The following is a 124,040-nucleotide window of genomic DNA, read 5'->3' as shown; positions in this document are numbered from 1 at the left end:
TTTTTTTAACATGTGGGTCCTTTTCCCATTTTTAAGATCTTTTTGGGAGACAGCCCTAGAAGTGCTATTGCTGGGTCAAAGGGTATGCACATTTTTATAGCCCTTTGGGCATACTTCCAAATTGCTCTTCAGAATGGCTGGATCATTTTACAACTCCACCAACAGTACATTCATGTTCCAATTTTCCCACATCTTCTCCGACATATATCATTGTCCTGTTTTGTCATGTTGGCCAATCTGATAGGTGTGACGTGGTACCTCAGAGTTGCTTTGATTTGCATTTCTCTAATCAATAGTGATTTAGGGCATTTTTTTCATATGACTATAGATAGCTTTAAAATCTTTATCTGAAAACTGCTCGTTCATATCTTTTGACCATTTAAGAGAATTCATTTTAACACCAAGTGAATATTTTCTATGGTATAATGTGGCCTAAGATACTTTGAATTCAATTAAACAAGCATTTATTAAATACCTTCTATGTGACATTCACTGTGTTGAGCATTGAAGATACAAAGTTAACAATAAGCATATATAGGTATGTATGCATACATATATATACATGTTATAAGTATAGCAACAAATAAAGTAGATGTTTACCTCCTCTGTCTTCTAAAACAGAGGTATGGGGCAGCTAAGTGGCACAGTGGATAGAACACAGGCCCTGGATTCAGGAGGACCTGAGTTCAAATCTGGCCTCAGACACATACCACTTACTAGCTGTGTGACCCTGGGCAAGTCACTTAACCCCGTTGCCTAGCCACAAAAAAAAAAAAAGAAAAAAAGTTTGATAATAGTGTCCTGTAAATTCATCGACACTAGGAGTTATTTTTTTTTTATTTGGAAATTCCTTATAGCTATTTTTTCTTTTTCTGAAAATGGATTATTTGATTTCTATTTGATGCTCTTGTTAGTTTGGACATTTTACATTTTTGAAGATACTTTTCTACTTGTTTTGTGTTCTCAATTTTGCTGGCATATTACTGCACATAACAGGTTCTGGTGACTATTTTTACTTCTTCTGGTTTTGTTGTGATTTCATCTTGTTAATTTTAATTTTGTTGATTTGATTTGATTTTCCCTCATTTTAATCAGTTTGGCTAAAAGTTTATCATTTTTATTAATCTTTTAAATTTTTCAGTCTTGTTTACTACTTCTATAGTCTTTTTTTGCTTACAATTTATCTTTCTGTAATGTTCAAAATTTCCTTTTTGGGCTTGTATATTTATTAGGTTTCTAATTTTCTAAATGCATATTCAGCTTATTAATTCTTTATCTACTTTCTTAAAAGTATGCTTCTAGGAATATAATTTTTATCAGAGAATTGTTTTAACTGTATTTCAGAAGTGTTGGCAAGTTGTCTCATCATGCTTATTGTCTCTCACATAATTATTAATTATTCCTTTAGTTTATTCATTGATCCATTCATTATTTAGGACTTAATTATTAAGTCTCCATTTAGGTCTATACATTTTATTTATGCTCCCTGCATTGATTTCTGCCTTTTTATATTTATTTTCAACTTCTCTTTGCTTTAACACAAGATCAATTTTTATAAATGTGCCATATAGCATTGAGAAATATATATTTTCTTGGTACTCTTATTTAGAAAGTGCCATAATTTTTTAGCTCTTATTTTTCCAATAGTTTGTTCAATTAAGAGTATGGATTTAGGGACAGCTAGGTGGTGCAGTGGATAGAGCACTGGCTCTGAAGTCAGGAGGACCTGAGTTCAAATCTGGTCTCAGACCAAACACTTGACACTTACTAACTGTGTGACCTTGGGCAAGTCAGTTAACCCCAATTGCCTAAAAAAAAAAAAAAAGAATATGTATTTGCAAAAGCATAATGTCTGGGTAAGGTATATTCCCCCAGTGCAAATGGTGAGACTGAACTTCATGCTAAATCCATTCAGCAGCAAACATTTATGAAGTGCTTTCTCTGTGCTACATTCTAAGAGGCAGTCAAGTAGATTACCATCTGGCTCTATCTCCTATGCCACACTGCTTCTCTGCCTTTTATTATTCTAAATATTCTTTAATATTTATAAAGACATCTACTTGAACCCAACTCCTCCTGACTCTAAGGCTGGACTTCTCACTACTATGACATGCTGCTTCTGTTGAGGTTTAGAGGTTTACAGGTGCTGGCACCCCAAAATCACAACACACAGGTCCTGTCTGAAAGAATTCCACCCAAACCTTCTTTCAGCCAAAGACAAGGTTTATTAGAACATCCGTCATATTGGGCAGACTCTTAAGGAGTCTGAACATTAATGAGCTACTATTGACTAGATTTTAAGAATCTAAGTATCTTAATGAAGACAAGATTGACCTTATATACAGAAATACTGTGGGAGGGATCTAGGAGTGGCCAAGTAGTCTATGAGGTAACAGAATGCCAGGGACCTGGACCAAGTAGCCCAGGGAGAATGGAGCCTAGATGGGATTAAGGCTGGGAAGTGGTGTGGGATCATAGGGAGGTAAAACAATGGAGAACTAGGCTAGGTTAAGGGTAACAGAGAACTGGGAGATTGGGTGTAGCCACAATGAAAGGCCAGTTGATGGAATTATAGCCTCAGGCGAAATGCCCGAGATTTGGTCATGTGGGAAAGTCCAGGGTTTTTCCTTTTTGGGGTCTAGATCCCATCCTCATCACGTCTATGGGCTCAATTTCTGCCCATAATGGTTGCTAAGCCGTGTGATCGTGGGAAGGCATTTAATCTCTCAGTGCAACCATGTCAACTTTCTGAGATTACTGAATCTAGAGGGAGAGTTTGCTTCTCTATCCTCTGATGAGGATGGGATCTAGATCCCAAAAAGGAAAAACCCTGGACTTTCCCAAGTGGCCAAATCTCTGGCATTTGCCTGAGACTGTAATCCCATCAACTGGCCTTTCATTGTGGCTACACCCAATCTCCCCTCCATTGTCTTACCTCCCTATGGCCCCTGGCCATTTCCCACACTTAATTTTAGCTAGGCTCCATTGCCTAGGTCCCAGAAGTTACCCAAACTACTTGGCCACTCTTAGATCCCTCCCACAGGTTTTCTGTATATAAGGTCCATCTTGTCTCCATTAAGATGCTGGGATTCTTAAAATCTAGCCAATAGCTTACTAATGTTCAGACTCCTTAAGAGTCTGCCCAATATGATTGCTGTTCTAATAAACCTTGTTTTCGGCTAAAAGAAAGCTTGGGTCGAATTCTTTTGGACAGGACCGGTGTGTTGTGATTTTGGGGTCCAAGCACCCCTGAACCTCTAAACCGCATCACTCTCACTGATCAAATGGCACTTCCAAAAAAAAAATCCATTCCTACAGATTAGAAATGAAATCTCTAAGAACCTATCCCCTCCCCCTCCCCTGCCCTGGCAATACTCACTATATAACTATAGATAAGAGCTTTGTGGGTCTTAAACTATTGGTAATATTAACATAAGGAACCTATTTCATAGTTTGACCAAAATAAATAGGAGCTCTGGGCATGCAATAAAGTACTAGTGACCTCTTAATTCACTTTACCTTGCTTATAATGGAGATATGCATGCAAATTATTTGACTAATGTTTGCATCAGTACAGAACATAGTGAGACAATTACATAAACATTTCTCTCTCTTATTTTTGGCATAATAGGAACTTTCTAACAATATCTCTATAAACATATTCTAACATTCTTGGAAGTTTTCCATTTCATCTGTTTTATTTAACTCGCAATATGTTGATTTTGTTTTGTTTTGTTTTAAATAAGGGTTTTGTTGTTTTTCCTTGTTTTTTAAGATGGCAAAGCACCAGTTGTTTCTTAGCAAGATCAAGACTAATGTTTGTCGGGAAAAAATCTTGGGGTTTTAAGCTCAGTAGGACCTAACAATAATATAAGCGTTCAAAAAAGCTAATTCAGTCTTGGGTTCATGAGAACAGGCCTGGCTTCCAGGAATTAGAAGGTAGTGGAACTGTGTCCTACTTAGACTACATCTGGAATATTGAATTCAGTTCTGGGAATCGCATTTTAGAATAGATGTTGGTAAAATGGAGAGCAACCAGAGAAGGACAATTGGTAGAGGGAAAGGCCTTGAGTCCATGCTGCACAAGAATCAGTTAAAACAAGTGGGGATTCTGTACCTTGAAGAAGAGAAGAGTTGGGATGTGGGAACATAATAGCTCTCTTTAAGTATCTGAAGGGCTGTGATCAGGAAGAGGGATTAGAGTTGTGTTTATCCTGGAAGGGTAAAACTAGGAGCTGTGAGATGGAAATTGCAAAGAGGTGAATGTAGGCTTGATGTAAGGAAAAACTTCCAAAAAATTATCACTCTCCAAAAGCGGAAAGTGCTGCCTTAGGGGGTAGTGGCTTTTCCCTCATCGGAGGTCTTTCAGCAGAGACTGGGTGACCATGTGTCAGCTGTGCTGTTGAGCGGGTTCTTTTGTAAAGTATTGGTTGTATGGTTGCTGAGATCTGTTGTGACTCAGAAATTTAGTGATTCTGTAATATTTTGCTAAATTGGTGATTCTCAGCTATGTACTTGTTACAAAATGATACAGGGTAGAGATTTACAGTTAGAAGCATCAGAAATAATCTCTTGAGGCAGCTAGATGGTGCAGTGGATAGAGCCCTGGAGTCAGGAAGACCTCAGTTCAAATCTGGCCTCAGACATTTACAAGCTGTGTGACCCTGGGCAAGTCACTTACCCCCAGTTGCCTAAAAAAGAGGAAAGAAAAGAAATAATCTCTTTTTCACTTCTTCCCAGTGTCAGTATTGTAGAGTAGGCGTCCTCCATTCCAGGGGCCTCACCCTTGATTCTCCTCTCCTTTCCACTTTCTTACTTATCAAAACTTTGTAGTTTCCAGAGACATTTATTATCTCCTCTCATCTTTTATTTTATCTTTGTAACTATGTTAAGTAAAAATCTTTCTCTCCCTGATGGTGGTAGTGCCCTGGGGAATATATAGTGTCTTCTTTCCCCTCCATGTTTCTGGAAGTGGCCCTGGATAATTTGAATAATGCTGCTCCCTGTCCCAAGGGAATCATGGTGGGCTGAAAGACAACTGGAAAGTGGAGGGTCCTTTCTTGATCCTCTACACCTGTGGAGAGTGGGAGACATGTACAGGGCCCAGATGTCAGCTGAAAGAGGATTCAAATTGTGTTGTCACCATGAGATAACATGGAACTGGGGAAAGAGACCCACTTCCGAAAGGCAGGGAAAGATAGTAGACCTTGTATATGTCAGGTCAAAGGCCAAAGGAACTGAAATACAAGAGAAGGATTTTAAAAAGCAGAGTTGTGTTTTGCACTGGAATTCAGGCTCCAGAGATTCTGGTGAAAGAGAAGTGGTCTCTAGGGAATAGCCACCATCTGCTGGAGGCTAAGGAGAATAGCAGGGAAGGCAGAGGCAGAGCTGGATAGCCAAAGTAGCCAGCCCTGGGGATGAACTTGGGAGTATATGGGAGCTAGAGCTGCAAGAAAATAGTATTGTGTATGTATCGTGCCCAAGAACCTCTGGAGGAGGTGGGGATGAGGGAGAATGCTGGTGGAGTTCTATCTGGAGCCATACTACAACGCCCGACACTCTTCAGATCTATGGGGAGAGACAGTTGCTCATTGGTGGGTATGATTTTTCTGATTGGCTCTAGTGTGAATCCCATTTCCTTCCCTTAACTTCAAAATAAACCTTTTTTGGGTTTTGTGGCTCTGTGTACTCATAACAGGAGTTGATAGTTATTCCAGATTGCCTAAGAGGGAGCAGTGAGCCAGAAATATTCTACAAAATGAACCCAGGCCTTTTGTGTAAGGAAGGAAACTTTGATACAGTGGTTATATACAGAAGTATAAGTGTTCCAAGATATACTTACTGTACACACGGATTATCCAAAAGACTATGACATACAAGTGGCACACTCAACATGTGAAAAATGAAGTCATATATTGCTTATTTGACCTAAAGTTAATATGCTAGCTATAAGAAACATTAATCCAATATTGAATCTAGACTAGTTCTGCTTCTCTCCTTAGAATTTAGAAGGGCTTGGAGGGAAGGGGAGGAATATAGCTCTTCTCTCTTGAAAAATATGCCCAGAAAAACTCCCCAATAAAATGAAACTGGATACTGAATACGGAATCCTATATAATTATAATGAACAAATTTGTCCCTGAAAGAGAGATGTAAGGAGATAAAGGAGAGATGAAGTAGAGAAAAGATATACCTCCTTCCTTTTGTTGTTGAGGTGGGGTTCTATGAGTGTGGAATGTTGTATGGCTGTCATATCCTATCAACTCAGGAAGACCTGAGTTCAAATCTAACCTCAGACACTTTCTAGCAGTGTGACCTTGGGCAAATCGCTTAATCTCAGTTTGCCTCAATATCTTCATTTGTAAAGTAGGGAAGATAATAGCACCTACCTCCCAAGGTTGTTGTGAGGGTCAAATGGGATAATACTTGTAAAATGCTTAGCACAGTTCCTGGCACCCAGCAAGTGCTATATAAATGTTAGCTGTTGTTGTCACTATCAGATGCTTTCAAAATATTAGTTGCTTTTGCTGAACTATTCTTTTTCTTTTGTTGTTAATCTTTATTCTAAAAGGAAGTCTCATTGAGCTGGAAATAGTTGGAAATTAATATGCTGTGTAACCCTGGGCAAGTCACTTAACCTTGTTTGCCTCAGTTCCTCATTGGTAAAATGAGCTGGAAAAGGCAATGGCAAACCACCCCAGTAACTTTGCCAAGAAAACCCCAGATAGGGTCACAACTGAAACAACTAAATAACAATCACAACAAATTATGTTTTTCAAGAGGCATCATTTGGTCAGGGACTACATGGTGCTTTGGAAAAACTGCCAAACTTTGAGATGGAAGGTCTGGATTCAAATTCTGGCTCTGTTGTTCAGTGATCCTGGGAAAGGCTTAACCTTCCATGGCATGAGTTTCCTTGTCTGTAAAGTAAATAAGTTGGATGAGGAGATCTCTGAAGTCCCATCCAGCTGTAAGTCGATGACCCTTTTTTATTTTATTTTATTCACCTAGTAGATTCACCTAGATAGAAAGAAAAAAAAATGTGCCCAACAGCAGTTGGTTTACCTGCCTTCTGTTGGATTGGGGATGGTCATAATGCCTTCTCTCAATCAGGAAGCATTAGAATTTTTTATGCATCACAGTTTCTAGAGAGTTAATATCAACAATGAAGTTCTTCCTCTACTGTAAAATTCTTCAGAGGGAACGAATATGCTTTGGAATCCCAAGGCCCAGAGACATCTCAGTGTCTTCAGCTTGTTTCATTTTGCTGATAACCTAACAATGTTGTCAAGCAGCTGAAAAGTTATGGTGATAAAGGAACCGAAAATGTTCTAGGCTATAGAATTTTTGCACCAAAGACAAAAGGAAAAAGGGTGTTTATTTCATGTAGAGTTAAGCCATTGGTTAATTAGAGTTCTACTGGCCAACACACTTCTAACTGGACATTTAAAAAACTTCACCTTTAAGAGAAAGGCAAATCACAAGAAGAATACACTCATAGCAGAGTGGGAAGACACATAGCTTCTGATTTGTGTAGTTGGGGGAGCAGTACAGATTCAGCCCTCTTTCAGCCCATGGTGTGATATGCCTTTACCGTACTATACAAAGAAAACTGGTACTCAGAATCATGATGCTGAGGCTTTGTGAGATGCCATTATGTTCAGTATACTCCATTTGGTAAAACATGAGAATGGACTACTACATTTTAGAAAGATTTTCAACAAGAGGCCAGACAAAAAAGGAGTTTTGGTTGACTGGCAGTTCACCAGGAAATTATAATAATCAAAAAGCATCCATTTCTCCCTGAGATTGCTAAGTGATCATAATCCTACCTCTGACCCTTCCTACCTGTATGACCTTAAACAAGACATTTAATTTCCCTGGGCCCCAGTTTTCTTCTTTATAAAATCAAAAGATGGGTCTAGAAGGCCTTGGAGAGTCCTTTGATCCCACTAGACTCTAAAATCAGTCAAAGATATCATTCTATGTAAAAACCAAAGTGTTAACCAAAATTATGTTACCGGGGCAGCTAGGTGGCACAGTGGATAGAGCACTGGCCCTGGAATCAGGAGGACTTGAGTTCAAATCCGCTGTCAGACACATAACACTTACTAGCTGTGTGACCCTGGGCAAGTCATTTAACCCCATTGCCTAGCCAAAAAAAAAATTATGGTACCAAGTCAATAACGTAGGCCTTGTTGCCATATTCTTCCCTCAGGTGTGATTGCTATTAATGCTCACTACTCTCAAGAGAGTGTCCTTACTCTTAAAATGAAATTATAAACAGCAAATCTAGCCATAATTCTTGCATACCACTCTGGTGGCATCCTCCCTCAGTTACTGGTTGGTTTCTTTTGAGGTCTAGGTGTTTTCAAGTGCCAGCTCTATTTCTTAATATAACATGAGGACAAGCCATGCAATGATCAATAATATTTGCAAATCCTGGGAGTCAGGGCCCATATTTATTAATTAACACGGTCCCATGTATGTTTGCACAATTCTAGGCACATGTTCTATTAGTAGAAAATGAGTGGTACAATATAGCTCAGATGGGGTTTTTATTTTCTGCTTTGTATATGCCACAATAGAGAACACAGCCAAGCTGTTGCAAAGAAAATGAGAGTCCATTCCAGCCAGAGAGACAGAGAGTAGACACACATATATTTCACACAAGTGGCGTGGACCATGGCAACCCCGCCCTCTCTTCTTTCTTCTTTTCTGTGGAGTTGGAGGGCAGGGTTGGGGAAAGCACTTAGGGAAAGATCTAACAAAGGAAGTAGGTGCTTGGACTTAGTATTAGCAACCCCTTTGTGTCATCCTCACAACAACCTCTGTGAGAAAGGTGATGCAGACATTCTTATTCCCTTTCAATACTTCTGTGGATCGTGTGATTTCATTGATGTGGATGCCACATTTGGTAAGTAAAGATCAAAATCCACTCATGTTTCCTCATCTTGTGTGTTACTGGTCCATGGCTTTCTAAAAATCTCTCAGAGAAGACCTGCCCAATATGCCAGAGACTTTTCACTAGTTCTGTGAACGTGTCATAGATGCCAGCACTCACACCATCTACCCTTCATCCATTCTTCTTTCTGTATGGCTCACCTCCTTTTCTGGCTAAATATATTTCCATTTCCCAAATGAGAAAATTGAGGCTCACAGATAAAGTGATCTGTCCTAGTCCACACAGCTAGTGGGTATCTAAACTGGTGTTTGAACCCAGATCTCCTGATTCTAGCTCTAGTCTTCTCTGAGGCAGCTAGGTAACACAATATATAGATCTCTGGACCTGGAGTCATGAAGATCTGAGTTCTAATCTGGCCTGAGACTAGCTGTGTAACCCTGGGCAAACCACTTAACTGATATTTGCCTCAGTTTCCTCAATTGTAAGATGGGATGATAATAACATCTACTTTAAAGAGTTGTTTTAAGGATCAAATGACATAACATTTGTAAAATGTGTAACACAGTGCCTGGCGCAACAGTATGTACTTAATAAATCCCTTCCTTCTTTTGTTTCTTCTTCCCTCTCTCTCTCCCTCCCTCCCTCCCTTTCTTCCTTCCGTCTGTCCTTGCTTCCCTTTTAATTTCCTTCCTAACTCCCTCTTCCCATCACATAATGTTGCATAATGTTGCCTATGAAATCGAATGTTTCCAATCTTTCTCTACTCTTGTTCCTTTCTTGCTTCTTTCCATGAAGTGGGAGTAGATGAAGGATGAGGGAGGATGGGAGGAAAAATCCCTGAAAGAGATTTGTGTGGCAGGGCAGAAAACCTGCAACCTTTAACTAGACAAAAAAAACACTGTTGCCTTGAAGGTATATATGAATACCACTGGGTTAACAGAGTCACGGCTTCTGAGCTGTCAAGACACTTTTAAACCAAGGAGGAGTAGCAAGCTATTTTAGGTTTTGTGGGAGTGAGAAATCAGTCAGAAATTAGGCAGACATACCATGAATAAATAACAATCATTCATTGTTTACCAATAGAGATTGGCTGTCCTTGCAGAATTTGGTTTCCCACAGAGTCGTCATCCTGCAGCAGCAGCTTTAGAGAATGGGGTACTTTCTAGCAACAGAACACCTTGCTTCTCTGATAAGCATACAATGTACCTTTCACCACTTCCTCAGACCTTGACATTTGTCCTGTTGTGGTAGGGAGGTGACTGAGTCTCCACACTATCTTAGGGTTAACTTTGGGTTAACTTTAGGCTTCTGCTTGCTTCTGCTAACGCACGTCACCTCCACATGCCTTTGTCTTACATGAATAGGTGACCTCATTTCAAAAGAGCTTCCTCATCTCTTTTATTAAATCAATGGATGATAATGACATTTTTGCTTTTCCATTATTTCCATGGTGCTTATCATGATCCATTATTTGCACCAAGTTGCCTTTGCAGATCCCCTCCCCCTTCTCTTCCATTGTGCGCAGGCATATTAGGTTGTGAATCCTATCTTAGAGCTAGATTCAGAGCTAAAGAGGACATCTGGTATCCTCCAGTTCAATCCCCTCATTTTATAGAGGACGTTGAGGTCCAGAGAAGTTTGGAGAGTTGTCTAAGGACCCTAGCAGGTAGGAACCTTAGGCTCTGCAGGGAAGAAAAAAAAGACAATGAAAAATAGACCCTATGTAACAGCTTAATTAAAACTTCTAATGGTCCTGCAGTGGTTCAAGGTTGTAGCACTAATCATGATAACTTGTTGCAAATAGTATTGTCCTTGACACAGTTGGAACTTATACCCAACTCTCCTGACTCCCAAGTCCAGATTTCTCTTCATACTTCCTCTTATTTATATTAAGAAAAAAACAAAACAAAACACAACACTAAGCCATATAACAACAGGTGATGAGGTTATGGCCCAAGTCCAGACTTTTGCCCCTTGACCCAAAAAGAACTTAGCTCCCATTTGTCTATGAGCCCCAGAAAACCCTTGAACGTTTTTGACCTTATTCTGGGGCTATATTCCACTCTAGGGCTTTTTCTTATCAACTCCCCTTATCTCTCTTTGAAAACCCTTTGATCCTCTACCTTCCAGTTCCTTTCAGTATCTATTCAATCTATCTATCCCCATTGCCTATTCAATCTCTCAGAATTCTCCCTAAGTCATTCAGACCCTCTTCCCAGCCCCTCCTCTGGTCACCCAAAATTACTTGAGTGTATATAAGATCCACCCTGGCCCCCATTTAAACGCTGAGATTTTCTCACGTCCACTTGTCCTCACGGGTGTCACGAATGTTCAGATTCCTTAAAAGTCTAGCCTGTAGGTTTATCTCTAATAAATTTTTTCTCTGTGTGAAAGAAGATTTGGGTTGAATTCTTTCAGATAGAGCCTACGTGTCATGATTTTGGGGTTCCAGCACCCCTAAACCTGTAGACCTCATGACAGACACTTTTAAATGTTATTTTGCAAAAAGGTGATCACTTGCATGTACTTAGAATTTAAATGTAACAGTCAAATTAAAGCTTGACCAAAGCCCCCATTCCAGTGGGATATTTATTTCCATGATAAGTATCTCAAGTGTAATATGTACAGTAGCAGCTTGGATTACTATATAGTGAATGGGGGTGGTGGTGCACCAAATCACATGACTTAGAAGTGATGGCAGCTCTTACCACAGTGGTGATAAGAGGGAAAAAATAAGAGCAAGGGGAAGAAAAGATGATGGGAGAAGAACTAAGAAGTAGTGAAAGTGAAAAGGGTCTAAGAGCCCAGAGGGATTATCAGTGCCAAAATATGGATTGTCTACATTCAGATATTTCTGCTGGGTTCTTTTATAGGCAAGAATTAAAATTCAGAGAATCTTTTGGGGCCTATTTGTTGTCCTTCCATTTTCATCCTTAAATATCCAAAGGATGCTATGGCTTAATTAGTTCTCATGCCAACCTTTCCATAAAGTAATTTCTTTCTCTAGTATTTCTTGCTATTTTTCAATATGATGCTTGCCGCTTAAGGTCTTTGACCACTTTTTTCCCCAAAAGATCTTATAAACAAGTTTATGTTTAAATTGTTGTTTCCCTCAGCTGCCACATCTCCTCAACTGGAAAAATGTTGGCTCCTGAGGCAGTTTCTGGTTTCTTTTTGCCTCCTCTTTTTTAAACATTTTGCAGAAAATGATGATAATCTTTATGATTCTTTGTAAAAAAAAGTTCTTTTATCTGTTTTCCATTTTTAGTGTCAGTGGCTTGTTTAAATAGTTCAAGTTGTAGTTGATTTAGTTGCATGCTATATGTCCCTTGAAGTTTTATTATTTCTTTTGATTTAGTGTTAAGTTTGATCTTTGCTCTTGCAAGTTGACATCCTAACTGTCTTTTAAGGCAAAATCAGTTTTATTTTTTGTGATGCTACTTGGTGCTTGCCATGTCTAACACCTTTTTAATTTTCTCCTTGAAAAAAACATTTTTGACATATAGGCAATAGCCTTTGATATAGTCTGTAAGTCTTCTTTGGTCTCTTGTTTCTGGATTCCTAACCATATTCTGCCCATAATGATTACTAAGCCATGTGATCATGGGAAGGTATTTAATCTCTCAGGGCAACCATGTCAACTTTCTGAGATTACTGGATCTGGATGGGTAGAGAGAGTTTGCTTCCCTATCCTCTTGAAGAAGATGGGATCTAGACCCCAAAAAGGAAAAACCCTGGACTTTCTCACAGGGCCAAATCTCTGGCATTTGCCTGAGGCTATAATCCCATCAACTGGCCTTTCATTGTGGCTATGCCCAATCTATTACCTTTAACCTAGCCTAGACCTCCCTCTGTCCCTATCTAGGCTTCATTCTCCCTGGGCCACGCCTGGAGTTCTATTACCTCATAGACTACTTGGCCACTCCTAGATCCCTCCCATAGTCTTTCTGTATATAAGTTCCATCTCATCTCCATTAAGATGTTGGGATTCCTAAAATCTAGCCACTGCTCGGATTCTTATAAACTAGCCACTACTCAGATTTCCACAATCTAGCCACAGCCCACAGATGCTCAGATTCCTTAAGAGTCTAGCTAATATGGTAAATCTTCAATAAACCTTGTTTTTGGCTAAAAGAAAGCTTGGGTTGAATTCTTTCATGCAGCACCCACATGGTGTGATTTTGGGATTTCACACCTCTAGACCTCATCATTCAGACTCCTTAAGAGTCTGCCCAATATGATGGATGTTCTAATAAAACTTGTCTTTGGCCGAAAGAAGGCTCGGGTCAAATTCTTTCAGGCGGGACCCATGTGTTGTGATATTGGGGTCTCAACACTGCTGAACCTCTAAACCTCATCAATAGTACTAGGCTGAGTTCTGGGTCTTTGAAAACTCCTTGATAAAAGAGTGAGAGGGAAGAGTAGGAAAAAAGTTTCTTCTCAGGAAAATGGCCCAAGAAGAGTCAATGATTCATATGGATGTGACTAGATCCCTAACTGAGTATGAGGGAAAAGTGTTTAGTCTCTTTTGATCTTAGAGTGTGTCTGTCACCTTAGCTCAGCCAATAACATAGAAACTAGGAGTGAGCCAATCTGGGAGCCCAGACATGGACTGAGTAGTCTTAGACTTGGAGGGGGAAGGAGAGGAGAAATGAAATGCTGGCCTGGAAAGGAGACTGTGATTTAGATGGCATGGATTGAGGACAACTAGTTTACCAAGGGCCAAACTGGCCAAAATATCCAACTTATAGACTTAACATTAGGAAGCCAGCCATAACAGAGGCAGACAAAGCAAAATAACTGAATGAATGAATGAATGAATGAACCGCTTCTTCCCATGGGCCAGAGTATGTAGACCTCTAAGTTTAAGTGAGAGCAGTACCAAGGCCTGAGGTAAGGATATATATACATATATCAGAGTAATACAGTTCACACAGCCCTGGGATTATTTATCTTTGGCATCCTCCCATATACCTTTCTGCATCCTACTTCCACATCCCAGTGCTCCTCTCCAGAGGCTGCTAGCATCCTCATGATGCCCTAGCTAGCCATTGTGGTACTACCCTTTCTCCCACTCTTAATCCTCAAAGTGCTTCTTTTCCTAAAACTATCTACTTCTCATCCCCTAATTAAAACTCCCCTTCTTTCAATGTAGCTGTTGTAACTGTAAGTCAAAGGAGGAAAACACTCAGAATTAATTCATACCAATACCTAGATGACTTACAGAGGCATTTGCATTTTTAAAGGATGCCTATTAACCTGAATGACTGTTTAATTGCTGTATTTAATTGGAGGGTAGGGTGGGCCTGGGTGGGGTACCACAGTGAGAGGCTTAGGATATTAGGAGGGCACTGTTCATGTGGTTACAAAGTAGAATGAAAATTTATACTATAACAAGAACCTTGTAAACATGAACAATTTTGAAAGAATGAAGAACTCTGATCAGCATAAGGATCAACCATGACTCCAGACAAAGAATGCTCCTTACTGCCTAAGCGAGGGGTGATGGACCAAATATGAACAAGGAGACACACATTTTTGGACCTAGTCAAAGTCGGAATTTGTTTTGCGTGACTATGTATAAATGTTATAAGGCTTGTTTTTTTTTTCTTTTTTCCAGCACGGTTGAGGGAAGAAAAAAAGTTTGATAATTGAAAAAAAAGAAAATTTATTTATAAATAAAAAAGTGAAGTTAAGGAGTTCATGAAGTACAATGGAAGACATTTGGGTGCAGGGCACTTAGAGATAAACCAGATAGCTCAGCCTGAGATTTTACCACTAGGGTTAGCTCTGTTAAGCTCTTTCTATTTTTTAAAATGGCTTCTTCCTTTCCTGAACTTCTGAGGCCTTGAATTCTCTAAAAGGTTGAGGGTTTTTTTTCCTACTTTAAAAAATAACAACACCAAAAACAGAGCAGCAATGGAGGGAGGGAGGGGTGGCAGTTGGGGGGCTAGGGCAGGAGGAAAAGCAGCAGCAATATCTTTAAATGGGTCATTTATGAATTGGAGGATAGTTTGTGGTTATCTTGGTTTTTAATCATCATTCAGGCTCTTCCTTTCCAAGACCAGAGCCTATTACTTCCACAAGGAGCTTTCATCACCAAAGAAGTGAGCTTATATTCTCTTTAGCTTTCCTCTCTACCTCTCCCCTCCCCCTGCCTGCCCCTCTCCTTTCTGCCTCCTCCACTCACCCAGAATGCCTCACATTACTATAATAAGATGCACGATTGCCGTGCAGTTATTAATATCTGGTGAAAGAGCCTTGTTCCCTGCACAGGGGAAAGACTTTAAAATGCATTGCATTTATGGAGACAGGGTAGAAAAAGCAGCAGGAAGAAGCAAAGCCTTAGAAAACATACAAACCGTTGTCTAAAAAAAAATGGTTATTTCTTTATGTCCATCCCCTGCTAGCTGAAATAACTGAAGTGACACTATATTCACAGAAACCTCCAGAAAGGTCTTGTAGTATTTAGATTCAATTGGGAAAGTATACCCTGTGAGATCTAATTTCATATACCTCACTTGAACCTGATTAGACTAATGCTGGGTAAAGAGAAAATAGCTAATTCAGAGGAAATACAGTTGCAAAATGGATGCATTTTTATTCAAATATCTTGTTAATTCCCTCAGCGTGTACAATTTGCATAAAATAAAGAACCTTGTTTTGCTTTGCTTTTTAAAGCCAGTGTATAGCTGAGAGAGAAAAGGTTTTTACAAGGAAGCCATTTAGATGTTCCTGTTAAATTGAAGCTGACAATATTTTAAAAATAAAATCATCTGGCAAACAATTTTTTTTAAAGTTAGTTATATCCACATCTCTAGAAGAGAACACAGAAAACTCTTTCAATTACTGAAGTCAAGAAAGTCCAATTTTCATATCATTTTAAAAAGAAATCTAGAAACAGTGACACTTATTTCATAGTAAAATATTGTTATTCTTTACTTTCATAGAATTTTGAGACCTTAGAGATATAGAGTTCAACCCCATCATTTTATAGATAAGTAAAATGATGCTCTAAGTTATTAAATGATTTGCCTAGGCTCCTATGGGCAGTGATTAACAGAGCCTGGATTTGAACCCAGTTCTTCTGATTAGAAACAGCATGGTGTGGTATACATAGAGAGCTGGCCTCAGAGAAAGGAAAACTTGGGTTCAAATTTTATTGCAGATACTTATTGGCTTTGTGACCCAGGACAAGTCACTTAACCCTTTAGTGTGCTAAGCTCCTCTCTAAGACTACCTGGTACAGATGTGTATTAGTAGAGGGAGTCCCCTTTTCTGGGAGTTCCCTACACTAATGAAATTATAGGCCCAATCCCTATCCCTTCCCCTTCTAATTACAGAACCAAGGCTCTTTGCACTCCCCTGCTTTCAAGGAAACTGAGGAAAACATTGCGCTTTGGCTTGATTCTATTCTATGGGACAACTCTATTCACACTAGCCTTCTATCTCTTCAACTATCAATCAATCAATAAACCTTTATTAAGAACCTGCTATATACCAAGCACTTGCGCTAAGTGCCAGGGATACAAAAAGAGGGAAAAAGATAGTTCCTGTCCTCAAGGAGTTTACAATCTAATGGGAGAGACAACATGCAAAAAATATAGACAAAGCAAGCTATATACAAGATAAATAGGACATAATTAAAATAGGGAAGGTACTAGAATTAAGAGGGGTTAAGGAAGGCTTCCTGCAAAAGGTGGGATTTTAGTTGTGACTTCCAGGAAGCCAGAGAAGTCAGTGGTCAAAGCAGAAGAGGGAGAGCATTTCAGGAGCCAACCAGAGAAAATGCCTGAAGCTAAGAGAGATGGAGCATCTTGTTCATGGTACAGCCAGGAGGCCAGTGTCACTAGACTGAAGAGTACCTATAGAGGAGTAAGGTATAAGAAGAATGGAAAGGTAGGAGGGGACTAGGTTATGAAGGGCTTTGAAGGCCAAACAGAGCATTTTGTATTTTCTCCTGGAAGCAATAGGAAGCCAAAGGAATTTATTGAGTAGGAGAGTGACACGATTGGATCTACATTTTAGGAAAATCACTTCAGTGACTGAATGGAAGATAGACTGGATTAGCCACACTAGCCAATGGAAGACATCTAGAAATCATTATAGTACTGAACCCCTTTTTCTTTTTTTTCCTCCATGCTGGCTTGATGATCTCATTCATTCTTGTCACTTAACATACCACTGATAGGCAGCTGATTCCCAGACCTACATCTATTACTTTAATATCTCCCTATCTCTATATTACCTCATCTTTCACTGTCACATCACATTATCAAAACTGAGCTCATTTTTCTTTCCAGCTATTTCTCTTACCTGTCTCCTTCATCACTGCAGGTAGAATTGTCATTGACTTCTCAGCCGTGTGGCCGTGTGGAAGGCACTTAATTTCTCGAGGCCACTGTCTTCCTATATAATCTATAAAATGGAGATGTAATCTTTTGCAGCTCTTACTTTGTAGATATTGCAGATTTTGATTTATCATTGCAAGGGACCTTAAAGGTTATCTAGTCCAACCCTATCACTTTACACTTACACATAAAGAAAATGAGGTCAGGGGAGGTAAAGTGATTTCCAGGCTGGATTTCTAGCCTAGATCCTTTAACTTTAAATCCATGCCTGTCACAGGAACTAAAATTTTGGGCTAGCTGAGGTGAGTCTTTGTTTTTGCTAGTTCTCTAGGCTTTGAACTTCTAGAATTCGGCTTCTTTGACTTTCATCATAGGCTTTAGAGCTAGAGGAGACAAAATATTCAGTCAGAAGCAAAGAAATGCAGTAAGGATGACAAATAGAGACAGAGAGAGTCACCTGAGGGAGCAGGCAGCTTCAGAGATTGTGGCCTTTCGTGATGGAGAGAAGTACCAGGTACTGAAGAAAGCAGTTCTGGAACATCAGCTGAGCATTCCGCTCAGCTCAAAGCTGAGGACTTTTCAAAGAGAGAAAGGACTACTAAAGCCAGTAATTGTGAGTTACCTCTACTTGGCCATGTCTGTATCCCCCTATTGTTTGACCTCATTCCTCCTGTGGATACTACGTATATTTGTGGAATAGTGTACCCCAGGCTTTGCGGGGGTGGTGTTTTTAATACCAACTGATCTTATACCATTTGCCAAATGTCTATGCTAAAAACTAATTAAGTGTACTGGCTGATTGGTAATGGGAAATATATCAGTGAGAGCTCATGAGCTACAGTAGTAAAAGTAACCATACACAAGGTTGTCCCTGGGTCCTGAGAGTGGTCACTAGTAGGGTGGACTCAACTTGTTTGTGTAAGTGCAAGTTGGTGGAGCAACCTAAAGGGGATGTCACACAAGGAGTAAGTCAAAGAGCGAGGATTCACTATTGGTTAGAGAAATGCAAATTAGAACAACTGTGAGGTATCACTTCACACCTATCAGATTGACTAATATGACAGAAAGGGAAAAAGATAAATGCTGGAGGGAATGTAGAAAAGCAAGGACACTAATGCATTGTTGGTGGACTTGAGAATTAGTCCAACCATTCTGGAGAACAATTTGTAACTATGCCCAAAAGGCTATAAAGTTCTGTTTACTCTTTGATCCGGCAATACCACTACTAGGTCTGTGTCCTCAAAGACATCAAAGGAAAAGGACCTATATATACCAAAATATTTATACAGCTCTTTTTGGAATGACAAAGAATGAAGGAATGCCCATCAACTGGGGAATGGTTAAACAAATTATGGTATATAATTGTGATGGAATACTACTGTGCTGTAAGAAATGACAAGCAGGATGATTTTGATAAAATCTAGGAAGACTTATATGAACTGATGTATGAGTTTAGAACTTCGTGAGAATCCATAGGGTTGGTGTCTATTTCCAAACCCAGAGTTCACTTCAGGTTGACATAATTTCAAATGTAGAGTAGGGAAAAGGAAGAGAGGAATCTAGTATGGTCATTCAGGTTTGCTTCTGGAGACAGCATGGTTTGGTAGGGCAGAGGATATTACTCGCTGGTGGCCAAAATAATTAGAGCATCTCCTAGAGATTTTGTTTCTGTTTCTCTTCTCTCCCATTAATTAGCATAGTTAATTCAGAGATGAAGGAAATCAAGATTTTCTTTATGCCCCTCCCAGCCCCTGGTGAGCTCTTTGCAAAATGGTTCCATGTGTCAAATATTCCACCTATTAGAATATTGACATTCTTAAATAATAAAAAGCTGGAGAAATGAAAACTACACCACATAATGAAAGCTCTCTTTAGTTAAAAGGCTAATTTCTTTAACAGATGAAGAAGTTGCCCTCTTAGTTATATATCAGACCACAGAATGTATCATATCAGGCACACATTCATTGGGCATTCAGTATAAATGGTATCATTAAGAATTTTCTATGTTCTGTGTTCTACTGTTCAAGTGGGGTCAAAGGAGTATTAAAGGTAAGCAAAAAAAATGATTGAACTTGAAGTAATACTCCTGACTCATTTGATTATGTATTTCATAATTTATACCCCTAAAAACAGCCTAAGTGGGCTAAGAGCTCAACACCAGTCAGGAACTAAAAAACAGACTTGATTAGAAGAGCTAATAATACCTTGCCTTTGTAGAGCATTTTTAGCTTTTTCAAAGTACACTTACATCTCTTGTCTCACTATATTCTTAGAGCAAACATGCAAAGCAGGTAGAGTCTATCCTTAGAACTAATCTCTAAGGCAGGTGGAGTTTTCTTCAGAGAGGAGAAGACATCAGGGTCTGGCCATTCATTATCTTCAAGTATTTGAAAGGTTGTCGTTAAGAAGAGGGACATGCCTCAGTGTTTGTGTTGGAATCCATGGGGGGAAGAGCTTATTAGCAGAGCTAATGGGCTGCCTTGGGACCTAGTGAGTTCCTCATCACTTGAAATCTTCAAGCTAGGTATCACCTGTTAGGGTTGTTCTGGTAGTGAGGACATATGCTATATATGAAAATTGAAATTTATGATCTGTGAAGTCTTTTTTTTTTAAGATTTTATGATTCTAGGGCCAATCTAATTATTCTTGTTTGACAGATGAAAACTAAAACACAGCACTCTTAAATGGCTTTTTAGAATGTGCTTAGCTAGTTAACGTCAAATTCATTAGCTTGGCATTCAAGGTTATATATAATCTGGTTTCAATGTACTTGACATTCCTTATTTTAAAACAACATGGTGTAGTTGAAAGAATTTTTGACTTGGAGTTAGAAGATAGAACTGGCAGTCTGAAAAGCATAGATAAACTCAGCTTTCAGAAAGGCTGGAATTTTACTAATTGTTTCCCTTCTAATTCTAACTGCATTTATTTTGCTTGTGAAAAACTTTTTTATTTGATGTCATCAAAATTATCCATTTCATCTTCTGTGCTCAGCCTTGTTTAGTTAAGAATTCTCCTGCTAGCCATAACTGTGAAAGATATCTCTTGCTCTATTCTACTTTATATCATATCATCTTTTTTCATTTAGGTCACATATCCTTTGTAGGATGTGGTACAGCATATTGGTGTAAGTCTAATTTCTGCCAGATTGCTTGTTAGTTTTAACCAGCAGTTTTTGTCAAATAGGGATTTTTTTACATCCTTGGATTTATTTGAACTATCCTACCATGTTCAATTGTTTTTGGTGATCAACAATTTTCAAGAATAGAGAGATAGTAGCAAGGCATAAGATGTGACCACCCCTATGGGTCAGTAAAGGTCATAGGAGTTGAGGATGTGAAGGATTTACAATTGAGGTAGTTAAGACTGGTAATCAACCTGAATATTAAAATCACTGAAAATAATAGTAAGGAAAGTGAGGAGGGGACTTTGAGCCAGGTACTTACATAATTAAGAAAGGTGGGAAAATGTCAAAAGGATGTGATAGGGTTTGTAGAGAGGGCAGAGCCAAGATGGTGGGGTAGTGGCAGGAACTTACCTGCACTCTCCCAAATTCCCTTTCAAACAACTTTAAAATAACATCTCAAATCTAATTCTGGAGCAGCAGAGCCAACAAAAGGTTGGGGTGAAACAATTTTTGAGCCCAAAACAACTTAGGAAGTGAGCAGGAAAGGTGGTGAGGCCTGGAGTTGCAGTGCAGGCCAATCCAGGACAATGCCATTAACAGGCCTTGGCGGTGGCTGCATTAGAGGCAGCAGGAACTTCAGGAGCTTTTAGCCCATGGTAAAAGAGTTGGACAACTTGTCAGAAAGAGATTACAGGGAACCCTTTGTTGGCAGAAAGTGGAGAGGGAATAAGAAGCTTCTTGATGACGGTAAAAGAAGAGAGTATAAAAGCTGGCTTGAAGCTTAACATAAAAAAAATGAAGATCTTGGCAACTGGTCCCATAACTTCTTAGCAAATAGAGGGAGAAGAAAAGGAAGCAGTGTCAGATTTTATATTCTTTGGCTCAAAGATCACTGTAGACAGTGACTACAGCCATGAAATTAAAAGATTCTTGTTCCTTGGACAGCACACTAAAAAGCAGAGATATTAACCTTGTCGACAAAAATCCATGTAGTCAAAGCTATGATTTTTCCAGTTATGTATGACTCCGAGAGTTAGACTATAAGAAAAGCTGAGGGGGGCAGCTAGGTGGTGCAGTGGATAGAGAACTGGAGTCAGGAGGACTTGAGTTCAAATCCTGCCTCAGACCAAACACTTGACACTTACTAGCTGTGTGACCCTGAGCAAGTCACTTAACCCCAATTGCCTCACCAAAAAAAAAAAAAAGAAGCTGAGTGCTGCAGATTTGATGCTTTCAAATTGTGATGCTGGGGAAGACTTCTGAGAGTCCCTTGGAGAGCAAGGAGATCAAATCAGTCAACACTTAAGTTAATTCAGGCTATTCACTGGAAAGTCAAATGCTTTGGCTTGAAGCTGAAGCTTAAATACTTTGGCCATGTGATGAGAAGATGGAATTCCTTGGAAAAGACACTGGCACTGAGAAAGATTAAAGGCAAAAGCAGAAGGGAATGGCAGAGGATGAAATGTATAGATAGTGTCATGGAAACAATGAACATGAACTTGGAAGGAGTTTGAGAGACAGTTGAGGACAGAAAGGCCTGGTGTTATAGTCCATGGAGTCATGAAGAGTTGGATGCAGCTAAACAACCTTACAAAAAGGAACAAATAAGAAATGATGAAAAGAATGGTTTCAGAAAAACCTGGAAAGACTGATGGGCATTGTTAATTATAAGGGAGACAACAACTCCAACTAGTGATTGGTATTGAAGAAAATACACCAGTGTGGTTTCAAGCCAATAGCATTAGAAAAGCATACTTTGGGACAGCTAAGTGGAGCCGTGGATAGAACACTGGCCTTGGATTCAGGAGGACCTGAGTTCAAATCTGACCTCAGACACATAACACTTACTAGCTGTGTGTTCCTGGGCAAGTCTCTTAACCCCATTGCCTGGCAAAAAAGACAAAAAAAAGAAAAGCATACTTTAACCATTCAGGGATACTCCTAAAACCCTAAGGGGGAACTGGAGCCAATTATAAGTGTTTGGAGTGAGAGAGGATTCCCAGAGTGCATAAGACTGATTGTCACTACAATTAACTATTTCTATCTTCTATTTCTTTTCCACTTTAATAAGGGTGAGATAATACTTCAGGGTTGTTTTCATCTGCTCTTCTCTTATTAGTAGTATTTAGAGCATTTCTCCTTATGACTTACTCTTGAAGAACCTGGAGTTAGTGAAGTATAGGAGTGAGGAAAGCCTTACATTTGGACTTAGATGGCCTGAGTTCAAATCCCAGCTCCTCTGCTTACTACCTATGTTGCTCTAGGAAAGTCACTTAACTTGCCTCAGTTCCCTCATTTATCAAATAGAAGATTGAACTAGATGATATAGATCTGGTAGCAATATAGATCACCCTTTAATAATCTATCTATTTGCTAGGGAATTTTGGAAATGCTTTAATTTTCATTTCTTCCAGATAACATATCTTTTTTAAAAGAGATCTTTAACACCTTACTCAGAGAAGTAACCAGTGGTGGGAATTTTAGGCACTATGGTAGGCAAAAATTGAAATATTCTGGGCAAGAGATATATATTTTTTAATTTTAGTCAAATTATACTGCATTGGCATTGATCCAGCCTTGCCTGGACCTTAAGGGAGCTGCATCAAATATTCTTGACAAGAAGAGCCTCTGCAAATAGGAAGCATATAGCTAGCCTAAACTTTAATTTAATATATAATTAATTTCATAATCAATCTTTTTCAGGGGGAAATCTTCATTTTTAAAAAAATTAAATTAATTAACTCAATCTTGAATTTTTTGTGGGGGAGGATACCTTTAAATCATATGTGTCTTCTGAAGTTCTTTTACTTACTAGACTGTTTTCCATATTACATTTGAATCTAAGTTCAAGGTATAATGTAATGTAATAATATCTGATTAAAACATCATGCTGCAAAGCTAATAACATAGAAAAATCCAAATTAAATTAGGTTCTAGTTAACACAAGATGCTCCCCTCCCCATGCTACGAAGAAAAGCAGTAGGCAAATGAAATGAAATATAGCACAGTGCTTTTGTTCCCAACTGTCTGTGCCTGCCTCAAATTCCCGAGACACCTAATTATTACACTTTTCTCTGGTGGTTTGGACATAAATGGACTGTGTCTCCACACAAGCCTCTGAGTGTAACATTGCAATTTCAGAAAACATCCTCAAGTAACTGCTATTTAGGGATTTTCTCAGTGAGCTCAAAACTGAAATTCTGTAAAGTAGAGTGACAATTCAGTCTCCCTTGGATTTCATAAAACAGAACATAACATTTAAAATACAAACCACAGTGCTTGTACCAGAATAGTACAACAGCCTTCAAATGGGAAGGAAATTTCAAGATATTTGAGACAGAGAATGTTGTGCTATGGAATAAAGGAGAGCTTGGTGCCAGTCCCTGTGACTTTAGGTTAATGGTATGTTCTTTTCCTGGATCACAGTTTCCTTAGTTGTAAAATGAGAGTGTTAGACTACTAGATGATCTCTAGGGTTTCTTTCAACTCTAAAATTCAATGCCTTGGTCGATGTAATTTTTTTTTAACACTTGTAAAGTGTGTTATAGATAATTCATTATTTGTTTCCAGTGAGATGTAGATGAGAATCATGGAAAACTACAACCTCTAAAGAGTTAAAAATTCAGGTCATTCAGAATGCAATGTAGAGAAACATTATAGGTGAGAATAGGCTGCAGGTGATTACTGAAAAAGAACTGTGCTCCAAATAACATCAAAGAAATATATGATTAGAGGAGTGGTTAGGTCGGTTGTAGAGTTGGAGCAAGGACAGACAGATGGAATGCTTCATTGCTACCCGTGGAATGTCAAGAGATGTAGAGGAAGGACCTTAGTACACAAGATGGAACCCCTGTGGAAAATTTATGGAGGGCATAGATAATACCCCCACAGGCCACAATCTGAACTGTCAAAGGGAACTCCCAAATTGATTACAGCACAGATCCATCTGTATCAATGCGTTATTCTTTTGTTATGTTATTCATACTAACCGTGAAACAATGTGATTCCATAGACTAAGAATGTATATTGTCTTGGTACTGCCAATATCTAGGCAACTGATGGATTATTGGGAGACTTGGGTATGTCACTTAATGTCTAATGGTCATATATAGTGAGGAATATATGAATTTCCTATGTGTTCTGCTAGTACTCAAGAAATACAAAACAACTTAAAGAAAGTCTTCCTTGTTGGATCCTCTGTATATAGCCTTTGGGAAAACATTGACAGAATCACGTAGGATGAAATGCTATAGTTATGTTGTATTCTGCACAGATGTTCTTTATCAAAATGTAAGGAAGTTCTTCAGAGATCTGTTGAACATCCAGATGTTTTGGAGCAGTGGTTCTCAAAGTGGGCCCGGGGGATCCCTGAAGGTCTTAGAGACGTTTTCAGGGGTGTGTAAGGTCAAAACTATTTTTACAATAATACTGATGCTTTACTTTCTAATATAGTAAATATCAATAGTTATAACCTACATAAACAAAAGTCCTCAACAATTTTTAAGAATAAAACGTGGTTCTGGGACCAAAAAATTTGAGAACTGCCATTTTAGAACACCCTAAGACACACGGTTTGGATCAATCTCAGGAAGTATGTTTCCTAGGCCTAAAGCATTCTTGAAATATGTTAGATCTCCAAAGAGGCTCTTAGAAAAAAATTATTACTTTGGAAATGTATGATCAGAAATGGTGATGAGCTGGTTATATATAAAGAATGAGGAACATATAGATTTTCTTTATCCTCTATTTGTACCATGAAATATAAAATAACAGGAGGAGACATGCCCTACATGCACTAGAATGCTCTAAAACAGTAGTTCTCAAACTTTTTGGTCTTAGGTCTACTTTACACTTCCGAAAATTGCTGAGGACTTTCTTTACATCAGTTATAACTACAGATATTTACCATATTAGAAATTAAAGCAACTAAGCATTATTATAAAAATAGCCTAGTAGGATCCTTGGTAGATAATCTATGAAAAAAGTAGCCAGAATCACACAGGATGAAATGCTATGATTATGTTGCATTTTGCACAAATGGAGGGAATGCCCATATCCATGAGTCCTAGTCCATACTGACATATTGACCTTAGGGGAATGATTTTTAGTCTTGCATCTATTTTTAACTTTCATATAGACTAATAACCTGTAGGGAGAACAGTAAAGTTTGTGCTGGCAAAAATGGAACAGAAAAATTAATAGCAGGTATGCATAATAAGGATTAGGAAGCAGGGACCTCAGTCCTGCCTGTCTCACAAGCCTTTTGAACTTTCTCTTGCTTCATTTGCTTAATCAGTCCTGGAGGATTTTGTGAGCAAGGGAAACCCACACCAAATCAGCCCCTTAGAAACTTCCTATAAGGGTTTTTTGAATGAAATTTGAGGCAGCTAGTTGGTGCAGTGGAAAGAGCGTTAGACTTGGAGTCAGGCAATTATTGTTTAGTTGTTTCAATTATATCCAACTCTCAGTAATGCCATTTGAGGTTTTCTTGGCAGAGATACTGAAGTGGTTTGCCATTTCCTTCTCCAGCTCATTTTACAGATGAGGAAACTGAGGCCAACAAGGTTAAGGGACTTGGCCAGGGTCACACAGCCAGGAAGTGTCTGTGATCAGATCTGAACTCAAGAAGATGAGTCTTCCTGATTCCAAGCCCAGTACTCTGTCCACTCCACCGCCTAGCCTGGGGGCAATTCTGTTTGTATAAGTTTCTAGTTAGTATGTACTGGCTCACATCCCTTGGTTATGTGCTAAATGCAATAGGTCTCCTTGCCAAGAAGTGATTTTCTAGTCACTAGTGATTTTCTAGTTACCCCCAGTAAATGACAGCAGAGAGTAGTAAATGGCCCTGAAGAGGCTAAAGAGCTGGAAAGTAGCAGAAAATACAGAAGGAAGCTTGACAAGCAAAAATGTCATGCTCAGTGGAGAATGGACATGTGATGCTGGGAAGATTGCAGCTTTATGACATCCCCCCAACAAAATAGCACCTCTGAAACATCATAAGTATGAAACATCATGGCTGCACCCTCACTATGTATTCTTATGTGTGAACCCTCTGTGCATTTGTGCTGGCCACATGGTCACTTGATGTACCCCATAATATGTTTCCTGGGTATATGTTCCCCATGTATGTGCCCACCATTTGTGTTCCATGGTCATTGTCCCCTGTTCCTATGTTGTCCCTAGTTGGTTGTATGGTAAGTTATACCCAATATGTTCATAAGAGAATCTTTTCTGTTAGCTTTATTTGCTATGTTATTTATGTTTCTTACATTGAACAAACATGTCCTCTGGCTAGAAGTGAAAGCGACATTAAAGAAGGCTCATGATGTCTGATTTTTGTGCAGGAGCTCCCCCACAGAGTGCCTTAAAACTGGAGTTAATTTTCTGGGGGCCCAGGTATGGGGAGGAGGGAAATCCAAGGTGTTAAATTAGAATCCTAAAATTTTAGAACTAGAAGAGACCTCAGAAGAGACCTAGTTCAACTCCTATGAGAAGCACGAGTCTTCTCTATAATATTCCTGGTAAGTGGTTATCTAATCTCTGCTAAATGCCCATTGATTGACATGGAACTCACTGTCTCTTTGAAGCAACTCATTTGACTTTTGGCTCTGATTATTAGGAAGTTTTCCCCTTATACTAAAACTGAGTTATTTAGAAGTTTTTTTCCCCCTTACATTGAAATTGAATTGAAATTTGCTTACTTGTAATTTCTATCTGTCAGTGAGATGGTGCAGTAGATAGAGCTCTGGGCCTGGAGTCAGAAAGACTCATCTTCTTGAGTTCAAATCTGACCTTAGACACATACTAGCTGTGTGACCTTGGGCAAGTCACTTAACCCTGCTTGCCTCAGTTTCCTCATCAGTAAAATGAGCTAGAGAAGGAAATGGCAAACTACTTCAGTATCTTTGCTAAGAAAACCCCAAATGGGGTTACAAAGAGTCAGACACAATTGAAAAATAACACAATTTTTATCCACTGGTCTGAATTCTGCCTTCTGTGGTCAAGTAAAATAAGCCCTTTTCTATATGACAAGCCTTCAACTTTTTTAAATCAGCTATCAGACCCTGAAAATCATCACCTGATGCCCTTGTCAGTCCTTCTTGTCTGCAAATTCAATATTCCTTAGTTTCTTCATGAGATTCTCATTCTGGTCACCCTCCTTTGGGGACCCTACAGTTTACCCATGCCTTTCCTAGCATGTGATATCCAGAACTGAAAAAAGCACTATATAGATGGTCTGTCTAGGGCATATTATTGCTGAACTACTGTCTCTTTCACTTTGGACATTATACTTGAGTTAATGTAAGCTAAGATTAGGAGGCAGCATGGTGCAATAGTCAGCCTGGTAGGTAGGAAGAACCTGGGTCAGGGATTGCCTGTTACACTTATCGGCAATCAGTCAGTCAATAAGCATTTATTAAGCACTTATGTGCCAGGCACTGTCCTAAGCACTAAATCCCTTCCTTGGAAGAGCTCATAATCTAAAAAGGGAGACAACATGCAAACAAGATATACACAGGATAAATTGGAGGCAATAAATGGAAGGAAGAGATTAGCTTTAAGAAGGAATATTAGTTTGTATGAAGGAAGCAAGCAAGCATTTGGTAAGCACCTACTATGTGCCAGGCATTTTATAAATATTATATCATTTGATCCTCACAATAAACCTGGAAGGTAGGTGTTACTATTATCCCCATTTTACAGTTGAGGGAACTGAGACAGAGGTTAGTGCCTTGCCCAGGGTCACACTGCTAGTTTAAAAAAAATATCTGAGGCAAGATTTGAACTCAGGACTCCCAGACTCCAAGTCCAGCATGCTACTGTCCTACCTAACAGCACTCACTCCCTCAAAGACAACTCTATGAAAATAGCTGGTGATCTATATCAGTAGATATGTTATGGACCCGAATAAAGATTGCATTAGCTTTGTGGCTGTGGAGTCCACAACACAACAGTCTTTCACTGTTGAGTCATTCTGAGCTTGCAAACCACCATCTTCTTTTTATGCAACTTCTTTATTCTTATTTTGCAGTTGATTTTTTTTTCCAGGTGCAAGAATTCACATTTGTCCCTATTACATTTTGTCCTTTTAGGTTCATCCTAAGGCTCTAGCCTGTAGAGATCTTTTTGGATCCCAGTTTTGTCATATTAGGTATTAGCTATCCCTTCTAGCTTCAGAGCTATTCTTGGATATGATAATCCAACCCTCTATGTCTTTGCTACTCCATTGATCAAAAGGTTGACCAGAACATAGCCAAGGACAGAGAGCACTGTTGCATCTTCAATAGTCATTCACATCAGTCTTAGTTCAATCAGGGAACTTCTGTTTTACATGTTTTTTCTTGCTATATGGTAACAATATATTATTTATTCATTAATATGTTTTAAAATAATAATTGATTCATTATCATGCTTTTGCCACCATAAGAGTCCCCTGAACAATTTGATGAGTTTACAGAGTGGTGAGTTTCTGGATGTGACTTTATATCTCATCAATTAAGAATATACTTACTAGCTTGAACTGTTGTTTATCAGAGATCCCCTCTCCTGAGCCTAAAAAAGAGAGTCTTTGTTAAAGACTCAGGACTTTTCCTCCCTTATTGCCTTTTCCCCGCCCCCACTTTCTGAGCACAGGTTAGAATCCAGAGACCTGAGAAAGGACTTTGGTCCTCAAGGGGCACTGTGAATTGGTATAGTTCCCAGGAAACTCTCTTCTATGGAGATGGAAGCCTCTTGGCTGAAAGGCATGCCATTTGCCTTTGATAGAAATGAATAGGCATTGGTGTAGGGATAATAGAGAATTTTATGCTGTCTGAAGTAGTAATGTGGTTCTTGTACTCTTGAGTGCCCTGGTCCTTCCCCTGGAGAGGCAGAGGTAGTCATGTGGAGCAGCTGGCAAATGCTCTCAGCCAGGTGGCTCCAGGTGATGGGGAGCCCCAGTGTTTAAGACAGAAAGGAAAGAACTAACAGGTGATGTTCTTGGACAGAGTAGGGGTCTTGGAAGAAGAATCACCAGCATTCCCTCTCATGCAGCAAGAGGGAATCAACCCAACCAAACAATCAAACAAACAAAAGACAAAAAAGCCCCGCTGGACTCTGCCTTTCCCAACAGCTGTGAGTTGTCTGGACCACTACGGAGCTCCAGTGGGGAGGGGCTGGCTTCTCTAAGAACCACAGTGACATTTTTCTTCTGGAGGGAGGTCAAGATCTCTAGGGTAGTACCAGAGGGCTTGATGCTTCTGTAAGTCTTTAGTGTGAAAGTGGGACCAACCAGCATGTTGGGGGGAAGTTGCCCTTTTCTAGAAACCTCAACTTCATTTTCTTTCTGTGGGAAGTCCAAACCACAGGGTGGTGCTATGAGTCTGGGTGACAACATAGAGATCTGGGGCAAGGTGGGACTCACCAGAAAGGGAGGAGAATTCTATTGATAGTCTGTGGGCTACTGTGAGTCCTTCATGTCTTCTTCATTCTTCCTATGGGGTGAAATAAAGTTGTCCTGTATCTCACACTTGATACTCATTACAACCTTCACCGCCCACATAGGGACTGGGGTCCTTTTATCCACATCTGTGGAGACACGAGCTATATATATATATATATATATATATATATATATATATATATATATATATATATTATATATTATATTATATATATATATATATATATATATAGTTATTTATGAATATTTTTCCAGAAGATATTCTGGGTTGGGGTAAAATGAGCTAAAGAGGTATGACTTTAGGGTCAGGTGTAACATTGAATTGAGTCTGTGTAAACCAGAATTTGGGGGGGATTGGGTTACATATAAATTGGATTAGCCAAACATTGGCTAAGTAATTTCTGAAAAGAACAAATACATACTGGAAGAAGCACAATCATACTATAATTTAATTTGAAAGTATTAAATAATTAAAGGTAATATTTGAGAGAGGGGTGCTTAGAGAAAAGGTGAGATTTCTTGAAATAGAAGGAAGTTTAGTATTCAGAAGAATATCCACGTCAATGAATAGTTAGCTTGTATGTTTTCTGGTTCCTACAACTCAGAAGCCAGGTTCCTGGCTCATTAAAGGAGCTAGCATAGTTTCTGAATGAGGACGGCTACAGTCTTAGTCTATCAAATTGGACCATAGTGGGCTCTTTAGAAAATGGCTTCAATCTACTTCCCAGGGCTAAGTAGCAAAACCAGTTCAGCGTCTTTGGATTTTTGGGCTAGAACCAGACATCTGGTGGCTGACTTTAATTCCTGCTTGGGTGATACAATCTTTCCGGGTATGTTGGTGCCTGATTTACTTTTTAGGAACATAGGTACGTGTAGATGACATAATGCCTAAATCTCTAGTTAGCTGTCTTAAAACCATTTTAGATTAGTAGGAATTAATTCAAAAGCAAATCCTTGGTGGGGGGAGGGGGAGAGGGAAAGAGAGAGAGAGAGAGAGAGTAGAACTGGAAAATTATTACCTATCAGAGGGGATGATGGACATTGAAGATGTAGGCACACTTATTTTGTAATCAGTCTCTGAAAGGGTTTCATGTGGGAAAAAGACAGAAACCTTTGTTGAGCACTCTCCCATGTCTATTAGTATTTCAATATTCCTATAGCAGATAGGCTTTACCAATAAAGGCTAACAATGTCTCTCCTTTACCTTAGTATGAGAAGAGGGGGGAAAGAAATAAGTATTTATTAAGTACCTGCTATGTGCCAGAAGAATTGTACAAGAAAGATCTTAACATCTCAGATAACCATGATTATATAGTTATTGACCTAGCACCATACATTCTGGAGAGTAAAGTCAAGTGGGCCTTAGGAAGCATTGCTAACAATAAGGCTAGTGGAAGTGACAGAATTTCAACTGAACTATTCAACTGAGCCGTTAAAGTGCTGTACTCAATAAGCCAGCAAATTTGGAAAACTCAGTGGTGGCCACTGGATTAGAAAAGGTCACTTTACTTCCTTATCCTAAAGAAGGACAATGCCAAATAATATTCAAACTGTAGAGCAATTAATTGCACTCATTTCACACACCAGCAAAGTTACACTTAAGATTTTGCAAGCTAGGCTTCAGCAATATATGAACTGAGAATTACCAGAAGATCAGGCTGGTTTTCAAAGAGGCAGAGGAACTGGAGACCAAATTGCCAACATTGACTGGATTATGGAGAGAACAGGGGAGTTCCAGAAAAACACCTATTTTTCTTCATTGATCACACTAAAGCCTTTGACTGTATGGATCACAACAAATTGTGGCAAGTCCTCAAAGAGATGGGAGTACCAGATCATCTTACTTGTACGTGGGTCATGAAACAATTGTTAAAACCAAAGATGGAACTGATTGGTTTAAGATTGGAAAAGGAGTATGATAAGGCTGTATACTTTCACCTTATTTAAGTTAAATGCAGAGTACATCATGCAAAATGCCAGAATTAAATGCCAGAATTAAGGTTTCCAGAAGAAACATCAACAGTCTCAGATATGCAGATGATACCACTCTGACAGCAGAAAGTGAAGAAGAATTAAGAAGCCTCTTGGTGAGGGGGAAAGAAGATTGTGTAAAAAAGCTTGCTAGTCCAAACAACCCCCCAAACCTCCCATTACTTCTTGGCAAACAGAGGGAGAAGAAATGGAAACAGTGTCAGATTTTATATTCTTTGGCTCAAAGACCATCACAGAAAGTGACTGCAGCCATGGAATTAAAAGATGCTTGCTCCTTGGAAGGAAAGCTATGCCAAACCTGGACAGCATACTGAAAAACAGAGATATCACTTTGCTGACAAAGGTTCATATAGTCAAAGCTATGATTTTTCTAGTAGCAATATATTGGTTGGGAGAGATGGCGTATAAAGAAAGCTGAGAACCACAGACTCAGTGCTTTTGAATTGTGCTGGAAAAGACTTTTGAGAGTTCCTTGGGCAGCAAGGAGATAAAATCCATCAATACTTGGAGAAATTAACTCTGACTCATCAATGGAAGGATAAATACCAAAGCTCAAGGTTAAACACTTTGGCCACATAATGAGAAGACACGACTTACTGGAAAAGATGCTGATACTGGGAAAGACTGAAGGCAAAAGGAAAAGAGAATGGCAGTGGATGAGATGGATAGATAGTGTCATGGAAGCAAACGAAAATGAACTTGAACAGACTTTGAGAGATAGTGGAGTACAGAAAGGCCTGGCTTGCTATGGTCCACAGGGTCTCTGAGGAGTCAGACAGGACTGAACAACAAACGTGCCAGGGCTTTTTTCCCAAGTATTATTTCATGTTATCAGACAATAAATCTGGGAGGTAAGTGCTGTTATTATCCCTATTTTACAGTGGAGGACACTCAAACAGGTTAAGTGACTTGATCAGGGTCACACTGCTAGTGTATTGAGGTCATACTTGACCTGGGGTCTTTCTGACTGCAGGCTCTGCACTCTGGGCCACCTAGCTGCCTGGTCTGAGTTGGGAGACGAGAAAACTAATCAAGCATTTGTTAAGTTCACTACGTAGGCATCCAGTACTGTGTTAGGTGCTGGGGATACAAAGCTAAAGGTGAAATATTTCATGCCCTCCCAGGGCTTACAGCCTATCACCATCAGAGACAGAACATAGTTACATACAACATATTAATCCAGAGTCTAGAGCACTTGTCACCGGAAGCTGACCCAGCGCATGCTCAGCCCCATCCTCTCTTGGGTTCAAAAGCGATACAAGATAATTTTGGAGGGAAAGCACTAGATGCCGGTGGGTATCCGAAAAGGCTGCATGCAGAAAGTGGTGCTGCGGCTGTGCTTTGATCGAATACCAGGCTTCTAAGAGGCAGAGGTGAGGAGGGTGTGCCTTTGGGGTAGGGGTTTGGGGAACGGGGTGCTGTGAACTGCCACGTGCAAAGTCGAGGAACGGTACATGCTTGGCGTGTTGAACCACCAGAAGAATGCCAATTAGTATGGACCATCTTGGGCACATTTGAGGTAATGTGTAGAAAGACTGGAAAAGTAGGTTGTAATGGGTTTTAAAATCTCAAACAAAAGGAGGATATGCTTGATCCTAGAGGTAACAGTGAAGTCACGACAACAAGCATTTATTAAGCGCCTACAGTGTGCCCCGCACTTGGGAGAAAACGGAGATTTGTCTCATGATAAGGTTTGAGACTTCAGGGGAGAAACCGGAAACCGCAGCTTTTCCGAGCTGAAGGACTGCGGCGCGGAAGAGGGGCCCCAGCCTCGCCCGAGGAAAGGCAGTGCCCACCACTCCCACCGAGAGCTGCAGGCTCTGCCCAGGGGCAGCTGCAGGGAAGGAACGCGGGATTCCGGGAGAGATCCGAGCCCAGATTCCAAGGCGCCCCTGGGCAGAGGGCTGGACGGGGCGGGGCGGGGGGTGGTGGTGGCAGGAGGCCGGGGGTGGAGAGAGGGAGGAAGGCCAGGAGATGAGGTTTTAGACGAAACAGAATTGACTTGGGTCTTCCCATCCCTTTCAGGCAGTGGGGGAGGGGGCGGTCCTAATGGCCCCCGCCCCTCCCCGTCCCTCCCGGCTCTTTTGGGACAGTTTCTTGGGCTTTGTCTCGGAAGCCAGCCCCTCTCTGTGTGCTGCCTGTTTCTCCACCAATCCCAAGCCCGGGGACCTGGGGGAGGGGACTGCCTCAACCTGTCCCCAAGCCTTGCCCCTTTACACGCGCTTTCGGAACCCCTGGGATGACTGACAGCCACCGGGTCCAACCGGCTAGTGGCGGAGGAAACCTCCAGCGGGGGCTGGGGCGAGGATTGGACTCGGAGGCCAATCGTCCTGGGTTTGAGGGGTGGGGCGTGCTCGCCTTCCTTGGTCGCCCTCTAGCGGCCTCCCGCTTCGCTCGTTCACCAATGGTGGAAGAGGGCGGTGCCGGGCGAGCCGGAGAGCCAATGGTGGAGGCGGGGTGGGTAAGCCGGGGGCGGGCTCCGAGGCCGCGGCGGGTACCCTGCCAGGAGCCGGAGCTGCTGCTAGCCGGCGGGGGCTTTGGGAGGCAGAGAGCTGAGGCCGGGCCGGCGGGAGCAGTGGAGGAGCTGCACGAAAATGCACTCAGATGCTGCTGCTGTCAGTGAGTAACGGGCCGGGAGCGGATGACAAGCCTCGCGGGCAGGGGGTGGACCGACGCCGCCCGGTCTTGGAGACGGACCCCTTTTCCCTCCGCCGGCCTCAGCCTTTCCCCTCCCATACTGACGGAGCCCCAAACCCCGCCACCGCCGTTGCTGCCTCCCAGGCTCCGGGCTCTAGCGGGTGACTGCCGGGCGTGACGTTGCGGGTAGTCCGGTGGAGGGGGGGAGGGCGCGCCCAGGCCGGCTTCCCGGCGATGGGGGTAGGGGGGGAGGGCGCCGGCAGAAGGGGAGGGGCTGGCTTTCTTTGGGGAGTTGGGGGGCAGGTGTAGGGGTAAAGGGGACCCGGCGGGGGATGACAGTGGGGCACTAAGACCGGGAGAGAGGGACTGCTTCCGGAGAAGGTGAGTGGTGGGGAGTGGGTGCTGGTGCAGGAGGGCAGTAATGGGGCTGGGGGCTGAGCACCTCAACTGGGGGTGGGGGAGGAACGTGTGGGTAATAAAGGGGAGAGGAATGAAGGGATTGGGAAGGATGGTATGCGGACACCTGCGTGGGGGACAGGTTAGGGTGTGGGGGGGAAACAACCTTGTGTGTGGGCTAAAATATGTAGGTGGGGGGGTTGAAGGATGAAGGATAAATACAATCCACGAGGTGGTGGTGGGGGGATACCTTGAAGGTAGCAGAACGGGAGGGGCTGTGGGTAGGGGGATGCGAGTGTTGAAGTTTGGTTGTTGTGTGGGTAAGATAATAAGGGGGGGAATGGGGCAAGATGGCTTGAGTTTGGGGGGATAGCACGCGGCAGCTGCGTGGGGAGGGTCGAGGTTCGTGCAGAACAATATGAGGGGGAGGGCTGGGGGAAAGCTTTAGGGGGAGGGGGAATAATGGGGGATGGGGACTGGGGAACTGTATGGGAAGGGTTGGAACGGTACGAGGGAGGCGGGGTTCTTGGGAAGAACGGTATGATGGGGGATGGGGAAGCAGCCTGGGGAACGGGGGAACTGTGTGGGGGTGGGGGAGCAACTGGGGAGAGGCTGGACTACTGTGGGGAGCAGGGGAGAGAGAAGGGTTGGGGAACTAGTGGGGGGATGGGGAAGCTGAAGAGCTGGATGAAGAGGGGGTTGGGAACTGTATGGAAGAGGGGGAAGGTTGGCTCGGTAGGTGGTAGAGGGGGACGTGGGGATGGGGGTAACAGTGCGGGAGAGGGTCGTCGAGAATGACTTGGGGGGTGGTGTTCCTAGTCCAGTATTATGGGATCGAACTTGGCCTCTCTGGCTCCGTCTTTCGGAGTGGGTGTGTGTGGGGGTTCCCCGCCCCCTCCTTCCAGGTCCTCGAGTTCTCTCCCCTCCCCCTCGCCCCATGGGCCCGGTGACCCCGGCAGCTCGCCCTGCCTGAGGCCGGGCTTCGGGTTTCAGCGGCGAGAACCCTCAGCCGTGTCCCCTGGGGCAGCTGAAGTGATGCCGTGGGGAGAGGATGGTAGAGGGGGTGAAGAGGGACGGCCTCCCGTCGAGGGAGGGGTCCGGGTTGTCAGTGACCTAGGGAAATACGGGAGAGGAGGAAGGACGGGGCTGGGGGCGGGGTGGTGAGTGAACCCTGGCTCGCGGGGCTGGGGGCCAACTGGGCAGGCTGCTTTTGTGTAGGGGCACATTCGGGGTCTTTGGAGGTCTTCGGCTTGTGACGCATTTTCTAATTTTTAGGGGGGCTGGATTTCCCCTGACCTGACTGGCCCAAGGGCCCCCTCAGAGGGCCGGAATAGCCACGTCCCGTTTTTGGTGAAGGGCGGAGGAATTTTAGGGGTATACTTGAAGCTTTAGTTGAAGCCACAGGGTTTGAAGGGGAAGGTGGGTTTTACAGGCATCATGGGACCTGTAGTCTTGGCTGTGCCAAAACACGGTTGGGTTGGATGCACGTGGGTAACTGTGGAGACGAGTCCCAGAATGCTCGGCGGCTCTTCTGACTTGCTGGATTTCCTCCGCCTGTCGCGGGCTGCTTTGCTCCTCCGAGGAGCCACCTGCAGTTTAGAACTCTGAGACGCCTTTGCTTTAAACTTAGCATATTTCCGTCTAGGCATGTCAAACTAGGTCTAGTATGTTGGTATTTGTTTCTTAAAGCCAACAGCAAAAGTCTTTAAAATATTAAAAGATATTGTAGAGCAGAGCTCTTACTTTTGAGACCATCTGTTGAAGATCAGGTTGAGGAAAAAACAGGCAACAAGAAACCAAAATCAAAATGAAGATAAATTATTGTAGTTATTGCTAATTATTCAAGTATGCTATGTGTGCTAGCTTGAGGCTAGATAAAAAAAAGACTGACGTTTGTTTTTAGAAAGTATCTTTTTTCTCTATTTTTAAGGTAGGCTGAATGTTTCTTTTCACCAATGGTAGGGAGAACGGGACCTTTAACGGTTGAACTGATAAGTAACTTTAATTGATTAATTAGCTTTAATAAGTTAGAGGGACTTCCAAAAAGATGGTCTTAAGGTGATTTTTGAATTAAGTGATAGGGACGGCTTAATGAATTTTACTTTTTTTTGTTCCATTCATAAAACTAGCGTGACATAAAATATGGAGACAGAAGAAAATTATTTTAATTGTAGTGTTAGAAGCAAATGGGAGTACGGAGAGGAGATGGAAGACAAAGGATTGACAAAAGTAGGGCTTTACCTTTCTTTAGTCCATTCCCACTCATTTTACAGATTAGGAAACTGAGACCCAGAGAGATTAAGTAATTTAACCCAAGTTATTTGAGTATTTAGGAGTGGAGCTGGGACTAAGAGCCAGCTCTCCTGATTCCCAGGATAATTTTTATTTTAGTGCATTATGCTGTTGTCTGTTTATATAGTGTGATGCATAAAGTACTACTGTATGGTAAATATTTGTTGGTGAGATAAAATCTAAGTACTGTAGATGAAATTTACTAAGAAAAATAATGTAGAGTCAGTGAAGAGTTTTGAGTTGTGGGAGACCATATAGTAGAGCATAGGTGAAAGATTATTTTGACAATGGCATTTGTTATAATATGATTATGAAACTGAAGATAGAAAAAACCTAGAAAAACATCATAGTGGGTCAGCATCAGCATAAAGACAAAAAGATGTGATGAGTAAGAAGTAGGAAACAGTTGGGGGTGGAGAGAAGAAAGGTTGAATTTATATACTGGTTTAAAAATTGAGTAGTGGTTAAGGTTTGGAGGGAAAGATTCAGGTGATCTCTCTTTGCCATACTTTACCAGAGGTTGTGATTAATTATCAGCAAACACTGTTTAAGATAAAAATATGTGATATGATATCTAGCACATTTACTCTTGGAATGGAGGGTAAAAGGAAAAATAAAATTTAGTTGGCTGTTGGAATTAGAAGATATAACTAATTGCCTTCTGGATTTATTTCCTAAAGGAAAATTAGATTACTGCTTCTTTCTCATGCCCTTTGTGTTTCTCTTCCCTTCTCTAGCTCTCCCCAAAGAGAAGGGATGTGGTCTTTGTGTTATTTTAAAGTTAATTTGACATACTGAAGATTCTGTAAATTTTAGCTTTCTGTCTTCTTCATAGCAGGTGTCAGAATATTATTGATGTTACTGGTTTTTACATTTTTGTATATAATATATAATCTTACAGCTTTTCTGGTAGCTTTGTTCTTTTTTTCACTCTTTATTTCATGTTCTTAAAGACAAAAGCACATGAATATTTTTATGCTAGGCTGTGTGAGATTATTCTTGCTTCCTGTGAATTAGCTGAAAACATCTTTTATCCTTTTCCTTTCCCCCCACAACTCCAATAATTCTCTAAAGCAATAACGTAGTATACACCAATGGACAATGGTATTGATAGTCTTACTACCCTATGTAGCCAGTATTCTTACGTAAAACAGCAGTGATAGTAAAATGTTACTTTTATTTTATAACTGGATTATTACATAGAAAATTGTCTTTATCAAATGAATATGTAATATGTAATTCCCTTATATGTGCTTCTGTGGCTAGGCGACAATAATGGATTGAGGCTGGGGCTAGCATCAAGAAGACTTAAATTAGGGGCAGCTAGATGGTGCAGTGGATACAGGATGGGCCCTGGAGTCAGGAGGATCTGAGTTCAAATATGGCCTCAGACCCGTAATACTTCCTAGATGTGTGACTCTGGGCAAGTCACTTAATCCCAATTGCCTCACTTAAAAAAAAAAAAAGAAAAGAAAAGAAAAAGAAGACCTGAATTCAAATGTAGCCTCAGATACTTGCTGTGTGACCCTGGGCAAGTTATTTAAATCCCTCTGTATGCCTTAGTATCCTCAACTGTAAAATGAGGATAATAGTACCTACCTCATAGAGTTATTGTGAGGATCAAATGAGATAATATTTATAAAGGGTGCTTTAAACTATATCTGGCACATAGTAAATGCTATATAAAATGTTAGCTATTATTTTTATTATTATCTTATATACTATAGAATGCAAGTGGTAACAGTACCTATATTCTTAATAATTGACCTTACAAGATTATGAAGTGGCACCATCTCAATCTAATATTTCCAACACCTTTGTAATTAGGTATTGTCAGGAGAAAAGGCCAAGGACACAGAAAATGTTTGCCTTAAAACTAAGAGTCAAATTTTACAAATACTACAGGCAATAATAAAAATTGCTATTAGTGGATAGAGGGCATTGGATTCAGAATCAGGAAGAATTGAGTTTGAATCCTGCCTGAGATACCTAATTAGCTGTTGTACCCTGAACAATTCACTTCTCTTTTCCTCATCTGTAAAATATTGGGATTAGACTTGGTATCTTCTAAATTTCTTTTCAGTTTTAAATCAGTGATCCATGGACCTCACAAAAAGCAGGGCTGCTGTTCATAATGGTTGTAATATAGTCTTCCTTTTTAAACTGGATGTCCTTTACTCAACGTAAACAGATTTCATTATCTTTCCTCTCCAAATCCATCCATTTTAACTTAATTGCTTCTGTCAAAGATACCACTATCCTTCTAATTAGCCACATTCAAAAGTTCCATGTCACTGACTTTGACTCACCTCATATAGCCAATCATTTGCCAGATCTTGTCATTTCTGCCTTTACAACATTTGTTGTCCCCTTCTCCCAGAGTCACTCACATAACCACTCTAGTTCTCTCCTTACTTCCATCCTTTCCTCATCTTCCACACAGCTGCCAAAGTGATTTAGTTTTAGGAGTTTATTCATTCTCTGGCTCCCTGTTATCTCTACGATCAAATATAAAGCCCTTCACAAGCTGGCCCCAACCTACCTTTTCAGCCTCATTACACATTTCTTCCTGTCATGCACGCTGTGGTCCACACTGTCCTTATTCTTTATATGTAGCTGTTAACTACTTATAACTAGCTCTTACTAGTTTTGGTGTCTTTGTGGACCCCCCCCCCCCCCGGCCTAGAATGTACTACCTCTTCACTTCTGCCTCTTAGATTTTTCTTAACTACCATCTTTCGGAAATCTTTACTTATCCCTATAGCTACTAGTGCTTTCCACCTTCTCCTCAAATTATCTTTTTTGTTTCTGTACATGTTATCTCCATTGGCTAGATTGTAAACTACAGAGGGCAAGGATAGGTGCTAACTTAGTGCCTGGAATTTAGTAGGCGTTGAATTAATGCTTGCTAATTGATTCAATCTTCTTGTTCTTTTTACTGTTAGATGAAATTTTTTTCATCCCTTATAGTATTTTGTCTGTGTCATAGCTATCATGTAATGGTGTCTACCCTGTTCTGGGGCCTAATAATAAAGGCCTCTGATGCTTGGTCAATACTTGTTAAATGGAAGAAAAAGTTTTTTTCTTCTGGACTGAGCATCTTCAGTTATTTTTGTATCTTTTCATCTATATCACTTTCCCATTTCTTTAAAATTATTCCCATTAAGTTAAATGTAAATTATACTTAACTAGGAATGTAACAGACTTCCTCTTGGCAGTATTCCCCAGCTTTAGTCCTCTCCTTGCTTCTTCCACTGCAGCATCATTCTTCCATATTCATATTTCTGTTCACTTTGCTCTTGTGTGCAAAATCCTTCAGTGGTTCCCCACTGCCTACTAAATAAAATTCCACCTCTTTCGCCTTCATTCAAAGCCCTCCGCAATCTGGTGCCGTGCTCCCTTTCCAGTTTTGTCTCACATTGCACTCTTTTATGCTCTGTATACTAACTCCAGCCAAACGTTGAAATCTGCTGTATTTTGCTCCCTTATACTGCGCTCATGACTCCATGTTTACTATCATTGTAGTATAATGGAAAAGAGCACAGGACTTTCCAGTCAGAGGATCTGGGCTAAAATCTTGGCTCTGCTCTTTGCTGCCTTGACCAATTGACCTTGACCAAGTTAATTAACATTTCTGTGCCTCAGTTCTCTAAAGAGCCCTTTCCAGCTCTAAATCCTATGATTTGTATGCCTAGAATCCAGTGTCATTCTCCTTCTTGAGTCTTCTGTAGGAATCCTACTCATCCTTTAAGGACAGCTCAAATGCCAGCCTCTGCATGAAGTATTTCTTTGTTTCCCTTGTTAGTAATGATTTTTACTATTTTAGAGTTCATGTAGCACTTTATATTCATCTTTTGGGCAGTTTTGGGATATTTGTTCTGTTTTGTATTACAATTATTTATGCATATGTCTTGTTTCTTTACTAGTTGTAAGCTACATAAGGGCAGGGACCGGGTCTCACTGTTGGGAGGAACTGAAAGATAATTTTAGTGACATCTGTTTCTTTAATAAGAAGGATTCTTAACTTGGGGTCCAAAGATTTTTTTATTGTTTTGAAAATTGTATTTAGATATCATTCATTTTTTGGTAATTTTATGATGAATTTATTTACCAAACTGCCAAAGAGTAGGCTGTGACACAAAAGATAAAAAAAAAATCATTTTGTTCTTAACACATTGTTCTAGATTAAACGAGTGAAAAAATTTTTTTTCCCTTTTTCTTTTGGAACCTTCTTTGTTGGGACTAATCTATATTAAATATGGTAATTTTTCTGATTTCCTCTAACAATTCTATTTTCTGGGACTAAAAATTAATCTCTTCATATGAGCAACAAATTTGAGACGTTGGAAAACTCTTCCTTTAGAAAGATAAATTTGGCAAATTGGAAATGAATAGAAGATGAACGTTCTGAGGTTAGTCAGGAATTAATGTTGATAACTTTTTATAGATGGTCAGCCTGATATTAGTGTTAATATCTTTTTATATCTTGTCCTTTGAGGTATTTTGTTGCCTGTTTTGAAAATGAGGTTAAGGAAAGTACCGCTTGATAATTATACTGTCTGTGGAGAACAAAAGGGGAAGACAAAAGTAGCATAGAGATTTCAAATTTTCAAATGCTTTTTTTTCATTTTTCAAGCAAACTAGGTATGTTCAGGTTTGAACTGCTTAACTCTTCACAAAATTATCATGATTAATTGTATTATTTTTAGCTCAGAAAAACAATTTTAGTGTGCCTTCCATGACATACAAATCAAGAACATCAGTTTAGTGATGGGCAAAGACTTTTTCTTCCTTCTCCCCCTCAGTTGTTATCTCTGAAAGTGGATTTTCAGGATGCTTTGGAAACTTCTTTTGTAACTGTTTGAAAACATTACTTGCTGGCAAGCATTTATATTTGATAAGAAATAATTCGCTTGAAACTAAACATCCAAACCCTTCTGCAGAGGAGTGATGTTCTTGCTAGGCCTTTTCTCTTACTGTGTGTAGACTACAGAAGAGAATACTAGAATTCTTAGCTGTAGGTTACCAGCGTGCATTGGTGAAGCTTTGTGTCTGGAATGGATCACTTGCTTTAGTGGATTTCATTTTATGAATTTTCCCTAGTTATCTTAGTTGCTTGTTAGCATTTCTGTTTACACTTAAAAAATTGGGAGTTAAGAATTAGTTGAAGGATAAAGAATATGTAGAGAATAACAATAATAGTTGATATTTATATAGGTCTTAAGTTTAACAAAGTATGAGGAAAAAGGTTCAGAGAGGTTGAATGACTTGTATCAGAGAAAGGTGTGAGCTTCTATCCCTTCTGACTGCAGTTCTGGCATTCTTTTTCGCTCACTATGAAAAATGAAGAGTGAAGGCTATTCATGCAAAGTCAGAAATGGTGCAGAATAACATCCCTTGACTCATTTTCTTCTGATCCTGTGCCTGATGAAAAAATATGTTTGCACGTATTATACATGCATACATATATGAAGGTGCTGTCATTACCACCACCACACCTCCTGCTATTCTTGGCCAATGGCTCTGGGTTGTGAATAGTACCTGCAAAATTAGTTAACATAGATTATCTCATTGTTTCTCTGGAACTTCTTTTAAAACCTTGACCAAGTCAGAGAAGTTTTGAGATATTTCTAGGGACTTTACCTTCCACCACTTGCCCCCATCAATTTTTGATGCTATTTCATCTCATTTAACCCCCATACCAAGTTGTTGGAAGTTATTCAGAATCGGAGTTGTTGTATTCTTTGTATTTTTATCCCCAGCCCCTAGCACAGTGCCTGGCATACATAGATACTGAGTTAGTCCTTGTTGATTGATTGGTTGATCATTTTTACCTGACCAATTGAAGAATCACAATAAAAGTATTTCTGTATCATTTTTCTTAAGCTAGGAATGACCAGGTTGAGGTCATATAGACTGTTAAATTTCTCTCATATTAAAGGGAGATCTGTACTCAATAGGATCACTAAAATACCCTAGGTCTTCTATTTATAGAGTACATCTATCATTTTTTTGGAAAATATGCCAAGTGTCTTCATTCCTTCTTTCCCTTCTTCTTTCTCTTCTTGGTGAAGTTGAACTGAGGTAAATCTTTCTTTCTTTCTTTCTTCTTCATTCATTCATTATTTACCTTCTTCACGAACCATACTGAAAGTAATATGGTTTTTCTTTACTGGTTGTTTATTGTCCTTAAGTAAGAATGCCATTTCTGCGTACTTACACACATCTAGCAGAAAGTAAGTCAGTAAATATTTATTAAGTGCCTACAATATGCCGGTGCTGTGCATACAAAGAAAGCAAAAGGCAAATCCCTGTCCTTGAAAAACTAACAGTCTGAATTGGAGAGAGACAGTATACAAACAAGCTATTCTATATAGGATAAATAAAAAATAGTGATATCATAGTATTTGAATCCAGGTCTTCTTGACTCCAAGTCTGGTCCCATGTCCATTATGCCATGCTACCTCTCACTTATACATCATACTTGTGTTGATGAATCACTTTCATATCTGTAAAATTAGTAGGGCAACATAACCGCTCAAAGTAGTGGAGTGATACATCAGAAGATAGGACCTTTATTTTGCATATACTAATACTAAGGATAACTGATTTGTTTATAATGAAAGAGAGTAGATACCAAATACTCACTAACTGATGAAAAGAGTAAGTCACTGGTTTTATGCTTAGAAATCTTCAGTTTTTATTTGCCGAGAGAATAAAGTGTACTTGTAGAAATCAAACTGAGCCCTATTTATTAATATTTGCTACATTTAAATTAGGCATATTATATATTTTAATCTGGTTTTTAAAATATTTTTGTTCTTTATAATAAGGAGCTTTCTTTCAGTGTTCAGAGGTTTAACTGTGAAACTTTTGGGGTGGATGCCAAAGGAACTTTTGGACATTAACAAAGATGAATATTTCCATATACAAAGAATAGAGAACTACTACATATGGAGCCTTGAATTTCCACTACATGTAGCTTTAAATTTTTTTTTCAAATTTAACATAGTAGTTCGACACTGCTTGACTTGTCTGTCCCCTTCTGAAGTTTCTTCTGCTCTCTTTTGTTTATTTTAAAAGTGTAATTACCACTACTCCCTTGCTGCCTGTCCTAGCCCTCCCTTGTAACAAATTTAGTCCTGAAAGTCAACTCTATATTGGGTGTCTCATTCTGTATCTCTAGCTCCTCCCCTGTCTTTCAAAGGCAATTCTTCATCATTTTTGAGTTGTGATTGCTCATCTTATTGACTGTAGATCTTAAGGCACTGTTTTTCTTTACATTTTAATTCATGTTTTTTAAAAGACTAATTTAAAAAATTAACAAACTTATTCTTTCTCAGCTAGGTGGCTTAGTGGATAGAGTACTGGGCTTGGAGTCAGGAAGACCTGAGTGTTTGAGTAGTCTCAGACACTTGCTAGTTGTGTGACCCTGGACAAGTAACTTAACCTCAGTCTCAGTTTCCTCAGCTGTTAAAATGGGGATTAGTGATAGCATTAACCCCTCTTCCCCCATGGTGGTTGTGAGGATCAAATAAGATAATGTTTGTAAAGTGACAGTGCCTGGCACATAGTAGGGCACTTAATAAATACTTGTTTACTTCCTTCTCCCATCCCATTGAGGAAAAAAAAAAGAAAAAAATTCTTTTTAACAAATATTCAGTCAAGCAAAACAGATTCCCCGAAATAATATGGACTCATATATTTAATCCATCACTTCTCTGTCAGGAATTGAATATCATGATTTGTTATTTCTCTGGAGTTATGTATGGTCGTTGCTTTGATCTATTGATCAAAATTGCATGATATGAGTTCTTACGAAGCTTTCAGAGTTGTTGTCTGGTTTTGTAATGTTATTGTATAAATTGTTCACCTGGTTCTGCTCATTTTACCCATTAGTTTCTACAAGACCTTGATTTTATTTTTTATAATATTGATGTTATAGTATAAATTTTTTTATGGTTTTGCTCACTTTGCATCAGTTCATACAAGTCTTTCTCCATGTTTCTATATCCTTATTTCTAACAGCACTATAGTATTCCATTATATTCATATAATACAATTTGTACAGCCTTTCATTCATACCCCAATTGATGGGCCTCCCCTTAGGTTCCAGTTTTTTCCCACTACAAAAAGAGCTGCTGTAATTTTGTACATATAGGACTCTTTCCTCTTTCTCCCTTTGGGTATAGATCTGGCGGTAGTATAGCTTGATCAAAGAGTATACACAGTGTTCAGTAATTTTTGTGTGTAGTTCCAAATTGCTTTCTAAATGATTGTACTTATTCACAAGTCCACCAACATGTTATACATGAATGTGCCTGTTTTTCCACAACTCCTTCAGCATTTGTCGTTATCTTTCTTTGGTCATTTTCCCTATGCTGGAGGTGAGGTGGTGCCTTAGAATTGCTTTAATTTGCATTTCTCTGATTATTAGTGATTTGGAGCATTTAAAAAAAATATGGCTATTGATAGCCTGAGTTTCTTCCCTTGAGAATTACCTGTTCATATCCTTAGATCATGTATCGATTGGGTAATGGCTCTTATTCTTATAAATTTCAATCAGTTACATATCTTAGAAATGAGATCTGGGGCAGCTAGGTGGCTCTGGAGTCAGGAGGACTTGAGGTCAAATGTGGCCTCAGATACTTGACACTAGTTGTGTGACCCTAGGTAAGTCATTTAACCCTGATTGCCTCACCAAAAAAAAAAAAAAGAAAGAAAAGAAAAAGAAATGAGACCCTAATTAGATAAACTTGGTGTAAATATTCTTCCCTAGTCATTTGTTCCTCTTTTAATTTTAGCTTTATTGGATTTGATTTTAATTTTTTTGTAACCAAAATTATACATTTTATCTTGTGTTATCTTAATCGCTTGTTTGGTCATGGATATTTCTTTTATCTATAGATATGATAGATAATTTTTCCATGTTTCTCTAATTTGTTTATTATATTACCTATTATGTTTAGTTCATGTATCTGTTTTAAGTTTATGTTGTCATAAGATCTGAAGTGTTGGTCCAAATCTAATTTCTTCCACACTATTGTCCAATTTTCTGTGTAGTTATCAAATAGTAAGTGCCAGTAGCTGGGGTCTTGGTGTTTATTGAACACCAGGCTACTATGTTCCTTCACTTTTCTTTGTTGTATACCTAATCTTTTCCACTGGTCAGCCTTTTTATATTTTAACCAACTTATTTTGAGAACTATTGTGTTGTAGTATAGTTTGAGATGTAGAATTGCTAGGGTCCCTTCATTCTTATTTTTTTCTTTATTTTGAGGTTCTTGACCTTTTTCTTCCATATGAATTTATTATTTTTCTAGTTCTGTAAAGTAATCCTTTGGTAGTTTGATTGGAATGCCATTGCATAAATACATTAATTTATGTAATGCTGTCAATTTTATTATGTTGATTTGTCCTACCCACGAGCATTTAAATGAATTTATCTTTCTCCTGCTGGATTTTATTGGTATCACATGGAAATGATTATGATTTTTATGGATTTATTTCTGCAAGTTGGCTGAAGTTATCATTTAATTTTTGTTTGATTCTTTTGAGTTCTTTGAGTATGCCATCATGTCATTTGTAAAATGCTAATTTTACTTCTTTAACTATTCCTCCAATTTCTTTTTCTTGTCTAATTGCTTTAGTCAGCATTTCTAGTGCAGTACTATGCCAAATAGTAATGACAGTGGTTATCCTTGTTTCAAGTCTGATTTTATCTGAAAGGATTTCAAATTATCCTTATTACATTTAATGCTAGTTCTTGGTTTTAAATGTATACTATCTATCCTTTTAAGGAAACGTCCACTAACTCCTGTATTTTCTAGCATCTTTGACAGAAATGGATATTGTATTTTGTCAAAAGCTTTTTCTTACTCCATTGTTAGAGGATTTTAGTTTTTGTTATTAACTAGTTTAATTATCTTTTTGGTTTTCCTAATGTTAAACCAGCCCTGCTTTTATGGTATAAAACCCAGTCTGATTGTAGTGTAAAATATTTTTGATGTATTGTTTTACTTTCTCTTCGCTAATATTTTATTTAAAATATTTACATCAATTTCATTAGGGATATTGGTTTATAATTTTTTTTCAATTTTGACTCTTTAGGTATCAAAATCATATTTGTCATGAAAGAGTGTGATATGGTCCCTTTTTTGCTCCTTTTATAACAGTTTATGTAATATTGGAATTGTTCTTTGAACATTTGATAGAATTCATTTGTTTGGGAGTTTTTTAGGGGGAAAGGTTCATTTATAGATTTTTTTAATAGTCATTGTATAAATTGTTTTGGTTCTGCTTACTTCATTCTATATTTTGTCATGCAAGTCCTCCTAGCATTTTCTAAATCTGTCTCAATTGTTATTCTGTGTAGTACAGTAAAAATACATTATGTATTCATATACTGTGATTTGTTTAGCTATTTTCCAGTTGATGGTTTCCTACTTTGTTTATAACTCTTTGTTACCACAGAAGTACTGCCATAAATATTTTTGAATATGTGGGTCTTTTCCCCCTTTGGGGTATCGCTGGGTCACGGAATACTCACAGTTTAATGACTCTGTGGATGTATTTCCAAATTGTTTTTCAGAATTGTTGGACTATTTCACAGCTCTCAGCAACAGTGCATCAATGTGTCTGTCCTTCAAAAGCCTTTTCAACAATTGTCATTTTCTTTTTTTTTTTTTTGCCTTTGCCAATTTGATGAGTGTGAGATAGAAGATATTTTAATTTACATTCCTTATAATTAGTGATTTAGAGAATGTTTCCATATTTGTTGATAGTTTTGTTTTCTTCTTTTGAGAACTATTTGGACCTTTTATCTTTAGGTGATTAATTTGTGTTCTTATATATTTGCATCAATTCTATATATAGCTTAGATATACTTTTATTAAAAAAATTTTAACACAAAAATTTTCCCTCAGTTACTTGATTCTCTTCTAATCCTAAATGCGTTGGTTTTGTTTATGCAAAAAATTTTCAATTTTATGTAATCAAAATAGTCTACTTTATCTTCTGTGAGCCCTTCTGTCCCTTTCTTTGTTAAAAACTGTTAACATGGTTGTAAAAGATATTCTCCTTTCCTGTTCCTATATTTGTTTATTATATTACCTTTAAGTCGTGTTCTCTTTGGAGCTTGTTGTAGTATATGTGAGATTTTGGGCTAAACCCAACTTCTGCTGAATTGCTTTACAGTTTTCTTAGCAGTTTTTGTTGAAAAATGAATCCAACCTAAGACATAGTCATTGGAATCTCTCAGTTTATCGGTGTTCTTTTGCTTCTGGTTCTTGTGTACCTAAACTTTTCCACTGATTACTTCTGTTTTTTTAGCCAGTACCAAATAGTTGTAATGATTACTGATTGTAGTATAGTTTGAGTTCAGCTATTTTTTAAACCAGCATCAAATAAATTTTAATGATTACTGATTTGTAGTATAGTTTGAGATCAGGTTCCCCTCTAGTAATAATGTCCATAATTGCTATCAAAAGTTTTGCTCCAATTAGAGTTAGGATGGTTTAATAAAAATAGCACTTGACAGGAATGAATTCTAGATTCTTATTGTAAACTCTGGTGAAGATTAGCTTTGTGGGTGAAAAGCTTAGACAAGTCATCTTGCAGGTTCTCAAGAGACTTCAGTGTTGAACTTTAGCTGGCTATGGCCCTTCCAGCACTAAAATTCTGTAATAATCGAATTTACAAAATTATACTCTTTTGTTTATGTAGCTATGGTAGAAGTTGAATGCAAACAAGGTGTTAATTCTCAAGGGTGATGTCATTTTGTAAAGCAGCTGAGTTCAGTGACCACAGGAAGAGAAAAATGCAGGTTTTAATTTTCATATAATGAGTGAAAGTTTTCTTTATGTAAAAATTTCAGAACTGAGTTTTTTTCTTGTTTAAGATATTTGCTAAGTTGATTTTTCATTACACTTTAAAAATAAGCTCCTAATGAATTCATTATGTCCATCTAAATCCTTATCACGTCTGAGGGTTTTCTGTTACATAGCTAACAGAATCTTTTCCCTAAACAAGTTGGATTTGTACCCTTTTGTAGACTCTATAATCAGGAGTACCTGGGTTTGATAACACCTCAAACATCAGTTGTGGGATCCCAGCAAAGTCTTGTCACTTCTTAGTTTGTGTTTCCTTATCTGAAATGAGTAATAACGTGTATTTTATACCATACTGGGAGAATTGAAAACCTGAAAACGCTACATTAATTTCACTTACTTTTAATTCAGTCAACATTTATTAAGCATCTGCTATATTTAAGGCATGTAGCTAGGTTGCTCAGTGGATAAGAGCACTGGGCTTGGAATCAGGAAGGCTCATCTTCATGAGTTCAAATCTGGCCTCACATTTATTAGCTATTTGACCCTGGGCAAGTCACTTAACCCTGTCTGCCTCAGTGTCCTCATCTGTAAAATGAGCTGGAGAAGGAAATGGCAAACCACTCCAGTATCTTGGCCAAGAAAACCCCAAGTGGGGTCATGAAGAGTCAGACACAAGAGTCAGTCAGAAATGACTGAATAACAAATGTTTAAGGCATGGGAATAAAAAGGCAAGAACCCAACAGTTTCTGCCCCAAGGGGCTAGCATTCTAGAGCTGATGCTGTCACAACAGAAAAAGTAGTGGGCCTGGAGTAAGGAAAACCTGAATTCTAGTATGCCTTACATACAAATGTGTGATCCCTTGGCAAGTCACTTAACCCCTGTCTACCTCAGTTTTCTCAACTATAAAATGGGGATAATCATAGTACCTACCCCTCAGGGCTGTTGTTACAAGATAATATTTGTAAAGTGCTTAGTACAGTGCCTGGCTCATAGTAGGCATTGTAGAAATGTTTATTCCTTTCCCTTCCTTTTCTTCCTGTCATATGTACGTATATACATATCTATATATATAGATATATATATCTATATATATAGATATATATATATATATATATATCTACATATATGTGTAACTTTAGTGGTAAAGTGATCAGGGATGAACAATTAGGAAATTAGTGAGAGCTCAGTAAAATATTTGCTTATTTATTGAATTATCTTTTGTTTACCGTTTACACAGACAATTTATTTGGCAATCGAAGGTTTTTCCTTTCTTACTATCCATTTATGACTATTTATGAGTGAAATAGAATTTGCATTTCAGAAATCCTCATTTTGGATCAAGAAACCAAGTTTATACTTATGGAAATATCTAATTAGAGCATATCAATTATTCAAATTAACATTTAGATTTGAAATATAAACAGAATTTATGAATTTAATTTTTCCTGCTATCATAGGCATTAATTTTATTTGCTCTTCAACATCTTCACCTTCACAAAATCGCTCTCAGATTTCAAGTCCTACTGTTTGTCATGAGTAGTGAACAAGATTTCAATTTTAAAATTTGGCATTATCACTATGAATTTATTTTTAATTTCTTTTCTGTTTGCTGTCATGTCAAAAATAGGTTATTTGGTTACTTTTGAAATTGTGTAGTACCTACTAAAATCTTTGCTTTAATCCATTATTTTCCTCTTCCTAGGCATACATTCTCCCTCTAAATTTGAGCCCCTTACTACAGCAGACTGAGGGTTCTCTGAGTTTGAGAATTTAAAAGTGAGAAGGACCCTCTGTCAGTTTGTCCTAATCATTTATTCCTGCATTTGTCAGAAAATACTTCTCCAAATAAGTGATTATGTGGTACCCTGTGTCCACATGAGGGAAGGAAGAACAAACCCATGCATGAGACTTCTGTGTCCAAAGGAAGTTTATTAAAGATATTCTTTAGAGTTGGCTAGAGATGATAGTTTTGGGTACTGCAGGCTTCCAGATCTGTTTCTAAATTCCAGAGGTATTGCAGTTCCCCAGATGGCTTTTCATCTTTCCTTCTGTGTATGTCAAAAAGCCTACCTCTGGAGTGTTAGAGAGGTTCCCGCTCTTTGGGGATGTCCCAGGATGGTGATCAGTGGAACAAGATGTTAATTTATTAACTCTGCTTCCAGAGCTGTGCTTTGGGATCTTTGAATTCAGTAACTGATAGGGGCGAATAGGATTATTCGAGTGAAATATTCCCTGATGTACTAAAGGTTAGGTAAAAAAGGGAATCGTGGACAGTCTTAACCTATGGTGCTAGATTCTATGGAGCTGTTAGGGTCCAGATGTACACTTATTTATAAAGTTATTGTTGGGCAAAGAGGGAGAGACCTAACTTCTCTGGCTGGTCTTAGGGGACAAATGCAAAAAGTAATGGACAGTTAACACTTAATAAGATACATGCCAATTATCTGGCAAGTGCCAGGAAATATAGCCTTGGATTGTTCTTTAGATGGAGGAATCTGTGACCTCACACGAAGTACTTACTGTTTTTTCCTTTGGGATTCAACATTAGCTCAGAATAGGGGAGAGGGAATAAAGTTCCCATACACAAGGATCATAGTGAGGGGATAAAAGCTTTACTTATTAATACAGGGTGGTCCAGAAGTTACCCTGTAGTGTTAGACTTTTGGATAGCCCTGTATACAATCATTCTTAATTCATTTACATTTCTCAGACTTAGAAGGATACCACTTGAAGTTGCAAATTTCTATGAAGCAAAATAATGTTCTTATTCAAAAATGAGAAACTGCATAGTCTATCTTATGGAAAGTCTATATCATGGGAAACACTGGAGAAGTTAATTTTTCAACCCTGCCACACTCTGATCCTTTTCCCATTTCCTACTGGAACTTGGGCTGAGATGGTGGTTCAGGAAGTGGTATAAGATCTTGGATGGGAAAAGAAATGAAAGAATTACTACAATAGAACATGGATTTTCTGGCCTAGGAGTCTGTAAAATTGAATTCTCGGTATTGTACCTAATCTTCCTATGGGTCCCCATTTAAAAATCTGGCAGAGTGTTAGGATTCCTTGGTGCCTTACCTTCCCAAATCTAGACTGTTGTCATGGAAGGTGCTGTGGGCAAATCAGAACTTTTGAGATACCCAAGTATGTTTAGACCTTTCTATTTTAGTTTAATCCACTGACATAATAAGTTATTCTAAATGTTCATTTCTTTGACTATAGAGACAGATTTTTTGAATTTTGTTTTTCTTTTGTCAGGAAAACCTGAGTTCAAATGTGGCTTCAGATACACATTAACTCTGTGACCTTGGGCAAGTCATTGCTGTTTGCCTCAGTTACGTCATCTGTAAAATGAGCTGGAGAAGGAAATGGGAAACCACTCCAGGATCTTTGCAAAAAAAAAATAATAATAATAAAAGGGGGGGTCATGAAGAATCAGACACAACTGAATGATTGACTTTATTGTACATGCATGCTCTAAACTAAGATTTCTCATGGTTTTTGTGAATAGTTAAAGCTCTCCACAGAGGGAGGGAAAAAAAGTTTTAAAAAATGTTTTCCCCATTCAGCCTAATTTGTAGGTTAATAGTTGTAGCCAGAACTACAGAAGGATCCAATCCTATACAAATGTCTCTGAATTATTGTATTTGTAACTACACAGCCTAACACAGTGCCTGCCATATAGCAGGCACTTAATAAATGCTTATTTTTTGATTGATTGGAAGTATGTCTGCTGTAATTGAAACTCATTTGAGTTAGACTTGTGCACCAAATAAAATTCTCCAGTGTGGCAGGGAGTTTCTGCTTTTTTAGCACGCAATGTTTTTGGATAGGTTAGTATCATTTGGAGCAGAAGTTCTTCACTCGGGATTAAAAAAAAAGCTGGAAAATTATTTCAATGTATAATTTGTTTCCTTTGTATTTTTATATATAAACAGTATTCTCTCTGTGTGTGTGTTTGTTTTTTTTTTTTTAAGGCAATAGGGTTAAGTGACTTGCCCAGGGTCACACAGCTAGGAAGTGTCAAGTGTTTGGTCTGAGGCTGGATTTGGACTCAGGCCCTCCTGACTTCAGAGCTGGTGCTCTATCCACTGCGCCACCTACCTGCCCCCTGTAAACAGTATTCTGAGAAGGGGTCTATAGGCTAGACTGCCAGAAGGGTCAGTGCCACACATAAAAAGGTGAAGAACATCTGATTTAGAATATTGTAATAAGGGAGTGCATTTTCAAGGACTTTTTCTTGGAGAGAAGGACGTAGGTTTTATTATTGAGGAGGATTTGTGTAGTCGATATTTATATATAGGCTCAAAACATTCTAGGAAGGACTTTAGAGATTATTCCCCCTTCCCTCTCATTTTTATAGATGAGGAGACTGAGGCCTAAAGAAGTTAAATCACTTGTCTGAGGTTACATAGGTAGTAAGTTGCACATCCAGAATTTAAATATAGATCTAGCATAGTTCTTTGTGAATGGTAGAATTTTAGTTGTCCCTTTCATTTCTGATATGCCATCTTAAGCCCTGTGGTTTTGAGTGATATTTTTAGATATAAACTCTCCAGACTCACTACAAATTATTAAGGTGCTGGCATGGTAAGGCTTTATGAATTTTTTGGTTAGAAATACATTCTGGGTGCATAGCAACAACTCGTGTGTGGTTGTTTAGAAAACAACCACTGTTCCCACAAGTTAATACACTTAGGAAAACCATAATTATTACATTTTCAACGGTCTTCCTGTTTGGTGAGTGAGTACCTAATATGCTGATGGTTCCTGGGGAGGGAAAAAGGAAAGTGTGTACTTTGCTGCTGTCTGGGGCCTATGTTTTCATTTTATGGGGCTTGTTTTTCCTAAGCTTAATGGTACTTTTCTTTAATTTTAGTTGCATGACTGGCATGATTTTGCCACTCAGATATATTTTTATTTTAAACTTAATAGGGATTCATATAGAAATTACATTGGCTTTAATATAAGGTCTTAAAATTTAGGTATTAATATTAAGTTGAGAATTATTTGATTTCTAGGAAGTAAGGTGGCTGTATATTGAGTTTTATAAGTTAGTGTTTAGCTAGTGTCAGAATTTTTATTTAGCTTGACATCTGAAGTTACACAGCCTTACTTTGGGGCATGGGAAATAAATGAAACTGATTTTTGTTTCTTTTAAAGACTTTCAGTTGAATTCTCATCTCTCAACACTGGCAAATATTCACAAGATTTATCACACCCTTAATAAGCTGGTAAGTAAATATAATAAAAACAAAAATAACTTTATACTAGAGGTTTTTGGGGGGGATTATGAAAGTCAATATATATTTAGATGTTCATGAAAATGTTGAATTATAAAAATTGATATGTGACTTATTGATAATAGCAAAACTATTTCTTGCAGAATTTAACAGAAGACGTTGGGCAAGACGATCACCAGACAGGTATATATAAAAACTAAATTTTGGGGTCAAGACTTGTGATTTCATTGGTGTAGGGAGCTCCGGGAGAGGAACTTCCTCTGCCAGTGCAGATCAGAATCGTCTGCAGATAATACTCTGAGAATTGTCTGGGCCCCCCTCAAGAAGTTCCATGACTTGCCTGAGGTCACGTGGCCTGGATGTATCAGAGAAAGGACTTGAAACCCGGTCTTCCTGACTTTGAGACTGGCTTCTTTATTCACTTATCCACTACACCATGCTGTGTATAATCATACTTTTTAATATTTAAGTTTCCTTCTGGAAAATTATAATAAAGGTGTGACAAAAAGCATACATGTTTTATATTATGTGTAGTGGTAAACAGTGTTTTCAATTTATTTATATTTTCATGTCTCAGTAACTGAAGAGAATTTTTAGTGTGTCACTGCTGCTTCCCAACAGGAAGTCTGTTCTGGTGCCCTAGTTCATGACTAAGGAAGTGCTACTCAGCAGTGTTAATGTATTAAGTAGGACTGGATGTTTTCATGGTGGTTTAAAGGTAAATTTCCTTTATTAAAATATTTTGTGAACATTCTATTTACATAAAACTAATTTTAAAGTAAAAAGTTTATTTTTTGAAGATTGAATTTAAATAATGATGATTGAAATGATTGTTTTCCATGTATTTAAGTACTTCTATTTTGCTTTGAGTTGGAATAGGCAAGATAAAGGATTCTTGATTCTTTATGCATGATATTAATTTTAAAATGTGTAGAATCCTCCATTAAAAAAATAAAGCTGATCATAATATTCCTCAAATGCCAGTTTTCTTTGAAGATTTTCAGTGAATATTTCTGTACCATGTTTGGAATTTGCTAATCACTTTTCAGCTATGAATTTCTTCCTGAGATAGTCAAATAAAAATAATTTTCTCTGAATTTCTTAGTAGTAAAGACTTAATATTCACTCATACTTTTTGCAGAGGAATGCGAAAAAGAGAATGTGGAGACTAGAGGCAGTAGCAGCTAATGTTGGAATATTGCATTTAATGACTAAGACCCATAGTTTTATGGCTCCTTACTGTGATGTTTTATAAGGCAAGTGATTAGCCATAAAAACATTAAAATTTTTCATTTTAGTCCTACATTCTTCAGTATCTTTTTAAAATTGTGCTGAGTTGGTACTGTTTTTTTGGTTAAGATTATAGAACCATTGAGGTTTCACCAGTAGATCATAAAAAAGTCTGTAGGTAGAAGTGATCTGTCTTTTTGGAAGTTCTTAGCTATAAAAAGTATAGCACCTAGAGAATCTCTTTTTCAGTGTATTAACTCTGAAATATCAGGTAAAATTTTAAAAAGAAAAATTTAGTTTAAACGTACTAAAATGACTACTGCATCAAGATCATTGTTAAATTTTGTAGTTAGGATTTTTAACAAGACTAACAACTTTACTGCCAATTATGTGGTGAAAGTTAAGTCAGTCAAGATTTTTTTAATCTGAAGAGAAACTTATACAAAGATCTAGGCATATTCCAGTTATTGACCAGATATATTTAGCTTGGTTCTTTTCTTCTGTTTTATCTGGCCAGAGGACATTTACTAATCCTTTTTTAGATGCCAGTTTTATAATTAGAGTATCAGTATAACCTTTTGGGTTATATTCAGTTTTGTATTGAATATTCTAATTGAAGGGTGGCAGTTTCAACCTTAAAACAACATTCTGATGCTTGCTTACTTCCTGTCTTCCAGCTGATAGTAATAATAGCTCACATTTGTGGTGATTTATCGTTTACAAAGTGGTTTTTTTTTTTTCATTCTGTACCAGCTATGTGACAGAGGTTCAGGTCAGGAGCCATTGGTACACATAGAGCACTTTACTTTAGGTGACCCTATTTGGGAACAAAGAGATGCAGGGGTCAAATGAGTATTCATTTTAAGGTAGTCTGAAAAATGTCACCATTGGTCACTTGTTCCTTATCTCTGAGGTCACAGAAGCCAGATGTGACCGTGGGACAGAAACCTGTTGCTTCATAAGGGTGGGTGGGTGAGCCAGGATTACATTGGATTGGATTTTGATGCTGTTAGCAGTGACAATAGTACTAAGGGAACCTTTTGGTTGAAAAAGAGACATACCTATGGGTTACGAAGATAATTTAATTGACCCTTGGCAAAAATAATGGGAAAACAATGAGAATTCAAATAAGAGGTAAAGTAAGCAGGAGATTCAGGCTTCAGGGAAAACCAGTGTAGCTATATTTGGTTTTTAAAAGGCTCCCTGGAGTTTTGGATCTAAGCCTCCAACTTATTCCCCCTTTCTTCCACAATTGTCAGGACTGTGACTAGTTGATTAGACTCTGGATGTATCTCCTGTCTCTTCTGCTATTACTTTGTCATCACTAGAACATTCTGGCCTATCCTTTTAGTATAGCTGCATCACCAACTGCATTATTGAATATCTGACTTCTGTGACCCCCAGAGGTGGTCTGTGATTAGGGGGGATCTGTTAGAGATTACTTTCTTGATCTAATTCATATTAGTGAAATTCATCTTTTTTTTTTGTCTCCTTAAGTTTTGTTGTTTTTGAGGGACCTTCTGATGAACCTTTCTCCCAGAAATATTAATTCATGAAGGAGGCAATCTGGTATGGTAGATGATACTATTTTCTGTGTCTGTCTGTCTCTGTTCTACTCCATGACTGTTTGTTTTCTAATTGCCTTTCCTGAGGCCGGAGCATCTTACCTTTTGGTCTGTGTCCTCAGTCCATCCTGGATACACTCACTATAATGCCCACACGCTCACTATAATAGAGTGGGATGCTTAGAGAATGGTGTCTCCTGAGGTGAAATCCACTGACATCCCCTCCATTATCATACTCTTTAGCAACCTTTAATCATTCTTTTTCCTAGAAGAGATTCTTGTCCCATCTTTTTCTGACCACTACTGCTCTTGACTTTTACTCCCATAATGTTTCTGGCAAGTTAAAATGGTTTCTGTTTGCCTTTGAATCAGAGATAGGCAGGAGTGCATCAAATATGCCACCCTTCACATCCCTCCATACCTCCTCTCCTTCTTTTGCTACCTGAGAGCAACTTTAACTTATTATGTGTCCGATGCTATGCTGGAGATGTAAATAGCTTCTTTGTTCTCTTTGAGGCTCAAATGTTATCGTATCTGTTTTTCAGTAATAGACTTATCATGCTCTAAAACATAAGGGAATTGATTGTACTGCTTAGTCTTTTCTTGTTAGTGCCACTTATTAATTTTTCTATTTTTCTTCCCTTGAAGTGTTTTCTTTTTCTTTTTTTGATTTTTAAGTGCATTTTTATTGATGTCTTTTTTTCTTAAAGTCTCCAAAACTTCCCTTATAACATTTCTCCTCTCAGGCAGCCATTCCATATAAGAAATAATATTTTTCAAAGAAAAAAGAGAAAAATAATTAGCAAAACTGATTAATACATTACGGAAGTTTGAAAATATATACAATATACTTTTCACCTGTGCAAATGGATGGGGTATTGATGACTTCTCAATCTCTTTGGAACCATGCTTATTCTTTGTAATTTGGTAACTTTTACTTAGATTTTTTTTGTGCTTCTTTCTGTTTACATTATTATAGTCATGCGTATTGTTTTCTTGACCTTACTTCATGCTGCATCAGTTCAGGTTGATCTTTCTTTGCTTCTCTGTATTCTTCATGTTCATCTTTTCTTATGGCACAGTCATATTCTATTTCATTCATGTGCCATAATTTTGTTTAGCTATTTCCCAATTGATGGGCATCTGCTTTGTTTCCAATTCTTTGCTATCACAAATATGTATTTGATACATATTGAGGACTTTATTCTTATCGATATCCTCTTTAGGATATAAGCCTAGTAAGTGAAATCTCAGGTTAAAAGGTATTGACATTTTAGTTACTTATTTACATAATTCAAAATTGTTTTACATAATGGTTATACTGATCATAATTATAATACTTACTATACTACACCAACAATTCACTAGTGTACCTATCTTCCTAGAACCTTTCCAACATTGATTATTCTTATCTTTTGTCATCTTTGCCAGTTTTCAAGGTGTGAGGTAAATCTCAGGATTGCTCTGACATGCATTTCTCTTAGTATTTTTGATTTGGAGCATTCTATTGTTAGTACTTTGTTCATCTTCTTTGACCACTTACCTATTGGGGAGTAATTTTTAGTTACGTATATCTGTAAATTGTTTATTTATTTTGGATACCAGCTCCTTAAATTTCCCTGCCTATATTAGGTGTTAATTTTGTTGTCCTGTAGCTTTTCAGTTTCATATAATCAAAGTTATCTATTTTATCTTTTGTAGTTGCCTATATCCCTTGTTTGATTAAGAACACTTCTCCTACCCATCCACTAGGTCACGTAGAATCAGGACTGAATGAACAACAACCTACCCAGAGCTGTAGAAAGTATATGATCTTTTTCTTTTCTAAAATTTTAATGATATGATCTTTAATGTTAAGGTTAATTTGAAGTGTTTTCATAACAAGAGTTGGTGTATCGGGGGGGCAGTAATAGCTTACATACTTTTTATTGAAAATCCATCTTTTTGCTTTGATGATTTTGATCAGTTTTGTCAGATAGTGCTATTCCTGACTGCATCTCAATTTCTTTTGCTTTTCAGAATGTTATATTCCAGCCTCTTTGATTGATTCTTTGTGGACGAGTAATAGTCCTGGGCTATTCACATTGATTTTCCTTGAATTTTTTTATCTTCCTAGGCTCTTTGCTTGATTGTAACATTTGTTGTTTGACATTGGAATGATGAAATTTAACTGAAGCTTATGGTTTCTTTGTGATGGCAATCTGTGGACTTTATCAATCAGTATTTTGCCCTTTGTTTTCTGTACATCTGGACAGTTTTCTTGAATGTCCTTGTGTTAATTTGTCTTTGAGATAATAGGGACTTTCCCCTAACCTTTTGCTATAGTCAGGCTTTTAATCTTTTATTTCTAGGAGACCAGTTAGCCTTAAAATATTTCTTTGACAATTGCTTTGGCTTGTAAGGTACTCATGTGTTCCTTCAATGTTGTTTTTTGTTGTTTTTTGATTCTGCTTTGCTAAATTTTCTTCCACCATATCAACCATTATTTTTCAGTTAATTTTTTTGTTAGTTTTTATTAATTTTTCTTTGAGAACTCACTTGCCTTAATTTCAGCCCCAGTTTGTCATTTATTGTTTACTTTTTGTTTTCTTATTTTTCTACTGAAACATTCCAGAATTTCTTGTTGCTGTTCCATTATTTCTGGGACCCCCTAGAATTTGCCTTGTTTACAATCTTGCCTTCTAGAGCTTGGTAAAATCTTTGAAATGCAAACCTAGGAAATGAGAAATCTTAAAAGGTAAATGTGTTGGAGCAATTGAAAGGACCTAAATGATGATTAAATACGTACAAGAATCTTACTGTCTCCAAACTTCACAGAAAGAATATAGAAAGACAAATATAGGGCCTAATGGTAATTTTCTTCTGTTTTGTTGGTTTTAAGAAGGCAAAGAAAGGGAAGAGGAGTGAGGCCATACCTCGAAAGAAATGAGAAATAAAGGGGAAGGAATTTAATGTTTTTCATAATTGTGATGCTTCAGAATAAGAGTATGCAAACCATGGGCTAGAATTATCTGTGATCAATTGCTAGAGGCTTTTCTAGTAAGATAAGGGTTAAAATTGTGTGTGGGTATACACATATATATGTTATCTCACTTTTTATATAGTTCTTGAAATACTAGCTATCATAATAATAAGAGATAAAGGAATTAAGGGAGTAAGTACAGGCAAAAGAAAAACAAAATTATTATCTTTTGATGCTAATATTATGGCTTACTTAGAGATGCCTAGATATTCAGTTAAATTATTAGAAATGGTTAATAAATAAATTCAGCTAAGTAGTAGGATATGGAAATATACCCACAAAAATCATCAGTATTTTTGTATATTCATAATGAAACTTAGAGATAGAAAAAGAAATTGTTGAAAATACCTACAGAATATATAAAATATCCAGGACTCCATTTACCAAGACACAGTTGGGATATGTATACACACACACACACACACACACACACACACATTTTAAAAGCACAGAATAGTCTTTGCAGAAATAAAGGAAGGTTTTAAAAAATGAGATATTTGTAAATATTAGCATAATGTTTGGCATATAGTAGGTGCTTAATGCTTATTCTATTTCAAATAATTAGAAAGATTAATTGGTCATGGTAGGGATGTTATTATAAATATGGCAATGCTACTTAATTTACATATTTAGTGTGGTATTAGTCAAAATATAGAACTAGGCTAAATAATAATAGTTCATTTGAAGGAATAAAAAGTCAAGAATCCCTAGGGAAATAATAAAAATAAAAGTGGTAAGGAAACAGGCCTAGTAGTACTAGATCTCAAACATTACAAAGCAGTAATCATAAAAACTATTTGAAATTGGTTGAAAAAATAGGGAAGTAGATCATTGGAACAGATTTGGTAAATAAGCCACAGAAGAAACAGAGAAAAGTAGCGTACTATTTGATCAGCCCAAGGACTCCAGCTAATAGAGTAAGAATTTCCTTTTCTACAAAACTTCTGTTAAAACCAGAAAGCAGTCTCGTAGAAATTAACTTTAGATCAACATCTTACTTCACATATTACAATAAGTTCCAAGTGCATACTTGCTTAATGTAAAAGGTCACATCATAAACAAGCTAGAAGAGAAGGGGAGAAAATATCTTTCTTAGCTGTGGATGGGTAACAGTTTCTGATCAAATAAATGATAGAGATAATCATAAAGCGTAAAAGGGATAATTTTGATAACATTAAATTGAAAAGTTTTTCCACTAGTTGTTTTTCGTTGGTGGATAAAATGAATTCAGTTAGAATAAGAAGGGAAACAGTTAACTGGAAAAATCATTACAGTAATTTTCTCAACTAAAGGTCATATAGCTAAGATATTAAAAGATTGGTATAAGTGTATAAGAACAAGCACTTTCTTCCCTAAGTAAATGATCAAAAGGTACATATGGTCAGTTTTCAAAGAAGAAATGCAAGCCATCAACAACTGTAATGGATAGGTTTTAGGTTTGGTGTTGGATAAAGATCTGACATTCATGGTCTGTGGGAAATTGATAAATATATAACAACAAGAACTACCTTTCACTAAATAAATGGTTAAAAGATACAAACAATCAGTATTCAGAAGAAGAAATGTGAGCTATCAACAGCCATAGTGGTAGACCTGACTTCAAGATTTCCTTAGTTTAGATTTGATGTTGGAATGAAATGAGATGCTTATAAGTCATTCAGTTGTTAACAAAAGGAGGTTCAAAGATACTGCAGCACTTAGCTTGGTTAGACTCACCCTCTTTTATCTCCACATGGAAACATGTCTGATTATGTAGTGATATGATATCTGCCAAATCTGAAGGGCCCCAGTTACACATGGGTGGGCCCTTTTATACCCTTACACCTAAGGGAACCAGGAAGCCACATCGTTATGGCCGGAGGAAGCTGAGTTGATGGAGCTTTTGTCCCATGGGCCAATCAGGTTGGCCTTTGTGGGAAAAATTAGCCTGACTCATATGGCAGGGGGTGTCCTTGTAAATAGTGGTCCTGTTGCAAGTATGAACTCAAATCACTAATAATAGAAATGCCAATTTACAGCACTTGAGGTTTTACCTCACACCCATCAGATTGGCAATGGTAAAGGAAAATGGAAATTGTTGGAGGGCTTATGGGAAGACAAGCATAACATATTAATACATTAATGCGTGGTTCATGGGGCTTTATCCAATAATTCTGCAAAACAATTTGGTACTGTATCCCCAAAGTCACTAAACTGTGTGTATCCTTTGACCCTGCAATACTAATTCTAGTTGTATATCCTAAAGAGGTCAAAGACAGAGGAAAGGGACCTATAGGTACAAAAATGTTTATGAAAATAATTTTTGTGGTAAGAAAGAATTTAAAACAAGTTGGATGCTCAGTGGGAATGATTAAACAAATTATGCTAAATGGAATATTACTGTGCCACAAAGAATGATAAGAGGAATGGACTAGGGATGCTGGGAAGGCTTTTATGAACTGATACAGAGTGAAGTGAGCAGGACCAGGGGTCCAATTTGTACAATGACTACAGTAATATAAAGGAAAACAACTTTGAAAGCCTTCACAACTGTGAATACTGCAATGATTAATCATGACTTCAGAAGACTGATAACTGTATGCTTCCTGTGGCTGAGAAGGGATAGACTGGAGCTGCAAAATGATACATATATTTTGAGACACAACTAATGTGTGAATTTGTTTGATTGCCTATACTTATTTTTCACAAGGTCCTGTTTGGAGGAGGGGGTGAATTGGGAGTGAATTGGGAGTGAAGTTGGCAAGTGATGATAGGCCAAAAAAAGGAAAGAACAAAAAGTGTCAATCAAATATTTTTTAAAGTACACGGAACAGCAGAAAGACACTCAGAAGGGGACACAAAAATAGTGTAGTTTTCTTATTGTTGCCTTAAATTGAACTTACTTAAAATACTAAATAAAAGTTTATAGTTTCATATATAGTCCTCTTTTTTGTTCTTTATATATTGAAATGTTCTTGTTTGTTGATGTTAAGGTGATAAAAGAAGAAAATTCATTTTAAAAAATCGTCAAGCAGTCCACAAAACAGGAAGAAACATGTTTGCCAAAGTATTTGCTGCTGTTATGAGGGACGATGGACACTGAGTTCAAATGCAAGAGGTATTATGTATAAATGGTGAGGTGTCATCCAGGTGCTCCTGTTTGCAGATACCGATTGTGCTAATAGTATCATACTCCAGAATACTGCAGAGCCTTCTCAGTGGCTCAGTAACATTGTTTCAAAGGGGACAAAAGGGGGAACATGGATTGCCTTGAATTGTGATTGTGTTGGCCATGGCACTAGTGGTAAGGCAGACACTAAAGGAGATGACCACTAAAAGGAGATCCACTGCTTGGAGATCAAATTGTTGGTTGAATAATATTGTCCACACCAGAATAACCAAGTGAATAAGAAATGCCTGTTGTCTAGACCAGTGGTGTCAAACTCAAATAGGATTCCTGTGGACTGCCATATTAACATTATCTATGTCCTCTTGTATTTTGTTTTGTTAAATATTTGCCTGTTACATTTTAAGCTGGTTTAGCCCACGTAGCATGTTTGACACTTCTGGTTTAAACTATGACATGCAGTTGGACAAGGCAGTCCCATCAAAATTTTAGATTTTAGGTATGCACTGCAGATAGCAAACTGGGGCTTAGAAGTGTACAAGAAGTACAGAGTGGTCTTAATTATGTTTGAGGAAGGAAAGGAATGAGCATTTATATAGTAGAGCATACTATGTTCCAGGTTCTCTGCCAAGTGCTATTCAAATATCTCATTTTGATCCTCACAACAGCATTTTAAGTTATGTGCTGTTATCCCCATTTTGCAGTTGAGGAGAGGCTGGCAAGTGAAATAACTTGCCTAGGATCATACAGATAGCTAGTAAGTACAGTAAATCTGGATTTGAACTCAGATCTCCCTAATTCCAGTCCCAGCACTCTAGCCATTGCAACACCTATCTGTCCTTTTCTTTGGGACAGAACAGTGCTTTCAGTGATCACAAACTGTTTCTGGACACAAATCTTTTTGACATCAGTATTTTGCCGTAGGTGCTGTGTAGCTATAACAGTTGCAACCCCACAGTCTCTATAGAAATAAAATCTGAGGGACACAAAGGACATTGGAGAGATGCATGGTGGGTATAAAATAGTCTGCCTTTTACTACAAATGATGACTCGTGCAAGTGGTATAAAATTATCATTTAGGAAATGGGCATGGACCAGGTTTGTAGCAGCAGAAGGGGTATCCATACAAAGCCTGAGTGATACCCTTGGAATAGTAAAAATCCTAGAAGTAAAGGGCATTGGAGAGATCTTATATCAAAGATTAATGGGAGGATATGAGCAAGAATCATGTAGAATGAGAAAGTATGGGTGGTTTGGGATCTGTAGTCTTGGAAAGATATCTGCTTTGTGTGGATCCCCATCAAAATAAAATAATCTCATGCTGTTTTCATTCCGTCTCAAGAATCAGTAAGTGTCAGGGGCAGCTAGATGGTGCAGTGGATAAAGCTCTGGCCTTGGAGTTAGGAGGACCTGAGTTCAGATTTGGCCTCAGACACTTGACACTTACTCGCTGTGTGACCCTGGGGAAATCACTTAACCCCATTACCTAGCAAAAAACAAACAAGAATCAGTAAGTATCAAGAAGTATTTACCAAAAGGTTCCATTATCATTAATAAACTAGATTGTTCTGACCCTTCATAGTTGTTTACATGTTGTCTCTCCCGTTAGAATGTAAGCTCCTTGAGAGCAGGGATTATCTTTGTATCCCCAGGGCTTAGCACAGGGGCCTGTCACATAGTATGTACATAGTATGTATAAATGTTTATTGACTGGACAGCCACCAAAACTGAAAATAATGCTACCGGGGAAAATTGGGGCAGCTAGGTGGCGCAGTGGTTAGAGCACTGGCCCTGAAGTCAGGAGGACCTGAGTTCAAATCTGGCCTCAGACAAGACACTTGACACTTACTAGCTGTGTGACCCTGGACAAGTCACTTAACCCCAATTGCCTTAAAAAAAAAAAAGGATCTTTAATAAAACAGAGGACTACCAAAGCATTCCTGATAAAATTGACAGTTGCCTAGAAACTTTGAAGTTCAAACAAAGGAGTTAATAAAAGCATAAAAGGGTAAACATGAATAGACAGTGATCAAGGACATAAGGAAGGATAAATGACTTACATTAAAGTATGAGTAGATAATACATTTCCCCTCTAACCCTCACCATCAGGAAACATAGAGGGAGTCTAGATAAAGTCAGGGAGTAGTTTTGTTATGTCTTGAAGATCTTAAGGGAAGACTGGAAAGTTGAGAGTTGGAATAAAATCAGGGGAGAAGGGAAAGGAGGAGTAGGGAAATATATCATACTTAGGATATACAAGTAGACATCTATACCAATTAGAAGATGGGGAGGGGTTGATGATATAAACTTCATTTGAACTGGCCAGAGGAGGGGAAAAAGTACAATTGGGCACATAAATACATTTCACTCAACAGGAAAATAAGAGGGAAAGGGGAATTAGAGAAAGGACAGATTGAGCAAGGGCTTAGTCCTGCAAAATAAACTCTTAACTAAGGATGTGAAAAAATAGAGCTCTTTTTTTGAAGTGGCAAATAATGGGAACCTGTGGGGGTGCCCATCAATGGCTGAACAAGTTAGTATTCGTATGGGCATATTATTGTGCTGTAAGAAATTATGAAAGGGGATGGTTTCAAAGAAACCTGGGAAGATTTGTATGAACTGAGTCTAAATGAAGTGAGCAGAGTCAGGAGAATAATTAAACAACAACAATATGATTAAAAAAAAACAAACCTGAAAAGAACAAGAACTCTATCAGCAAGGAACAACTGTGATTCTGGAGGACCAATGCTGAAATATACTACCCAGTTCCTGAAAGAGAGCTTGAAGGGCTTAGTGAACAGAATGAAAAATTTTTCTTTTTGACATGGCCAATGTGTAAATTTGTTTCTAGACTATACATGTTTGTAACAGGGATTTTGTTCTTTGTTCTGGGGAAGGGAAGGAGGAAAGTTGGGGTGAGAAGGCAGATTTTTGCTGATTGGAAAAATGTATAATGTAAAAAAAAATTGAATACTTAGACAAAGTTTTTGAATGCTCTTTTGCAGTTGAATGCCAAATAAAGATTAAAAACTAGGTGGATATTTTAGAGGCCTTTTGCCTGATCCTCAGGGAGCATGAATTGCCTTTTGAGTTTCTGGAGTGTGTATTATAAGACATATTAAAAATGTCAGAATGTCCAATTAGTTGTAAGGTTGGAAAGAAGATAGTCTGCATTTATAGTATCATTTTGTCCTTTTGATTTGTATATCAGTCAGTACAACCTGGAGTTCATTTGCTCTGTGGTCACTTCCAAAAAGAGAAGGACGCTGTAGAGGAAAAGGAGTTTTTGTCACTTTACTGAGGCTTACATAAATGTCAGCATTAAAGAGGGCCTCTGTTAATTAAAGAATGTTTTTCAAATGACCAGTTTTATTTCCCAGTGAAATTGTCTTCCTTTGACTTTTTATTAAAAACATTTTAAAATTTTATCTCTTGGTTTTTATATTATATTTATTTTCCAATAGATCCCTTTCTTTGCTCCCTTTTCTCCGTTCACCCTCCCTTAATAAGTCTTGTAACAGTGCCTTTTACTGTTATTATACTGAAAATAAAAATAATATCCATATAGACTTGGAGAGGGGGAGTTCCTTTGCCTAGTAGGTGAGGTATGAGGTTTTTTAAACCTTTTAAATATTTTTTTTATGTGGAGAAGAAAAATAAATGTCCTTTCTACATGCAAGTGCACATAACTAAGAATTAAGGAGTATCTCTGAAATTTTCAGCATATTCAGTTTACCTTTTTTTCTGTATTATTTCATAGAATAAAATTTTGATCTTGTGGCATTTTATTTTTAATAAATAAAATAAAATATTTTAATCTCATCTATTTCTGGTTTAAGATTTACTACCCAGATAAATAGATTTCTTGGATTCTTTATGTCAAGAAGCAAAGATAAATATGATTGTAGATTTTGAGTTGAAGACATTAATAATTCATTAACTGGCATTGCATTTGACTTTGTTTTGATTCCCATAACTTCTTTTATCAGACAAACATACTTGGATGGATTCTCATTTCGTTGTAGGTACTCTCTATAATGGGGCAATCAGTGAATCACCAAGCACACTTATTACGTACCAGACACAGTGCTGTTTTGGGCAGGGATTAGGGGTGGAGGTGGGGGGCGGAATACCTTTTATCTAGACTATAGCACGGTTGGAAAAAAATCCCCTCTGAAATATACAGGATGTCACCTCTTTATACCTTCTTCTGTATACTTTTCTTATTAATGTCTTTCTGTAAATCTTTCACAGGGGCTCGCTCCTCCCACAGTGTGCTTGGTGTCTCCCTCTAAGTTCTTGACTTTGTACAGATGCCAGTGGAACAAGTAGGCTTATCTGATACAGCATCATAGGAAGGAATCTTAGAAATCTCATAATCCACTTTCCCCCTCATTTTTCAGATGAGGAAACTGAGGTCCAGAAGAGTAAAAATAACTCACCAAAGGTTGCAGGTAGTTAAGTATCAGAGTTATCATTCAAATCCAGGTCATCTGAGCCAGTGTACTTTCCCATTGTTCCACACTGTGTGCTAGAGCATTACTGCTTTTTTCTCCCCCTGAATTTCACACACACACAGAAAAAGCTTTTCTACATATATATGTGTGGATATATGTATTATATATATAATTTCCACGTATATGTATATAATATGTATATATACAAATAACACACATGTCTGTATACATAAAAATAAAACAGGAATGATTGTATGTAAAACAGTGAATTTCCATCTCATACTACTTTTTACAAAAGCATATAATTAACCCCATATGTTACTTTAAAAATTGATTTGCTTGTCTGCACTTCTGTGCATTTAAAAAGAATGTATGTGTCCAATTCTCCTTTGATCACTGCGATCCTTGAATCTTTTTCTTAATGTGTTCTGTGATAAAAAAATTTCTTCTAGTAATTGTTTTAGTTGTAGTCTGTGTTTCATTTTGGTGTTTCAATATTTCCCTTATTGTTTTATGATCTATTTTTGAGTAGCTTATTATTCAGGAGGATTTTTTTAGTTCCTAAATCAATGTTTTTGTTCATATTTCCTTTATTACACTGCTTTATTGCATTGTGGTTTATAGAGGTTGTGTTCAGTATTTGTGTTATTCTGCATTTGTTTTTTGTGCCCTAGTACATGATTAATTTTTTAAAAGTGCCAGCTGACACAAGAGAATAGGCATATTCCTTACGATTAGCCAAAGGTCTTTCAAATTTTTTCTAACAATCTTTTCAGATCCTTAATTTCTTTCTTATTTATCTTTCTCCTTGATTTGTGTAGGTCTGAAAGAGATATGTTGAAGTCTGCTTCATCTGCCTTACTGTTTAAATCTTATAATATCCTAGCTTTTTCCTGTAAGTACTTAGATGCTGTTACTTGGTATACATACATATACTTATTTTCAGTCTTATTTATGCCTTTTCTTTTTTATATTTCAAATGTTTCCTGATATTCATCTCCCTTTTGAGCCCTCTCTCGTAATAAAGAAAAACAGTTAAGCAAAATTGATCAACAAAGCTGACGGATGTGCAGCATTCCACATTTAAACTATTTCCATGTTTTTATTAGAGGGGTATACTTTATCACCTGTTCTTTGGGACAGTCATTGGTACACATGTATTTAATATTGATACTGTTTTATTTATGGTGCCTTTTAAACATAATGCTTGTTTTCCTGCTTGTCTCTCTCAACCATATCCTTCCCTGATGCCTTATTTTAGATTTTACCTGGTGTAATAAATTCCAACATAACTTCTCATTTTAACTCTATATGCATCTTTGCTTTAAAAGGAATGTTTGTTATATATAGTAAATTATTGGGTTTTGTTATCTAATCCTTTCTGCCACCCTTTTCTCTTTTATGGTAGAATTTTCACTTTTATGATTAGGATTAAGTTTTTTTGTCAGATTTTCAATGTTAAGGGATAGGAGATAGAGCCTGGCCCAGTGACTTAATTGGTATAGGGAACTCTGGAGTGAGGAGCTCCCCCCCCAAAAAAAAAAACCAACCCTCCTGGTTCAGGTTGGCTTTTCACTGGGGCTCTTTGTCATAGAGAGTTGCCCAGAAAACTGAAAGGGTAAGTGATTTGCCCAGGCTAGTACATTTCAGAGGTGGGACTTGAACCCAGGGTTTTGTTTGAGACATTATCTTCTATGCTACTTATAGACCACATTTTATAATAATTTTTTTCCTTTTCAAAACAGAATAAATCAACTAGGTACCTGTAGTTTGTATTGGTTGGAGTAGCTAAATCTCAGTCTCCTCAGTTTCCCTGCCCCTCAAAGCCCAGCCTTAAATTTCTAAGTTCCTATAGAATTATGCGCAGTTTGTAGGATAAATTAATTTGAAATGCAAACCATTTTCCTTTGTTCTTTGGCACATCATATTCCAGCATTTTCTTTCGTTTGTAGTTGATATTAAATTGTACTAGATGGCTTTGACTGGAGTTTCTTGTTATGAAATATCTCTCTTCTTAGACATTTGAAATAGTTTGTCTTTGAACTGGGAGCTCTGGAACTTGGTAACCACGTTTCGAATTTTGGTATGGTATGCCCCATGCTGTAAAAGCATAATGGAAGTGAGGCAAAATTGGCCTTGGAGTCAAGAAGATGTAGTTCAAGATCTGCCTCTGGCACCCAGTAAAGTCATAACCTTTTAATGCTCTAAGTTATACGCTTTAAGACTATAAGTTGCTAATAGTTTTCTAATCTTCATCAGTGAAGGAATTTTTATATTGAGAGTTCCCTACACACTGATGTAATTACAAATTCAAACATACCTAACTCAAAATATAAAGACCTAGGTTCTAGCCCAGTGCCTTGTACATAGATATTTATTGTGTTTGTGGAATCAAATTGAATTTGATACCAGTAGGAATATCCTCAATTTTAAAAAGTTTATTTCATCTATCATTAAATGCCAACCTGAGGAATTTATATTTTAAGACCTGCATAATTTGGATACAGGATAGCTTTCCTGATTTATTTCATGTTATTACCCTTCACATACTCATATTTTCTAGCTACACTGACCTATTAATTAGTTTTGAAAATTGACATTTCATCCCCATCTCCATGATTTTATACAAGTTGCGTTGACTTCCCTATCAGTTGCAAAGTCTTGTCATTTATACCTTCATAACATCTCTTGTATACACCCCTTTCTCCTCTGACACTACCATCATCTTGATTCAGGTCCTCATCACCAGTGACTAGACTATTGAAGTTGCCTGCCTGCCTCAAGCCTCTCCCTATTCTAATTCACCCTCCACTCAGCTGTCAAATTGATTTTCCTAAAGCACAGATTGGACCATGCCACCCCTTTATTCAGTCAATTCCAGTTGGCTTCCCATTACCTCCAGTATCAAACAAAAGCTTCTGTTTGGCTTTTAAGGTCCTCCATAACCTGGTCCCTTCCTCCCTTTCTTGTCTTCTTACACCTTGCTGCCCTCCACAGACTACAATCCAGTAACACTGGCCCCTGTGCAGTTGCTTACACTGGATACTTCATCTACTGGCTCTGGGAATTTTTATTGGCTGTTTCCCATTCCTGGGCCTCTCTCCTTCCTTTCTCATCTTCACCTGCTTCTCAGCTTCCCTTCAAGTTTCAGCTAAAGTCCCACCTTCTGCAAAAAGCCTTTCCTGCTTTGCCTTACTCCTAGTGCCTTCCCTCTGAGACGACTCCCAATTTATCTTCTGTATATCGTGTTTGTCTTTAGTTGTTTGCATGTTGTTAGACTGTGAGCTCCTATAGAGCAGGGACTGTTTTTTACTTTTCTTTGTCACCCCAGTGCTTAGCGCTTGTACTTGGCACATAGTAAGGACGTGGTAAATGCCTGTTGACTGAGAAGCCAGAGTCTTTGGAAGTGAGCTTGCTGTTTTATGCAGCTACATCTGTTTTATACTTTTTGTCTATGTTCCTAATTCCTTTTTCAGGAAGCCTTCGATCTTGCAGTTCATCAGACTGCGTTAGCAAAGTGATGCCACCAAGAAAAAAGAGAAGACCTGCTCCTGGAGATGATTTATCTGCAAAGAAAAGTAGACATGATAGGTATGTTACAAAGACATAATTTAAGATAAATGAAATGATCATTTAAAGTTATGAGCTATCAACTTGTCAAATGTAACATAAATGTTGGCCATTTAAATTGTGGTATATGGGTAACTTTGTGCTGGTTCAATCATGTTAGACACTGAAGTCAATAGTTCTTATTTTTGTTTATCAAGTTAATATGTGAAAATAAATGTGGAAATTTTGAGCCTTTAGACAATATTATTTTGAGACTTTGACTTAGAAATATGGGCTTAAAATCTCTTTCTCTGTCTTTTCTTTCTGCAATATTTTTTAAAATAAATTTATTTATTTTTATTTTCCAACATTTACTTCCATAAGATTTCAAGTTTCAAATTTTCTCCCTATCCCTCCCCTACCCCACTCCAAGATGGCATGCAGTTTGATATAGGCTCTACATATACATTCATATTATACCCATTTTCACATTAGTAATGTTGTAAAGAAGAATTAAAACCAATGGGAGAAACCACAAAAAAAGAAGAAATGAAACAACAAGAGAAAAAAAGTTAAAATAGTATGCTTCAAGTTGCATTCAGACTCCATAGTTCTCTCTCGGGATGTGGATAGCTTTTTCCATCATGAGTCTTTTGGAGTTGTCTTAGATCCTTGCATTGCTGAGAGGAGCCAAGTCTATTAAAGTTAATCATCACACAGTGTGGCTGTTACTGTGTACAATATTGTTCTGGTTCTGCTCACTTCACACAACATCAGTTCATATAAGTCTTTCCAGGTTTTTCTGAAGTCCACCTACTCATTATTTCTTATAGCACAACAGTATTCCATTACATTCATATACTACAACTTGTTCAGTCATTCCCTAACTGATTGGCTTTCTACCACAAAAATTGCTGCTATAAATATTTTTGTATATGTGCGTCCTTTTCCCATTTGTATGATTTCTTTGGGATGGAGACCTAGTAGTGTTATTACTGGGTCAAAGGGTATGCACAGTTTTATAACCCTTTGGGTGTAGTTCAGAATTGCTCTCCAGAGTGGTTGGATCAGTTCACAACTCCACCAACAATGCATTAGTGTTCCAATTTTCCCACATCTTCTCCAGCATTTATCATTTTCCTGTTTTGTCATGTTAGCCAATCTGATAGGTATGATGTGGTACCTCAGAGTTATTTTAATTTGCATTTCTCTAATCAATGATTTAGAGCATTTTTTCCGTATAACTACAGATAGCTTAAATTTCTTCATCTGAAAACTGCCTGTTCATATCCTTTGATCATTTATCAATTGCAGAATGACTTGTATTCTTATACATTTCACTAAGTTCTCCATATATTTTAGAAATGAGACCCTTATCAGATATTAATTATAAAAATTATAAAAATTCTAATCTTGGTTGCATTAGCTTTGTGCAAAAACTTCTCAATTTAATGTAATCAAAATTATCCATTTTGCCTTTCATAATGTCCTCTATCTTGTTTGGTTATAAATTCTTCTGTTCCCCATAAATCTGACAGATAAACCATTCCTTGCTCTCCCAGTTTGCTTCTGTTTCTCTATTTTTAGAGCTCTTTGGTTTGTGTATTATTAAAGCATAGAGATTGTTGCATCTTTTTTAAAGTGGTCTTCACTAATGGTATAAAATTAAATATACTTAAGTTGTTTTTCACAGAATTATGTTGACTCTGTTATTGAAAAGAAATTTTTGAAATGAAATGACTAATGACCATATGAAAATACCAGTGATATTAGAATTTGTTCTGTGGATGAGTTAGTAATATGAAAAACAAAACCTGTTTAAATCATTTGTTTGGAATTGATATCTACACTGTTAAATGTAGTAACTCTAGATATGTTAGGATCTAATTTTTTGGCTTCTGAATTGCTTTCTTCAGTTTTCTTTTTAGCTATTGAACATACCTGTTCAAACTTGTCTGATTTCCCCTACCTATAGGCTACAACTCAGCAGAAAGCTATTTTGGAGATGCTAAACTCATTTTGTTTGTCAGGATTGTCTCCAATAAATGAGGAATGTTAAATATATAGAGAGAGACTGAAAAATGTAGAATTTAATCACCAGTAAAGTAGTTTTTAGGACATTCACCAACCATTTTAAAAAACGGGGCTGCTTGGTATTTCAGTGATGGTAGTTGTTCTGCTAGTTTACTCATTTGAATGACGTTTTATAAATATAAAGTATTTTCTAGTTTTTTTATAGAACAGTCTGATAAATTTAGTATCATGCCACGTTATAGATGAGACAGGGGGGCGGAGCCAAGATGGAGGAGTGAAAGCAGTGACTTGCTTGAGCAGTCCCCCAAAGCCCTTCAAATACCTGTAAAAAATGGCTCTAACCAAATTCTAGAGCAGTAGAACCCACAAAAGGAGCAAAACAAATTTCCAGCCCAAGACAGTCTGAATGGTTGATTGGAAAGGTCTATTGCGCCAGGCTGGGAGAGGAACACAGTTCGGGTGCGCAGGCAAAGACTGGGCCTCAGCAAACCTGGGGCAGGCCTCAGAGGCCTGAATCATGGGCAGCTGTGGCAGTTTCCAGACTTCTCAACCCACAAACACCAAAGACAACTTGGAAGATCAGTAGGAGAAGTCTGTGACCATGGTGAGCGAGAAGCTCGGTTCCAGCCCCAGTCCCGGCGTAACTTGGGGGCAGCAGCTGCTTCCTGAGCTCTGCCCATAGACAGAGGGGGGAATTGAGTGACTGATCAGAGGGAGATTGCAGGGATCTCTTTGCTGGTGCTAAGGCAGGAATCTCTTGCTTTGCTCATGCTTGGATCTGGGTCACAGTTCTGGGTGGTGATCCTGGGATGAGGAGGAGCGCTGGAGTGGTAGAGCTTATGGTGGCAGTAGAGAAGGAATCCTCACAGTTCCAAGGCAGAAAAGAGTGCTTGTGGTCACTCATAGACCAGAGAACAGTCCAGGAAAGGAGTAAACACCTTGCCCTTGATCATAGCACCTTGGAAGAACTGAAAATTTACAGGTCCCTAGAAGTATCTCTGAAAACAGCTGCACAAAATCCCCAAAGCTTGGGACAGTACATTCTCTACGCTGGAAGCAGACCCCTACCTTAACAAAGAGTTTAAAACTCAAGTAATTGGCTGGGAGCATGGGCAAACTACACAAAAAACAAAAAAAGTCAGACCATAGAATCTTCCTCCTTTAGTGACAAAGAAGATCAAAACTTGCAACCAGAAGTTATAAATGAGGCATCTGACATACAATTTTTAATAACTTTACAAAATGAATGATTAGAGCAGGATTAGAAGTCTTAGCCTCTCTGAACTGACATTTGCTTGGTTCATTCAACTTTACTATCTTTGTATATAAAGTCTTTGAGTGGTTGGAACATTTCAGTGTAGTATACGTACTTCATTTCTTTTATACCGACAGCTTTTGTACCAACTTTGTTCCAAATAGCTGCCTTTATGCCTAGGATGTGTATTTATCCACATGGGCATTCAGCTCTTCCTAGGGTAGTAACCTCCTCTGTGTTCAGCCTGATATGATTGTACTACGTTTGGGGACTGAGGACCTGAATTCAAATCCCACCTGTTTTCAGCTAATCAGTGAGTCCAGTGAATTAGGTTCATTCTTTCCACCTAACTGACTTAGGACTTAGCACAGTGACTGGCACATCAGAGCAGCATCCCTTCTTACTCCACAGTGGTCAGCTACCATGTGAAAGAGACCCCAGGTGACCTTGCGCTTGACACCACTTATTCTTGTGTTAGGAGTCTACCAACCTAGGAAAGTGGAGATCTTTGTCTAATAATCAAAGAAACAGAATCACCCCATGCTATGTCACCTTCACCAACCCAGAACATTTAGTTGGTGATACTGTAAAGATCAAGTTGCAGTGAGCCCCACTTAAACAGTCTTTGATGTCAAATGTCTAAGTGGACACAGATTTGATAATGCAGTTGTAAAGTTAATTGTGAAACACTGGTCTTTCGCAGTTTATGCAGGCAGGCCTGTGGTCCAAGTGGAATAGAAAGGGGAGACCAAAAGTTTCTGTGCATTAGAAAGATCTTCTGTGTTCAAGATGAAAGAAATTTGGGGAGACTCACAAATACTGTCATCACTGTACCAGCTTACTCCAATAATTCCCAATGGCAGGCTTATATTCTGCAACTGAATATGCTGGTATCAATATGCTCTGAATCATCAGCGAGCCAACTGCTGCTGCTGTTGCTTATGACTTGGACAAAAAGGTTGTGCCAAGAGAAATGTGTTAATCTTTGACTTTGGAGGCAGCACTTAAGATGTCTCCATTCTCACCACTGAAGATGGCATCTTTGAAGTCAAGGCTATAGCTGGAGAAACTCACTTGGGTAGGGAAGACTTTGTCAACCATATGGTCAGTCGTTTCATTGCTGGGTTCAAATGAAAGCAGAAGGACATCAGTGAAAACAAGCGGGCTATCTGCCATCTGTGCAGTCTTATGAACGTGCAAAGTGTACTCTCTCTTTCAGTGCCCAGGCCAATATTAATATTGACTCTCTCTGTGAAGGTATCAACTTATACGCGTATATTTCCCATGCCAGTTTTGAAGAGCTGAATGCTGCTGATCTCTAATGTGGCACCCTGGACCATTTGGGAAAGGCCCTAAAGGGATGCCAAGCTAAATAAATGACAAATTTGTGACATTGTCTTGATGAGTGATTCCACTAGGATCCCCCAGATCCAGAAACTTCTTTAGGACTCCTTCAATGCAAGGAGCTCAATAAGAGCATCAATTCTGATGAGGCTATTGCCTGTGGTGCCGCTGACTGGACTGCCATCTTGTCTGGAGCTAAATCTGAGAATGTGCAAGACGTGATGCTGTAGGATGTCATTCTTCCTTCTCTTGGTATTGAGTTACGCAGTTCTGATCAAACACCATTCCACCATCCCCATCAAGCACAGATCTTTACTACTGCCTCAGACAACCAGCTTGGTGTGCTTATTCAGGGTTATGATAATTAGAGCAATGACAAAAGATAACAACCTGCTTGGCAAGCTTGAGCTCACAGTTAACTTGCCCGCTCCCCAGGGGTATTCCTCAGATTGAAGTAGTTTTTGACGTTGATGCAATTGGCATCCTCAGTGTTACTGCTGTGAATAAGAGCACAAGCAAGGGGAGTAAGATCACCATCACCAATGACAAAGGTTGTCTGAGCAAAGAAGGCATTGAGCATGTGGTCTAGAAGACTAAGATGAGAAGCAGAGACAAAGTGTCTTTCACAACCTTTTTGTGTGTATGTGTGTGTGTGGCTAGGCAATGGGGTTAAGTGACTTTCCCAGGGTCACACAGCTAGTAAGTGTTATATGTCTGAGGCCACATTTGAACTCAGGTCCTCCTGAATCCAGAGCTGGTGCTGTTATCTACTGTGCCACCTAGCTGCCCCTACACAAACTCTTGAATCTTTTGATTTCAACATGAAGACTACAGTAGAGGATGAGAAATTCCAAGACAAAATTGGTGATGTCTTACAAGATCTTTGACAGATATAACAAAATAACCAGTTGGCTGAATAAGAACCAGATTACTGGCAAGGAAGAATTTGAACATCAGCAGAAAGAGTTGAAGAAAGTACAACCCCATCATTATCAAGCTGTTCAGAATACAAAGGTCATGCCAGGAGTCATGCCTGGTGGATTCCCAGGGATTGGAGCAGCCCCATTCAGAGGTGGTTCTTCTGGATCCACCGTTGAAGAGGTTGACTAAACACAGTGGAAAAGAGCATTCCATGCATCTTTACAAAAATTGAAGATTTCAATTTGTAGCCAAGGAAGTCGTAGTTTAAAAGTAATATTTAAATTACTGTGTAAATCTGGGCATTCTGAGTACTTGAATGTGTGCTGAGGGAGAGAAAAACATTGTGCATTATCAGTATTGTAGACAAATAGGGATGTGAATCTTGTCCTGGTGAATAAAATCTATTTTAAGATCAGCTCCAAGAAAAAAAAAAGGCATTAAAGCATTAACTGTGTCTAAAGGCTTTAAAAATGTTTGAATGGTTTCTCTCATCTTTGTGACTTTTGGCAAGTAACTTTACTCTGGGGTCTTCAGTTTCCTCATCTATAAAATAATGAAGTTATTCTAGATGGTCCCTTCACATTTTAAGTTGATGATCCTAACATGCCTTTGCAAAAAAGAATTTTTGAGAGAGCCTGCTATGGTAGAAAAAGTACTGGGTTTGGAGTCAGAGAACCTGGGTTTGAATCTAAGCCCTGCCACTTTCTGTGGGCAAATGACTATTTGGCCCTCACTTTCCTCATCTATGGAGTACTGAGTTAGATTATTTTTCAGGTCTGTTCTAGGTTTAAGTCTATGATTCTGTTGAATAACTTTAGTATGGAATAAATTTTTAAAGCTTTTAAGGTAACTAAAACTATATTTTTATCACTTCAGTTACTCTTAGTTCTATGCTTATGCTACAGTGTACCACTTTTTGTTCTTTGCACACCATTTCTGTTCATTAAAGTTATCTAGATAGGTGCTTAGCCACATGAATTTTGGTATTTTTTTAAAAAAAAAGTATGATCTCCTAGCTAATGTTTGAAGAAACTACATTTCTTTCCTCATCTTTTTTTTTAACTTCAATTTTATTTTGTGTCCATTCTCTCCCTTCTTCCCCTTCTCCCAGCCATTGAGAAAGCAAGAAAAACAAAACACATTACAAATATGTATCATCATGTGAAATAAATTCTTACATTAGCCGTGTAAAAAGGGGGAAAAAAAGATCAGAAGAAAAGAAAATATTCTTCGACCTAAATTGGGTCCATTAGCTCTATGTCTGGAGGTGGAGAGCGTATTTCATCATGAGTCCTTTGGAATTTTGATTGGGTTATTGTGTTGATCACAGTTCCTAAGTCTTTCAAAGGTGATTATCTTTACAATGTTGTATTGTGTAAATTGTTCTCTCTCATGTTTTTTCCTCTCAGAGCCTTATAGGCTTTTTTTTTTTTTAAATCATGAAATGGAATTTCCAAGGATGGTTACCAGAGTACTGTGTTAATGGGGCCAACTGCATGTAGGCTTCTCTGGCCTATTTTTCCTCTTTTATTTTAGTGTTTACTCACTATAACATTAGAAAAATGATAGGGAACAAAGATTTTGTAGTCTTCTTTCCTGAAAAGAGGGACCGTTCTATTTCTTCTCAGTCTCCTTTGGTTGGATCTTCATCCAAATTACATCCACTAATAGTAGGTGTCCCCCAAGGCTCAGTCTTGGGTCATCTTTTCACCATATACTGTTTTACTTGATCACATCAACTCCCATGGTTACAATGATCATTTCTGTGTAGTTGACTTTCAGATCTACTTGTCTAGCCCTAGTCTCACTCCCAACCTCCAGTCTTATATTCTGATTGCATTTAGACATCTTGACCTGAAGTCATTATTATTGTGCATTATCATTGTGTATATTACCTTTCCCTCTTTCTGACTCCCCACTTACTATTGAGAGTACCACCATCCTCCTAGTCACCTGTGCTTACACTAGGTGTCATCTTCAAATCCTCATTTTCTCACCCCCACATCCAATCAGTGGACAAGTCCTATCATTTCCGAGTTCATAAAATCTCTTATATACACCCCCATCTCTCCTCTGACACCACCACCACCATTCTGGTACAGGCCCTTGTCACTTCATGTCATGACAGGACTGTTAAAGTTGCCTGCCTGCCTCAAGCCTCTCCCTATTCTAATTCACCCTCCACTCAGCTGTCAAATTGATCTTCCTAAAGCGCAGGTTGGACCATGGCACCTTCTTATTCACTCAGTTCCAGTTGGCTTCCCATTACCTCCAGGATCAAACAAAAGCTTCTGTTTGGCTTTTAAGGTCCTCCATAACCTGGTCCCTTCCTCCCTTTCTTGTCTTCTTACACCTTGCTGCCCTCCACAGACTCTACAATCCAGTAATACTGGCCCCTGTGCAGTTGCTTACACTGGATACTTCATCTACTGGCTCTGGGAATTTTTATTGGCTGTTTCCCATTCCTGGGCCTCTCTCCTTCCTTTCTCATCTTCACCTGCTTCTCAGCTTCCCTTCAAGTTTCAGCTAAAGTCCCACCTTCTGCAAAAAGCCTTTCCTGCTTGCCTTACTCCTAGTGCCTTCCCTCTGAGACGACTTCCAATTTATCTTCTGTATATCGTGTTTGTCTTTAGTTGTTTGCATGTTGTTAAACTGTGAGCTCCTATAGAGCAGGGACTGTTTGTTTTTTACTTTTCTTTGTCACCCCAGTGCTTTGAACAGTGCCAGGAAAACAGTAGATGGTTCGTAAATACTAGTTCACCAGCTACTGAAAGGTCCCTACAAGGTGTTGTTAGCGCCTTAATCTCTTGTCTAAGACTTTTTCCCTTCTCTCTGTCTCTCTCTCTCTCTCTTGAAACTTCAAAGATCTTTTGATACCACTTGCTTACTGTGGCAGGTAGGTAGCACAGTTCATAGAGCAAGTTCTGAGTTCAAATCCTACCTCAGTCACCTCCTGTCTGTATGACACTATACAAGTCACTCAGTTCTTCAAACCTCAGTTTCCTCATCTGTAAAATTATAATAATAATAATAATAATAATATCATACTTCACTAGGATTGTTGTGAAGATCAAATGATATCATATATGTAAAGTGCTTTGGAAACCATAAAGTGCTATATAAATGTTTTTGTTATTTTAGTCAGTGTTCTGCATCCAGCGTAGCTTTCAAGATCGATACTTCACATTGTGTTAATGGAGAATTTGAAAAAAATCTCTAGAGTCAACACTCTCAGTAGCAGCTTGTAATAAATTGTAGTCAGGATTATAGAAAGAGGACCTTAAGGTTTTAGAACAAATCCAAGATATTTCTGTTTGTTTGTTAGCCAGACTAACAGGTACTTATCATAAAAACTCTTATAATTTAATTCTGAAGCTAGTAGATATGACAGTTACCGAATGGTAGTTGGTGTGAATGATGAGACATCACAGCCCTCTTTAAAATGCTTATGAGTAAAAAAAGAAAAAAGAAAAAATGCTTATGAGTAAATGGTTACCTTAGGTAAAGCCAGCACTTTTTTATGATATCTCCAAGGATGTAAAATTTTTTAGTTTCAATAACATGTGTTATTTTTTTTTAAATTTCTAGCATGTATAGAAAATATGATTCAACTAGAATAAAGACTGAGGAAGAAACATTTTCAAGTAAGAGATGCTTAGAGTGGTTCTATGAATATGCAGGTAGGTGATCTTTTTGACTCATTGAAATCCAGTCACTTTAAAAGTCTTTAAAAAATCTTATTATCACAAGTGGTTGCAATTTTTTTGTGTGTTTTTAAGGCACATTTTGAACAAATTAGTGAATGTTCTATTTGGCGAGCAGCCAAGCCCAAGAAATTAAATATTAGGAGGGAAATGAAAGGATAAAATATATTGGGGAAAAATACTTTAGGAATCCTATTTATGAATGCAAATATCAAAGATTATTTGACTTAAGTTATAGAAAGTTAAACTTGGTGGCTTTGAACCATAAGGCATACAATGATATTCTTTATTTTTTTATAAAAAAGAAAATTATGCATTTTGAAATATCATTGGCAGAAATTTCTTTGTTTCAAATTGTTTTAATATGTATTTTTGATCTTTGTTATTGTAGAAAAGTAGCAGTAAAATTTGTCTAGATAATATATTGCACATTGTAACAAAAGTTTGTTGCTTTTGCCCAAATTTTAGCATGAAATACTATACTAAACCGAAGTATTTATCAAACTCTTATCCCTTTTTAATTTTTAGGAGCCAAAAATGTTTTATTTTCTCTTATCAGGCTCATATTTAATCAGGAAGGTAACTGGGTAAAATTTAATTCTCTTGCTTTCTTTTTAGTTGCAAGAAAATAGGTTGGTTTTACTAGTAAAAATTAAGTTACAATATTAAGTTATTCTTGGTTGTGCCATCTGACCTGCTGACATAACCCAAGGACCCCTGGGTATTTAATTCCATCTTGTAGCTTAACTTTATTTTTATGTATTTTCTTCTCCAATTAGAGGTTGAGCTTCTTGAGAACAGGTTCTGTTTTACTTTTTCTTTTTCTATCGCCAGTGCTAGGCACAGTGCTTAGCATGTAGCAAGCACTTAATAAATACTTTAAAACTCATTCATGTACTTTATTTTATTTTTCTATTTTGGGAAATCAGTTCTTTGTAGCCATGTCTGGGAGATAGATAAACCAAAAATTAACTCTGAAAGATTCTTCTCTTAAACTGTAGCTTTCTGTAGGGGGTTTGTTGAGTGATCAGATTCCACCTAATGTTTCTCATGAAGACCTAACTGAACGTAAAGCCTTTGAACCCTCTGAACCCTTGTTAGCTGTTGTTGTTTTGAAATTGGCTACTTTCTTATCCAGCTCTTTGGATGCGTGTTTTAGTTGCTGTTTATTGTGGGTTTGGGGGAAGAATTCTAAGTGAAATATATTTCTTCATTTTTCTGTTTGTGGTTGAAAGGTGGTTTGTAAATTTAAAAAATTTTGGTTGGCTTTCTCCTCCAAGATGAATTCTTATTTGTTGCAGAAGCATTCATTGCGTAATGGATAGAGTGCTAGACTAGGAGCTAGAAAGACCTGGGTTCAAATCCCATCTGCTATATCTGCTTATTAGTTGTATGACCATAGGCACATCATTTAACTTCTGAAGCCAAGTTTCCCTCATCTGTAAAATGGGACTAATGATACCAACAATAATTTATAAGATTTTTGTGAGGTTCAAATCAGATAAATATGTAAAATGCTCTGCAGACTTTGAAAGCATTATATAAAAGACAGTCACCATTGGTCCAAGACTTTGATTTAGTCATAGTATCCTAGGATCATAGTTTTAAAGTTGGAAATGAGTGTAGAGGTCATCTAGTTCAGCCCTTTCATTTTACAAATAAAGAAAATGAAACCTAGAGTTAAGTAATTTAAACTCAAGATCAGACCTGAGATTTGAACATAAGTCCCTCTGACTCTAAATGCATTGTCCTTTATAGTATACTAGCAATGCCTGTGGTTTATTGCTGAAATCATCAAGAAATTGGCATTTGGGATTTTTATTTTTACCAGTAATAACTTGGTGCTGCCTAGTTTAGAATGATCTAATTGAATTGATTACTAAAATTGTTTACTTTTGGTAGACATAATTTTGTAGCCTGTGCAGTTTGACATTTTATAAGCTAACTATTTGAGAAAAGAGAATCAGTGATTGTATTAGGATAAAATGTACTAACCTTAAAATTCATCGCTTGAGAATTATTTCCTTTTGGGGTAATAGTATGTATTACATATTTGTTTCACTTTTGATACTATTATCCTTGGAAGGAATTTAGTAGGACAGGCAAAAGAGGAAAATAATACTAACTTCCTATTTATAATGTCTGCAAATGGAAGGCAAAAAAGACATCTTTTCCCTCTTTATGTTATCATCTAGCTTTTGAACAGGTGGTTTTTAAGCCAGATGAATGTGCCTTTAAAAGAATGGACAGAAAATTCTTACCTAGTATTATGGGTAAGCAACAGTTAGTTTAGCTAATTTGTTTGTATGACCCGTTTCACAAATGTGTTCACAAATGTTTTAGAGAATTGGGATGAAAAGAATTAATTTTGTATCTGTATGTATAAAATAGAGGAATTGGAATAGATGATTTCTAAGGTTCTTTTCTTAGAAGGCAGCTTTCCCATGATTGTATTTAGTGGCCCTTCATTTATTTAGAATCCTCAACCCCTTCAGAACATACATGGCCCAATGGGGCAGCTAGGTAGAGCAGTGGATAGAGCACCAGCCCCGGAGTCAGGAGGACCTGAGTTCAGATATGGCCCCAAAATCTTTTTTTAAATTTATTTTATTTTATTTTTTTGGCCCCAAAATCTTGACTCTTACTAACTATGTGACCCTGGGCAAGTCACTTAACCTTGATTACCTCACCAAAGGAAAAAACAAAACAAAACAGAAAAGAACTTTTCCAAGAACCAAAAATTAGATGGAAAATGTCCCTTGAGCAGCTAAAACAGAAGATGCTTATTGGACTCTGATATTCCGTTAACAAGCATTTTAAAGTATCAATTGTGTTGGTGCATGGCAGATACTGCTATAGGTGATAAATAAGACACAGTTCTTGCCATCAAAGACCATATAGTCCAATGTGGGAAAATAAGGTATATACATAAATAACTATAATACAAAACAGAATATTATTAGTTGAGAGTTAGAAAGTAGGCAACAGGAGAGTTGAGTGGAAATAAAGGCAGTATCTAGTTGGAGCCCATTGAAGGTGGCTTTGGGGCGTTGTAGGAAGATAGAATTTTGACGTGGACTTGAAGCATAATGTATTTAATTTCACTAAATCTTATGTACTTAATAGTAAAGCACATTAAGCCTTCGCTTAGATATAGTTCTAAAGTGCTGTTATATTGTAATTGTGCCAGACCATAACTTAGAAGCAGTACCTTAGAAGAGAAGGGGAGCTGTTACTAGTTGTCACATTGACTGGAGAGTGATAGTAAGGGAACTGGTATTTAAAAAAATATAAAAAGCAGATACAATAACTGAAAAAGTTTAGCTGTTTGGAGCTGTTTAGGATGGGGCAAATACCCAGTTCATCAGACCCTTTGATATTTCTGTTGTTTTGCAGTTGAGTAACAGAATTTTTCTAGTAAGACAGCGTGCTGTATTGAAAAGAGCCGTAGACTTCAAAAAAACTGCTCTAGTTACATAAGTTAGTCTCTCTCAGCTTCAGTTTCCTTATCTTTGAGATGGGATTGATTGTTGTACTATATACCTTGAAGGATTTTTGTGGAAAAAAACATTGTAAACTTAAAAGTGCTATAAAAAATGTGAGGAGGCGGTTTCTGTTCCTCTGTGTCAAAAAGATAAGGTTAAAATTTTCCAGTTCTATTTAAAAAGAAAAGTATGTTCCATTCACAAAAGTTTTAAGAGATTTTATTATCCTAAACTTTAGGACCTAAAGAAATAAGCTTCAGCTATCTGGAAAATTTGCATGTAGAATACTTCTGTTTTCTTTGTATTTTGAAAATTTGTGATAATGCTTTATAATCATTTTTGTTTAAAGCAGCAACTAACAATACTAATAATAATAGCATTTCTGTATTACTTAAAAAGGTTTGCAAAGCACTTTACATATGTTAATTCTACAAATGCACACAGATGTGAGCAATTGAAGGAAAAATTATAGTGAGATCATAGTTTTGGATAGCAAATGAAAATTCTAAAGAAGATCACTAAATAGAATTTTAGTGGTATACTTTACATTTCTTAAACATAGAAAAAGTCAATGTGATAAACAAGTTGGTATGTGATTTTATAGCTTTACTATAGTCTAGGCATACAATTTCATATAAATCACAGTGGATTGCTTGTAGTGAATGTTACTTGTGGTTGTTTTAAAGTATTGCTTTTGTCACTTGACCATTTACAGTTTTTAGTTGGATTATTTTAAGATGACCTAATCTCACCATTGGTGGAGCTCAGAAACCTTAAAGATTGATTTCAAAGAGACAGTGTCTTCCCTAAGGTGGACCCAGCCAGTTGGTAGCACAGCTAGGGTTAGGTGCTACATCTCCTGACTTCTAGGCCAGTACTCTTTTCGTTTGACCATATTATGCCTCCTTCTGCTCTCTTTGGTGCATTACTGTTGGCTAGCAAAAAAAGTATCTTAAGTAGGAGGTGGAAAAAAAAATTTGTTGTTTTAATCACATGCTCTTTAATAGCTAAACTCCTTTCTATCAGTGTTTAGAGCTTACTAATCTCATGACTACTAAAGTCACATTTATTAAGCCCATCAATAAAAGGTAATAGATCTAAAATATTTTAATTTTAGCCCTTCATGGACATGTAATTCTTTTGATGGTTAGAAGAAAACATTTGAAAGCCAGCCTTTTTCTTCTCATGCGATGTATTTTTTACTGACTGTACCGTGAAACCCATAAAAATGCTGCTATATATAAAATTAATGCAAAAAGAAAGAAAATTTAGAACCTTATGTTTTTAAATAGCTTTAAAATTAATTATTGTTAATTATAGATAGAATTTAGGAGCCTCAGCTTTACATGTGCCTTATGTTCAGTACTTGAAGAACATTGTGGTAAATTGCCTTTAAACATTTAGGCAGAAACCTGGGCCTTGGAAGATAGGATAGCATAAATTCTAGAGTATTTCTCTCTGTTTATACAGAGAGAAAATTGATTCATTGCTACCGCTAGAAACAACTTATAGTTTTTAAAAAAATGAAATTTTCTTGTACAGCAAGCATCTTTGTAATACGAGACTTTAAAGAAATCAGCAAGTACATGTAGTTGAATTTAATTTAAAAGTTAATGTAAAAATTCTTTTTTATTACAGGAACTGATGATGTTGTAGGTCCTGAAGGCATGGAAAAATTTTGTGAAGACATTGGAGTAGAACCGGAAAATGTAAGTTGAAGCTGTTTCAAATATTTATGAAAGCTTTAACAGTGAACAATCTGATTTCTGTCATTTAACTTGTGTGAAAACTCTTGGAATCTACAATTGAGAGACTTCTAGAAAACCTGGAGGGGCATAGAGTCGGAAAGTCTTTTTATTCATGCTTTGAATGTTCATGCTTTAGGGATTCTTAATTTTTTGATTTTATGATGAATTTTAAACCTGATAACCCTTGAAGCTTTGGACATTGCCCTTCCAAATAGAAGTGGCTATAGGATCCTTGTTTGAGTTCATATCACATTGTTTTGTATTCTTAATCTATACTTTTTTTCCCCTCGAATTCCAGAAAAGAACTTCTCCTTATAAACTCTCTTCTGTTAATTCACTTTTAGTGTAGTGGGAAGTTCCTTCGTAGGCATACACAGTGTACATATATAGGATGTAAGGGTTGGTGTTTTGGGGTTTTTTTGCTTGGTGAATCTAAATGAGCCAGTGGATTTCTGAATTGCCCATGTTATTGGAAAAAGTGCCCTGTTAGTCTTGCATGTCTACCTGAAAAATGGGACATTAAGTATTACCTAGTACAAACCTCTCATTTTATAGATGAGGAAACTGAGGCCCAGAGAGATGATAATTTTAATTAAATCACATAAATACTTAAATAGCTGAACTAGATTTTTAACCCAGGTCTTCTGAGTTCTTGTGCTTTAAATCTATTCTGCTCTTCCTCACTTAGCAGTGACCAAAAATTAATAGCATTAGTTAAATTTCTTCAAGCAAATTTTTCAGATTTAGCTTGGTCTGTATCTAATACTACTTGCCTTATAGTCTGTATGATATTCAAGTTAAAACAAATTATAAAAATGTCATTCACTGACTCTTATTTAATATCTTCTTGAATATTTCATTATTATAAAAGCTTATAGTGCTGGATATGGTAACTAGGTGTTTAAAAATGATAATAAGAGTGAGTTAATTTCTGTGCTCTGTACACTGTACCGTTTAATCTCAGGACTGGTTTTTCAATGATATAAGAATTAATCTAGGACTTTTGATAATCATCTTCAAAACTTTGAACAAGATAGTTTCAAGAATACCACCATACTTTCACATATATCCATTTGAATTTAACCCAAAAATCTGTTTCTCCTTGATGTAAACTTCAAAAGACCTTCAGGGTTTAGGCATCTCAGTAGGAGATAATTTCATATTCGTTGCTATTTTGTTTTCAAGAGCAACTTTTGGAGGAGAAATTGTAACATTTTTTTCTTCGTCTAAATATTTTACCTTATATTCAAATGAAAGTACTATTAAACAAAACAAAAAAACCCCCAAAAAACCAAACTCTGTCCATCTCCCCCAACTCCACCATTTATCAGTCACCTGTATTCAATACAAAATTCACTGTACTTCAGAGGGCTAGGATTTGAAGGCAAGTCTTATGACACCAACTGTGCTTCTCCTTCCTTTATATCATGTTGCTTCTCTGAACACCTGGATTGCTTCTCTTTAATTCATAACCTTCCTAACATCCAGAATTTAGAAGTGGACCTGGGGCTCTCTTTTTTTTTTTCCTGGGCTAAGCAAGTCATATTCACAGTGAGAGCATGTCTTTTTGAGTGTGGGTGCTTGGGCCTAAGCAATTTCCACCAGAACTCCAAAGGGAAGGCTTCACCCAGTGCTGAGCCCTAAGAGCTGAAGACTTGGCGGGGAAGGAGGAATGAGAAGGGAGACAGGGAGGGTCAGTTCCTAGAGGGAAAGGAAGGGAAAAGAGCACCAAGGAGCACCAACCATTCAACTTTTCACCTCACGGCATTTATTACCTACTAGTTTTTTTCTTTTTCTTTTTTTTTGGGGGGGGGCTAGGCAATGGGATTGAGTGTCTTGCCCAGGGTCACACAGCTGGTGGGTATCAGGTGTCTGAGGCCGGATTTGGGCTCTGGTCCTCCTGACTCAAGGTCCGGTGCTCTATCCACTGCGCCACCTAGCTGCCCCTACCTAGTAGTTTCAGTGTAATAGTTCACCATTGCATATGGAATTTTCTGTTCTTTGTATATTGAAATGTTTATTTTTTAATCTTTATCAAATTCGTGAGAAAAAGAAAAAAATAGATTGCTTCTCTTTAGTGTTACTTTAATTTCTCATCTGTAAATCAAGGGCAGTAGAGTAAATGATCCAAAATATATTCTGTCTCAGTCTTTTTCTCCACCTCTCCCTGGTTAAAAAAAATAGATGTATGTATATATCTGTTTTTTTTTCTTCTTTAATTTGTGTCTCTTTAATATTTTTTTAGGGTAGAAATGCCACACTCGGTTTTCAGTTTCCTACCCTCTTAGCATCTTTTCAGTTCTTGGTTTCAGGACTTGGAAAATATGACAGGTAGATTTTCTCAAGCCTTGTGAATTCTGGTACTTAGAAAATTAGATATAAACTTAGTTAAAGTAAGGGTAACTGTGTTGTTCCCCCCCAAATTATTCTTGAAATCAGGCGGTTACTATGTCTAATTAAGCTCTTCAGTTCTAAACTTTTATTTAACCTTTTCTGTTCTTTTAATAACAACATTTTATTGATGCCTTTTGTTTTTACAGTACAGCCATTATCCCTTTCCCCATCAAATCCTCCCTTATGGGGAAAAAAAGAGAACTAAACAAAAACATCTAATACAGAAACCTCGTTTGGCGGTGTATGTAGTATACTTTGTATATAACACTGTAGTGTACAATATGCATTGTCATAGTTGCTGAATTTTTGAGAGCTGGAAGGGACCTCAGCACCCATCTAATCCAAGCTATTCCTGAAGGGCATCCCTATTATGACATATCTGAGAAGTAGTAGACCAGCCTCTCTTTTAAGATGTCTTGGGAATGGAGAGGGAACCCACCAACACCTTTTTCAGCTTCCCCATTCCACTTTTGAATAGTTCTGTTAGGAAGTTTTTCTTGATATTAAGACTAACTTGGCATCTTTGTAACTTGTTCTTGGTTCTGGCCTTTGGGGCTAAGTAGAACAAATCTAATCCTTCCTCCACATGATAGCTCTTTAAATACTTGACATTCATTTATTCTGTCCTCCCTGAGTCTTATTTTCTCCAGAGTAAACATCCTCAGTTTTTTCAGCTGATTCTCATAGGACTCAGGGCTATCACCTCCCTGATTCTGGAACCTAACTTCCTCTTTTTGTTGCTCAAGATCACATCAGCTTTTTTGGCCACCACATTACACTGTGTCTCATTATACTTGGATTCCATTAATGCCCCCAGATTTTTTCAGAATAACTTCTTTCTAATCATGCTTCCTCCATCTTAACACTTCAAATACTGCAAATTTGATGAATGTACCATCTATGCTTTTTTCCAAGTCATTGATAAAAATGTTAAAGTGCCCAGAGACAAACACAGATCCCTGGGATACCTAAAGATCTTCTACCATGTTGATGTTGAACCATTAACAGCTACTCCTAGTTTAAACATCCAACTAGTTGATATCTGTCATTATTATCTAATTCATATTTCTCCATAAACATAGTAAGAGATAACTTTATCATAAGTTTTGCTAAAATAGAATTTCTCTGATTTACTAGTTTAAAAATCTTGTCAAAAAAGGAAATGAAGATACTCTAATATGACCTGGTTTTGATGAAGCTGTGCTGGCTCTTTGTAATCACTGCTTCCATAGATGTTCACCAAATATTTTTTTAATGACCAGTACTAGAGATTTCTGGGGAATTGAAATCAAGCTCACTGGTCTTTGGTTTGCAAATTCTCTGCTCTTTCCTTTTTTAAAAAGTCAGAACAGTATTTGCCCTGCTACAATCTTCTGTGATACTTGCTGTGATCTTTCAAATATCACTGACATTGAGTCATTAATCATATCTGTGAATTCCTTTAGTACCGGAGAGTATAAGACATGTGGGTTAGGTGATTTAAAACCATCAAGGGCAACTAACTGTTTTTTTACTTTTTCCTTATCTTGGGTATCAAATCCACATTAGTCATTTTTATTTTGTCATGTCTAGCATGAGGGTTATTCCCCCTTACACTCCAACTCCTAGCCTAGGACAAGTACTGCTAGGAATGTGGTTACTTTTGGGGCCTAAATCAAGCACTGTTCTCCTGTGATTGAAAAACATGAAAATATTTGCAGTTTTCCATACTCACGAAACTACCACCATTTCTGCAAAGGAAAGAGCAGAGAATTTGGTTGGAAGGGTTGTCTTTTTGTTTTGTTTTTTGGTTTTTTTGGTGAGGCAGTTGGGGTTAAGTGACTTGCCCAGAGTCACACAGCTAGTGAGTGTTTTGTGTCTGAGGCCGAATTTGAACTCAGGTCCTCCTGACTTCAGGGCCAGTGCTCTATCCCCAGCTGCCCCAAGGGGGTTGTCTTTTTATATCTCTTATTTAGCACTGTCCTTGTCCTTTACAATTTTGCAACATTTACTTTTGATTGTTTTGTGGTTCTTTCCAATTACATTATTGTAGTCATTGTGTAGATTGTTTTCTGTGTTCTTCTTACCTATGTCAGTTCATATAAACCTTTCCATGCTTCTTTCTGTTTATTACAATGGCAAAGATGACAAGTAATCATCAGTAATTAATGTTTGAGAGATTGTGGGAAGATAGGCACACTAGTGTATTTTTGGTAGAGCTGTGAATTAGTGTAACTAGTTTGGAAAACAGGGTTTATTGAACACTGGGTTATTGAGTTCTGTTGTTTCTTATTCTTCCTTATCTAATCGTTCCATTGATTTACTTATGTATTTTTTAGCCAATACCAAATGGTTCTGCTTTATAATGTAATTTGAGGTCTGGAAATGAGGTTCCCCATTCATTCATACTTTTTTTCATTGTTTTCTGTGATATACTAGATTTATTTTTATTTTTTGGTAGAGGATTTAAAATGTAAATTAACTTTGGTATGTTGTCATTTTTATAATATTGGCATAAACTAGCAATAAGCCCTGATGATTCCTCCAGGCATTTAAGTTCATTATTTCTTTCAGGAGCACTTTATAATTGAATTTACAGGAATGTTTCATGTGCTTCTGTATGTTTATGATTTTGGTACTTATTGATGCTACATGCCACATAGGCAGTATGATTGGACTGTACCAAACTTTATTCAACCAATCCCCAATTGAGGGATATTCCCTTAGATTCTAGGTTTGGTTTTTTTTTTTTCTGATCTCCTCTTCAGAATCAGGAAGTTTATTTTTCATACAACTGTTTTCTTCCTGGTATTATCTTCCCTCTTAGTTTACTTTGTTAAGTAGAGAGAGAGAGAGAGAGAGAGAGAGAGAGAGAGAGAGAGAGAGAGAGAGAGAGAGAGAGTGTGGTTTTCAATACACCTTTGTTTAGTTGGGATAAGAATGAGGCTTATCAGACTCCCGTTGCTCCTCTCCCCTCTTCCATATTTTTTACTATTCTTCTCATTCCTTGGGACACTAGTGTGTTTCTTTTATTCTCCCTTTGCTTTTCTCAGAAGAGAAGCAGTCTAACCCCAAGACCTCAGTTTTTCTTATTTAACCCTCTCAGTTATTCTTGGAAGACATTAAATTTCTGAAGGGACATCTCTTTGTTAATTGTCTTTGCATTACAACATCATATCGGGCTTTCCAATCACTCAAATCAATTTGCCTTTCTAAGTTTTCTCTTGACTTGTGTTTGCATTTCAAAGTTCATACTGAGCTCTGTTCTTTTTATCAGAAAAGCTTAAAAGTCTCCTTCCTTTAAAGGTTCACTTTTTTTCCTTGTTGGTTTGTATTCAGCTTTGCAGGATGAATTATTCTTGGTTGTAAGCTTGTTTCTTTTGCCTTTTGAAATATTGTTTTCCAAGATTTTTTAATTCTTTTTAGTAAAAGTTTCCAGATTTTATATGACCTGTGTTCTTTGGCCCTTGAACACTTCTTTCTGGATGCGTACAGTATTTTTTTTTTTTGACATGGGAGCTCTGGATTTTAATTATGATAGTCCTGAGGCTTTTCCTTCTGGTTTTTCTTTCAGAAAGGTCTTTCAGTCTTCATTGCGCAGTTTTATTTTATGATAGCTTAAGTACTGGTCAGCTTTTTTTTTTTAAATCATGAGTTTTCAGGGAAGTCCAGTGATACTTAACATATCTCTCCTTGACATGTTTTCTAAGTCAGTTATTTTTTATACTAAATATCTTTTTTTTTCTATTTTTCAATGATTTGATTTTGTTGTAATATTTCTTCTTGTCTCATGGAGTCATTGATTTCTGTTTGTCCTATTCTAGTTTTTAGGGAGTTAGTTATTAGGTAATGTTTACCTCTTTCTCTTCTTTTATTTATTCTCCTTCCATTTCTTTGCTCAAGAGTTGTTATTTCATTTCTTAAATCTGTTGCTTCATTTCTTCTAGGTATTCATGTGTAGTCCTTGTGGGATATTAATTTATTATTTTTTTTAGTGGAAAGTTATTAGGGAGTTGCTTTTCCCTTCTTTTGGGTATTCTTTTAAAATACAGTAATTTTTGACATTAGTCTGCATCTCTTTGGTTTGTTCATATCTCTAGCTTTAGTTCTTGAATTGGGGCTTGTGCAAAGTTCAGGCTCTGCCTCTTAATGTACTTTGGAGGGAGGTGGTCATTCCTGATTGGTCTTACCCTGGGTCGGCTGGGTTCTTGCATTACCTTCTTCCTGGGGTTAGGCCCTCCTGAGTCTGTAAGATTTAGGGATGTTCAGGGCCCCTTTTGAAGTCCCACAATAGGATGCTACAGACCTTGGAACCCTAGAGAGTGCTGATTGAAGACGTGCTGATACTTACTGGTCATTGCTATGTTCCTGCTGGGAACTGGTCACTTTGCTTCACAGAAACTTCCAAGGCCCCCATGGTAGGTTTTTTAAAATTACCATTAGCTTTCTTGGAGAGTTGTCTCTTTTTGCTGCCTCTAGACAGAAAATTCTTTAGCTTATATGTGTCTCTGGACTGTCTCTGGTTCTACTAAGAGGCTATGAGATTCTTTGCGGGTCCTGGTTTTCCTGGTGACCTCATTTCATACTGCTTTTTAGCTCTAGACTGACTTTTTGTGCAGTTCTGGGGTGGAAAGAGTTAATGTAGTTTCTTATTGGATTTCTTGATTTTTATTTGGCTTAGCATGAATTTCAGGCTTTTACTGGAATTGATGTGTAGAGCTGGGCAAACCTGCCTCCATTCAGGTAGCCATCTTAGCCAGAAATCTAAGGCTTTTTTGTTAAAAGTTGCCCTGTTCATTTTTCAGTATTCCCATAAATGGAAGGATTTAGCAAGGTGTATTTTAGAAACTAAATTCCAAAGATTTACTGCCTTACAACTGTCTTTTGTTCTTTTTTTTTTAAACAGGTGGTCATGCTTGTACTAGCTTGGAAATTGGATGCACAGAACATGGGTTATTTTACATTACAGGAATGGTTAAAAGGAATGACATCTCTGCAGTAAGTCTTTTTTATTATTTTAAGGAACAATAATTAACTAAATTCAGTATGTATGTGCACACACTTGTGTATGTAAATTTTGTTTCTGCTTTGGGGAGTTTACTAAGTTACATTTCAAGTAATACACCTTAACATTTAACATTCTGAATGTTGAATAGTAGAGGTGTAATGAACAATTAGGAATTTTCACATACCACCAAAGTGGCCCTGTTTGTACAAGCAATACCTGAACATGAATCCCTTCTATAACAAGTGACTGTATGGTGTCCATCTGAAAACCCACAATAATGGAGGGAACCTGCTACCTCTCAAGGCAGCCCCATTGTAGTTATGAACCACTTAACTAGGAAGTTTTTTCTTATATAGAGCCAAAATCTGACTCTACAGCTTTCACATCTTTCTCCTAGTTTTACTCATTGAGACCAACCAGAACTGTTTACATGCCATTCTTGAAGACATAAAAAGACTTAAGATGGCTGTTATGCATTCCTTGCTGCCCTCTAGATCCACTGTTTTCTGGGCAAAACATCATTTGATGCTTCAGCTTATCCTTCTTTGGCAGAATCTTTAGTCCCCTCACCAGCCTGGTTGGCTTCCTGAATGTATTCCAGTTTGTTTATAACCTTCCTAAAATATGGTGCCTCTGGCTAAACCCAGTTGTCCATAGGTGGTATGGCTGTGACTATTACCTTCCCTGTTCTAGAAACTATGACTCTTTTCATATAGTCTATGAGAGTGTTAGCTTTTTAACTGCTCTATCATACTTTAGACTCATGTTGAACTTGAAATTCACTAAACCTTACTTTTGAATAGTAGTAGGTCTTGGTGATTCAGTAGTGTACTGATTATTTAATTCCTAACAACTTAGAATGATTTCTATTTCTCTTCATTTTATGGATTTTATATACATACATATATGTATAAATGTGTATGTATACATATGTTCTTTCTACTTTTAAAATGAGATTAATAATAGTTTGGTTTTTTTACTATATTTAGATGATTTTGAAATTTGTCAATCATTTAACATCCTCCAGTGTTAGTAGTTCAATTCATTACACACATACTATGTAGGTGGCACTGTGGGCTAGGCATTGACCATAGGCAGAAATGAAACAGCCCCTACTCTCAAGAAAAATTCACAACAATTAAAGAGTAAACAAAAGAAATTATCAGAAACCTCTTTTGGCAACAAAACTTATAACTTAGAGGAAATAGATGAATACTTTTAAAAAATATTAACAAAAGAAGAAATAACTGTTTCAGTAACCCTATATCAGAAAAAGAAATTGAACAAACTATAAATGACCTCCCAAAGGGAAGAAAAAGCTAAACAAACTCCAGGACCAGGATGAATTTAGAAACATTTAGAGGTGTGGAAAATATTTGTAGAACATTTAATTCTAATTGCAGTAATAGGAAAATAAGTCATCCTTCCAATCTCTTTCTATGATATGATTTTATGTTTAAACCAGGGACAGACAAAACAGAGAAGTATACCAAACCCCAATGAACATTTATGCAAGAATTTTAAGTAAAGTGTTACCAAGTAGGCTAATTTATTAAAAAAAGATTATATACTATGTCCAGGTTGAGTTTATAGCAGATATGCATGGTTGCTTCAACATAAGGAAGATTATAAATATAATAACACCATGTTAATCATGTAATAAAAACCACATGATTATATGAATGGATACTAAAAAGACTTTTGACAAAATACAAAATCCATTACATTTAAAACCCTGTAAATATAAGAATGAATAGACTTTATCTTGATATACTAAATAATAAATAAAATCAAGGGTAAGTTATATGTAATGGAAAAAAATTAGAATTGTTTTTAATTCAGTCAAAGGTAAAGCAAAGTTGCCTTTTATTACCATTCTTATTAACATAGTCCTAGCAATAAGTAAGAAAGCGAATTCCTGGGAATATTCATAAGCAAAGAAGAAACAAAATTATAGCTTTTTGTAAATGATAATGATGATTTATTATGAAGTCTCTCTAAAATCAATTAAAAAATTAATTGAAACAATAAATTCAACAAACTTATAAGATATAAAATATATTTATATAAAGCCATCAGCATTCCTGTATATTACCCACAAAATTCAGCAGGAAGAGCTAGAAAGAGAATTTCCATTCAAAATAACTACAGAAAGTATAAAATATTTGGGAGAATATTTACCAAAATACATATGCAATATGACAGAACCAGTGTTTCCTGATGTAGCTTCCCTTAGTCCCAATTTTTTCTTCCCTCGTGGGGCCTTTTTGCTCCAACTTTCCTGATGCAGCTTTCTTGTGGAAAAGCTTCAAAGCCCCAGCCATCTACAGTCTGGGCCTTTCAGACTTAGTGGGTATCTGAGACCATAGGAGTTGCCATACCCTGATGACTTAATGACCAGATATGTTTCCAGATGGAAATGAAGGCTGTGTCCAAGAGTGTGTAAATGCCACTATATCCTTATTGTATATTCTTACTGTGTTAGCGCAAAGTAAACCTCTGTTAAAATGTTCAATGTTCTCATTTCATCCCAGCATTAAATCTGAACCAAAAAGGTACTGGTATTAGAGCTGTGCCTACAACATGCGGGAATTATAGAACTAAATATTAAAAACTACAGAAATAAAGACATTTAAATAATTGGCGGAGGGATTATTTAATAATTGGATGGGTTATGTCAATCTAATAAAAATGACAAAACCACTGAAATTAATTTAGTCCTATAGTTTTATACTAGTTAATTACCAAAGTATTATTTTGTAGAGCCAGAAAAATAATAAGGAAATTCATGTAGAGGAACAAAGAGTCAAAAATCTTAAAGGGGAAATAGTGAGTTAAAAGTAGGGAAAGTAAGACTAGCAACACCAAATCTCAAACTATACTGCAAATCAAATCAGGATGATTTGAGAGTGGTTAAAAATTTAAGGTTAATCAGTGGAATGATTAAATACCAATAAAGTAACAAATAAATAAGGAAACAAACACATTAGCATTGTTATTGGTGTCAAGGACTCATTATTTGACAAAAACTTTTGAAAAAACTAGAAAGCAAACTGGCTGAAATTGCTTGTAGACCAACATCTCATACTGTATACCAAGATAAACTTCAAATGGATATATAACTTAGACATAGAAGGTGACATCATAAATAAATTAGTAGAAAAAGGAAGAAACTATCTTTCAGATTGCTGGATGAGGGTCAGGGGTGGGAGGTGAGTTCATGACCAAATGAGTGATGGAGCATTACAGGAAACAAAGGGCTGTTTTCATTACATACAGTTAGCAAGTTTTTTCACAAAACTAACAGAATTAAAATTAGAAGGGAACCAGGAGATGGGGGAAAAAATCTTCACATATCCAGGATAGATCAGGAACTGACTCAAATGTATAAGACTAAGGAGCCATTTCCTAATAGATAAATGGTCAGTGAATATGAACAGGCAGTTTCCAAAGGAAGAAATCCAAGCTTCCAACCATTTATGAAAAAATGTTCCAAATTGCTAAAAATAAGAGAAATATAAATTAAAGCAATTCTAAGGTTCTGCTTCACATCAGATTGGCAAAAATAACAAATGTAGGAGAGGTTGAGGGAAAAATAGGCATTTTAATGCATGTTTTTGGAGCTGTAAATTGATTCAGCCATTCTGGAAAGTAATTTGGAACTGTGCCCCAAAAGAAACTATGGACTATGTAAAATTTTGTTGCCAACTTGTGTTTGTCATCTCTGTCTCCCTTTTCCTCTTTTAGATTTATGACTTTCTCTTTGAACAAAGTAGGGGAGAGTTTTATTACAAAACTGCTTTTCCCCAAAGCTGTCAGGCCAGGATGCTGAATAAAAATTAAATGATTTTTCTTTTAACAAAAACATCTTCTATTTTTCAAAATACTAAATATTTTTTGAACTCAGTACTCTTTCATCCAGAGAAGGCAAAAATGTGACATGAGGGTTGTCTACAGTCTAACTTCACATTCTGTGATGTTTGGATTCAGTCAGAGGGTCGCACTTGAGAACCTAGAGGGCCACATGTGGCTTCGAGGCCACAGGTTCCTCACCTCTGGTCTGTTACTTCATAAATTTATATATAGTCTTCTTTTTTTTTTTTGCTAGGTTAAGTGACTTGCCCAGGGTCACACAGCTAGTGAGTGTTATGTATGTGAGGCCAGATTTGAACTCAGGTCCTCCTGAATCCAGGGCCGGTGCTCTATCCACTGTGCCATCTAGCTGCCTCAACATATAGTCTTTTACTATACAAGACACATGTATGAATTTTTTAAGGGGAAGGAATCATTAATGGGTGGGGAATAGCTATAATGGCAAAATTAACACAAAAGTAGTTGAGTGAAAGAAGCAAAAGGGAATTACTGAAGTATCCTAAAAAAAAAAAAGTATTACAATTACCAGTATAGCATCTGATTGTGAGCATTTAGGGAGTGCAGAAAGTCTTACTCATTGAGCCAAAAAACAAAAACTAGCAAACACCTGCCTGGGAGCTGTTCTTAAAGAAAGAGGATAACAACTAGCAATGTCAGGACTGGGGTAGCTCCTGTTTTTGGATCCCCAAGGTTTCTAAATTCAGATTTACCCTCAGCTACAGGAGGAAGGACAGGAAGAATTTGATCTCATAAATCATGGGATAAAATTAAAGTAGATGAGAATTTTCAGCAATTAAGATGCTTCCCTTTCTCCAGCTTTCACAGGTTGAATGAAGTTATAGGTTTGGTCCTTTAACACTTAAGTTTTATCCCACTAAGAAGGTAGAACCATTTTGACTGGTGTCCATTGCATCTTATTTCTGGGATATTTTGCACTGCTGAAGCCAAATTGCATCTTTTGGACTGCTTACATAAAAATGACCAGAATTAGTGTGATCACATTTCATTAAGATGATACTGGAAGATTTAAAATAATAAGTTAAATAGCAAAATGCATTGTTCTGTGACACAAGTCATCTTGTTTAGTTGGTTTCAGTCATATTGGACTTTTTGTTATCACATTTGGGGTTTTCTTGGCAAAGATACTGTAGTGGTTTGCCATTTCCTTCTCCAGCTCATTTTTACAAATGAGGAAACTGAGGCAAACAGGGTTAAGTAACTTGCTCAGGATCACATAGCTAGTAAGCATCAGAGGCCAGATTAGAACCCCATTGGGTCTTCTTGACTCTAGGCCTGGTACTCTATCCACTGTACCACTGAACTGCCCTATGTATAGATATTTAGACACACACACATGTACATAGACATTATGCAAACAGAAGGCATTTAGGGTGTCATGATGAAACCTGTTTGGCGTCCTGTAGTTTTTATTTTGAAGTTGGAAATGGAGACTTAAGACTCAGTTATAAAGGGCTAGTGATTGTAAAATAAAATTGATTTGTAAACTATTGTGCCTTGTTCTAAGAACACCAGTTTCATTTATTGTTTGAAATAGGTTATCTAGGGGCAGCTAGGTGGCACAGTGAATAGAGCACCGGCCCTGGAGTCCCTGAGTTCAAATCTGGCCTCAGACACATAACACTTAACTGGCTGTGTGACCATGGGCGAATCACTTAACCCCATTGCCTGCTCCAAAAAAAGAAAAAAAAATGAAATAGGTTATCTATTTACTTTACCTTTACCCTTTACTGTTTTCCCTTTACTTGTAGTATATGTTGCTACAAAGGGTGTTTTTGTGTGACAAATCATAAACTTGCATTTTGTATGTAGCTGCTTTCATTTCCTCTCTTTTCTTTAGATGTGATTCAACAGAGAAATTAAGAAGCTCTTTGGATTATTTGAGATCGTTATTAAATGAGCCTGCAAATTTCAAACTTATTTATAGATATGCATTTGATTTTGCCCGGGTAAGTATTCTGATATCCAAGCCATATGTTTTTGATTTTTATTTTAAATATTTCCTGAGAGTTCATTTTTGTATACCATAGCAAAGGGGCTGGTTTAAATTACTCCCATGATGCTAGTTAATATTTCTCTCAATGTGTACTTTCTTTTAAAATTAGCATTTGTGTAATGGTAGCAAATATGGTAGCAAAACTTCCGTAATAAAAACCTAAGAGTTCATTTGGTTTGATTAAAGTCAGCTTAAAAAATGGAAAGACAATTATTTCCTAATATTTGTGTTCATTGAGGTTGATATGGGTCTTGACTGATTTATATTTGTGTCTCCTTCAGCATCAATTACAGCAACTATTCAGCAGAATGAGTATTTGTTAGGTAATGATGAAAAGTGTTTTATATTGTGTAAAATAACAAAAACATCTGTAAATTCAGTTTAATGGTCCAGATCTTTTCTAATGTAGTTTTGACTCTGATGTTAAGACTAGATCATCTTGTGGAAATGATTGGAATATCAAATTAAGTTGAATCTCAGTTGACATTACATGAAGATGGCAGCTTATATTCATTCTGTTGTCTAGGACCAGTCTAGCTAAATTTGCAGAAGCTTATTACTTGTAGTGTTGACCACCATGTAATCTTTTTTTGGGGGGTGGGGTGGAGTCAGAGAAACTTGAAACTATTAAGGCATGGAAGGAGTTACATTCTGCACTGTTAGGACAAGTTCCCACGTAGAGAATCATGGATCTTTGAATTATTGAAATATTTCTTTAAAATGCATAATCCTGGATCCTAAGGGTGGAACCAGGATGGCAGAGTAAAAGTAGTAACTTACTTGAGCTCTCCCCCGAACCCCTCCAAATACCTGTAAAAAATGGCTCTGAACAAATTCTAAAGCAGCAGAATCCACAAAAAGACAGAGTGAAACAAATTTCCAGCCCAAGACAACCTGGATGGTTGATCAGAACAGTAGATATCACCAGGCTGGGAGAGTCGCACAGTTTGGCATGGGTGTGTAGGCCTCAGAGAACCTTCAGAGCTTCCGGCCCACAGACTGAGAGGGAATCAAGTGGTTGATCAGAGAGGGATTGCAAGGAGCTTTTTGCTGGTGCAAGATTGTCTTGCTTTGGGGCAGCTAGGTGGCACAGTGGATAGAGCGCCACCCCTGAAGTCAGGCGGATCTGAGTTCAAATCCTGCCTCAGACCAGACACTTGACGCTTACTAGCTGTGTGACTCTGGGCAAGTCACTTCACCCCAATTGCCTAAAAATAAAAATAAAATAAAAAAATAAAAAAAAAAAGGATTGTCTTGCTTTGCCTGTGCTTGGATCTGGGTCACAGATGGTGGTGGTCCTGGAGCAAGGAGGAGCACTGGCATGGTGGAGCTTGTAGTGGATGTGAAGAGAGAATCCTCCTCACAGTTCTAAGACAGAAAAGAGTACTTGTGGTCACTCATAGGCCAAAGCACAGTCCAGGAAAGGAGTAAACACCTTGCCCTTGATCATAGCACCTGAAGTGAAAATTTACAGGTCCCTAGAATTATCTCTGAAAACAGCTGCACAATACCCCTGAAGCTTGGGACAGGACATTCTTCACACTGGAAGCAGACCCTTACCTTAATAAAGATTTTATAACTCAAGTAATTGGCTGGATCATGACAAAGCAGCACAAAAAGAGTCAGATCATAGAATCTTACTTTGGTGACAAAGAAGATCAAAACATGCAGCCAGAAGAAGACAACAAAGTCAAAGCTCCTACATCCAAAGCCTCCAAGAAAAATATGAATTGGCCCCAGGTCATGGAAGAGCTCAAAAAGGATTTTGAGAAGCAAGTAAGAGAAGTAGAGGAAAAATTGAGAGTGATGCAAGAAAATCATGAAAAATAAGTCAACAGCTTGCTAAAGGAAGACCCAAAAAAATACTGAAGAAAATAATACCTTAAAAAATGGCAAATGGCAAAAGAGGGCCAAAAAGCCAATGAGGAGAATGCCTTAAAAAGCAGAATTGGCCAAATGGAAGAGGAAGTCCAAAAGCTCACTGAAGAAAATACTTCCTTAAAAATTAGAAAGGAGCAAATGGAAGCTAATGACTTCATGAGAAATCGAGAAATTGTAAAACAAAACCAAAGTATAAAAAATTGAAGACAATGTGAAATTTCTCATTGGAAAAACAACTGACTTGGAAAATAGATTCAGGAGAGATAACTTAAAAATTATTGGACTACTAGAAAGCCATGATCAGAAAAAGAGCCTAGACATCATCTTTTAAGAAATAATCAAGGAAAACTGCCCTGATGTTTTAGAACCAGAGGGCAAAATAGAAATGGAAAGAATCCACTGATCACCTCCTGAAAGAGAGATCCCCAAAGGAAAACTCTTAGGAGTATTGTAGCTAAATACCAGAGTTCCCAGGTCAAGGAGAAAATATTGCAAGCAGCCAGAAAGAAGCAATTCAAGTATTGTGGAAACACAATCAAGATAACACAACAAGATTTAACCTCTTTTACATCAAGGGACTGCAGGGCTTGGAATGTAATATTCTGGAGGGCAAAGGAGATAGGGTTACAACCAAGAATCACCTACCTAGCAAAACTGAGCGTAATCCTTCAGGGGAAAAAATGGACATTCAGTGAAATAGAGGACTTTCAAGCATTCTTGATGAAAACACCAGAGCTGACTAGAGAAGTTGACTTTCTGATACATGACTCAAGAGAAACATAAAGAGGTAAACAGGAAAGAGAAATCATAAGAGACTTATTAAGGTTGAACTGTTTACATTCTGCATGGAAAGATGATATTTGTAACTCGAGTCCTTTGTCAGAATTAGAGTAGTTGGAGGGGAAAAAAATTTATATGTATGTGTGTAGATAGATAGATAGATAGATAGATAGATAGATAGATAGATAGATAAATAGAGGGCGCAGGGTGAGTTGAAGATAAAGGGGTGATATCTGGAGAATAAAATTAAGGGGTGAGAGGATTATATGGAGAGAAGGATAAAGGGGAGAGGTAGAATGAGGTAAATTATCTCACTTAAAACAGACAAGAAAAGGCTTTTATAGTGGAGGGGATTCAGGGGAAGGTGAGAGGGAATGAGTGAATCTTATTCTCATAGGATTTGGTTTAAGGAGGGAATAACATACACACTCAATTAGGTATGGAAGTCTATCTTACCTTACAGGAGAATAGAAGGGGAAGGGGACAAGAGAGCAGGAGCATGATAGAGAGGAAAGCAGATTGGGGAAGGGGGTAATCAGAAGCAAACACTTTTGAGGAGGGACAGGGTCAAAAGAGAGAATAGAATAAATGGGGGTCAGGATAGGATGAAGAGAAATATACTTAGTTTTTCACAACATGACTACGGTGGAAGTGTTTTGCATAACTACACATGTATAACTAGCCTTCTCAATGAATGGGTGGGGAATAAGGAAGGGAGAAAACTTGGAACCCAAAATTTTAAAAACAAAAGTTAAAAAAAAGTTTTCACATGCAACTGTGAAATAAGATATACAGGAAATGGGGTATACAATCTATCCTGCCCTACAGGACAATTGTAAGGGAAGGGGATAAGAGAAGGGTGGGAGAGATAGAAGGGAGGGCAGGTTAGGAGAAGGGGTGCTCAGAATGCATGCCATCTTGGGGTGGGGGAAGGGATGTGATGGGGAGAAAATTTGAAACTGAAAATCTTGTGGAAGTGAATGTTGAAAACTAAAAATAAATTAATTAATTAAAAATAAACAAACCATAATCCTGTTTATCATACATTTATTGAGTAAAACTCAGCCACATGAGAAAGTTATTCCTGATTTGATAATGTCAGTTTTTAGTTAAGTTGTAAGAAAGTGAATTCTGAAACTACAGATGAGATTAAGTATATATTGTATATTTATATATGTTAGAAATATTTATTAAATATTTGAAGATAGTCACTTGTCTAGATGGCTAGGATCTTTTTTTTTTTAGGATCTTTCTAAAGTGGTAGATTTGTTTCTCCATAATGATCTTTTAAAATGTTTATTTTTATTTTTTCTCAATTACATGTAAACAAATTTTTAAAACTTTCAACCAATTATATATTTTTCCCTAGTTACTTGTAAAAACAATTTTCAACATTTGTTTAAAAAATTTTTTTTTTGAGTTCCAAATTCTCTCCCGTCCTCCTTCCCTTCCACCTGTGTCCCCATTGAGAAGGCCAGCAATTTGTGCTTGTGCGGTCATGCAAAACATTTTTGTTTTAGTCATATTATGAAAGAAAACACAGGCAAAAGAAAAATCCAAGAAAAAGAAATTAAATAACAAGTATGCTTCAATCTGCATTCAGATTCCATCAGTTCTGGAGATGAATAACATTTTTCATCATAACTCCTTTAGAATTGTCTTGGATCATGGATTGCTGAGAATAGCAAAGTCATTCACCATTGATCATAATAGAATACTGCTGTTACTGTATACAGTGTTCTAAGTCCTTTTCCTTTTTGTTTTTTATCTTTTTGGAATACAGACCTAGTAGTGGTATTGCTTGGTCGAAGGGTATACATAGTTTTGTAGCCCTTTGGCATAGTTTGAAGTTGCTCTACAGAATGATTGAATCAATATACAACTTCACCAACACTGCATTATTATCTCAATTTTCCCGCATCCCCTCCAACATTTGTCATTTTCCTTTTCTGTCATATTAGCCAATCTGATAATGTGTGGGCTAGTAGCTCAGAGTTGTTTTAATTCGCATTTCTCTAATCAGCAGTGATTTAGAGCATTTTTTCATATGACTATAGATAGATAGTTTTGATTGCGTTGTCTGAAAACTGCCAGGTGATATCCTTTGACCACTTACCAGTTACAAAATGGCTCTTATTTCTATAAATTTGAGAAACTTGCTGTAAATTTTTTTCGCACTTATTATTACTATGTATTTCCCTCTGTCCTGTTTTCCCTGTTTATCTTATTCTCTCTCCTCGTTCACCCTGTCTATTCTCAAATATCCATTCTCCAAAAAAAAGCCCATTCTGACTATAGCCTCCCCCAATCTGCCCTCCCTTGTATCAGCCCCTGTCCTTCTTTTATCCCCTTCTTCTCCTACTTTCCTGTAGGCTAAGATAGATTTCTGTACCCAACTGAGTGTATGTTATTCCCTCTTTGAGCCAATTCTGATGAGAATAAGATTCACACACCCCCTCCCCCTGCAACCCTTCCCTATCTTTTCCTCCACTGTAAATGCTCTTTTGCACCTCTTTTATGTCAGATAATTTACCCTTCTACCTCTTCCTTTCCCTTTCTTCCAGTGCATTCTTCTTTCTCACCCCTTAATTTTATTGTTTTAGATAATTATCCCATTATATTGAATTCACACCCATGCCCTCTGCCTATATATATACTCCTAACTGCCCTAATAATGAGAAAGTTTTTAGTAGTTACAACTATCATCTAACAGTGTAGGGCTATAAACAGTTTAACCCTGCTGAATCCCTTATGATTTCTCTTTTCTATTTACCTTTTGAAGCTTCTCTTAATTCTTGTATTTGAAAGTCAGATTTTCTATTCAGCTCTGATCTTTTCATCAGGAAATCTTGAAAGTCCATCATTTCACTGAATATCCATTTTCCCCTGAAAGATTATACACAGTTTTGCTGAGTAGGTGATTTTTGGGTGCATTCCTAGCTCTTTGCCCTCTGTAATATCATATTCTAAGCCCTCTAATACTTTATGTAGAAACTGCTAAATTTTGTGTTATCCTGACTGTGGCTCCACGAAATTTTAATTGTTTCTTTTTGACTGATTGGAATATTTCTCCTTGACTTGAGAACTCTTAAATTTGGCTAGAATATTCCTGGGAGTTTTCATTTCATTCATCAGCTCTTTCAGGACTTGATCAGTGGATTCTTCGAATTTCTGTTTTACCTTCTGGTTGTAGAATATCAGGGCAGTTTTCCATGATAATTTCTTGAAAGATGATGTGTAGGCTCTTTTTTTTTTTAATCGTGACTTTCAGGTAGTCCAATAATTCTTAAATGATCTCTCCTGGATTTATTTTCCTGGTCAGTTGTTTTTCCAATGAGATAGTTTACATTTTCTTTATTTTTTCATTCTTTTGATTTTCTTTTATTATTTCTTGATGTCTCATCAAGTTATTAGCTTCCACTGGCTTGATTCTAATTTTTAAGGAATTATTTTCTTCAATGAGCTTTTGTACCTCCTTTTCCATTTGCCCAATTCTACTTAAAGCATTCTTTTCTTTAGTGAATTTTTATACCTCTTTTTTCCATTTGACCAGTTCTGCCTTTTAAAGAGTTCTTCTCTTCATTGTGTTTTTATGTTTCTTACCCTTTGGCCTATTCTATTTTTTTGTTTGTTTGTTTTTTGTGTTTTGTGTTTTGGTTGGGCAGTGGAGGTTAAGTGACTTGCCCAGGGTCACACAGCTAGTAAGTGTTATCTGTCTGAGGCTGGATTTGAACTCGGGTCCTCCTGAATCCAGCGCTGGTGCTCTATCCACTGGCCAGCTAACTGCCCTGGCCTATTCTATTTTTTAAGGCGTTATGTTCTTCAGTAATTTTTTGTGCTTCCTTTACCAAGCTGTTGACTCTTTTTTCATTTTTTAAATTTTCTTAATTTCTTTTTTTAAAAAATTTTTCAACATTGACTTTTACAAGATTTTAAGTTCCAAATTTTTTCCCTTCCTCCCCTTCCCCTTCCCTAAGATGGCAAGCAATCTAATATAGGTTATATTTATACAATTATATTAAACATTTTACCACGTTAGTTTTGACTTTTTTTCATGATTTTCTTGCATCACTCTCATTTCTCTTCCCAATTTTTCTTCTATCTCTCTTACTTGATTTTTGAAGTCCTTTTTGAGCTTTTCTGTAGCCTGAGGCCAATTCGTATTTTTCTTTGAGGCTTTGGATGTGAGAATTTTGACTTTATTGTCTTCTTCTGAGTTTGTGTTTTGATCTTCCCTGTCACCGTAGTAACTTTCTATATGATCTTTTTCTGCGGTTTGCTTATTTTCTAGCCTATTTCTTGACTTTTAACTCTATGCTAAAGTATAGTGAAGGGGCATTGTGCCAAGCTTCAGGTTTTTTGTGCAACTATATTCAAAAATAATTCTGAGATCTATAAGTTTTCGCTTCTTTCAAGGTGATTTGGTCTAGGGAGAAGTTTGTTTATTACTCTTCTGTATGGTACACTGGTCTGTGAGAGACCACAAACACTCTTTTCCACCCTGGAATTGTTACCAATGTCCCCTCTCCCCTGTGGCTGCAAGCTCTGGTGCACTAGTGCTCCTTTTCACCCTTTGACTGAGACCCAGGGCTGCAACTCAGATCCAGGTGTAGGCAATGCAACAGAGTCCTGCCCCCAGTGCTAACAAAGGGACTCCTGTAATTTCCTTCTGACCAGTTGTCTGACCGCCTTACTGTAATGTAGGCGGAGAGGTCTGGAAACTGCCACTGCTGCCACTGATTCAATTGCCCATGAGGCCTACTGCTGGTTTGCTGGAACATGGCCAGGGGCCTGAGCTCAGCTGTGCTGCACTTTATCCTGTTGCAGCAGACCTTTCTTGCTGACCTTCTAGGTTCTCTTGGCATGGAAAATTGTTTCACCCCATCTTTTTCTGGGTTCTGCCACTCCAGAATTTGTTTTGACTCATTAAAGTTGTTTGGAGTAGTTTGGGGTACAGGTCAAGCAAATCCCTGCATTTTCTCCACCATCTTGGCTCTGCAACATTTGATTTTTTAAATTTTGAGTTCCAAATGTTCTCCCTTCCTCCCTCGCCTCTCCCCTTTTGTTGAGATGGCCAGCAATTTTATCTAGATTATATATGTGCAGTCATGCAAAACGTTTCCACACACAATACTCTTTTAAAGCTGAAAACATGGGGCAAATATTACTGTTACCATTTTTTTCTCTGCTACTAATTTATTAATCCTTTTTTCTTCCTACACTAAGTATTTTATACCTTCATCAAAGTTATTTTTGCAGATAATATATCTATTATATTCAGAGTTTGTGGTGTATGGTTCTCATGAAGTTTTGATTTTGTGCTAAATAAAACCAGTAAAGTCATGGCTTGGAGAAGACAAACTTAGACAATAACAATAAACTGGAATTGTAATATAGTTAGTATATTGTTAGCCTTTCATAAAATTTCAAAGTTGGAAGGGCCCTCAGAGGCAATCTCGTCCAGTCCAACACCATATCTCACAAATGGTAATTTAGCTTCTGCTTAAAGAGTTTGAGTAAAGACTGGCCCCTTCTGAGGCAGCCAATTTCACTTTGGGATAGCTCTAATTTTTCCTTACAGTAAACCTTAATTTGCCTCTTTGTAACTTAGACCCATTGCTACTAATTTTACCTGGGGCAGGGCAGAATAAATCTCATCTGTCTTCCTTTAGATATTTGAAGATAGTGATCATGTTCCTGTTAACTCTTCTCCGTGTTAATTCCTTTGATTATTGATCCTTGTATGACATGAACTTGAAGCTTCACCACCTTGATTGCCCTTCTCTGGAACTCTTCATCTTGTCAGTGTTCTTCCAAAACTATGTTTATTGTTTATATTCACATTCATCATTCCATTACATTTATGTACTATAATTTGTTTAGCCATTCTTCATTTGATGGTCCCCTGCTTTGTTCTAGTTTTTTGACACCACAGTTTGTGCCACTGTGAATATTTTGGTAACATGTTGGACCTTTCTTATTATCTTTGACCTCCTTGAAGTATATGCTTGTGATTGTGATTCTGGGTCAAAGGGTTTTAGTCAGTTTTTTGACTAAATAATTTCAAATAGATTTACACAAAGGTTGAACCTATTGACCTCTCCATATTAGCAAGCATAGATCATATTAGCAAGCAGCTTCCCCAGCATTGATTATTTCTATCTTGTCCAGCTTGCTAGGCGAGCAGTTCACCTCATTAAGAGTTGTTTGATTTGCATCTCTCTTATTAGTGACTTGGAACAATTTTTCATATTGTTGCTAATAATAGTTTATAGGTCTTTTTCTTTTTTCCATTTTAGGCAGTTGGGGTTAAGTGACTTGCCCAGGGTCACACAGGTAGTAGCTGTCAAGTGTTTGGTCTGAGGCCGGATTTGAACTCATCTCCTCCTGACTTCAGGGCCAGTGCACTATCCACTGCGCCACCTAGCTGCCCCTGTAGGTCTTCTTTTGAGGACCATTTGTTCATATATTTTGACCACTTAGACAGTGGTATAAATGTATAATCCAGGGTTCACATCAGACTACTAGCTTACCTCTGTTTTGCTATCGTAAATCCTAAAATGGAGTAGTTATTTTCCCCAAGGTTCCCATCATTTGTACTTCAATATCCAATTCTTCCTTGTTGGTAAGAACGACGTCCAGAGTAGAATTTCCCCTTACCTGGTTTCTCTACCTTTTGAAGGTTTAAATTTTCACTAATGCAGTCACCAAATTATTAGAGCTTTCTGTTCTTATAAGAAGGAAGGAGACCTCCAGAAGATGTCTGAATAATTGAAGTACTCCCTCAGTACTGTGTCATGCTTCTGTGCCATGCTTGTGATCTCCCATACACTCCTCTCTCCCTTCTGTCACTGGCATCGGCCTGGTACAAGCCCTCATCACTTCACACCTTGATTATTGCAATAGCCTGTTGGACGATTCCCCCCCCCCCAATCCAATTCAATAAACTCCAGTGGTGTTCTCTATCACCTCCAAGAACAAATATAAGATTCTCTCTATTTCATAGTCAAAGCCCTTCCTACCATTCCAGGGTACTTACAATCTTTGGGGCCAAGTTTGTTCTTTATCGTTTTGCAGCATTTGATTTTGATTGGTTTGTGGTGGCTGTTCTTTTATGTAGTTGTAGCCATTGTGTATATTGTCTTCTCACTTACTCTGCATTAGATCACGTAAGTCTTTGCTTTCTTCTTTGGTCATATTCATCATTCCTTATAGCACAATGATCATTCACATTCTACAGTTTGTTTAGTCATTCCCCAATCAGTGTGCATCTACTTTGTTTCCAGTTCTTTGCTACCACAGAAAGTCCTGCTATAAACATTTTGGTATACGTGGAGCCTTTCTTTTTCTTATTTACCACGTGGTGAGATTGGTGGGGGTGGTATATGTATCACTTTGGAATCTCTGATATAAGGCATGGAAATTGTTTTCTAGAGTGGTTATGTGAATTCACAGCTCCCTCAACGATGCATCAGTGTACCTGTCTCTACAACCCCTCCGACATTGACTATTCTGGTGTCTTGTTACCTTTGCCAGTTTGTAGAGTGTGCGGTAAAAACCTTAGGATTGTTTTTATGTGCATTCGTCTTATTAATGATAGAGAACATTCTTTCATATAACTATTATTAGCTTAAAAATCTTTTGAGAGTTTTTTTGTTCATATGCTTTGACTTAACTATTGGAGAGTGCTCTCCCTTTAACCTAATCTGTATCTTCACATGCACATATCTTAATATACAATGAACCCACCCCCCAACCCTTTTTATTTTGAAGGAGATATGCCCTTCCAGAGTTAGATTCTACTTATGGGCCTCATCCTGCTACATCTTAGTAATATTTGTGAGATGAAATTTAATACCTTCAGTAAGATTTCTAGTTTATCTGGCTTGTAGCACATATTTTGTGCAGTTGAGATGTCTGACGTTTTATCCCTCTTTGCTTGTAATTTGTTCCGTGAATTTCTGGGTATCTCGACTGCTATTCTTCCTACATTGTAGCTGTTCCCGGTGTTATCTAGATTAGTAGATATACATAGGCAATTTTATTCTTTCCTCTTCCTTTTCAGTTAAAATTTTTAAAATTAATTTTGCAAGAGTTTGAGTAAGTACACTCTTTCATATAAGCCATTATTAGGTATATCATATCTTATCTAGGAGCCTTTAATTCTGTAGGGTGTGGGCGTGTGTGTGTGTGTGTGTGTGTGTGTGTGTGTGTGTGATGTATTTGGAGTTCACATAGCTGGAGGGTTTGTTTTTTTTTTTCCTTCAAACTTATGATTTCATTGGTGAAGCAGGGGTGGGGAACCTGTGGCTTCGAGGCCACATGTGGCCGTTTAGGTCCTCAGTGTGGCACTTTGACTGAATCCACACTTCACAGAATAAATCTCCTTAACAAAATGATTTGTTCTGTAAAAATTGGACTTAGTCAGAAGGCCCCACCGGGCCACATGTGGCCTCAAGGCCTCAGGTTCCACACTCCTGCAGGGTATAGCCTAGTGTAACAGATAAAGAAAGAAAGAACTGACTTTGGCCTCAATATGGGAGTCAGACCTGGCTCAAGATTTGCCAATGGCGCATACTGGCAGTGGGACCCTGAGCAAGCAACTCACGTGGACTCCTGGAAACTCTCTTAGAAAATGTTACAGAGTGGCTGCTGATATACATTAGTAGAATGAAGTTCCTTACCAGGAATTTTCTACGTTTAGGAAATCAGGGACTAGATTGCTTAGTAGAATTAAATATTATCTCTCATGGAATATTTTCTTCCCAAATTCTCCATTTCTTTTATCAGTAAATATCCTTGTGTGAAGTGGGGTTTTTTATTTGTTTATTTGTTTGTTTTGGTTTGGTTTTTGGTGTGGTGGTGGAGGCATTATTTTTCCCTCCTTTGATAGCTCCTCCTTTGATAGCTTGTGGTTTTAATTTTGTATGAAACAAAACTGTAAGTTAGATGATTTGTTGAGCTCTTAGGGGGCTTTTCATTCCACTATTACACTATTTTATTTGGACAAATTGGGTCAGGGAAAACTTTATATTCTGTAACTTATCTAGTATTTCTTTATTTTAAATAACCTTAACTATTCTTGGTTCTTTGTGGCATTTTGATTTCTGTAACCAAGCATTAAACAAGGTTTTCTTTGCATAACTTCGTGAAATATTGGCTATATTTAGGTTCATAATTCAGTTTGTTATGCTCAAAATCTGAGGCTAAAGACTCACCTTTTCTTCCAGGGACACCTCTTTTCTCTCCCTGCTTTCAGTATTCATTTCTCCTCCTCCTTACTAGTATTATGAATTTTTGTGTATATATGTATAAAATATGCTTTAGATATACACGTGTGTATGTAGATATTTATCTACATACACACATCTCTGTCTGTATCGGTCTATCTGTCTATATACACATAGGCTTTGCGGAAGTGAAAAATACAGCCTCCCTTAAAAGTATAGTTACCGTGTATAGATTTTTAGCAAATCCATTAACTTAGGGTCAGTTGTCTTCCAGGTGTAATTATTTGCTTGTTTTAACTAAGAAGTCTCAGTTCATTGTCAGTGCCTGTGAGTAAGAGAAAATGTGAATTTTGTATGTCGTAATTCTTATTAGCAGGGGGAGTCAGATTGATAAGGTCTTAGTTAAGCAAGAAATAATTTTGCTTTACAACAGAACTACTACAAACAGAAGTTCAGCTACTAAATGTGCTAATTGTACATTAACAGGGCTGAAAAGTAGTTCTGATTCTTTTTTAGCTTAAAGTATGTGTTGTTTCACGTGCAGTATTTTATTTATAATTTCTCAGAGTGTTCAGTGCATTCTTTTGGTTTTTCACTTTTTATTTGAGGCATGGTCACATCTTATAATATTTATATTTTTGTGTATTTTAAATAGGCAACAAAGTATTCCTAGGAGCTACTTTATTAAGTCAGATTCACTCAGATCCTGACTTATTTTGGGGCTTGTTTGGTTTATGGAAGTATGTGGCTTTTTTTTTGAGGGGTGGGTGCTGTTTCCCTTCTTTAATAGTTATCATCATTCCATGACTCTAGATTCCTTCTGCTTAGATTCCTTACACTAATTATGCCTGTATCTTAACTTTATTTGTTCTTCATGCCTTGAGGTACTATAAACAGAGTATCATATAGTATTGCCAATCTTATTTAATTTGCTTCAAATAATATTTCTGAATATCAGGAGTGTTCTCTTTGAACCGGTTCAGTTGACATAGACTAACCATGATGACATTTTGGGGAGATTTGCTGTACATAGCAGTCCTTGCAACTGGAAATCCATTCTCTGACACAGTGCTACTGTGATGTTGTCACAGCTGTTTATTAGATGGTTTAGAATCTGGTTTGGGATTTGTTGGATATATTGCTTTCAGATTCTAGTGTATCAGGTGGTCATCAATTTGCTTATGTTTAGCTTTTGTAATCTTAATCTCCTCCAGGTCCCACTAACATATGATAATAACAATCAGTGAGATGCCACTGTTTAGATCTTGAGTGCATCCATAATGTCTTTCTCTTGTTTGCTAGGCAGAAGATGGTGTTAGTGATTACGAGCTGATGTCTGGCACGCTTGCAGAGCAGGAGTAAGTGATTGCTGTTCAGCTTTCCAATCCTGTGAGTCCGATGACTTTTCTTCATGTTTTGGCATGACTGCCAAATACATGCATTGAAATCTCTCATGATCATTAGTTTGTCAGTTGATAGTATTATTGCAAATAGTCTGTCAAGGTCCTTGTATAATCTTTCTTTTGTCACCTTAGTATTGTATCCATCGTGGTGGGGACGTATAGACTGAAGACAATGGAAGAGATCTCTGTTTTAGCGGTAGTTTTGTGTAAAGGCAGGGTTGAAACTTTGAGATAAGTTAACGACTGCAAACCTCTTCATTTTCTATGAAATGTTCTTTTAGGAATGGTGCTTTTGCTCACTGCCATCGTATTGACTGCCTGCTTCTCTGGCTCGTGTGCACTCCTTTCTGGACAGCTGATGGTCTGGTTGTTGCATAGTTTCTGGTGTTCTATAGCATGATTGTTTTAGGGTGGAACATAGCATTCTACTTGTCTGAAGAGTACAAGGGAGTTAAAAACTTTCCTTATGTAGCAAACTAACCAGTATTGGTTGGGATGAGGCAGTCATTAGAGCACTTTTCTAGACTTTCGCCTCTGTTGTGTGAACAATTCAGTCTTCAATAAGATGATTCAGATGTACAATGGGGAAACATTGACTAATATCTCAGGCTACCTGCTTGCATGAAACTTGCTGGTTTGGGTCATCCCTACTATCATGGTACTTAAGTTGAATTTCCACTGCTAGAGGAGTGTATATAAACGTCTTGCCTGAGCTGTTTGTACACAATACCTTTCACTGTGAGAAAAATGACGGTGAATGATCTCAAGGAGTAAAGCTGTTGTGGGTTCTTCTTAGCTGTTGTGCCTTCATAGTCTTCGTTTGAAATTGTTGAGTGAGGTGCACACATTTCTGAATTGTTAGGCTTGTTACTACTAAATGCAATGCCATATTTAGGGGGTTGTTTTGGTTTGTTTGCATATGGAAGAACACTTGAGTTATTACTTAAAATCATCACATTATCTTATCGAGATGTGCTAAGATAGAATACATTAAAATTTGAGAAAATTTATTGTGAATTGTTTCAAATGCAGTATTCTGTATTTCGTATTCCAGAAAGTGCTACCCTTTTAGCTAGACCCAAAGTCAGTAAATTTCTGGTTCATGCAGAGAGCTCAGTGTTTTCTTACATTGGCTATCCATCTGAAAAATATTTCATGATGATTAATATTCCTTGGTGGATACTGACTTTGGCCAAATATTTTAACAGTCTTGATCCTTAAGTTCTTTTTTTAAGGTACTCTTTAGTTTTAGTTCCAAAAAAAGTGAATTTTGAGGGGGGAAAGTGAAAGAAAAATTAATCATTTGCCAAAAGTATAATGAAGAAGAACCAAATCTTTCTTTTTATATCTAAGTGTATGTGTTATCTCTCTTTGGGTTTTCTCAATGAAATGTAGCCACTGTATCTAACATGAAGTATTATGTTTCCCATGGTCATGACTTATGGAGGAGTGTGTGGCTGTGTGTGTGTGTGTATACACACATATATATGTGTGTATATATACATATATGTGTATGTGTGTATATATACACATATATATGTGTACATATATGTATATATATATATATCTTGCTAAAAATTTCTTTGAAGAGGAGGTATACATATAGATTCTACTTTTTCAGAGAGTGGATATATTCAGTTCTCTTGTTTGTAGGCTGCCTTGTTTGAAGAGAATCTCCAAAGACATAAAATTATTATGCTAGGGGAGCATGGTCCTGTTTAATTTCAGTATATGTAATATAATAGAGTGTAATATAGGAGGAAAATAGCTAATGAAGTTGTGAATTTGACTTCATGGAAACTCATTCCTAAAAATGATAGATCTCTGTTGCTAGTCTTGGAACACCTAAATCTGTTTGTAAATTTTAAAATAGTTTTATTTTTTTTTATTTTTGTAAATAAAGCAAGTGTCAAATCATGTGATGATTCTGGATTTCTTTTCATGAAATAGCAATGTTTGCTAGTGTGGATTTAATTGATTTGGTTTTTAGTTTGATCATTAAAAAGATACGTATATATATTTTTTCCCTTGTGAAATTGCAACTTTTCTATAATAATTCCTCCCCCCCCGACCTTTATTATCTCCTATGGATTTCTGTGATATTTGTGATAAGTGAACAGTTCCTTTTTTTTTTAATTAAATAGAAGTATTGGTGATTGGAATTTAGAAAATTTCTTCAACTCTCATTCATGTTTTTATCTATTAAACAGGAAAAGGACCAGCGAAGCCTAGACATCAATACTGCCAAATGCATGTTGGGACTGTTGTTAGGAAAAACCTGGGCCCTTTTTCCAGTATTCCACCAATTCCTAGAGGTACAGAATGATGCTATTTAATGAAATGTTTATTTGCCTGTTAAAAAACCAGTTGTGTATTTTATTTGCTAAATTTTATACAATTACATCATTTTATTTTAAAGTCAGTGCTTATAATTAATATCAATTATTTGGGCCTCATTTCATTCATACTTTAAATTTTAAAAATTCATAGCAAAAATAATGTTATAAATACATTAAAAAATATTAGGTATAAATAATTTTTTCCTGGCTTATCTCCCCTCATTTCAGAAATTCTATTTTATTTAGATTTTGTTTTGAGACAGTAAAAATTCAACATTTACCTTTTTATAGTCTTGATTGATTATCTGTTTCATTAAGCAGTGGTTTTTTGTTTGTTTTAGACCAAGCTGCATGCTTGCCAAAATTCTTAAGGTATTAGAAGTTTGTGATTTACTAGGGAGATACCATGGAGTGGTGGATAGAGCAGACTTTGGAGTCAAGAAGGTCTAGGGTCAAGCCCTGCATCTGATATATATTGGCTGTGAAACTCTCAGGAAAGTTCTTAGTGTCCCCAGAAACTCTCAGAAACGCTGGGTTACAGTCTCTTTGCTGATGATCTCAGTTGGTGGAGTTGTTTTCCTCACAAGCAGTTCTTGTGCAGTAGACGTGTCAAACTCGCTGGGTGCTGCCCACAAAACTGGACTGCCAGAATACAAATAAAAATACAGAGTAACATAGATGATGTTAATTTGTAGTTTTGTAAGTCGGTATGAGTCCAGTAAGGATCCATTTCCATTTGAGTTTGACACCACTGCCTACAGCATTGAAATCATACCTCTAGACAAAAAAGAGGCTGTTACTGTGTTAGCTATTGAGTAAAGAAATATTTTCTTCAGTTTGAAAACATCTAGCATTTTAAAATCTCATTTAATAAGAAAATAGTGTTTGATTATAATTTCTGACCCATTGACTGTAGAAGTAGCTGAAAAGTAATAGTAGTAGCCAGAATGAAATCCTAGTAGCTTCTTACCAGGAATTAGTCTTTATTTTGTATCAAATATGACATTTTCATTTTTACCCTTCCTTTTTTCCCTGTCCTTTGCACATAGTCATAAAAAATGTTTTTATGAGCAGTCTTTTTGGAAGGACTTTTCTTTCCATAAACACAGATCACTTTCTGCATATTTTAAATGATAAATTTAACAATAATATTTAGTACGTAATCAGTAATAAAAATATCACATGAAACAATAAACTGCTGTTTCTAGCTTTTTTTTTTAATTGCTTGCTGATTTTGTTTTCATGAACCCTTTTAAACATATTAGAACTTATTTTATAGGGACCTAGAAAAATTGCTGATATATTAATTTCTTTTATAGTGATTGTTATTACTAACTCCTTTTTTTGGGCAGAAAGTACTAGAATTCCTTTAGAAATGTGATAAATTTAGTTCTTTAAAAAATTATTATGTTCTATCTTACATATAAATGAAATAGTGCGTGCAAAATGCTTTGTAAACCTTAAAGCACTATATACACATGAATTTTTATTATTACAAATAATTTGTACTAAGTCTTGTTAAAAAGCAATGACAGGAAAATACAGCCTTAAAATTGACTGCTATGTTCGTGTTTTGATGGTAAAATATTCCTTGATAAACCCAACAGAATAATTGTTCAATGGTTCTCTGCTTATTAATATTAATGAAGGCATAAAACAGGGTGACCTTTGCTCACAAAGGTTTTGCTACCATTATGAAGGTTATCCAGTTCAGAGTCCAAATGTGTAAGAGGGGGTTCCCAAGATGGTGAGGTTGTCCAGATTCTGTGGTTTGGAGATGATATTGTGCCACTTTGATTTCAGCAAGCCTGGAACTTTGCAAAACTTCCTAAATGAGATCTTTAAAGAGAGGGATAGCGTGATGTAATGGATATTGCCTTTGAGTCAGAAAGACCTGAGTTCAAGTACTGCTTCTAGCTCATATACTGGCTTTGTGACTTCAGGCATGTCACTTAATCTCTCATTTTCCCAGCATCAGTCTTCAGACTATAATTTTCAGAAAGGTTGTCACTTTGCACTGGCAGAATTTTATTAACTGGAATTTCCTTAGGATGAAAAAAATCACAATTCTTGACACCACCTCTTCCACCCATAAGGCTAGCTCTCCACCTAGAAAAAATAAGTTACTGGCTGAACTCCTCTGGACTTGCTGTCATGCTCCAGAAACCTCATCAAACCTACAAAATGACTTTCAGCCTTGGACCTCATACCTCATCACTTAACATCCCCTCCCCCTCTGATTGAGAAGGATGAAGTAAGAGAGCTTCTCCCAGAACCTCCAAGGAGAATGCCCAATTTTCTACCCACTGCACTTTTCTGGCCGTCACTGTCATACCCCTGTACCTGAGTACCTTTCCTCACTCCTTTTCCAGATTCCTTTTGTTCATTATTTTCTCCCATTTGATTGTAAGCCCCTTGAGAGCAGGAACTGCCTTTTTTCCCCTCCATTCTTTCTTTTCTTTCTTCCTTTTCCTAGCACTTAGCACAGTACCTGGCATGTAGTAGGTGTTTAAATGTCTATTAGCTGACTGTCTGTTGTACAAATGTACCCATTGAGCTGATTAGTCAGTACAGTATCTTAGAGAAATGTCGAAGATGAAGATTGAGTTTAGATCCAGAATTGAATTGGGAGTTAGAGAACTGTTGAATTGCATTTTCAGTATCTCTAAGTTAAGGCAAAAACTCATTTTAACACCTGTAGTCTCCTGGAGATGCTGTATGCAGCTAACTACAAATTATGAAATAACAGAAATCAGAATTGAAGATCACCCAGAGGCCAATGGAAGACACACATGATCAGTGTCACAAGTGGCATAAGTAATAATATCAGAGAGATGTACTTCCTGGCATGTGTCAAAAGCAAGGTATAACAAACAGCCTCTTGTTGCTGAATTGGTACCCATGTAATGTCCAGAGCCCCAGAGGAAGGCCCCTAGCATGTTGGGCAAACCATTTGTGAAAGATTTATGGGAGGTCAGAGACTATAGTCTCATGATATAAGAAGACTTATGTAGGTGGCACTCTGTACTTTGGAGGGAGAACCCACGTCACTAAACTTATAGATTCTTTGAAGTATTGATTATGCTTGTAAAAGTTGGAAGAGTAACTCCCAAACTAACCACTAAAGAAGTCATCAGCTGTATTGTTCGCCAATGTAACTTTACTGATGCAATTTAACTTAGTGTTCCTAGCTTTGGGACCCACGTGAAGCTTTCTGACTTCCAAAAAAAAAAAGAACTTTTATTCTAAATTGGCCATCCTGAAGAATGTTAACTAGCAGTTCCTTATGCTGTAAAGGAAATTATTGCCACTTTGAAAATGATTAAATCAGCTGCCGGTGGGGAGAGCTTTAGAAGTGGATGTTGAAGAGGCTCTTAGGCATAGAGCTTTTAACAAGGCCTTGGCTAAGTTCAAACTGCATAGTGTTCATGAGCATGCCTAAATGTTTTATTTATTGGGTTTTTCCTTTCCAAGTTATCTTGAATGGAATAAATGAACATTGTTTTATCTTCTGCTTTTAACTTTGTTGTTGGTGGTGGTAGTTGGGGGCAGGGTGGGTAGGTAGAAAGTACAGATTAGCTTCTATTGTTTTGTTTTTTTCTTAAAATAACACAATGGCAGCAATCATCCTTATGTTATTGGATGCAGAATTTTTCTGTGTGTCATAAAGATGAGTCAGGTCATATACTACCCTTTGTGTATTATTTATATTTTTTGGTAGCTTATGTGTCTCCCTGATTTTAGTGGCCAGGTTATATACCAATTATTGGCTTCATGGCTTGTTTTAATAGAATATTTAGGCATTGTGGTCTTTTGTGGAAATAAATCTGGAACATGAGCCTTATAGTTTAGATGACACACAAAGTATACTGATAGTACATTGTGCTCTTTAAGATTATGTTTAGTTGTTTTATTTTTATTTCTGTACACCTATTTTTACTTTCTTTTTTAAGGGCAGGGACTTTATCTTGTACCTTTGTATCCCCTGTTGTACCTAACAGTAGTGAGAATACAGTATACCTGTGATAAAGTAAATATCTGTTGACTTGATTCAACTTGTCTTAAAATAGAATGCTTGGTGGAAAACTATGCTGTGCATATCTAAGAAGTAAAAACTTTCCTGTATGAACCTCTGACACCTCAAGGCCGAAGGATATGGATTTTTCAGACCCTCATATCATGACTGTTAGAGAAATCTTACACTTTTTTTTCCTCTGGAGTTTCTGTAGTATTTTTGTCCTGAAAATTTCCGTTAGATTTTTAAATATCACTTTTGTTGTCCAATCCTATTTACTTGGTACTGGCACATCTACAATTTGAATTGTTTGTTTTTAATGTTTTATATAATGTTCTATAATAAACAGATTGAAACAATTTCTAGTTCTTCCATGTTTCACTTGTCTTTTTTTTTCTTTTTAACAGCAATCAAAATATAAAGTTATAAACAAAGATCAGTGGTGCAATGTGCTAGAGTTTAGCAGAACAATTAGTCTTGACCTTAGCAACTATGATGAAGATGGAGCATGTGAGTACTGGTGGGGTGTATTGACATTTTTCCTACCATCCTTTTGAAAGAATTTGTGTAAAACATACTTACTTTCTCTCTTCTTTACAGGGCCAGTTTTGTTGGATGAGTTTGTGGAGTGGTATAAAGAGAAACAGATGACATAGGAATCTAACTATGCACAGCAGCTCAAGAGTCCCTGTTAGCACAGTTCTGTCAGCCATTAGCCATAAATTGCTGTTTGTGTCAAAGCGCATGCTGCTTTTCTCGCCCAGCGTCCCTTCTGCCGGGAAGTTGTGGTGTTTGCTATTTAACAAGCCAGTGACGCTTGGTGTGTAGCACTGTCCTCTTTGAAGGCTGCTCTGCATTTTGTATTTACACTACAGAGTGGTGGATTTGCCAACGTCTTCACTGTGATTATGTGTATATTGCTGTTTAAATTTTGTATATGTGTATAAAAAAAGCTTCACCTAGAGATTATTTCTGCAGAAATGTATTGTAAAAATAATTTTGTGGCACATTTTCGTCACTTTTTTCAAATGAATCTTTTATTTCTTTATTTGGTCTCAAATGTAGCATTTCAGAAAACAAGACTCAAAGAACTCCTTGAACATTGTTGCCATGAGCAGCCGTCGCCAGTATAACATTTCTGTTTAAGAGGTCGTTTTTTTGCTAGGGGAACGAGTGTCATTTATTCCTTCAGCGGCACATGCCAAATGTCACTTAGTTTTAGTTAAAACTATTGGCCTTTAAAAATAGTTAAAATTGAAATTATTTAGCTACATAGTTGTAATATGCCACAGATAATTTCTACTTGGTACATAGAATATTGTTGTTTTTTTTTTTAAACATAAACATATTTAAACTTTTTTTATGTTTGGAAAAAAAACCCTGTCGTATTTTAGATAGTGATACAAATCAGCAAACTAAAAATATACTTTTACAAAAATGGAATTTAAGCTCCTTTACATTGCCTTTGGCATATTCCCTTCCTTCTTCCTCAACACTCTCTTTTCCTTTGGCTTACAAAGAATGTTCAGGCTTCTATTGTTTCCTAAGCTACTAAAACTAAAATTTATGTTCTCCCTTCATCCAAAATGAATGGTTTGTTGGCAATCACAATTTATCAGCTCCAGCCAACTGTGGGTGATGGTTTGAATTTTTAGTTAGGCTTTCATAGTGTCTAATTTTCAGTTTCTTATTTAATTGAAGAACTCTATTGAATAGTGAGGGTTTGTTTTTCCTTTTCTTACCTGCTGGGTTTTTCCTGGCAAAATGTTCATTGCAGGCAATGGATATTAAACCACCAGCATTGAGTTAAATACATGCAATCCTTTACTTAGGGACCACTTTTTTTTGGTGACTGAATAATTTGTACAGGAAAGTTTCAGCCATTATTTGCCCAAATGAGGAAAACTAGAGTGAATGGAATGGTATTCTAACATTTGCATTTTATGTCTTGTTTTCTCTGCCTTACCCCTTCTTAGGAAATGTATTGTCAATACCAACACTTATTTCTTCAGTGTCTCTGGTGCTAAATAATGCAGTCCCTGAGATTTTATGAAAATAGAAAATTTTATGGTTGCTTGACAAGTAAAAATCTGTTGGTGCATTTGGACAAATGAAATGAATGCAGCTGTTATGTAGTATGAGCAGAATCCAAGACTAGGCAAGTAATTGTAAGTAGTTTGAACTTGATTGAAATCTGCTAGTGGCTCTTCTCTGTGGCACCCCCACTCCCCCTTGATGAAATGTGAATTTTTTGACCTGTGTGAAATGAGAAAAAACACATAGGCATGTTCCTCTACACTACTGTGTCACAGTTTCTCTGCTGACATATGCAGGATTTTAGGTTTTATTTGAATTTCTTTTCCCTGTTGTAATTAAACCACCAAAGACAAAGTATATATGTATATACAATGTGTTTGCATACACAAAATCACGTTATGGTAAAAATGCAACTGCTACCTTTCCCCACCAAATAAAAATGTTTGGTTTGCTGTGAAATAAACACATAGAGGAGTTTGAAAAGCTACATAATGACCAAGCATACCTGATTGTTCCTTGTTTGTACGCTCACAATTGGTCATTTCTGAGTTAGTGCCAATTTGCACAAGATAATAACCGTGAGTGGATTAGAAAATGTTTATGGAAAGCAACCAATATTAAATCCAATATTTTGCAAGGATTTTAGTGTAAATATATATATATATTTCAGTGGTGATAGCCAGAGGACAAATATAGAGATATATAAAGTACTGTTAATTTTTTTTATCCTATTTACAAACAAACCACATTTTAGAAGTAATATCTTATAAATTTGGTCAATTGTGTGCTGTTTTGGGTTTTTTTCCTTTAAAAAATTATCAGCAACACACACAAAAACCCTGGGTTTATTTTATTATTTTTTAGTGTCAGATTAAGAATCTGGAGAATTAAAAAAATAATAAATGGCACAATTCTCTCAGAATATAAAAATTGTTGCAAAGGGAAAATTGCAGTAGGTAAATAATTAGGCTTTTTAGCAATGGCGGGTAGAACCCGAGAAAGCTATTAATTATGTATATAATTTTAAAAAGAAATATGAATCTCACGGGGCAACCAAAATCTACTTGCTTAAAAAGTCCTGAATGGTTTTAATTTTGCAAATTTTAAACTTTTTTTAAAATAAGCCTTTGAGATTATTTCGGAAGATCCTTATCTCCTCCCCCACCCCCTTCTGTTTTAATGTAATTCTTTTTAAAAGTAGAGACGTATTGGAGGGATGGGATGCTTAGACTCTTTTTTAAGTCTCTGTCTACTTATCTCTAGACTAGGTTGATATTGACTCATCATAGATATCTTCAGATGGTTATTTAGTGGCTTATGCCAAAAGATTAGTTTATTTTCCCTTCATTTCCAACAAGATCCTCAACCCTTTTTTCCTCATGATATTTGAACACTACCATATAAGTGCTCACAGTGGAATGGAATGTAAAGTTTAGATTTACATTGCCACAATGGTTGGTCAGAGGTTTCATTATTTAATTCTTTTTAAAAATACCTGCTGAAATGTTGTGTATCTTTTTGAAGCATGAGCTACTAGTTAAACAGGTTTTGGTCCTTTTTTTGGTAAATTGGAGTAGAAAAACCTTTATACTTTTGTCCAATTTAACAGATTTTTTTGACCTCTAGTTTCTATTTTAATTGTACTTTTGAGGTTTATACAGAAAGCTTTAAAAATTAGCTTGTCCCCCTAATTTTTATTCTTACAACTGCTAAAATACCTCTGTAAGCCTTATCCTTTCATATGTTGTATAATAAATGTATAGAATTCATCCACCAACTGAACTGTTGGTTGTCTGTAAATGAGACCAAAATGTGGGTTGATTTTTGTCACAAAATAATTTCTACTGGAGGTTACTGCTTGTTACATGGACAACAGTTAACCTATAACTGTGAATGCTTTTATGTCTTTAGTATTTGCATTACATACATGAGGTGTGCAAGTGTTGTGATTCACTGCTTAACTGAAATACTGTCATGCCATCTAACAGGACTTCAGCAGGTTGGTTTTAGGTTTTAATGGAGTTGATGTAAAATGGTATTCCCACAAATAAAAAGAATTTGTGTTTGGTTTCAGAAACTCTGTCATTTTTCTGTGTTTTTTTCTTAATAAGGAATCCAAGATAGTCTGTTAAAAGTTATTTTAACTACCTTTATTTAAAATGTTTAATAGGGACAGCTAGGTGGTGCAGTGGACCTGAGTTCAAATGCAGTCTCAGACACCTAACACTCCCTAGCTCTGTGACTCTGGGCAAGTCACTTAACCCTGATTGCCTCACCCCCCAAAAAAAAGAAAGAAAATGTTTAATAGATCAGTACATTTATTCTGGCAATGATTTTCTCTAACATGATGGTAGAAAGAGTGTTGGGTTTGGTTTCTGTAGACTTGGATTTAAGTTATTTACAAGTTATTGTAAGTTAGTTAACCACTACAAGTTATTTAACCTCTGTAAAATAAGGAAGTTGCACTAGACAACCTTTCAGGTCTCTTCTAATTCTGAAGTCTGTACAGTGGATGCAGTGCTGGAGCTTGGAGCCAGGAAGACCTGAGTTCAGATCTGGCCTCAGATACTTAATAGTTGTGTAACTCTTAGCAAAAGTCACTTAACTTGTCCTTGCCTTAGTTTCCTCAACTATAAAATGGAGATGATAATAGTACTTACCTCCCAAAGTTGTTATGAGGATTGAAGGAGGTAATATTTTTAAAGCACTCAGTACAAATGCCTGCCACGTATAGGTGCTTAATAAATTCTATTTCCCTTCTTCCCCTCCCCAATCTGGTAGAAGGGTGAAAATTTTAGTTTTGCCTAAATGTTCTCTCCCCTAAACTGATTACTTCCATTTCAGGGTTTGTTTAAAATGTAAATATGAGCTATTAAAACTGGATCCGTAATTTCATCCTTTTGGGAACTTCCATCTACACCTTTTCCTATTTCAACTTTGTGTAATATGTTTTTTCCTCTGAAAATTATTTTCTTTGATATAGTGGTCCTGCCATTTCTTTGATCTTCCTCTCTATCATAGGATCACAGATTTAAAGTTGAAAGTCACCTTAGTGGTCATCTAACTCAAAACCTAACTACTTTGTTAACCTTACCTTGGCTTTTATTTCAAGTATTTGTTCAGTCTGGGCTTTAGCATCTTTGATGTTTCTATGGTCCATGCTACTTCATTCAGTAAGCAAGCATTTATTAATGTCAAGTGCTTGATACTGGGGACACAAAGAAACAGGCAAAACAATCCCTGCCCTCAAGGAGCTTCCGTTCTTGTGATGGAGACAACATGTACGCTTATATACACATGTGTACATATGTCATATAAACAAATGCAAGGAACCTTATGGGGGAAGATTTTAGTAAGTGGGTGAGGGGAGAGCAGGAAAAATGTTCCACTGTAGGTGAGGCTTTGTATGATTTTTTAAAAGAAACCAGAGATTCTAGGAGCGAGAATATT

General features: G+C 37.2%; 1 protein-coding gene across 6 annotated transcripts; it reads left to right on the top strand.

Moving 5' to 3' along the window:
• The first annotated feature begins 34,279 nt into the window (after nt 1-34,279).
• DCUN1D4 (defective in cullin neddylation 1 domain containing 4) lies at nt 34,280-122,667 on the top strand. Of its 6 annotated transcripts, XM_020990271.2 has the most exons (13): nt 54,181-54,208; nt 54,361-54,400; nt 54,839-54,935; nt 63,007-63,131; nt 68,419-68,492; nt 71,074-71,188; nt 80,289-80,380; nt 85,528-85,598; nt 92,917-93,008; nt 98,750-98,858; nt 114,410-114,514; nt 118,961-119,063; nt 119,154-122,667. In XM_020990271.2, exons 6-13 carry the CDS (start codon nt 71,118-71,120, stop codon nt 119,207-119,209), a joined length of 699 nt encoding a protein of 232 aa, XP_020845930.1. In that variant the 5' UTR covers nt 54,181-54,208; nt 54,361-54,400; nt 54,839-54,935; nt 63,007-63,131; nt 68,419-68,492; nt 71,074-71,117; the 3' UTR covers nt 119,210-122,667. The 6 variants fall into 6 exon arrangements, with proteins under 6 accessions (XP_020845912.1, XP_020845922.1, XP_020845930.1 ...); XM_020990253.2 differs by lacking the exons at nt 54,839-54,935; nt 63,007-63,131; nt 68,419-68,492 and adding an exon at nt 34,280-34,436 and having other exon boundaries at nt 54,138-54,208; XM_020990268.2 differs by lacking the exons at nt 63,007-63,131; nt 68,419-68,492.
• The last annotated feature ends 1,373 nt before the right edge of the window (nt 122,668-124,040 follow it).

Source organism: Phascolarctos cinereus, unplaced genomic scaffold (genome assembly GCF_003287225.1).
Source record: "Phascolarctos cinereus isolate Bilbo 61053 unplaced genomic scaffold, phaCin_HiC Scaffold_9;HRSCAF=440, whole genome shotgun sequence".
Lineage (NCBI taxonomy): Eukaryota > Metazoa > Chordata > Mammalia > Diprotodontia > Phascolarctidae > Phascolarctos > Phascolarctos cinereus.
The sequence above is the reverse complement of the archived record's forward strand: the minus strand, read 5'-3'. Positions and strand labels throughout refer to the sequence as shown.

What these genes read in the sequence shown, in the direction of transcription:
- DCUN1D4 (XM_020990253.2), top strand. Translation starts at nt 34,412, where the DNA reads ATGCACTCAGATGCTGCTGCTGTCA. An exon ending in AAGAAAAGTAGACATGATAG is followed by an intron (nt 71,189 to 80,288) that starts GTATGTTACAAA and finishes TTAAATTTCTAG; the next exon opens with CATGTATAGAAAATATGATT. An exon ending in AAAGGAATGACATCTCTGCA is followed by an intron (nt 93,009 to 98,749) that starts GTAAGTCTTTTT and finishes TCTTTTCTTTAG; the next exon opens with ATGTGATTCAACAGAGAAAT.